Source organism: Selaginella moellendorffii, unplaced genomic scaffold (genome assembly GCF_000143415.4).
Source record: "Selaginella moellendorffii unplaced genomic scaffold, v1.0 SELMOscaffold_1, whole genome shotgun sequence".
Classification (NCBI taxonomy): domain Eukaryota; kingdom Viridiplantae; phylum Streptophyta; class Lycopodiopsida; order Selaginellales; family Selaginellaceae; genus Selaginella; species Selaginella moellendorffii.
The window spans coordinates 4,634,708-4,764,772 of record NW_003314262.1 but is presented as its reverse complement, the minus strand read 5'-3'; the positions used below and the strand labels follow the sequence as shown (position 1 = coordinate 4,764,772).

General features: G+C 46.5%; 26 protein-coding genes, 1 long non-coding RNA gene, 2 other non-coding genes and 1 pseudogene across 37 annotated transcripts in view; 20 read left to right on the top strand and 10 right to left on the bottom strand.

Moving 5' to 3' along the window:
- LOC9662504 (pentatricopeptide repeat-containing protein At1g06710, mitochondrial) overlaps nucleotides 1-3,884 on the bottom strand; it is a 4,798-nt gene extending 914 nt beyond the window's left edge. Inside the window, exons 1-4 of the mRNA XM_002961645.2 lie at nucleotides 2,234-3,884; nucleotides 2,035-2,118; nucleotides 1,636-1,808; nucleotides 1-1,402 (exon numbers count right to left, since the gene is read on the bottom strand). The exon at nucleotides 1-1,402 is cut by the window's left edge and continues 914 nt beyond it. Of these exons, the coding sequence (XP_002961691.2) occupies nucleotides 1-1,402; nucleotides 1,636-1,808; nucleotides 2,035-2,118; nucleotides 2,234-3,881 (3,307 nt within the window). The 5' untranslated portion in view covers nucleotides 3,882-3,884. The remainder of the gene's footprint in view (nucleotides 1,403-1,635; nucleotides 1,809-2,034; nucleotides 2,119-2,233) is intronic.
- A 38-nt stretch (nucleotides 3,885-3,922) lies between these two features.
- Nucleotides 3,923-6,686, top strand: LOC9658277. 2 transcript variants are annotated; one of them, XM_002962138.2, is made up of 15 exons: nucleotides 3,923-4,018; nucleotides 4,077-4,218; nucleotides 4,285-4,385; nucleotides 4,449-4,497; nucleotides 4,552-4,663; nucleotides 4,729-4,826; nucleotides 4,882-4,958; nucleotides 5,017-5,120; nucleotides 5,170-5,229; nucleotides 5,276-5,346; nucleotides 5,407-5,634; nucleotides 5,684-5,836; nucleotides 5,889-5,997; nucleotides 6,055-6,203; nucleotides 6,262-6,686. In XM_002962138.2, the coding sequence occupies exons 1-15, from the start codon at nucleotides 3,945-3,947 to the stop codon at nucleotides 6,535-6,537; spliced, it is 1,803 nt and encodes a 600-aa protein (XP_002962184.2). In that variant the 5' UTR covers nucleotides 3,923-3,944; the 3' UTR covers nucleotides 6,538-6,686. The 2 variants fall into 2 exon arrangements, with proteins under 2 accessions (XP_002962184.2, XP_024541657.1); XM_024685889.1 differs by having other exon boundaries at nucleotides 5,164-5,229.
- On the bottom strand, nucleotides 6,678-8,118 carry LOC9658276. Its single transcript, XM_002961644.2, has 3 exons — nucleotides 8,016-8,118; nucleotides 7,639-7,953; nucleotides 6,678-7,582 (listed from the first exon to the last, which is right to left on the bottom strand). Exons 1-3 carry the CDS (start codon nucleotides 8,109-8,111, stop codon nucleotides 6,767-6,769), a joined length of 1,227 nt encoding a protein of 408 aa, XP_002961690.1. The 5' UTR covers nucleotides 8,112-8,118; the 3' UTR covers nucleotides 6,678-6,766.
- Nucleotides 8,119-12,435: 4,317 nt separating this feature from the next.
- LOC9658275 lies at nucleotides 12,436-14,065 on the top strand. Its single transcript, XM_024679023.1, has 2 exons — nucleotides 12,436-12,687; nucleotides 12,747-14,065. Exons 1-2 carry the CDS (start codon nucleotides 12,529-12,531, stop codon nucleotides 14,016-14,018), a joined length of 1,431 nt encoding a protein of 476 aa, XP_024534791.1. The 5' UTR covers nucleotides 12,436-12,528; the 3' UTR covers nucleotides 14,019-14,065.
- Nucleotides 14,046-14,901, top strand: LOC112347706. The gene has a single exon (XM_024679038.1). The coding sequence runs from the start codon at nucleotides 14,126-14,128 to the stop codon at nucleotides 14,699-14,701; it is 576 nt and encodes a 191-aa protein (XP_024534806.1). The 5' UTR covers nucleotides 14,046-14,125; the 3' UTR covers nucleotides 14,702-14,901.
- A 103-nt stretch (nucleotides 14,902-15,004) lies between these two features.
- LOC9662502 (eukaryotic translation initiation factor 1A) lies at nucleotides 15,005-15,666 on the bottom strand. The gene has a single exon (XM_002961642.2). The coding sequence runs from the start codon at nucleotides 15,556-15,558 to the stop codon at nucleotides 15,124-15,126; it is 435 nt and encodes a 144-aa protein (XP_002961688.1). The 5' UTR covers nucleotides 15,559-15,666; the 3' UTR covers nucleotides 15,005-15,123.
- Nucleotides 15,667-15,739: 73 nt separating this feature from the next.
- Nucleotides 15,740-17,340, top strand: LOC9658274 (26S proteasome non-ATPase regulatory subunit 11 homolog). Its single transcript, XM_002962136.2, has one exon. The coding sequence runs from the start codon at nucleotides 15,891-15,893 to the stop codon at nucleotides 17,211-17,213; it is 1,323 nt and encodes a 440-aa protein (XP_002962182.2). The 5' UTR covers nucleotides 15,740-15,890; the 3' UTR covers nucleotides 17,214-17,340.
- On the bottom strand, nucleotides 16,656-20,030 carry LOC9662501 (sterol 3-beta-glucosyltransferase UGT80A2). Of its 5 annotated transcripts, XM_024679011.1 has the most exons (17): nucleotides 19,701-20,030; nucleotides 19,595-19,643; nucleotides 19,346-19,530; nucleotides 19,204-19,275; nucleotides 19,044-19,155; nucleotides 18,904-18,992; nucleotides 18,776-18,846; nucleotides 18,640-18,721; nucleotides 18,482-18,583; nucleotides 18,380-18,432; nucleotides 18,298-18,332; nucleotides 18,095-18,248; nucleotides 17,841-18,038; nucleotides 17,731-17,790; nucleotides 17,633-17,672; nucleotides 17,361-17,579; nucleotides 16,656-17,305 (listed from the first exon to the last, which is right to left on the bottom strand). In XM_024679011.1, the coding sequence occupies exons 3-17, from the start codon at nucleotides 19,409-19,411 to the stop codon at nucleotides 17,258-17,260; spliced, it is 1,401 nt and encodes a 466-aa protein (XP_024534779.1). In that variant the 5' UTR covers nucleotides 19,412-19,530; nucleotides 19,595-19,643; nucleotides 19,701-20,030; the 3' UTR covers nucleotides 16,656-17,257. The 5 variants fall into 5 exon arrangements, 4 of the variants coding, with proteins under 4 accessions (XP_024534779.1, XP_024534775.1, XP_024534768.1 ...); XM_024679007.1 differs by having other exon boundaries at nucleotides 18,904-19,155; XM_024679000.1 differs by having other exon boundaries at nucleotides 18,776-18,992.
- A 102-nt stretch (nucleotides 20,031-20,132) lies between these two features.
- Nucleotides 20,133-23,714, top strand: LOC9658273 (bromodomain-containing protein 8). Its single transcript, XM_002962135.2, has 5 exons — nucleotides 20,133-20,476; nucleotides 20,565-20,638; nucleotides 20,711-20,800; nucleotides 20,862-22,497; nucleotides 22,546-23,714. Exons 1-5 carry the CDS (start codon nucleotides 20,240-20,242, stop codon nucleotides 23,608-23,610), a joined length of 3,102 nt encoding a protein of 1,033 aa, XP_002962181.1. The 5' UTR covers nucleotides 20,133-20,239; the 3' UTR covers nucleotides 23,611-23,714.
- A 140-nt stretch (nucleotides 23,715-23,854) lies between these two features.
- LOC9658272 lies at nucleotides 23,855-28,089 on the bottom strand. Of its 2 annotated transcripts, XM_024679725.1 has the most exons (13): nucleotides 27,990-28,089; nucleotides 27,583-27,897; nucleotides 26,250-27,468; nucleotides 25,957-26,118; nucleotides 25,771-25,870; nucleotides 25,627-25,695; nucleotides 25,269-25,566; nucleotides 25,094-25,203; nucleotides 24,965-25,009; nucleotides 24,724-24,897; nucleotides 24,407-24,552; nucleotides 24,245-24,334; nucleotides 23,855-24,194 (listed from the first exon to the last, which is right to left on the bottom strand). In XM_024679725.1, the coding sequence occupies exons 4-13, from the start codon at nucleotides 26,085-26,087 to the stop codon at nucleotides 24,053-24,055; spliced, it is 1,305 nt and encodes a 434-aa protein (XP_024535493.1). In that variant the 5' UTR covers nucleotides 26,088-26,118; nucleotides 26,250-27,468; nucleotides 27,583-27,897; nucleotides 27,990-28,089; the 3' UTR covers nucleotides 23,855-24,052. The 2 variants fall into 2 exon arrangements, with proteins under 2 accessions (XP_024535493.1, XP_024535486.1); XM_024679718.1 differs by having other exon boundaries at nucleotides 27,583-28,075.
- Nucleotides 28,090-64,885: 36,796 nt separating this feature from the next.
- On the top strand, nucleotides 64,886-66,399 carry LOC9662499 (vacuolar protein sorting-associated protein 26A). Its single transcript, XM_024686194.1, has 11 exons — nucleotides 64,886-64,906; nucleotides 64,957-65,034; nucleotides 65,096-65,146; nucleotides 65,195-65,267; nucleotides 65,321-65,365; nucleotides 65,408-65,519; nucleotides 65,581-65,647; nucleotides 65,702-65,746; nucleotides 65,815-65,870; nucleotides 65,923-66,098; nucleotides 66,154-66,399. Exons 1-11 carry the CDS (start codon nucleotides 64,904-64,906, stop codon nucleotides 66,327-66,329), a joined length of 882 nt encoding a protein of 293 aa, XP_024541962.1. The 5' UTR covers nucleotides 64,886-64,903; the 3' UTR covers nucleotides 66,330-66,399.
- On the top strand, nucleotides 66,240-68,892 carry LOC9662498 (D-2-hydroxyglutarate dehydrogenase, mitochondrial). Its single transcript, XM_024686187.1, has 16 exons — nucleotides 66,240-66,307; nucleotides 66,411-66,467; nucleotides 66,533-66,765; nucleotides 66,821-66,922; nucleotides 66,976-67,023; nucleotides 67,079-67,149; nucleotides 67,194-67,312; nucleotides 67,367-67,462; nucleotides 67,520-67,629; nucleotides 67,687-67,767; nucleotides 67,827-67,924; nucleotides 67,979-68,087; nucleotides 68,140-68,245; nucleotides 68,295-68,380; nucleotides 68,444-68,569; nucleotides 68,620-68,892. The coding sequence occupies exons 2-16, from the start codon at nucleotides 66,428-66,430 to the stop codon at nucleotides 68,692-68,694; spliced, it is 1,500 nt and encodes a 499-aa protein (XP_024541955.1). The 5' UTR covers nucleotides 66,240-66,307; nucleotides 66,411-66,427; the 3' UTR covers nucleotides 68,695-68,892.
- Nucleotides 68,893-72,749: 3,857 nt separating this feature from the next.
- On the top strand, nucleotides 72,750-73,451 carry LOC9662497. Its single transcript, XM_002962132.2, has 2 exons — nucleotides 72,750-72,861; nucleotides 72,932-73,451. Exons 1-2 carry the CDS (start codon nucleotides 72,778-72,780, stop codon nucleotides 73,319-73,321), a joined length of 474 nt encoding a protein of 157 aa, XP_002962178.1. The 5' UTR covers nucleotides 72,750-72,777; the 3' UTR covers nucleotides 73,322-73,451.
- A 612-nt stretch (nucleotides 73,452-74,063) lies between these two features.
- LOC112348509 lies at nucleotides 74,064-81,302 on the top strand. The gene is made up of 8 exons (XM_024681170.1): nucleotides 74,064-75,895; nucleotides 77,201-77,399; nucleotides 77,572-77,734; nucleotides 77,969-78,082; nucleotides 78,182-78,359; nucleotides 78,562-78,736; nucleotides 79,008-79,170; nucleotides 79,246-81,302. Exons 1-8 carry the CDS (start codon nucleotides 74,202-74,204, stop codon nucleotides 81,111-81,113), a joined length of 4,554 nt encoding a protein of 1,517 aa, XP_024536938.1. The 5' UTR covers nucleotides 74,064-74,201; the 3' UTR covers nucleotides 81,114-81,302.
- On the top strand, nucleotides 77,963-79,275 carry LOC9658271 (26S proteasome non-ATPase regulatory subunit 14 homolog). Its single transcript, XM_002962130.2, has 6 exons — nucleotides 77,963-78,125; nucleotides 78,182-78,359; nucleotides 78,419-78,500; nucleotides 78,560-78,736; nucleotides 78,788-78,955; nucleotides 79,008-79,275. Exons 1-6 carry the CDS (start codon nucleotides 77,984-77,986, stop codon nucleotides 79,197-79,199), a joined length of 939 nt encoding a protein of 312 aa, XP_002962176.1. The 5' UTR covers nucleotides 77,963-77,983; the 3' UTR covers nucleotides 79,200-79,275.
- Nucleotides 81,303-81,393: 91 nt separating the features above from the next.
- On the bottom strand, nucleotides 81,394-85,911 carry LOC9662495 (ABC transporter G family member 31). Its single transcript, XM_024681165.1, has 2 exons — nucleotides 85,689-85,911; nucleotides 81,394-85,563 (listed from the first exon to the last, which is right to left on the bottom strand). Exons 1-2 carry the CDS (start codon nucleotides 85,909-85,911, stop codon nucleotides 81,461-81,463), a joined length of 4,326 nt encoding a protein of 1,441 aa, XP_024536933.1. The 3' UTR covers nucleotides 81,394-81,460.
- A 534-nt stretch (nucleotides 85,912-86,445) lies between these two features.
- TRNAK-UUU lies at nucleotides 86,446-86,518 on the top strand. The gene has a single exon. It is a non-coding gene; the product is annotated as a tRNA-Lys (tRNA).
- A 447-nt stretch (nucleotides 86,519-86,965) lies between these two features.
- Nucleotides 86,966-88,218, top strand: LOC9662494 (chalcone synthase). The gene is made up of 2 exons (XM_002962129.2): nucleotides 86,966-87,119; nucleotides 87,205-88,218. The coding sequence occupies exons 1-2, from the start codon at nucleotides 86,966-86,968 to the stop codon at nucleotides 88,194-88,196; spliced, it is 1,146 nt and encodes a 381-aa protein (XP_002962175.1). The 3' UTR covers nucleotides 88,197-88,218.
- A 1,646-nt stretch (nucleotides 88,219-89,864) lies between these two features.
- On the top strand, nucleotides 89,865-91,000 carry LOC112347486. Its single transcript, XR_002992780.1, has 3 exons — nucleotides 89,865-89,998; nucleotides 90,075-90,607; nucleotides 90,672-91,000. It is a non-coding gene; the product is annotated as an uncharacterized LOC112347486 (long non-coding RNA).
- Nucleotides 91,001-91,101: 101 nt separating this feature from the next.
- TRNAG-CCC lies at nucleotides 91,102-91,172 on the bottom strand. Its single transcript has one exon. It is a non-coding gene; the product is annotated as a tRNA-Gly (tRNA).
- A 55-nt stretch (nucleotides 91,173-91,227) lies between these two features.
- LOC9662493 (antifungal protein ginkbilobin-2) lies at nucleotides 91,228-91,820 on the top strand. The gene has a single exon (XM_002962128.2). It carries the CDS (start codon nucleotides 91,249-91,251, stop codon nucleotides 91,687-91,689), a length of 441 nt encoding a protein of 146 aa, XP_002962174.1. The 5' UTR covers nucleotides 91,228-91,248; the 3' UTR covers nucleotides 91,690-91,820.
- A 1,229-nt stretch (nucleotides 91,821-93,049) lies between these two features.
- LOC9662492 (peroxidase 65) lies at nucleotides 93,050-94,493 on the top strand. Its single transcript, XM_002962127.2, has 4 exons — nucleotides 93,050-93,271; nucleotides 93,346-93,540; nucleotides 93,596-93,761; nucleotides 94,047-94,493. Exons 1-4 carry the CDS (start codon nucleotides 93,050-93,052, stop codon nucleotides 94,457-94,459), a joined length of 996 nt encoding a protein of 331 aa, XP_002962173.1. The 3' UTR covers nucleotides 94,460-94,493.
- Nucleotides 94,494-94,577: 84 nt separating this feature from the next.
- Nucleotides 94,578-96,849, top strand: LOC112347719 (lysM domain receptor-like kinase 4). The gene has a single exon (XM_024679062.1). It carries the CDS (start codon nucleotides 94,755-94,757, stop codon nucleotides 96,831-96,833), a length of 2,079 nt encoding a protein of 692 aa, XP_024534830.1. The 5' UTR covers nucleotides 94,578-94,754; the 3' UTR covers nucleotides 96,834-96,849.
- A 95-nt stretch (nucleotides 96,850-96,944) lies between these two features.
- Nucleotides 96,945-99,883, top strand: LOC9662490 (pentatricopeptide repeat-containing protein At3g23020). Its single transcript, XM_002962125.2, has one exon. The coding sequence runs from the start codon at nucleotides 96,946-96,948 to the stop codon at nucleotides 99,763-99,765; it is 2,820 nt and encodes a 939-aa protein (XP_002962171.2). The 5' UTR covers nucleotide 96,945; the 3' UTR covers nucleotides 99,766-99,883.
- An 872-nt stretch (nucleotides 99,884-100,755) lies between these two features.
- On the bottom strand, nucleotides 100,756-101,789 carry LOC9662489 (probable mitochondrial import receptor subunit TOM20). The gene is made up of 6 exons (XM_002961637.2): nucleotides 101,634-101,789; nucleotides 101,486-101,564; nucleotides 101,270-101,439; nucleotides 101,165-101,209; nucleotides 101,020-101,112; nucleotides 100,756-100,964 (listed from the first exon to the last, which is right to left on the bottom strand). The coding sequence occupies exons 1-6, from the start codon at nucleotides 101,736-101,738 to the stop codon at nucleotides 100,833-100,835; spliced, it is 624 nt and encodes a 207-aa protein (XP_002961683.1). The 5' UTR covers nucleotides 101,739-101,789; the 3' UTR covers nucleotides 100,756-100,832.
- On the top strand, nucleotides 101,769-103,958 carry LOC9662488 (tyrosine--tRNA ligase 1, cytoplasmic). Of its 3 annotated transcripts, none has more exons than XR_002992855.1 (10): nucleotides 101,769-102,002; nucleotides 102,062-102,345; nucleotides 102,452-102,548; nucleotides 102,612-102,717; nucleotides 102,793-102,875; nucleotides 102,924-103,066; nucleotides 103,124-103,229; nucleotides 103,283-103,342; nucleotides 103,402-103,601; nucleotides 103,668-103,958. XR_002992855.1 is itself a non-coding variant. In XM_024679071.1 (9 exons), the coding sequence occupies exons 1-9, from the start codon at nucleotides 101,814-101,816 to the stop codon at nucleotides 103,420-103,422; spliced, it is 1,089 nt and encodes a 362-aa protein (XP_024534839.1). In that variant the 5' UTR covers nucleotides 101,769-101,813; the 3' UTR covers nucleotides 103,423-103,661. The 3 variants fall into 3 exon arrangements, 1 of the variants encoding a protein (XP_024534839.1); XR_002992854.1 differs by having other exon boundaries at nucleotides 103,671-103,948; XM_024679071.1 differs by lacking the exon at nucleotides 103,668-103,958 and having other exon boundaries at nucleotides 103,402-103,661.
- Nucleotides 103,959-104,091: 133 nt separating this feature from the next.
- LOC9662487 (kinesin-like protein KIN-7K, chloroplastic) lies at nucleotides 104,092-109,158 on the top strand. The gene is made up of 26 exons (XM_024679050.1): nucleotides 104,092-104,589; nucleotides 104,653-104,747; nucleotides 104,808-104,897; nucleotides 104,948-105,000; nucleotides 105,054-105,119; nucleotides 105,174-105,227; nucleotides 105,286-105,345; nucleotides 105,403-105,481; nucleotides 105,526-105,593; nucleotides 105,640-105,699; nucleotides 105,755-105,859; nucleotides 105,910-106,014; nucleotides 106,072-106,179; nucleotides 106,238-106,381; nucleotides 106,445-106,627; nucleotides 106,677-106,772; nucleotides 106,821-106,952; nucleotides 107,003-107,116; nucleotides 107,167-107,217; nucleotides 107,274-107,321; nucleotides 107,372-107,605; nucleotides 107,663-107,879; nucleotides 107,940-108,352; nucleotides 108,405-108,494; nucleotides 108,560-108,725; nucleotides 108,781-109,158. Exons 1-26 carry the CDS (start codon nucleotides 104,252-104,254, stop codon nucleotides 108,864-108,866), a joined length of 3,255 nt encoding a protein of 1,084 aa, XP_024534818.1. The 5' UTR covers nucleotides 104,092-104,251; the 3' UTR covers nucleotides 108,867-109,158.
- A 121-nt stretch (nucleotides 109,159-109,279) lies between these two features.
- Nucleotides 109,280-111,941, top strand: LOC9658269. The gene is made up of 9 exons (XM_002962121.2): nucleotides 109,280-109,795; nucleotides 109,916-109,992; nucleotides 110,061-110,289; nucleotides 110,591-110,745; nucleotides 110,861-110,906; nucleotides 110,964-111,055; nucleotides 111,110-111,206; nucleotides 111,275-111,331; nucleotides 111,397-111,941. Exons 1-9 carry the CDS (start codon nucleotides 109,631-109,633, stop codon nucleotides 111,889-111,891), a joined length of 1,413 nt encoding a protein of 470 aa, XP_002962167.2. The 5' UTR covers nucleotides 109,280-109,630; the 3' UTR covers nucleotides 111,892-111,941.
- Nucleotides 111,930-114,756, bottom strand: LOC9658268 (annotated as a pseudogene).
- Nucleotides 114,757-118,880: 4,124 nt separating this feature from the next.
- On the bottom strand, nucleotides 118,881-121,793 carry LOC9658267 (bifunctional isopimaradiene synthase, chloroplastic). Its single transcript, XM_024683355.1, has 13 exons — nucleotides 121,676-121,793; nucleotides 121,549-121,621; nucleotides 121,226-121,488; nucleotides 121,008-121,179; nucleotides 120,609-120,947; nucleotides 120,454-120,566; nucleotides 120,276-120,400; nucleotides 120,135-120,226; nucleotides 119,995-120,081; nucleotides 119,725-119,940; nucleotides 119,531-119,666; nucleotides 119,229-119,474; nucleotides 118,881-119,168 (listed from the first exon to the last, which is right to left on the bottom strand). Exons 1-13 carry the CDS (start codon nucleotides 121,782-121,784, stop codon nucleotides 118,881-118,883), a joined length of 2,259 nt encoding a protein of 752 aa, XP_024539123.1. The 5' UTR covers nucleotides 121,785-121,793.
- Nucleotides 121,794-130,065: the final 8,272 nt, after the last annotated feature.

Sequence of the window (130,065 nt, the reverse complement as noted above, 5' to 3'; positions counted from 1 at the left end):
AAGCCCCGGTCAAGTTTCCTGCCTTGGACAGACCGTCCACCGCGATGGTGAACGTGAAAACAGTCGGAGACGAGAAGCTCTCGGCCAGAAGTTGCAATACCATTCCAGCTGCCTCTAGCCTCCCTGCTTTGTAGAGTCCATCGACCATTGTGTTGTAAGTGACCGCGTCCGGAGTGAAACCGATCAGCAGTACCTGTTGGAAGAAGAACCACGCCTCATCCACTCGGCCTAGCTCGCACAGAGCATGCAGCAAAACCGTGTGAATCTCCACGTCTGGAACGAAGCCTCTGTCCACCATCTCATCCACCACCCTAAAAGCTGCTTCGATCTCTCCTTCTTTGCAGAGGCCTTTGATGATCAAGCCGAAAGTAATCAGCTCCGGAGGACATCCGTTTGCTGCCATCCGTTCGAGAAGAGAGAACGCTTCCTTTGCACGACCCTGGCCGAGGAGAGCATTCACCAAAGTATTGTAGGTGACCGCATTGGGGGCACAGCCTCGTCCTGCCATCTCTTCCAGGAGTTTGCAACCTTTGTCAACCTCGTTGTCTCTACAAAGCCCGTCGATGACAGTGCTGTACGTGACGACTGTTGGCCGAAACCCGAACTGGATCGCCTTTCTAAAGGCAGTGAAGGCATCACAAACTCTCCCAGCCTTGCACAGCCCGTTGATAAGAACATTGTAAGTCACCATAGTCGGCATGCATTTCGTCTCTGCCTCTAGCTGCTTCACAACTTCCAGCCCGGAGTCCACGAATCCTGCTCTACACAAGCAGTGTAGAAACGTTGTGACCACCACGACGTCCAAGTGCGTAGAGAAGTCCCACATATCTCTATAGCACTTCCATGCCGCCGAGAGCATTCCTGCCGAGCACAGCCCCTGGAGCAAGCTCAGATACGTCTGTGAGTTCTCACGAACACCCGAGTTCCTCATCCGGTGGAACAGCTCCAAGGCCCCAGCAGCATCGCCACCAGAGCACAAGCCGCGGATCAAGATGTTGTATGTGACAACATTCTTGAGCACTGCCTTGAAGTCGGCCTCTAGCAGTTCTCTTGCCTCTCCGATCCTCCCCGCTCGAACAGTAGCTTCCAGCAGCGCATTGCACGTATCCAGAGTGTGTGAAAAGCCCACTTGCTGCTTCGCCCAGTGGAAGAAATGCTTCGCGGAGTCTGGATCAACACTTTTCATCACCGAGGCCACCAGAGAGCCATCCAATCCTCCCCTTCTCCCCAGAGCCTCGTCCAGCAGCTTCCCTTCCTGTAGTGCCGCAACCAAACGTCGCTCCAGGCTCCGAGCGGGAGAAGAAAACAGTCGGACCAACTGTCGCCATACCACAACCATCCGCCATAGCCACCACGAGCTATGGACTCGCGCATTCGCATATTCCACTGCATCTTGGGCCTGTTAAAGCAGTAACGAAGCTCCGACGACGAGGAGGAATGCGTCCGTGGACGTCCCTCATATGGCTCCGGAAGAGGAAATGGGCATCCTGGATGCTAACGTCGATGGAGATCGTTGCAGGCAAAAACCTGTTCGACTTTCCCAGGCTCCCGAGGACAAGAATTTCGCCATGTAGAAACAGAGATTTCTCAATGGCGATTATCTCGGCCTGGCTCTAGCAGCCGATGGAGAGATACCTGGCGCATTGGCGATCCTCTGCCCGATCCCATAAACCCTAAAAATGCTATTTGAATCATAGAAGTTATTTCGAAGTACGAAGACGTGACACGGTCGAATCTCAGCGAAAAAAAAATGGGGTCCTTCATGGGTTCGAACCCGGGATCGGCTCTATAGAGCAGTTTCCAAACAACTGAGAAGCCTCACGCAAAACCATGGTGACAAACGGCACCGGGTAGAAGGTTGGGATCTGGCGGCACTGTTTCGTGAGGAGTCCACACCACCAGGTCGACGGTAATGGACCGTGGTTGTAGCGTAGCAAAGCACGCCTGGCTCCAACAAGAACTCCCTCGGGATTTGCTGGGCAGTGAAGAGCTTCCTTGCCTTTTTATGCTTGCGCGGATCCAAAAAAAACGTACCCTCTTCGGAGCCATGGCGCCCTTCTCTGGAACTTTTCATGCCTGGAGGTGAAGAGCTGGTCGCTTGTGGCAGCCTTCCAGGATCTACACACGGACCTCAGCCGCAGCACTTCTTCCAGCGGTAGTCTGGCCAGGATCTCGAAAATAACCACCACCTCCGGAAGCATCGTTCATACCTTTGCGTGAGCTCGTTCTTTTCAAGTTGTCACGAAGTATGGACGACGAGGAGGGGGATGATCCGTCCTAGTCCGATCGACCAGCTCAGCTAGATGTCTCTCCGGTGGAAATCCCATCTCGATCATCTCGTGATACATGATCAAGGCATCGCTGTATCTCCCAGTGCGGCAGAACCCAGTGACGAGAGCTGTGTATGTTGCGAGCGTCGGAGCGCAGCCACTGTCGAGCATTCGGTCGTGCAGCTTCTTTGCGTCGTCGATCCTCGTTATCTTGCAGTAGCCAGCAAGCATCGTGTTGAAGAGCACCGAGTCCGGCTTGCAAGTCTTTCCGATGCTCTCAAACAGCTCGTGAGCCTCGTCGATTCTCGACTCCTTGCACAGCTTCTGGATCACCGTCGTGAACGTGACGGCGTCCGGGAGGAGAGATCTGCCCTCCATCTCTTTCGCCAGCTTCACAGCATCTCCCAGCCGATCCACTTTGCAAAACCTGTCGATGAGAACTGTGTAGGTGATCACGTTGGGATCGCAAACGTTCCCAACTCCCATCTTCCTGAAAATCTCCATCGCCTTGTCCTCGCAACCCGACTTACAGAGCCCGTCCAGGAGAGTGTTGTAAGTTACAACGTCGGGCGAGCAGCCGGTGTCCAGCATTTCTTCATACAGCTCGTAAGCCTTCTCCCCTCTGTTGGATAAGTTGAGACCGTTTATGAGAGCGCTATACGTGAACATGTCCGGCTTCAAGTGTGGCTCTCTCACCATGTCGTCGTAGAGCGTCAAAGCGTTCTCAATCCTTCCACACTTGCAAAGCCCGTCGATCATGGTGTTGTAAGTCACCACAGTCGGGTGGCATCCTTTCGCTCTGGCCTCCTCGAACAAGTCATAAGCTTCCTTTACCCGGCGCTGCTTGCCAAGCCCATCGATCAGAGCACCATACGTGACCACGTCCGGATAGATAGCCTTGTCCACCATCTGCTTGAAGAGCGTGATGGCCTTGTCCACCTTGCGGCTCTTGCAAAGGCCATCGATCATGATGGTGTACGAGATGAGGTTCGGGGAGAAAATCCCACTCATGTCCTTGAAAACCTCCCAGGCCATGGAGATCTTCCCCCCGGAGCACAGCCCTCGAAGAACAATGTTGTGAGACCTCAGGACCGCAATGCCGGAGTCCTTCATCTCTCCAAACAGCGCCAGCGCCTTCTTCACGTCGCCAGCCTTGAAGAAACCATTCATGAGCGTGTTGTAAGACACCTCGTCCGGCTCGAAGACGTTCTTCATGTGGCTCTGGAAGAAGAGATGCGCGTCCTCGACGCGCCGGGCCTTCACGTAGACGCTGAGGAGATTGTTGCAAGTAAACCTGTTGTGCGTGAACTTGGATTGCTTCCCGGCCCACTGGAACACCTCCCAGGCGGTGTTTGGATCCGGAATCCGGTGGATCACCTTGCCGACGAGGTCAGGGACTAGAATATCGCCATACAGACCCAGGGATTTCTCGATTCCTTCCCCGGCTCGCTTGGAATCCACCACCTGTCGCAGGATTATCTCGGCCAGGCGCTCAATCTCTGCCGGGGGGAGCGGGCGATGCGACATTGCGATTTTGGAGAGATACCTGGCGCGCGCATTGGCGATCGCGGCGCCTCCGCCCGCCCATAGCCCGCGCATTGGCGATCGCATAAACCCTAAATCCTCACATTATTTTATTTAGGGCTTTGGGCTCCTCACTTTCTTGCGAAGAGCATGAAGCTCTTCATCGAGGTGGAGGTCGGCCCCGATGAGATCCCCCTCGCGACGGAGCTCTTCAAGACGCTCAGGTAGGCGCTCTCTTCTCGCGCTCCAAGCGATCCTACAATGGATTTTTCTCATGGCCAGGCTCCTCACCGATCACGTCAAGACCCGGGATCTCAAGAAGCTCTTCACGCCGCTGATATTACGGCTCAAAGATTCCAGCGAGCTGGATCGCGTCGCTTCTGAGATCACGCTTGTGCTCACGGAGCTAGAATCATCAGAACTGGTAAGCTTTTCTTCCTTTTCGAGAAGATGATACGAAAGAGAGAAGAAAACTCACTTTTCTTCACAGGTCTTTGACGAATTGATTGGAGCCTTTGAAGATGTAGTCTTTAGCCGGGAAATGGTGATGCGCCAAGAATCCGTGGTGCCATACATGCTACTGTTTCCAAGGTTCTTCGGTGTCTCAACTTGTTTCTCTTTTTCTTACTGTTCTCTCGGGCTTTTTTATTCCAGGCTACCAGAGCGTTTGATAGTGAGGATGAAAGAGACATTCATCCCAAAGGTATTTTTCTGCTAAATTGTTTGGCTGGCGGGGCTTGATCTCTTTTTACTCAAGGTTTTGAAGCACCTCACCTTGAAGCGATCCATCGATGCGAGTCGAATGGAGTTCTTCTCCTACGCTGAAGCATTTGCTTCTATAGTTCAAATGGAGTTTGTCCCTCTCGTTGGTACTTCTGACCGAGCTAGCATCCAACTGCATGTGGCTAACTCTGTATGCTTTCTTGGTTCCCAGGAGCTGTTCAATCCATCGTTCAACTTCTTCGCAAGCAAGAGACCCGATGTGCAGCGGTAACAATGTTGGGGAAGACTGTGGAGCTTTGCCTACAACAGGTAGAATTAACATATGAGAAATCCAGGTTTTAACATTTCTTTCCTTTTGTTCTAGCTGAATGAGAAGTGTGATCTTACGACACTCTCGGACTTGCGGGCTGCTGTTCACAACGTCACCGAGGGGCATTTTGTGTAAGGCATGGAGGGAACGTACAAACTTTTCTGACTTTAGCAACGTTTTCTGTGACAGATACGACATAAATTACATTGAGGAAAGCATGGGATGGAATCTCAGTCCTACCTCGGTTGTGACTTCGCCGAGGCCGGTCCATGAAACTCCAGTGACACAGTCAGGTAAGAGCACTTAAAAGTTCTTGTTATAATCTCTTGAATATAGTTTCAGGACTTCATGCTGTGGACTCCTTTCATGGACACAAAACCACTGTTTTCACCATGGCTTATGGTAAGGTCATCATCTTTGTGCAATTACTAAGTGTGTACATCACTAGACAGCAGGCGAGACCAGCTACTGACTGGTGCCAAAGACGGGTCCCTCATTGTTTGGTCTTGTGACGGACAAGTATACTCACCTTTTGCACTTGTTTCTGATCGTATAAACTTACGCTGTTTGTCACTGCAGCTTTTGAATCATATCGAAATGCCGCACCACTATGCGTGCTCCATGGACGTTCAAGTATCCTCCCAGTCGCTCCTTGTTTGTGGTGTTGCAAGAGAGGGTGCACTTCCAAACCGAAGATTACCTCCTCCGTGCATTTTTCGCTATGGAGCCGGAGGAATAGGGGGACTAGGCTGGAAAGAGAAAGGATGTCTTCCAAGAGAAACGACAACTTTGATAGCGTGCATTAAGGTACTTTGGTATTTCATTCTCTTATAAATCTGCTGACTTGTTCCAACAGGCATTAGGAGCCCTGGAGCCGTCTTTTATTACGGGAGAAACCACAAAATCAGGACCAAGTGATGTTTGTGAGCAAAAGGTCTGCTACTACGATCTTCAGTCCTCAACTTCCTTCACGAATTTGAAGCCTCTAAGGCAGTACGTGGAGCATGAGGTAGATCTCAACTCGCACTTACGGTTTCTAAGTTGTGTTTCTTTTTTATCAGGACCTGATAACTTGCTTATCTCTATTCCCTCCAAACCCAAACATATTCATGTCGGCCTCGAGAGACTGCACAATCCGCGTCTGGGACCGTCGTGCCGATCGCTGTACAGGTACGAGACATTCTTTTCTCTCGTCTCAAGCGTGCTTCTTTGACGAGCCTTTCACAGGTATGTTTGGAGCTCTGCGAAGCACAGGCCGGTTGCAAGCCCACGACGCGATGATTACGTGCCTGGATGCAACCGACGCAAACATGATCGTCTCTGCGAGCATGGACAAGTTTATCCACCGCTGGGACTACCGGACGCTGTCAAACCAGGTAAGCGTTGCTGCTAGTTCCTCGTTCTCGGCATAGCTCATACGTTTGGTTTTTCCAGGCTTCGAGCGTTCCCGTCTCGTCCATGCAAATCGACGACAGTGGCATTCTCAAGCTAGCTTTAAAGCCAGGCACGGGGACCGCCGCGATAAGCACTCTTCGTGGGCTTTACTTTGCGGACTTCTTCATGCCTCGGCCCTCCGCCCGACTCGCGCAGCTCTTCCCGGATGGCCGCCATGTTGGAATGTACCATGATCTGAAATGGTCCACCGCAAAGAACGTCCTTTACGCCGCTGGAGACGATACCAGGATCGATGTTTACTCGTTTCGACCATAGATAGGTAGCTTCGCATCTTCGATCGCTAACTGGAATTTTTTTCTTTTTGCCAAGCTTTTGCTACGATCGTTATTCTCTGTGGTAAACTCTTACATGATTTTATCCAGTTGTGACCAACTTTTACCAACTTATCGCTATGATTTACATGATTTTATGTGTTTACCAACTTTTACCAACTTAAGTTATGATACATGGAAAACCTCAAGTGTAAAAAATTCACCAAGCGATTTCACCCACTTACGTCTAGTGTCAAAGGGCTCACTGGAGGAAGGAATATCGACGCCATGCTTTCCAAGCTAGTGGTGTTGCCACTAAAAAAATCGAAGGACGCGGTGGTAGCCGAGGGATACGTTTCCAAAGGCCGGACGCTCATGGGGATCACTTTGTCGCCGTCGATCTTGGACAGGACCTCAAACTGGAGCCGCTGGATCGTCGGCCTGGTTGCCCATTCGGGTAGAGCACCATCGTCGCCATCTAGGCGCTTCTCCAGCTCGAATTCCACCTTGACGAACTTCGCTGCCGCGGCCTTGGCGCGGAGGAGGCTGAAGGAGCCCGGCCTGTGAGCGCTGGGGCCGAGCAAGAGCTTGAGCGCTTGCTCCAAGCTCCGCAAGGTTGGTCCAGACGTGTTCACGGATGGAAGCGGCCACAGCCACTGTGACTTGCCACCGCTGCTACTGCCACTCAAGTCGATCTCGCCTCCTGCGAGTTTGTCCAGCGCCCTGCTGCTCAGTTCCACTGCCCCCGGTGAAAGTTTCTTCACTTTGAGGCGCTCCGGCGGAGAATCCAGCTGCTCCGGGGCGGATGCCACCAGCGAGGATGGCTTCACCACTCGGAGTGATAGGATCGGCCGGTCGCTGGATCGGGATGCTTGCCTGAGCTGTTCCGAGAGTGCCAAGATGCTGGAAGCGTGGTCATCACCGCTGCCAACCAGCGGCAAAGGTACCTTGAATGGCTTCGTCAGACTTATCTCTCGAGCTCCTAGTACTGTCACAGTGGCGCCATCCGCTAGCAAAACCTTTCGCAACGCTCCAGCATCCACATCGTTCTGGAAACAAGAAAGGCTTTTTTAGCGATCGATTCAAGACCGTGGTGAATGCATACCGGAATCGCGAGCCGGAGGTCCTTGGCATCTTGGATCCAGAGCTCAACCGGCCCTGCGAGCTTGAATGGAGCCAGCGCCGCGTCATCCCAGTGTCCAAATTCCACCATCGCCTTCTCGGTGCCTTGATTTGAGAGCTCGTCCACATAGCGCCATGTACTGATGTCCTCGGCGAGCTTGATCGGGAAGATATTTCCACCGATTTCGATGTCGAATTCGTACATCAGTGCTTGCCCCATCCTCCGGGAGTAGACCCGCGACACATTCACATCCTCGCGCTTCCATCCTAGCTGCTGGACGATTTTATCCGTCGCTTCCTGGAGGAGAGAATGGGAGAAAGAAATCAGAGATCGCTCGATCGATGGAACATTTCGATTACCAGAACAGCGCCGAGACCCTTATCGTCGGATTCCACCGCGAAAACGATCGCGAGCGAAAGCCATAGCGCGAACGAGAGCGCCAAAACAAGCCTCATGTCTATGCTGTAACCTAAAACCTCCGCGTCGCTTGGGCGAATAAGAGCGCGCCATGTAAGCCTCTGCACGTCATTTATCGCCACGTGGCGTACTTTTCTGCTGGCACGTCAAATCTTTTGGGAATAAGAATCTTGGAGAGAATCCTTTTTTGTGAAGAAGATACGAGCACATAAAGAAGCAAATTCCATAACATACTTCCAGAGAGAGAAAGCCCTAAAGGAGGACGATGTTGACCGTTGACCGTTGGATCGTGTGACGGACGGGTAGAAAATCAAGAGCAGCTTGGAGTGCTTTCCGCCTTGAGCTTCCATCCACGATCCGGATTCATCCCGTGGAACCCCACGTTGCCAACTCCTTTCAGACACGAACTCCGAGGTCGCAGAGCAGGCCGAGTTTGAGGTTCAGGAAATGCTCGACTTGTTCGATGATGTCCCAAGCGGCGACCGTCGAGTTTGTCGCATGGTCGAGACGTGGGCAGATGGCAACGGAGAAGCCACACAAGGTCACCGATAGAGAAGCGTGGAGCTGATTGTTGATGAGTGTAGGTGAAACGACGGTAGCGTTCTTGGGCAGCGGTAAGATGCTCATGCAGAGTATGTTGCAGCTCCAGGAGGCAGTGAAGACAATCTTCTGTGCTGGGACTGATAGAGTCGAGGGTGCTTGAGGAAATCTCTGTTGACGAAGAAGGGCGTTTGAAGCGTGAACAGAGTTGTTGTAGGAAAACTCGGCTAGAGGTAGAAAATCCACCCAGTCATCTTGTTGATAGCTAATGAAGCACCAAAGATTTGGTAATCTGGTGCTAAATCTCCCAGCCGCCTAGCCGCCTAGCCGCCTAACCGCCTGTTGACCTGGTCTTCAGTTGACAGTCAACGGGCATCACAAATGAATCCTCCGTTGTCGATCTTGTATGAACAAAGCTGAGATGCTCGACAGGGCCATGAATAAAAATGGAGCTGGACTGTTATCAATAATTACCTTGAAAGGACCAGCAACGACACGAACCATGGTCCTTGACGCCAATCGCGTTGCCATTACGATCTTGAGTCTTAGCTGGGTTATCTTGCTTATCGGGAGTGCCGCCCAAAACCTGCAATAGAGTCGGTTATAAAACAAAGACTAGAAAAAGGAATGCTCCTTAAACCTGACATCCATCAGCTTCTCGGGGTTTGTGAACGCCGGAGGAAAGCTCTAGAAAGCTCTCAGCGCTCTGATCTCTTGGATCGAAGCTTAGGCAGCAGCGCAAAGGAGAGCAGCTTAAGGAAATGGCACCGTGCTAATGTGCTAACGATCAAAAAAGCACTTGCAGGAAAAAAACAAAAAAACGAAAAAGGAGCAGCGCAGTGAAGGCTGAGGAGGCGAACAATGCTCAGGTGAACTACCAGCATGCCTGCTAGAGTCTAGAAAGCATGGAGGGACAAAAACTTATAGAATAGTGATAAGAGTAGACAAAGATGTTCCTAATCTTCCGTCCCTCTGGTCAGTTCGAACTACAACTCTATTATAAATGTCGCTTGAATGACTCTAGGCACTGACCGACATGATAGCGCAACCTTTTGTCCAGCATTGCATCAGAAATGGTGACTGGTAGATTAGGAGGCACATACTCCTGTACCATGGTAACAAACTCTGGCTTCTCACCCTGCTTCACACAATCCGACAGAGCCTTGGTCATGTGTATGAGGTAGAACGCGGGCCTTGTACCGAGCATAACTATCCCTGGAATGACCTTCTCTCCTGGATACGCCGGAAGCACAAGCCTCTCACACAGATCCACATTCTCTTGATACGCAGCAATTGCATCTGCTATCAATTGCGGTACAGGATGGTGACCTTTCAGATTCCTGACCTTCCCAACAAGTAATCTGATGGAGCTATCCTCATCTTCAACGCAAACATCCGGAGTAGCTTCGGTTTTCCGATTCGACATTTCCAGCTGCAACGTGCATCTTGTTCTGACTGACCTTTCCCCTGAATCATAGTCAAACAGCTGGAGCAACGATTTGGACATGTCATCCACGGCACTCTCGTCGTTCCTGTGAGACTTGGTCACAGCGATCAGATCTTTGGCAACATGCTTCACTTGGCTTGATACCACACCCTTGGTCTTGGGACGCACAACTTCCAGATTCAGGTCTAGAAACTCCGCAACCTCCTGGTTAAACTGTTCCCTTGGTTTTTCTTTGAAAAAAGCTTCAAAACCAGCCTCACGGACTACGTGAATGTTGAAGAACTGCAACTGCTCCTCTGTCCAATTCGAGCCGGAAGTGCATGGAATTCTCTTTCTGGCCAAACCTGACCGGGACGAGGTCGCTGCTGCTGCTGCTGCCTCAGGAGTCGCTTTCTCAATCGCTGTTGCTGCCTCAGAAATCGCTATCTCAATCGCTGCTCTGCTCTTACCGATTCCCACCAAACCTGAGGTTGCTGCTTGAGCCTCGGAAGATGCCCCCGAGGCCGCCGGAGCCATGTCCAGCCCTTAGGGCTATGCGTGGAAAAGTTGCATCCTGATTCCTCAGAGAAATATGGCCACCTCTTTAGCCTTGGGATGAGCGATCCATACCAACTTGTGGGAAGTGATATCACTGCAGAATACGTGTAAAAGCCCGACATTTGTATGTCATTGTCTCCACCTCTTCATAACATAGCTGGCAAAGCCATCCCTCCCAGGGGATGAGGGTGGTGAGACCATTCCCTAACTACACTGAATTCAATTGATGCCCTCTGGCCCGATATCTTCCTGTGTTTCCATCCAAGAAGCCAATAGAGCTCTACACCTATAACCTACATAATATTCACCGTTTGCAAATACCCCTTGTAGCATCGGGACATAAATTGTATTTTCCAGAAGGAGATTTCCCAAAGTCCTCCAACTCTGGCACATAGGCCTGTAGCCCTTGCAGGGTGATGCTCATCCCTTGATTCTTTGGGCCCTGCCTGACTCAAAAGTTCATGTTATTTCCGAGCAACCCCCAGAATGCTGCCTTCAGCGCATTCACGCACTGTGGTCGGAGCTTATGACCATCTTTGGCTCGTCATTGAAGCCGCTAGAGACGCCTGTTCTTGCGTTGCAGCTGTAGATGAGAGTGTTGGCTTCGCTGTTCATGCAGATGATCTCGCACTGGGGCCATATACCATAGTCGGCAGCCTTTGAAGACCTCTCCCAGAGCCACATACGCAAGCTTCTCGACTTCCTGGCTGCCAAAGGTATGTTCGTGATGACTGCTCATGAGGATGAAGGCACCAATGTGTAGCTTGCATTTCCTCTTGACTTGTGTTTCTTTCAAAATAGCTCCTTGATATGAGTATCTTGATTTTGTGTCAGTGGATGACAAGGACGATAAAGGTAAGATGTATTAATTAGGTTGTATTTAGGTAAGATGTTATAATTAGACTGTACAGCTGACGAGATGCCACGTGGCTTTCAAACTCTTTAGTCAACGGTTTTCTTCAACGGTCCAATAGGTCTTCTCTTCCCTGTTTGTCTGTCATTTTGCATGGATCAGCAGCCACCCATAGCCAGGGCGCAAGTTTGAGATTGAGAGATTGTTTGTTGATTGACATTGTTTTTTTTTTTTTTTTTAACAGGGTTTGGCCACCATTTCGCTCCTACCACCACTTTCAGCGGCAGCCCTGCCTCCGGCGTGGAAGCAGTTCTTCGTGGACCCATCCTGTTGGAGCGATGCCTCTCTCACATAGGGTTCTCCCTATTCGGGCAAAAGTCAGCCTGGCAGAAGCATAATCACACCAGCTACATACCGATTTCACGAAGTGAAGGCGAGTGAGCTATGTGATGTAGAAGTGAAGCGTAGAACTTACATTTTGTTATAGGGGATGCCTTGGTGCTCTGGCTCCCAGTGTACACAGTAATGTTTGTGAGGTTCGTCCTGTGGTTGACCGAGCCACCTACAATCTGTTCCTCGATACTTAGCTTAATAGCTTATACAATGACTTCATTACAGTGGAATGATTTTGTGATTTTCAGGCTGGGGCCGAACTAAACTTGCAGCCACTACATCAAAAGTTTGCTAACAACTTTGACCTTGAGGTAGGAAGGCAGTACTGTCACTTCAACTTCTTCCACAAGGTTGTGGGAGACGCACTCCAGATTCTCCAGGTATAGGATTTGGTTTCTATTTGCTCCTCTTGTAATACTCCCGTTGTCGCAGCGATTTGGCCCGATTGCATTGCGATGCAAATGCCAGGCTGAGTGAGCTTGGGACGGTGATTGAGCTGAGCGAGAGACTCATGAGCAATAGAGGTAAGCTTCTTTAGCTTAAGTTTCATTACACTGTTCCTATTTGTTTTGCGGAGGCCATGACATGACAATTCCGGTCTTGCCGAAGCATGTAACCAAAGATTTCATGGTACTAAAGATATCCCGCGAATATTCTCAGGAAGGCGAAGAACCCTAAATTCTCCATGCAATCGTCTCGGTCGGTGCTGCGCCTCCTCTGCCAGAGATTCCGCAATGCGGGCTACTGCCAGCAGCAATCTCCGCGTCCTCACGTCCTCGACGAGCTCCGGCGCCTGTTCAAGCTCGTTCATCCGGATCTCTTCCACAGTTACCCGCAGCACCAGGTAAATCTCTCACTTCTCTGCGCAATCGAGACTCCAATCGCTCCAATCGTGACTGGCAGGAGATCAATCAGCGCTCCTTCCAGCTCCTCCAGGAATACCTCCGCGTCGCCAAGGGCGGCCAGGTGAATTGCTCGGTCAATGAGTACAAGCTCGAATTCTACGTCCGGCGCGAGCGAGAGCCCAAGGGATTCAAGGATGAGAAGGAGGAATCGATCAAGAAGGTGGAGGTGTGCTTGCCACCGCCACAGGCAACGCTGCCAGGAACTGAGATGCTGCCTGCTACTCGATCGGCACTGGGCTTGCTACTCTCCTCGTTTGGACTCTCGCCGGAGTTCTCCGGGAACCTCACAGGCGGTGGCGAGATACTCTCCAAGAGCAGGCTGACGATGAAGCTCTCGGAGCTCTTCCAGACCGCGTCGGAGCTCCAGCGGCAGAACGAGACGACTGTTCTTGGGCAGGAGCAGCGGATGATCGTGGTCAGGAACGCGCTGCGGCTGGGCCGCGGGGTGACGGTCTCGTTCCGGAAGGATTTGCCGCCCGACTCGCAGCTCCAGTGCCTCCACTCGCTAGCTCGAGCTCTTGACAGCGTCCCGGATTGCGAGCTCAAAGGCTGCGCGCTTCTCATCGGTGATAGCTGCTGTGGCGTGGATGGTCTCGGCAACTTGTGGCTCAACCACGACGATGGTCCGGTGTTCTGGGCGGAGTTCTTCCGCCAGCTCGATGTGAGCTCCATCGCAGCGAAGCGAGCAGCAGTCCGGGAGAGGCGAGTGAAGGAGTTTCGAGCGGCACGGCTGATGGAAGTGGAGATGATCTTCGCGGACGATGCGCTCTCCTTGGAGCAGGAGTATTCTTCGTTCCTTGACAAGGTGCTGCACGAGGCCGAGGCGATTGGAGCTGTCGGTGATGGAAAGTTTCACGATCTCCCGATTCGAGTGACGAGCAGCAGTGGCAGCAGCATGAGCGTCGACGATCGAATGGGGTATATCAACGTGCCGGTGACCGAGAACTTGGCAGAGATCTACAAGTTCGTCAACGAGAGGGGCCGTGAGGCTGTCAAGAGGAGGATCGAGTTCAAGGCCGAGGAGGAGAAGCTGGGGAATCTCAATCTCCACGTCCGGAAGAAGCTGCGATTGAGGAACTTGGTGTTTGCGCCGGAGCTGGAGATGGAGCAAATCCGATCGGCTTGCATGAGACTGCTGAATCACGCCACCAGGCTGAGGCTCTTGACGGAGGGACTGTCCATTTGCATCTCGGATGAGTATCGGCTGCCAATTCCCGGGACGAGAAGCATGATGCACTTGCGATGGAATTTCAGCATGGCCGATCTCTAGATGGGCATTTTTCTTCTCTAGAAATGCCCAAGAGCCCTAATATCGCCCAAGAACCCCCAGGAACCCTAAATTTCTGGAACCAAGAACCCTAATTTCTGGGCATCTCTATGGTGATCTTGGGGCGCTTGCGCCAGGTGATCCCATGGGCGGTGCCGTGGCGCGGCATCTCCACGAATCGCGTGCTGGGCGTGTCCGGCACGAAGAAGGGTAAGATCGTGGAGGCGGCCAAGAAGAGCGGCTACAAGAAGGGCGGGGCGGGGGTCGGCAAGAAGCTGGGCAAGAAGGGCGTGGAGAGCAAGAATGTCAAGGACGCTGGGGTCGGCGCAACGATTCGCGTCCAGGTGCAATCCAAGCGCAAGACGATCGAGCCCAAGATCAAGATCAGCGACGGCGAGCGGCAGACGATGCTGGCGGAGCTCAACCGGCTGGCCAAGGAGACCAGCCGGATCTTGATGAACGAGCACAGGGAGAAGCAGTGGTCAGAGGGGCGGATGCTGGCGGCGAAGGTGGCGGCGATCGGGGCGCTGCCGGATCACCTCCGCGCCGGGATCAAGACGCCGGTGATGGGGATGAGGAAGACGGCGCTCAAGGCAGTGCCACCCACGATTCTACCCCCGATTGGCGGCTATGCGGTGGACACGGCCGCGTCGCTCAAGGCCGCGGTGGTGAAGAAGAGGAGGTGAGCGATGAGAGAACTTTCTCTTTTAGGGTTCTTCGCTAGAGACAGGCAGATCAAGAGCTTCCCAGGACCCACGAGAGAATTCTCTAGAAACGAAGAGAGTAGATCCTTGGACCCACGAGGGTGAGTGGTGCGTAGATCTCTATCCCCTCGAATTCTCCGAGAAGAGGATAATCCAAATCATTTGCGAATTGGATCGATCAATGAAGATTTCATTGTGTGTTTCTGGTAGAGATATCCATCCACCACGAGAAACGAAGGATCTCTCTCCCAACGATCGGTTTCTCCGAGAAAACAATCCAAACGCTAGAGATGAATTGGGTCGATCAATGAAGATTTCTCTCATTGACTCTTTGTTCTCGTGCTTCCTAGTAGAATAGAAGAGGAGAGAGATATATAGAAACAAAGCAGTGCTTAGCTGCCCTCTTAGATCTTGTCGATGTCCTCGTCCTCAAACTCGATGTAATCGTCGCCGCCCTCCTCCTCGTCGTCCATGACGCTGGCAATCCCCTCGTTGAGCCGGATGTTATCGGGCAGCTCGTTGTACGCCTTGAGCAGCCGCGCCTCGTCGGGCTGGTACTTGAGGATCACATCCGCCTTATCATCCTGGTAGTCCCGCAGCCCCACCAGAATGATATCCCCCGCCGCGATCCACACCTTCTTGTGCATCTTGCCCCGGATGTGGCACATCCGCTTGATCCCATCGATGCACATCGACTCGCAGCGCCCGTTGCCCAGCATCCGGATCACCTGCGCGTACTCCTGCCCGTCCTCCTTGAACACGAGCTCGCGCTTCTCATCGTCCGCCTCGTTCTTACCTCGCTTCCGGTTCTTCCCTCCCTTTCCCTTGTTCTTCGGCATGCTGGATCGCCGCCGCCGCTGGTGGTGTTCGTGCTAGTCCTGGAAAGAAATCGGCGCCCTCGCCCGCGGCCCCCGCGCTCGAAACCCTCGCGCGCTGCCCCAAAAGAGACCGACCTAATTAGGGCTCTTGATATTTATGCCCCGGGGATTAGGGCTCCAGCGCACTTTCCAGGCGGCGTCTTGGTGGTGTGCTGTGGCGGCCCGCCACAGTAGTTGTCCAAACCCTAGTTCTTTCTTTTCGCTCTCTCTTCCTCTAGGCGATCGATCGAGGTAAGCGACTGTCACGCGCGGCGCGGGGTAGATCCGGAGGCTAGGGTTTATATTTCGCCGCCATGGCTACTGCGGCTGTCGCGCAAGCATCGTCCTCCTCGTCCCTGATGCCACCGCCGCCTCCCTCGGCCGCGGCGGAGGAGATCCTAGCTCAGGCGCTGGAGATTCAAGACGCGGACCCGCCCAGGGCAATCTCGCTGCTGCAATCCGTGCTGCGGGACTCGTCCAGCGCGGCGGAAGTGCTGCGCGTCAAGGAGCAGGCAATCTCGGTGCTGTCGGAGCTCTTCTCGCAGCAAAAGAGGGCCGAGGATCTGCGCAGCCTGCTCACGGAGCTCCGCCCCTTCTTCGCCGTAATCCCAAAGGCCAAGACCGCCAAGATTGTGCGCGGGGTGATCGACGCCGTGGCCAAGATCCCAGGCACCTCCACGCTGCAAATATCACTGTGCCGAGAGATGGTGGAGTGGACGCGCACCGAGAAGAGGACGTTCCTCCGGCAGAGAGTGGAAGCCCGCCTCGCAGCGCTGCTCATGGAAGTGAAAGACTACTCCGAGGCGCTGGCGCTCATCACCAAGCTCGTGAGAGAAGTCCGCAAGCTCGACGACAAGCTCCTCCTCGTCGACATCGATCTCCTCGAGAGCAAGCTCCACTTCGCGCTGCGCAACCTCCCCAAGGCCAAGGCGGCGCTCACGGCCGCCAGGACCGCCGCCAATGCGATCTACGTTCCTCCAGCGCAGCAGGGAACCATCGATCTCCAGAGCGGCATCCTCCACGCTGAGGAGAAGGACTACAAGACCGGCTTCAGCTACTTCTACGAGGGATTCGAGGCCTTTAACGCGCTGGACGATCCCAGGGCCGTGTTCTCGCTCAAGTACATGCTGCTGTGCAAGATCATGACCAACCAGGCCGACGACGTTGGCAGCTTGATCTCGTCCAAGGCCGGGCTCAAGTACACCGGGGTGGAGCTCGACGCCATGAAAGCTGTGGCGGAAGCTTACGCCAAGCGCTCGCTCAAGGACTTCGAGGAGGCGCTGGCCATGTACAAGCCGCAGCTGGAGGAGGATCCCATCGTCCACCGGCACCTCTCGTCGCTCTACGACACGCTGCTGGAGCAGAACCTCTGCCGGCTGATCGAGCCTTTCTCGCGGGTGGAGATCACGCACATCTCGCGGCTCATCGGGCTCCCCATTGAGACGGTGGAGAAGAAGCTGTCGCAGATGATACTGGATAAGAAGTTCTTGGGGACGCTGGACCAGGGTGCCGGGTGCCTCATCATCTTCGACTCGGCCCAAACGGATGGGATCTATCCGGCGACGCTGGATACCATCTCGAACGTGAGCAAGGTGGTGGATAGCCTCTACTTGAAGTCTGCCAAGATCATGGCTTAGAGGGCAGTGCTTGTTCTCTCTTCTTTCCACTTCCGAGAAAGTTTTTACGGCGTTTCTTCCATTATAATTTGCACAGCTCTGGAACAGCCATCCTGCATTGGAGTTCCAGTTTGAGCTTTAGACCAAATCGTAAGCGTTTAAGAGTACCTCGTCATTGATGCTGCTTGCGAGTTCCATGGCGTTTGTTTTGATTCTGTCTGTCAAAGCCTCGCGCACTGCCAGAGTTACTGCGTCCACGGCTCCCGAGATTTCAAGCTTGGTCGCGTCGGGGACGAGATGGTATGGCTTGAGAGGCTGTGGAGACACTCCAAGCCATGACATTCGCTCCGCCCAGTAGAACTGGTCGAGAATAAACGGGCATATCACCTGTAAACGTGTTGGTAAGAAATACGAGGAGATTCACGACGAGATTAGATTACCTGAGGAACTCCGGCGTGAAGACAAGCAGCAGTCGTTCCACTGCGAAAACACAAAAGCGTTTGTCCGAGCCAGATGAAGATGTGAATGGCTTTGTTACCTTCCACCGTGATGAATGACTACTGAGCATTTTGGAAACAAATCGTTGTAAGGAACATATCTAGACGGAAAAGACCACGTTGCTGATTGGCAAAGATGGAGCTTTCATACCCGGAGTAGCAGAATAAGTTGTGATCAAGAGTGAGCCCTTCTTTCTCCAGGCAAGACGTTGCCAGACCAGCAGCACTCGTAACAACTGCTTCAAGAGACGGGTGACCGGCTGTAAAAAGCACACCGCGCATATTTACAGCTTTCAAAACATCCGTGACAACTTGTAGCATCCCCAGAGGATTTTGAAGAAAGCCCATGCTGCAGACAAAGAACACAAGTTTTGAATGCTGCCTATAGAAAAGACACGATTGTACCTGGTTATTGAGCTCAGTCCAATAAAGACAGGCTTGGAATCGGCGCTTCTCAACAAAAATTCCGCAAGTTTTGGTGCAAGATGAGTTGTCCCCGAAACCCCACGGTCAGGTGGCAGCCAGAAGCCGCACACACGCACGCTGCTGGGCCAATAACCTATAGCACTCGCGTATCAAACTTAAGGTTACAAAAACAAAAAACTCACCTGGACATTCTACAACTTTCTCGCTGAATCCATACCTGAAGGACGAATGAATCAACGGGACAAAGTTTAAAAGCAAGGTTACAAGAGTGGTACTGAGCGGGGCCAGTCGTGAACAGGTAGTTCCGTAACGGGATCCTGAAACAAGGAAGGTTACATTGTTATTCATTTGATGTAAAGAGCCCACCGTCAAGGGACACGCGCTAAGCCGAAGCTTTCGAACGCGCCATGACGTCCATCTGTCAGTAAAAAGCGGCCACATCCAATGTGTTACATCCTTCCATCCAACCTGGTGAATTGAATCAGAAAGCGCAAGTTTTAAAACGAGAAAATATATCGAGAGACCTCTTCAGCTGATGCTCGTTGTAGTCGCTTGTACAAGCGAGGGTACACTTGTCTGAAGCTGCGCTCAAACGACGCAGGAGCACTGCGCAAGATCAGATCCAATAAAGTTTATGCGAGCACTGAGTGTCTCTCTTGCCTGTAAGGCATGACATATGGCGCAAGTACGATAAACCGCACATTCAAAAGCTCTGCAATATGCCAGCCTTCCTGACGAAGGAACCGATACACAGGTAAAAGCGTGATCGTAAACTCAGATAAACCGACCAGGGCGAAGAAATTGATTGCAATGAAGCTAATGGTACCGTTGGATTCCTGACTTTCAATCGCGTCCAGGCACTCCTCCATGTGAATTTCTACGCGTCGAGCACGGATGAGTGAAACTTCGCACTTTGGAACTGTGTTACCAGAAGTAAGCGAGTCTGGGAAAGAGTCCCGTTTCTGTTCAGGTGTCAAGACTGCAGGTGTTGAGACGGAGCGCAAAACAATACCAGCAGGTAAAAGGAGCGCCTTCAAAACCTGTGAAGGCAACGGTTTCCATAGATGTAAAGCTCAAAACCACAATACCTGATGCGAATCATGAGTGATGAACGTAATAGAATACTTCGTAGTCGCTCGAGCTAAAGCTATAGCAACGTACTGCAAGAAAATAAGAGAAACCATAAGCGCGAGTTAAGAAGCGAGCGATTGTTGAAAGAACGAAGCTCACCGCTAAAGGAAGTATGTCGCCAAGGGTACCAAAAGCCATAAACACACCAACGTTACAAGTTGCCATGCTCGAGTGAAAAACAACAGCACTTGTTATTAAACCGATAGAACTTCTTCGTCTTTGGCAAAAAGATGTCTCTTTCCTTCTCAAAAAAACAAACTAGAACGAATTCCTATCCAGGAAACCTGGCAACATCACAAAATCAAAGTGAATCCATGAAAAACCATGAAAACTGGCAACTTTACGAACCCGATCACGCCTCGATCTGTGGCTTGCGAGTTCCAAAGATCTTGTCGAACTGTAACAACTTAGAGCGATCAAACAAAAGAATGTAGGACACAGGAAAAAATCATACCCGTAAAAAGCCAAGCGCGCTCAGGAGACCTCCAAATGCGCAAGCGCCGGCGCCACCGAGAAGAACTGGCTGGATGATGTGCATATTTGGAATCGGCTTGCCCTGCCTCACCGCATCCTTGAATCGCTTGAGCAAGAGCATCTGGCCAGTCGATACCCCCGCAAGAACCAGCGGCATCGGCGATGCTTGATGCACGGGAAGCAGCGGCACTGTCGGCGATGGCGCTGGCGGCGATGCTGGCGGCGATGCTAATGGCGATGGCGATGCCGCCTCCTCGAAGCCCCAAGCGCTCTCCCTCTTCTCCTCCTCGCTCATGCTAAGCAAATAAAACCAGCGATCCGGGGTTCCATTCCCATTGGCGTGCCCAATTTTTAAAGGGCCTCATTATAAAAAGGGACGGGGTTCGATTCCTTTCGCGAAATCTAGGGCTCTTCCAAAATGGAGGTGTGTTGCGACATTGATTCAAGATCTCCTCCTAAACCACTGCAAGAACCCTAGGTTGGGGCGCGAATTGGGATCTGATAGATGCAGCGCGCCTCATGGAAGATGCGCGTATTCTCCAGCAGCCGCCGCAGCCACAGATTCTCGCCCAGCAAGAGGATGAATGCGTAGCCGAGGCGTCGGGATCGGCAGTCGTGGCGTGGGGGACGCTCGAGGAGCTCTTCCTCGTGAGCGCAGTGGCCCGGCATGGGACCGGCGATTGGAGCTCCGTGGCTAGCGAGCTCCAAGCGCGGGTCAAGCTCCTCAGCCTGCCATCGTCGTCTTTCTCCCCGGAGGTAAGCATTCTCTCTTTGCGCTAGATCTTCCATTAGAAAAATGATATCTGGGCAATATTATTGAAATTTTGTTGTGTGGTTCTCGCAGGCCTGTAAGAGCAAGTTTGATGCTCTTTGCGGTCGCTATGGCGGATCGGGATACTGCAACGGTGGGAATGGAAGGTGATGGCTCACCATTTTTTTTTTTGTCGTTTGATAGATGATACAAGTTTTTTTTTTCTTTGGTTCGTGTAGAGAGCAGTACCCTTCATGGTTTGACGATGTTCGCAAACGAAGGATGGCACATCTCAAACGAGAGCTTGAGTGGCACGATGGGTGTATAGCGTGAGTAGTGCTTGGTTTTTGGAAAATTTTCTTTGTTCTGAGGTGGCCTTTGGCAAGGCAGGTCCTTGACAAACAGATTGAAGAGGCTCAAGGCTGAGAGAGCGCAGAGCTTGCAGGTTACGAGCAAGCAGCACGCTCCGGAAAAGCCTGGCGCTGGCTTAGTGGAGCATACAAAGCCAGCGGATCAAAGCGCTCCAGAGAGTTGTGTTGCCCAAGATGGGGACGTGGAAGTCGACAAGAGGAATCCTCCAGGTGGCGTTGGCACTGAGGAGACAGGGATCTCTGAGAGCAATGAGGTTTCGACCGTTGAAAATGATGCAAAGAGGGATAGTATGGACGAAGTCAAGAAGTATGAAGAAACTGCTGATGGGAAACCTGCAACAGAGGCGATGGAAGATGCGAAGGTGGCAACAGATGAATCTGCGGAGGTGGAGGCAGCCGACACAGAAAAAGCATCAGAAGCAGCAGTAAGGGATGTAGATATGGAGGATCAATCTCACAGTGCACAGAAGGTAGAAGTAGTCACAGATGTTGATACAGAGAAGCGGGTCGAGGATATAGATAAAGTAGTAGCAGATGGGTCGCATGAAGGAATGCGCCAGGATGAAGACGAGACAAAACCGGGTGGTGATGACATGGTTTGCTTGAAGAATGAAGCTGACATTGGCAAGAGTAAAAAGTCCGAACGAGAAACTGCTAGTAAAGAAGTCGTTGCTTCTGATACCGAACTAGACGATGCAGCGCAGGCTCCCGTAAAGGATGGTACTTGTCAAGATGACGGAGATGGAATGGAAGGTGATGGAAAATTAACCGAAGTTTTATCGGAAGAGAAAAGGCAAGCACCAGCGGTGGAAGAGAAGGAAACTGTTGAAGCTGTTAGCTCTGATGTTCCTGGCGTTGAGGATATGGAAGATGCTAAGGTGGATAAGTTACCAATTGTTGATCAAGGGGAGCCATCAGCAATTGCCGCTGGCGATCCTAAGGCTTCTGCAGATGTTACCGGAAGCAAGGAAGCTGTCAGAGCATCCGACGGCAATTTTGTAGGATCTGCTTCCGAAAACACAGCAGTGGCTCCTACCACCGTCGAGTCAGGGAGTGAGATGCTTTTGGACACCGAGGGGACAAAAGCAAGTGACGAGCCACTTCCAGTTTTGAGTACGCATGTCCCGGAGGCCGAAGATGTTACGAAGTCGGAAGCTAATCAGCCAGCAGACGACGACGTTGTCCAGGTCGACGGGTTGGTGGTAGATATTGTTACCGAGCAGCCAAACGCGAGACGAGTCTCGCAGGACGAGAAGGAATCGAGCGCCAGTGCTGCTCAACATTCTTCGAGCACAGACGTAAAGCCTGCTGCGGATTTGAACGAGAAGAGCGACGAGTCACAGGGAGGAACTCGTCAGGCCGACTCAGTGGAAAAAGCTGACAATGCAGTGGTTTCGAGGGCCAGTACGCAGGACGTTGGTTCTCCAGCAAGTGTTAACGAGGGCAGTGGCAGTGCTCTCGAGCAGTCGAAGGACAGCCGAGTTGAACGAAGTGATGTTGGCTCTCAAGCCGACGGGCCCGAGGACTCTCCAACAAGTAGGAGGACCAAAAACGAAACCGCGCACATCCTCAAGCTTCAACCTCTCATGAACTGCCTCCGGACGATTTCCAACCACAAGCAAGCTTCTTTCTTCAAGCAGAAACAAGAAAGCCAGGTACCTTATCCTTGATAGTCTATGTTAATTCGCTCTGTACTCGTGCAGGACGATCCTCGCTATGCTCAAGTTGTTCGAAGGCACATTGATCTCAACATGATAAGAGCACGCCTCAAGGAGGGAGCATACTCGGGCAGTCTGGAGTTTTTCCGGGACATCTTACTCGTCTTCAACAACTGCATCGTTTTCTACCCGCGAGATTCGCCGGAGCACAGCGCAGCGGTGGTGATGAGGAAGCTGGTGATGGAAGAGATGGACAAGCTGATGCAAGCAGAAGCCGGCGCTACAAAGCCCGACAAGGCGGCCCCGCGGAAGAGAGACACCAAAAAGCCTGCTACTGCGCTCGAGAACTGTTCAACCAAAGCCACCGCCGCCACAGCAGTAAGCACGACACCAGCACGCCAGGCGAGTGTACCCGCGACGACTACTCCCACCACCACCACCACCACGACAACCACCGGAGCTGTAGAGAACGCGGCGAGCGACAACAGCAGGTCCAAGAGCGCGAGCTTGAGCCCCGGCGGCGGCATTCCCAGCAGCAAAGGTGGCGGGGAAGAGGACGACACGCGAGAGGGGGGAGAGCCCGAGGTGGAGGGAGGCAAGGCCAAGCCTCTCAAGGCTTATGGCCGGAAGAACAGAGGTGCCGGAGGAGGAGGAGGGGCCGGTGGCGGCGGTAGCAGCGAGCACAAGTCCGGCAAAGGCGTCACCAGAGAGAAGCCGCTGGATGCTATAGTGAAAAAGATTGGAAAGGCCGAGGAGGCCGCGGCGGCGGCAGCGGCGGCAGTAGCAAGCAAAGAGAAGGAGAAGGAGAAGGAGAAAGACAAGGAGGAGAAGAAGGATCGAGCTAAGGAGCGCAAAGACTCCAAAGCCTCGGCTTCCAACCAGGACAAGCAGAGCTCGTCCAAGAAGAAAGGCAAAGGGGCTGCTGCTAGTGTAGTGAAAGAGAAGGAGAGCGATGGCGTTGCTCCAACTCCGAGCGCCACTGCTGCCACTCCGGCCGGTGGTGGTGGTGGCGCTACTGCTGCTACTACTGCTCCAGTTCGCGGCGTTCGAAACAAGAGATCGTCAGCCAAGGACGGCCAAAGGCCAGCGGCAAAGCGCGCTAAGAGATGAAAGAAGATGATGGGAGAAGGAAGCTCTCTATTATTTTTCTCTCTCGTTCTTTTCCTCTTTCTTTCGTTTTTTTTAAACTCAAGAATGCCTATGTTTTTTGATCATCACGAGGAGGAGGAGGTAGCCAACTAAAACAATCTTTTCTTCTAAAGTTGTAGGCACATGTTTACAATTTATTTGTTATAGTTTTATTATTACATTAAGAGGATAATAATTTTCTAAACCATTGGTCGATTTCGTTATGTCACACATTAAAACCTTTAAAGGTTACTATTTGATAGATTTCGTGACCCTCAATCTCTTCCAAGCTTTCTAAAGTTCTAATGTGTACGCGAAATACTCACCTTTAAAGGTTTTAATGTGGGATCGATCAATGGTTTATTTTCTGTTATGATAGCCAACAATACTCTTTTTTTTGGATTGATCGATCAATCAATCAAGATCAGCTGTTCAAGGACGCGGCCCACGATGATTCCACCCGGAGTAAGTGAAGCTTCTCCACGAATGGCTCCAGGATTTGCAAGTCGTGAACCGGCGCCACAGCCAGGCAAGCGCTCAGCTCCTGGAGAGCCTCCCCATATCGCCTGTGTTTCGCAAGTTACTATCTTGCCAGGACTAAAGAAGAGTTTTATACCTGGAATGATACAGGAGAAGCCCGTGATCTCGCCGCGTTATCCAGTCTCGCTGCAACAGCAACAGCTTCTCGGATGCCGCTACTGCAAGCCTGTGCAATCGCGAAAGAAGGAAACAAACACCACTAAGCTGAGAAGGAAGAAAACCAAAAGCTTTTGCTTGCCTCAAGTCTTGCGGGCGAAGAAGAGTTTGCTCTTTGCCGAGACTAAGCAGCGGCACACCTTGGGCAGTGGCGAGCGCCAGTGGATGGAGCGGGGCAGCAATGTCGCACCCTGCATAAGCTTTGGCTGCTCGCTTCCAGTAGAGGCGCTGCAACAACAAAGCTAAGCACTATGGATGATCTACTGCTCCCTACTGGATGTGCAACAAACAGTCCAACCATGAAAACTAGATCAGAAGTCGTGTATGCAAAGGAAAAAAAGAAGAAAAGACTTCTTGCACAGAAGGAAAGAAGTGAAAATGAAAAGGAATTCTACTCACTTTGAGCTTGCGCAGAAGAACCGATAAGATTGCCTGGTCAGAGACGGGTCGCAAGCCGCTTGTTGGATGAGGTCCAGCCTGCGGACCACTTGCAGCACTCGAGTGCTGCCTTACGTAACTTCCATCTGATTTTTTGGACCATATCTTTCCACCCTTGAAGGGCTCAAAGACCATCTGAGAACCACACACGCCAAAGGAGATACGATATTACCATCACTGGCAACATGTAGCTAACTTATACCTCCGCACTTAACCCTGTTTCGACTGAATCACCCCCACTGACAACCTGCAACACCAAACTCACAGTACACGGTTAGCTGAGATTCTGAACGTCAAAATCCTAAGCAGTGCGTAGAAAGTCACACCATACCTTGTTTTCAGTCGAGGGCCAGACGAGGAAGTCATCCCCTACTGGTGCTCCGCTCACAGGTAAGCCCATTCTCCTGGAGAGCTCCATATAAAGGATGCCAAGCATTATAGCTGAAAGAAGAAAAAATACAACACAACGTAAGATCGTCAGGAAAAAAATAGTCAAGGACGCTTACCAGTTCCAGCACCGAGACTTAGAACCTGGTGCAAGTAAAAGTTACCAGGGTCCGTGGTTAGCGAGGATTTCTTGGTAAACGTCTTTAACACCTCCATTGGATGCTGACTCGTCTTGACGAGAGAATCTAGCTTATCCAGCCAATGAGCAATGCTCTGGCCCTCCAAATAGAGCGCGTCGGTGGGATATATTTTTGTATGCGGGAAAACACTTCGACCTTCCTTCTGCAAAGCTGCCATGTCCCTTTCTCGATTAGCCATTATAAAAGCTTCGTCTTCTATCGAAATCAACAGTGCAGCCTTCCACAAAAGAAAAAAAAGAAAAGATGAGATAAAGCGTCAGTCGGGTAGGCCATATACCTTTGCCAGAGAAACATTTTCTTTTCTTGTTACTTCTTCGCAAAAAGCCCGTCTAGCAAGCTTCATAGTCTACACGCACAGAGACAACGCAAGTGAGTACAAAGAGATCACGAAGAACCCATGAATGCATCAAACGGTTCTCACCTCGTTTTCAAGTTGGCCACTGCACGGCTTCGCCGTGCCACAGCTCATTGCCAGCAATTTATTAATGCAAGGTTTGGATTTGCAACGATTGTTAAAAGCCCTGTCGATCGATCACCAAGCGCGAGAATACACGATTAGTGACGTCAACAGTGGTGAATACAGTACCACGGTTTAATATCCACTCACCGGGATGAATACGACGAGCTCAAAATCGATGCGTGACACAATGGATTCTGGCGCCGGCGATTCGCGCAGCTAGACCTGAGGGATGCGCAAGCCGCCGCGACGGGATTGTGGTGAAACAAGGCCAAAGCCATGCTCACAGAATTTTCCAAGCTTCCGCCAGTCCTGTAACAACAATGCCATGGAGGAAAAAATTAGCTTCGCGAAAAAGCGCAAGCAAAGAAAAGAAAAGAAAGAAACGGTGCCGGCATTCTATTCTAACCGATAGGATTGGGATGGGATGGATTCCACGTTACCTGAGAAAAATTACTTTGCGGTGCCAGGACCGATCGTGACGAGCCGGATGATTCAAGAAAATACGTGCTGCTGCTCCGGGCGGATCATAGATTGGCGTGGGAAGAAGGAGAAGAGGAGGAAGACCTTGCGCGGGCTGGCACAGCGGCGGGTGCCGACGGCATCGACGGGGCGGACCTCGAGACAGGGCCTTGATCCTCCGCGAAATTCAGCTTTCTCATGATGCGGTGTGCCGCATCGCCGGGTTCCATTGCGCGCTGCCGACGAAGAAGAAGAAATCGAGGAAAGAAGACCGCAATGGATCGGGAGCACCAGATCGAATCTATCTAGCCGATATTACATCGATTCAGCGGGAATGCGCCACCGATCGCCATGGCGGCGGACCCTCTGGGCTATGGCGGACGAGAAGAAAAACCTTGTTGGAAGGGATCCAAAATCAAATGCCCCTTTGCGTTTAAATAATCTCAGTCCAAGTAACGGAGACCGTTCGCCAATTTTTTTTACTTACCGATAGGCCTACCGACGGAATGTGCCTTCCTGGCGAGTAACGGAATATCCGCCACTACGCCACGTGTCACCCCACCATTCCTTTTCCTCGCGCACACACAGAGTGTGTGTGCACACACGTCTACCATGCACGGCATTGGGAGTCATCGTCGTCCTCGTCAACAGATCCACTCCATCTCGGACTAGCCACCTCGGACTCACCCCACGCTCGGTCATTAACTTTCTCCCTTGCAGTGACTGGGGCCGTCCAGCTCGGATCCCTTCCAAAACGAACGCCATTCCATCTCGGAGAAACCGGGAAAAGTCTATCATCTCGGACACTCCATCTCGGACTCTAGCCATATCGGACTCCAACTCGGACTGTTCCACCTTGGACTCGGGTTGCCAAGTTTCTCCCTTGCGGTGATTCTCGCTGCCAAGTTCCCTCCTTGCGGTGATTCTCGCTCATAGGATTGCCAAGTTTCTCCCCTACGGTGATTGGTGTGGAGCCGATCTCGTTTGTCCAGTCCCCAGCTCGGATTCCTCTCGAACAAAACCTCGGCTAACCGGGAAAGAATCAGTCCTGACTCCTGTGCTATTTGCTGTTGCATCGTGCCAAAAACTGGCCTCTAAATGATTGGCTGAGCGTTTGTCCGCCCCTTGCTACTAAGCAAAATCGCATTTTTTGTTTGAATGATCCTCTTTTGCGGTGTTTTTTGCGTGTCCTTGTCGCACCTACAAAGTGGGAACCACATCACAGTCAGGAAACCATTCACTGAGCGGATCAAACAAGCGAAAGAAAGGAAAGAAAAAAGAAAAAACGAAGCGACAAGAGATAAGATCACGTACCAGGAGCTAAAAACAAGATCACGATCCACCGGATATTTGCCATTGACGATCGCGCTCCCCAGCACAGCAGCGTTGTTTCATCGCTTGTTGTTACCGTGGCAATTTGGCGTAATGGAGGAGAAAAGCTTTTCATCTTTGCAGCGTGATCTTTCGCTCAGCTTTTGTCGATCGTCTGCAAAAGCTCTCAGCCACGATGACACCTGTCTCCAAAGAAACCGCTATGCACTTTTAACTTTGGAAGATGCGGGAGGATTGCGATTTTTTGATCCGAGAGCCACCTTGCTACTGTTAGTCGATCATCACTGATGCTTCTCGCTTTGTTGTGATCCAACACGCTTCCAGTTAGAAAACCACGCACGAAAGAGAGAAAAGAGCGATAAGAAAGCTGGGAAGATAAGATCACGTACCAGGAAATATAAAAACAAGATCATCGGCCACCGCGTTGCGTCTTGATAGAAACGCTGCGCTGGAGAGTAAGATTTCCACCAGTGCTGGCTCAGTGCTTATCGCCATCCGTGGCAACTTGACCCGGTCGATGCTGTTGACCAGATCTCTTTCCAGCGGCCACACTTTCCTGTCGCTCGGCCAGCCTTTGTCGATCGTTTGCGAGCGCGCTCAGCCACGACGAGTAGTCACTTCTCTCGATCGTGTTGTCGCTGTCACCGCTAGAAGTGCTGCTATCTTTCGTGATCCCGGTCGTCTCGGCTGCGTAGCCGAGTCCCATATGTCCTTGCTTGCGGAGATAACTCGCTAGCATGAACCGGCTGTGCTGGAAAACCTCGTCACCCTCGGGAGGATCATCGTGCCTCCGGCTGTAAAACGTTTTCTTGATCCGGGACTCTCGCTGCTCCTCATCTTGCCGCTGCTGTTCTTGATTCTGGGCCATTGCTACCTGCTGGCTCTTGCTAAGATCGCTGATTCTCTGCGAAGTTGACAGTGCCAGCGGCCGGAAAGCTTTGAGAACCGGAACCTCTGGAGCCGAGCCATCCTGGTCGAGCTCTCCGAGCTCCCGGCATGTCTCCGGACCATCGTTCTTGGTCCAGAGATCCACCCCTCGGCAAGTCTGGAAGCGGTGAGCCATCTCCTTGATCTTGGGATCCTTGTCGATCTTTGGAAGCGATGGCGCCTCTGGATGGATTTTCTCCCAGGGCCGGAGTGGCATCAACGCCATTATCTGAGCCCTCCTCCTCCTCTCGTACAGAGATCTCTCCTTAGACAGCCATATCCTGTCCCTCTCCTTCTTTTTCTTCTCCTGCATTCTCTTCCACTGCCACTTTGTAACTCCGCCCGGGAATGTCCGAGGCCCTCCGCCCATGAATCTCACACTAGCTCCAGCGATTCTAGCATCTCTTCTGAAAATCGAGAGGAATGCCTGGATTCTACCATGCTGAAACATTGTCTAGATTCTAGATCTCGGTTAGATACCTCCATGGCGATGGCATTCTTGGCCCGCGGAAGAACCCTAGAAATCTACACTATTTTGGTGTGCACAAAAGTAATTTTCAAATTACAAATAATAATTCAAAATTATAACCTTTTAAAGTTTATTAAAGAACAAATCGTTAATAATATTTTAAATATAATTTTTTTTATTACCAAGATGCCATATATTAATATATCATAGTGGGATTTTGATAGCTGTCAGATTAATTTTAATCTAGACCACTCGCTTTTGTATATAAATTAGGGTTTTTGGGCTAATTGATATGCACATTTTTTGTATTCCTTTTTCATATTCCATGCACTCACATTAGTGAAGGTGAAGGGCACTTTTTGATTGTCCCTAAGGAATGCTTGGATTTGGGATTTTGGTTTAAATCTAACTTTTGCATCATCTAGATTTAGTTTTTTCCATTTCTTTTCTTTTATTTTTTCCTTTCAAGATTTTTCTTTCAATTTAGCTTTTTGCATTGTCTAAATCTCCTTTTCCTTTTAGCTTTTTGTCATTCTTTTTCTTTTATTATTTCCTTTTCGTTCATCTTCATGGCAAATTAGCAATTTCCTCTTTTGACTATGGAGTAGTAGTTGGTACAATTGCTTGATGTTATGCATTTGTAATTGAATAACTAAACTCAATTGATGGTGGCATTCATGGCACATGGTATAACTCCTCCTATTCTTGGTGTTAATCCTCACATTCGGCTAGAATTCTTTCATGGGAATCCTGGGGATAAGCTCTATTTCGTTAAAGTGGGAATTGTCATTATCCCACTTGTAAAATAAGGTTTCCAAACCTTTATATAGTATATAAATATAACAAAATTCAACTGCATTGAGGCACATGCCATTTTATTTTAAACAAGGAAATGTCTACTCAATCACTTCTCCTCCCCCTGCCACTGCTTCACCTCTCTCTTCTCCTTGTCATCGTCGTCCAATTTCTTTCCATCCTTTTAATATTGGCTCAGTTGCTCCGAGTCTAGGTGGAGCCCAAGTCCCCATTCAATCTTTACTTTCCCATTATTAATAAAACAACTTCGTAGACTTCCAATAACATGCTGTAACACTTCTAGTATAATGCAAATCCTCTCAAAGAATTGTCTTTTAATATTAATACAATGGCATGGAACCCCATGCCATAATAAGTTACATTTTTAAATAAATACATGCCATCTCAGACTGTTATTTTTTGCCTCCAACGCCTATACAATAATCTTGGAATTTCATCACTCTCCACACTATCAGGATTTAAACCCAATAGTAATGCCATCTCTTCTCTAATACGTCCACGCTCATGTTCAGTGGTCGAAGAACCCATCCGGTTGAGCAGATTATGGAGATGCGGATAGTGCTTGGCTAGACAATATACATGCCATAAATGATGACTGGTGTCTGTCCGATCAAATGGCTTTTGATATACCGTTCCATCTGCCATTTGGTTGATTTCTGCAGCCACCTCCTGGACTGGCCGGTTCTCTATCACCATCGCTCCAAGCCGTTTTGCAAGGTCCCCCAGAACATACGGTTTCTTCTCCTTAGTTTCCATACTGCAAGAGATGGGGTGCACTGCATATGTGTGCGTGTTCGCTGCAGTTTTAATCGGCGAGTCATCGATGATGAGGATTTCACTTGAGCTAGCAGTCCGGTTCATCACTACAGCCTCTGGCTTGACGAAGATGGGCTTGCTACCCCTCACATGGACCATAGTCAAGCAATCCTCCTGCGTTAGGAGAAAGTCAAATGGTAATATTACTCGCGTCTGATCGTGCATCATCTGTAGCAACGTTAATGCATTGTGGCGCATCATGGATGTCCAAACTCCCAATTGCAAATTGAACCCGGCCCTCTGTTTTAAGTGTCGCATGGTCATTATTAGATCCCGCAGTTTCTCCCGTGTGATTAATGTGAATCTGTCTCTTTTGACCAACTTGTGACCACAGGCTTTGGAGGGTGCAATGACATTCGAGGACGAGCCACGCTCATGGGAGAAAAGGACACCGTTCAGATAAAAAATAATACAGTACCTTCGCCGTGACTCTAAAATGAAATGCGTCAGCATAAAAAATGGTACAAGTCAATTTTACCATCTACAATATTAGCGAATGTTGCTCCCGATGGTCGTTGAGAGGGTTTTGGTCGAGGAAACGTGAAGGGCGGAAATACTCTCCTCTGAAATGTGGGGTCAATCGCATCCGATGGCGTGTGGGCACATGCCATTTCAGCTGTAGACTCTGGTACAACTGGCTCAACAGTGGCATGGGGTGGTTCCGATGGCGTGTGATCACACGCCATTTCAGCTGGTGCCTCCGTTGGCAAAGTGGACATGACCAAACAGGCAGCAGGGGCGGTGTAGGGAGGTTCCAACGGCGCGTAGTCAGACGATTGAGCACACGTTGAGTCCGTTGGAAATGAGGATACGACCGGCTCGGCGGCTGGGGCGGCCTCATGTGGGTCCAATGGCGCCTGGTCACCGTCAGTTGGATACGTGGACAAGATTGACTCAGTGGTATGGGCAGCATCAAGTGGAGCGTGGTCAGCTTGCTTGGCGTTGATATGGATAGTAGCCTCCACCAGCTCTGATGACTCTTGCAGCCAAGTAGAGTCCACTGGCGGATCCATATGCATGTCCAAATATCTCCCTTCGATTGAGATGGTATCCTCCCGTGCTACTAAAAACAAACTCATTAGCACATTGAATCGACTATACTGTATTTACCATCAACTGCTATTGAGGAACTAGGACCGATATCACTTGAGCGCACTGCTGATTCTGAAGGATTGGACATACGTTTCGACCCTTGCTTGGCACTATCCTTCCTCGACACTAAAGGCTAGAGTTTGTAAATTCAACTGAATAATCTCTACTTACCATTTTCTCTGCGACCTACATGGACAATGTTAGAAATGGTAAAAGGTTAGGAATGGATGTATTATTATTTACCTGATGGTTTGTCTTGTATGACCTTCCTCCGCCGCTCTTTGGCCACCTCAGGCTGGCCATCGTCGTCATCATCGTCGTCGTCGTTATTGTGATCATCACCATTGTGAGGACCATCCAAGTCCTCTTCGTCCTCCTCTTCTTCGTCCTCCTCTTCTTTGTCCTCCTCTTCGTCCTTCTGCTCTTCCTGCTCATTATCTTTCTCTGGCTCCTCATCCCCCTCCTGCATTTCTTCCATAGGCTGCTCAGGTTGGATGGCTTGTTCTTCCAGGACCATCTTGGGAAAATCATCTGGCCGAGTCTCCATCTCAAAATACAAGACATCCATAGCCTGTTTTAGTGCGTGACCTAGGACCGTATCCTCACCCGACTGTCTTAACATGGTTTCTGCACGTTCTTGCACCCTTCGAAGACGACGAGATGAGAAAAATGTGGCCCTGCCTTGAAAATCTTCCCTCATCCATTGTACCTCTCCATTGAGATTGGGGAAGGGGAGTCTGCCATAGGAATCTGAGTCATGAGGTGGTGACTGCCTGCTTTCACTCAGCCCTTGATCTGCAATGAATGGCATGAGCACACACGCCATAACCGCGAGGCATTACCTATCATCTTTTCGTTGCCCTTCTTCCTTTTCGAATCAAACGCCTCTGATCTCGATGACTGTCCAACGTGCTTTCGCTTTTTATGACCACTGTCAGTTTGAGCTTGGCTGGTGCTTGCCTGTTTTGCCTTTGAAGAAGTTTCTCCTGCAAGGAATGGCATGAGACCACACGCCATTGCAAATATAATTTGTACCTCCTTTTTTCCTATTGCTTTTCTGTTTGTCCTTCTTCGATGCGCCACCAGTGCGCTTTTCAGTCCTCGTGTCTGAATATTCACAACGATCTATAATCAAAATGGCGTGAGGCCTCACGTGACCTTACCTTGTGCAGGTTGTGAGCTCGGCCCAACATGGGTATCTTCAACAGTAGCTGTTAACGCCGTTTCAGCATCTGGGGGTGGCCACGCTCCTGCATATAGAGCTTGTGAGATAACATTTAAACTTAAAGTGCGTACTCACCAGGTTCGCAGAGAAGATACTGTTTTTCTTTGGCAACTGTAATTATATGCTCCATTGAAGTCACCTCTTCAATGGAGTTTGTCACCGCAACACACGGGACACCCTTGAGTAGTGCGGCTTGAAAGAATAGTCCGCCGCAGTTGTACTCGACAACGCATTTGCCCTTGGAGTCGGAAGCAAGTGACCCACCCGCTATTGCGTTGAAGACCCAGCTGAGCATTTCCCATGCTGCACCTGGAGCTTTCTTTGGATTCGAAAGCTCCATAGCCGTCTTCAGTTCCTCAGGCACGGGTAAATTGACCTCCCTCAGATCAATTCGATTGGCCTTGTCGAACGAAGCTGGGAAGTCACTCCAGTCCCACTCTGCTGCAGGACCAATAACAAGGGCGAGTGTGAAGATGCGGACATTCGTCGGTATCTTCTTCTTAGCCATTATCCCATGGATCTCCCGCATCTCCTTGCCTTTCAACCGAGCCTTCACCTCGTTCAAGGCCTTCCAGAACTTGTGATAGGATTCGGAGTCGTAGATCATATAGTGGACTGAAGATTCCACCTCCGCAAGTCCCACCATTAAGTCAATGATGGAGCTGACTTCGTCTGCATGAGTGATCTCCTCGTTTGTGAAGTCCATCACACAAAAGATGTTCTTGACCTGCTCATCTCCGCGGGAAACGATGCTCCTCCACCTTTGATCCTCATCCGAATTCAAGTATACCCGGTAAGGTTCTCGATAGGCCTCTGCTGCGGGGTCGAGCTATTTCTGAAGCCGGCGGTCGACATCAATCTTAATGAAATTTGGATACTGATCCAACTTCTCAGCTTTACTTTTCGTGGCATCCCGCAGTAGATCGATGAACTTGGGGGCCCCCTTCACGTACTCGTCGATGTCTTCATTTGACAACTCCAGCGCTTCCATCATCTCTTGCGTGGTGTCGATGCTCACCCTCTCCACGGCCACTTGCTCGAAGATCCAATCCTTCAATAGCGCACGAGCTCTCAGAGTCGTGCACAAGTCCTCGTATGTCACAATATGGCCGGGAGTCATTTTGGTCTTGTTGAAGACAACCTCACCACGTAGAAGAGCATTAGCCACTGTCAGAAGGTCGTTGTCGTCTAGAGACCGCGAGAAACGCAAGGCGTTGAGCTTCAAATCATTGGGCTTCCGGCCGTCCTCCACACCCATTGAGTTTGGCAACTCCCCGTCATGGTACCTCCTCAGCACATCTACCCATTTGTCAAAAACAACTTTTGTCGCGAGTAGAATGTTATGGATGCTGAGTGTGTCATTGACCCCCAGTGTTTTCGAGAGAAGACTCGAGAATTCCTGCAATGGAAATGGCGTGAGGCCACATGCTATGCCACATACAACGAGGCTTACCTGCCAGGCGCTAGTTGCTAATGCACATCCTTGTCCTGGTTTTTGTGGCTTCTTCAGTTGAACCCAGAGCTTCCGTGTTCGTGCCAATGTCTCGTGCAGACCCGATTTGTAGCACGTTTCTTGCTTGACATTCTGCGTGTGGGAGATGTATATGATAGATCGGAGGGGCGAGTTGCCTTTTATCAGGCGGACAACTCTTGTCTTGAAGACTTTCTTCACCTCCTCGCCCACCATAATATCCACAACTATCTCTTGCATCGCCAAGCTAGAATGCTGCCCGGAGACGGCATAGAACCAGATGTTCTGATCGTCCAACACCTTCCTATTGATCAAGTCTGGAAACCTCATCTCGCCCTTCATTTTTTGGTAGTAGGGGATCACGTCTGCGATGTCGGGTGTTACTGGACTTGCCAGCATCTTCTACTTCAATTTCTCCACCCACTCATCAGATACTAGCCTGTGGTTGTATTTGCTTTGGATGTCGATATGGCTCACGTCGATTGTATATACTTTGTTGGAATAGTAACAAGTACTATTATCTGCGACGATTTTTGCTGCCTCTTCTTGCTCTTTCTGCTCTTTGCGGCTCTTCTTTTTGGTGGGTGTAGTGTTCGAACCCGAGGCAATGGCATCACTGAGTAGCTTCTTTTTTGGAGCAGGAGAGTCGGACGTCGGCTTGAGCTTGACCACCCTTTTCTGCTTCGGGGTAGTTTCCAGATCGACCCCCTTCCCCTTCGCTTTGCGAACTGGAGTCACTCTCAACGGCTCAATGTTGGAATATAGTTTTTGAACATCGCCGTAGGTGAGGTCCGTGGATTCCATGTGATCTTCATAGACCCGCAGCGTCTTTGAAATTGTGGGCCTCCTGGACAAGCTCTCCCTAGCTCCCTCTAGGAATTCCTCATAGCCGCTGCCCCCCTCCGGGAAGCCGCTAGGATGTGCAAGGTGGATCTTGAAGGCAGATGCTGTCTCTACCACAAGTGCCAGTCCATATTCTTGCATGGAACTGCATGGAGTGTCTGTCACTTGGATGAGGATCCCCATGCATTCTTTTCTCCCACCATCTGTGTTGTACAGCCTCAGATCCTCGCCTTCCATCCCGAAAGTCCAACTGGTGAGCTCCTCCCCCTTCTCTGCATCCACATTGACAGTGGCTCGAAGAAGAACGCAATTCCTCGCCTGTTCAGAAATGCACAACAATTAGAGCTGACAGATGAAAAGCTAGTAGCTGGAAATAACGTGAGGCCACACGCCATTCACCACTGCATCAGATGTCTTGAGGCTGCATCCTAAGATGGCGTGAGGCTACACGCCATCTGTAACCGGACTGCACTCGAGAGCCCAATCGGTGCATGCCAATGTTGCTACTGAATGGCATGTGGCCTCATGCCATTTTCTACTTGGCCTAAAAGACTTACCATTTGAAGCCGAATGGAGGCGTGACAACCGGACTCGCTGGCGAATGTGCACTGTGTGTGCAGCGGATCGTAGCAACAAGGCTACTCTACCACTTACAGTTGGAGAGTGGCGCTGAAATCTCCCAGGACGCCAAGTGGGCTGCGTGTGGGTGGCGGAGTGGGCGGCGGAGTTGGCGGCGAAGTTACAAACTGGGTGTGTCTTGAAGTGGACGCCGATGCACACGAGCGCGATGCGAGCGCGATGCGAGCGCGAGTGTGATGCAAGCGCGAGTGGACGCCGATGCACACGAGAAACCTGTAGAGAAGTGGGAGCGCGAGTGGGAGCGCGATGCGAGCGCGAGTGTGCGAGCGCGAGTACGAAGCAAAATGCAAAACCTAACCTCACACACGCAAAATGTCACGACGGTTGGTAATCCCGCCACGTCATCATTTCTCGGACTTGGGCGCCACCATTAATTTCTGGATCGGCGCGCGCATGCGTGAAATCCAAAAGAAATCCGCAACGTCATCATTCCTCGGACTGCATGCACGCGAAATCCAAAAGAAAGATCATGATTGGGATATCATTTAATACCCTCGCTATATTTATACCATGCATGATTGGATATTCCAAAGCATCTTGTATTTCCAAAAATGCCAGATGTTCAGCTAAATAAATTGTCAGAGGATGACGTTCAAGCATGTGGGCTCATGCAATTTTGATCCCAAAAAATGCACCAAAAAATGCTCGGCGTCATCTGGCGTTATCTCTTGAATGGCGTGGGGCCGCATGCCATTTTCAGGAGCACATAGGAGTATATTCCTAGAATATTCTAACACACGCGAGATTGTTTTGAGTTTCCTGGAGATCCAACCGTTAGATCACAACTAGATTTTATAGAATGGTATACAATGTCCTTCTTGATGACCCTGCAAAGAAGCATCTCGATCGGACACCACATGAGACCACACGAGCCTTACAATGTTTCAGGGGCATTTGCCATAGATCCGACCGTTATTTTGCTCCAAGATTCTACAGTTTGGTGTGCATTGACCTTTCCATCGACACTGCAAAGGGACATCACAATCAGATGCGGGATCACAAGAAACCAACTTCACTAACTCTAGTTTCACCAAGATCTACGTAAGGAGTTATGAAATGAAAGGACCCTCTCTATTGAAATGTGTTTATGGTCCTAGGGGCATTGTGACATATCAAAGGATTTTGCATCAAGTTCTGTATTTGCATGTTTATCAAGCTACTGAATTGCTAAACCCTAAACCCTAAACCCTAAACATGTGGCAAATGCTACGTGAAGAAAGATGCCCTTTCTGGGCAAATGTTGTAAGTGGCAGATGCCGAGCAGATGTATCTCAGGCTAGTGAAGGGGACAAACGAAAGCTAGCAACCAAAGGAATGTAAGCAACCAAAGGAATGTAAGTAGGGCATGTGTTTGTAAGTTTAAAAATGCCTCAACCACTTAAATTCCCAAGTAAATAAAGCTGTTTCTATTTTTGGTACAGGTAAACTTTATAGCGTGTGGGCTCATGCAATTTTGAACCCAAAAATGCACCAAAAAATGCTCGACTAGCATTATTCTTTGAATGGCGTGTGGCCTTATATTGCCATAAATGACACAGCATAATTATTCCTTTACACGGCGAATAATCTTGGAGCACATAGGAGTATATTCCTAGAATATTCTAACACGCGCGAGATTGTTTTGAGTTTCCTGGAGATCCAACCGTTAGATCGCAACCAGATTTTACAGAATGGTATACAATGTCCTTCTTGATGACCCTGCAAAGAAGCATCTCGATCGGACACCACATGAGACCACACGAGCCTTACAATGTTTCAGGGGCATTTGCCATAGATCCGACCGTTATTTTGCTCCAAGATTCTACAGTTTGGTGTGCATTGACCTTTCCATCGACACTGCAAAGGGACATCACAATCAGATGTGGGATCACAAGAAACCAACTTCACTAACTCTGGTTTCACCAAGATCTACGTAAGGAGTTATGAAATGAAAGGACCCTCTCTATTGAAATGTGTTTATGGTCCTAGGGGCATTGTGACATATCAAAGGATTTTGCATCAAGTTCTGTATTTGCATGTTTATCAAGCTACTGAATTGCTAAACCCTAAACCCTAAACCCTAACCCTAAACATGTGGCAAATGCTGCGTGAAGAAAGATGCCCTTTCTGGGCAAATGCTGTAAGAGGCAGATGCCGAGCAGATGTATCTCAGGCTAGCGAAGGGGACAAACGAAAGCTAGCTATAAACATGATGGGATGCAAATAGATTACTAGGCTGGTCCTGCGAAAATCAAAAACTATAATTGAAAACATTGAAAATGCAAAAAGAAAGGTTTATAATATTTTTGAATTTTAAGCAACCAAAGGAATGTAAGTAGGGCATGTGTTTGTAAGTTTAAAAATGCCTCAGCCATATAAATTCCCAAGTAAATAAAGCTGTTTCTATTTTTGGTACAGGTAAACTTTATAGCGTGTGGGCTCATGCAATTTTGAACCCAAAAATGCACCAAAAGATGCTCGACTAGCATTATTCTTTGAATGGCATGTGGCCTTATATTGCCATAAATGGACGTACACACACAGCATAATTATTCCTTTACACGGCGAATAATCTTGGCGCGGATCGCTGACATGGCATGGCAAAGTTCGAATCACTGACATGGCACAGCTGGATCGAGGCAAGGACATGATGTGACAAAGTTCAACCTCCGACAGCAAAGTCTAGAAGCTACTCAGTTTGAAATTTGTTAGAGGAATCATAAGATCTGGTTTGTCAGAGGATTTGATGTGACGTTCAAGCGTGTGTTATTTTTGAATTCTCGAACTCATTCCTAGGTCTATCATTTTTGTGCGCCGTGTTCTTGGTTCCGCTGAGCGCAGTGAGCGCTGCTTGTGTAAGCGGCGTTGTGAGCTGTGGTTTATGCGTCTACAAGCGGTTGCGGCATTGCGAGCGCCATTGCGAGCGGCAGTTTATGCGAGTGGCAGTTTGTGCGAGCGGCGCTACGAGCAGTTGCGGTGTTGCGAGCGGCGCTACGAGTAGTTGCGGTGTTGCGAGCGGCACTGTCTTTGGTGTGGCTACCGCTTCCTCTTGATATTCGGCACTTGTGCTTCCTGGTATGTTCACCATGGAATGGTTTAGGACCACATTTAGAAATGGCATGAGGCCACATGCCATCTTGGGCCCTTGCAATTTCATGGCTAGCGTATTGTCATGTATGTTTTTACTTGCCTGCAGCTGTGTGTATATCAAGATGGCATGAGGCTTCATGCCATCTTTGGCCCCTACTAGCCTATTGCCATATTCCTTTTGCCTTGCTGCAACTGTATATATTTTTGTATGGGTGACTAGTCACGCACACAAAAATATATACAGTTGCAACAAGGCAAAAGGAATATAGCAACAGGCTAGCAGGGGCCAAAGATAGTGTGAGGCCTCATGCCATTAGTGGTACCACTAATGGCATGAGGGCTCATGCCAATTTTGTGAATGCGAAATTTCACGTGGGTGTCAATAGCATGTTTGAATAATGGCATGTGGCCTCATGCTATTTGGTATGTTATGATTTAGGCCATTCTCCAATCATTTTTTGTATGGTCTTAACTTCTTTTCTGCACTTTCAGAATGGCCTTCAGGGTTGGGGAAAAGGTTTACATTTTGAATGGTGGGAAGAGAGTTGCAAAAGGGACCCTTGTGTCTATGGATCGGAACTTTGTTATACACTGTCAAAGGCTTGGGGAAGGCAATGCTGCTGTATCAGTAGAGACTGTCTTCGATGGGAATGTGGTCGCTATTGAACGAGGAGAGATGGTCGTCGGGGTAAATGTTGTTGTTGCCTTGAAAAATCTGCAGAAGAAAGCAGATGTTGGGGACAGCGCAAGTGCGACGCATGTTCCCTCTGTGGATCTTAAGAACCGTGCTACATGGATTCAGGCAAAGGTGTTTCTAAACAACCCCGAGGGGGAGGTGGTAGCTGAGGGCTTAGCCACAGTTGTCGATCCAAGAGATGCGGTTGCTAATCAAGAATTGGGCTGGGATGATATTGGAGTTGCAATTTTAGAGGTTGTTGACACAGAAGAAAACAGTCTGACTATTGGAAGCATTGTGCGGTGGAAATTGAGGCATTTAGTGTTTGAGAATGTGAAGGATTCACAATCAAACACCACTACAACTGATGACAGAACATCTCTTCATGGGAAAAGAAAGTACACCTTCCTACAGCGCAGCCAAAGGGATCTGAGCAACGAACCGAAAAGGCAGAAAATGGCGATGGAGGTTCGAATGGTCTCGACAGTTGCTTGTTGCAAGAGGAGGTGCTGTCAACATGCTGATTGGGATGCTATTGAAGAGGAGAGAGCAAGATACAAGACATTGTCCTGGAAGGCAGCTCGCAATTTTGTGTATGAGGCATTACGGTCATCTGTTGATGCTTCAGAACATCAGGTGGGGGGCATGGTCTTCCAGAGGGGTTTGGTCTGCATGAAGGCTCATCTTGGAAAGCTCACCACACGCTCAATGAACAAACAAATAGTGTGTGCGCGCATGCCATCGCTCTTCTTTAGCTTCAGATTCGGCTTGTTCACCTTGACAATGAGATTTATTATACAACCAGATGGACTCAGTCTGGACACAAAGTCACCGCGCTAGTCACCATGCCCCAGATATGTCTAGCCCCTGGACAAAAAACATATAATTTCACGTCATTTTCAAATACTTGAAAATTTGTACCTAGTCCCATTTTACTGAATAAATCCCACTTTAACGAAATAGAGCTTGGATGATGTGTATTATTGATTCGATCACTTCACGGTAATTGCCACATATCATTCTTGGGATGATGCTTGACATTTGCGTGAGTTTCCCATGTGTTTCCAAGGGACAGCACTGTAGTGGTACAATGGTTTAAGTCTAATCACTCATAGGGATTGGAGTGTTCTCCTGGATGTTTTCAAATGCACATTTGGACATACTAATGATTATGATGATGCCTTCTAACAATTGCATTGTCTTCGTCAAAGGCCATTTGAGTCAGTGATGCAATTTAGTATTCGTTTCCAAAGCCTTTTACTTCATGTGGAGCCAAATATGTTGGAATGGATCAAGCTAGAAATGTTGTGGCTAACACTTCGTCAAGATTTTGTCAGACTTATGCATGCATTTGCTCCAACCACCTTTGACAATGCTCTTCACTTGGCACAATGTTATAAGACATCGCCTCTTCCACTTCTCACTGCACGTCCTTCCACTTGTAAGTGACTAATTTTTCCATTCTACTTTAGTCACTTAACCACACCTCCAACCACTTGGAGGAGTCTCACTTGCAACCTCCATAAGTCCTATTTTGGACTTAGGGACTTACTAGCCCCAAGAATGGCATCCATGCCACTCAACCATTGCATTTGGTCCAAGTGCTCCACATGTTCGATCTTATGATCGACACCCCAAAGTACCACCGACATATCAGCCTGTTATGCTAAGGCCATGCCTATTCACCTTGGTCACACCGGTGGCTTGACACCACTTACATCACAGTCCCGTCTCTCAAAGACTGGGCCATCCATGAGTGATCATCCTAGATCCACTCTTTAGCATCCTTAGAATGCCCACAAACATGAGGAATAACCTTCCCCAATATCTCTTTATTGGTCCCCATCAAGTCCCTTCTTGTCCATGGCCGTGTTCGTCAACACTGCCACTGGATTGAGGCCCACAGGCCCGACCTCTAAGTCCCACTGTCCTTTGGGACTTCCTCACCATGTGACCGTATTTTTGGTCACTGCACTAGAGGATTGCTCCTCTTCCTTTTCACCGTCTGGGACTTTGGGACAGCATTTCAGAACACCATGGCCCTACGCTAGCCCCGTGGGTACTCTCCCCACCTTCTGCCTTTATGTGCTCTAGCCATGGGCTTAGAGCGAGGTTCCGTTGAGCCACACTAGGTATCCAAGTAGGTAGTGCCACTCACACTTGGACTGGGAGCATCGGCCAGTCGATCTCTCGGGGGAACTAGAGCTGGCTCTTGAACACTTCACCAAGCTACCCCGCTTGTCAGTCCGTGTTCACTCTAGTCTTGGACTTCCCAGTGGGCAGCTCATCACCTAACACTAGGTACATCCTTTCTGGGCCAAACTGGCCTTTCCTGGCCAAACTAGCTCCACTGCAGTCCTCCCCCTTACTATACTTTTGGAGCTCACCAAACCCCCCAGGGTCTGGGAGACAAACGCTTTGGGCTTTCACCCTCTCAGGCTCGGACTCGGACTCGGACTCGAACTCAGGTTCAGGCTCGGTCTCCGCCTTGGCCTCGGTCTCGGTCCCAGTCCCGGTCTCGGTCTTGGTCTCAGTCTCGGTCTCAGTCTCGGTCTCGGTCTCAATCCCAGTCTGGGTCTCGGTCCCGGTCTCGGTCTTGACCTTGGACTCCATCTCGGACTCCGTCTCGGTCCATCTCATACTCCATCTCGGACTCCATCTCGGGTCCATCTTGGAGTCCATTTTGGGTCCATCTCGGACTCCATCTCGGACTCCATCTCGGGTCCATCTTAGACTCCGTCTCGGTCCATCTCGGACTCCGTCTCAGACTCCATCTCGGGTCCATCTCGGACTCCATCTCGGGTCCATCTCAGACTCCATCTCGGGTCCATCTCAAACTCTGCCACGTGTCATGTGTTGGTCCTCTTGTGTCCTTTTTCTAGAGACTCACTTATTGCTTACTTCGTGCTTGTTCCTTGAGCACTTCGTTGGGAGTTCCACTCCCACTCTCGACCTCTCAAGTCGGAGCTTTTAGTCCAAACGTGTTATGCTCATTTGGTTTTCGCTTCAACCACTACCACATGGCACCCTTCTGGCTCCACTTTGGGGCCTTGGGATTTTGTGTCTCACACCGCTCCACTTGTTATGGGCAATAATCCTATTCCAATGGAGGTTGATGCTGCTATTGCTTGAGTACAAGGACAAGGATCGTGGCCGTGACATTCACTATTGGATATGTGATGAAGTTGGTCACACTTATCTGGATTGGCAACCTCCATTTCCTGGGTGGAGACCTTGGTATCAATAACATCTTGTTGGTGCTACTGCAATGGAAGGTCTGGACACCAAGATGCATCTGGGAAACGAGGAGTCACGCGAGTAATGGAGGGACCTTTCGCGAATAAGTCAGTAACCCCTCTATCTTTCTTTCGGGAGTATCATCAAGGGGTTCACTTGGCACCAATTCATCTAGTGTTTACTTTTCAATCTCGTTTTTATAACAAAAGGTCTCCTAGTATTCTCTCTGTATTGGTTGATACAGGTTTGAGTTTATTTTCTATTGTTCGACCTGTTGCCACACATTGCTGTCTACACTTGCGTCATGTGGCGGAACCTGTTTTCATTCTTTATAAAACCGACTGCACATATGCATGTGCATGGGATGAGGCAGACCTGGTTGTACGTGTGGGCGATCTCAAGCTTGGGTTGTAGTCATTGCAAATGGTGCCAAGTTAAGCTTTTGACCTCATCCTTGGTATAGATTGATTGTAGCATAATCATGCCAAGTGTGACTTTGAGGCTTCTCCCCCTTATCTCATACTTCCTTATATTTTATTCTTATGCTCTATTTCGTTAAAGTGGGATTTATTCAGTAAAATGGGACTAGGTACAAATTTTCAAGTATTTGAAAATGACGTGAAATTATATGTTTTTTGTCCAGGGGCTAGACATATCTGGGGCATGGTGACTAGCGCGGTGACTTTGTGTCCAGACTGAGTCCATCTGGTTGTATAATAAATCTCATTGTCAAGGTGAACAAGCCGAATTTGAAGCTAAAGAAGAGCGATGGCATGCGCACACACACTATTTGTTTGTTCATTGAGCGTGTGGTGAGCTTTCCAAGATGAACGTCATTCCTATTAGCCAGACATATAACTTAATGGTGAGAACATTTAGATATTATTCAATGTTATCTTTTTCTAACGAATCTAATTGTGAAGGTGTAGCAAGAGGCATTGCTAGTCTGGAGAAGTCATTTAACTCATTTGACCCTTAGTGTATTTTCATGAAACTAAATAACATTCATATTATTAAGGAATTTCTCTAGTACCTTTTTTTTACGACATAGAGGCTTGCATTTCTTTCAAAGGTGATTTAGTAAAAGGCCTGAGGGCACATGCCATTCTATTTCTCAGACCGGTATTAAGATATACTAGTGCAAAGGGCCACATGCCATCACGCCTCCTCTGATTCAGATTTGGATTGTTCACCTTGAAATAAAATACATTAAAAACTTAGTAAAGGAATATTAATGAATCTCACCTTGAACCCGGGTTATGAATGCTCTTGCTGCATCTCTTGCATGGTCTGGCAAGGTGATGGTGGCACTCTGCTTCCACATCCAACCATGCACAACATTATCCACCGATATGCTCATGCTGGGATCCCTTGGATTCAGCACCCATCTCTTTTCTAGGCAATCCTTCGTATATCTGGAACTTGGCTTGAACCACTCCACAGTTACATTGAAGGAGTTAGTTTTCGCGTCCTTTGCATCAGTGATGTAGCGCCCCACCCATATCATTTGTTTTTTATTACTGGGTCTGACAAGCACGACCATTCCTTTGCAGACTTGTACTGGATTGAATGCTGAATCCGGCTTCTTGTTCCTCGGCCCACAATAGTGATCCTCAACATCGTTATCTGTCACTGCATTTCCAGAGGACATTGTTCCGCTACTATCTGGTGCTCTGGGTTCTGGCCAAAAGGACTCTTCCAATTCTTTATATACAACCGGCCCATTTTGGATAGCAGATATAATCTTCTCCCAGCATTCGAGCAAAGGCTTGCACCTCTTAAAATAGGATTCTCCACCAAACACCAACCCCCTCTTCCAGAAGGCAATATGCTGTTTAATCCCGGCCACTATACTTTCCTGGTCTTTGAGTCCATCCAGGTGCATCGGCCGTGGGGAACCCTGAGGAATCATAGGTTCCCCAGTTATGGGATCTCTCTTGAAGAGTTCAATGCCGTCCACTGGTAGCCACACTGTGTCCCATTCTCTCATCTTGTACCTCATCACTGGAGCACCGTCACGCATGCTGAAATGAAACTAAAGAGGCTTGGAGTGGCCAATCAGCGTTTCGGATCTGTCCCTGATGTAGCCTCTTACAAATCCCTTAAAGTCTGGAACCTCTGTCACAAGTGCAGCTTCAATAGTGCCTTTGATGTAATTTTGGAATTCATCGTAGAGTTGTGGGAGGGTGGGGACATTGGATCGCCGGAGGGACTCTGCCAGGTGACTGAACATGGCATCGACGTCTTCATGAGTGTGCCCAACCATGAGAAAGCCAAGTGTAACCGTTTCAAATATGCCTTTGGCAACAAGCATCGCCAAGTACGCGAAGACGTACATGTTTTTGTTCTCACTGCCAGCATTGTCTGTTTGGAGCAGAAGATGGGGTGGAAGGCCACATTGGCCGCAAGAACTTCCTTGAGATTTTGCTTCGTTTGGATGAGGCTGTGCATTCACCGGGCGACCAGCCTCGTCGGAATGGCATGAGGCCTCACGTGATAACCCTACAATCTGACGGCCAACATATTCACTGGGATGGCATGGGGCCCCACGCGATACTGCAAGCCTTTGCTCCTCCTCCAGCTGAACCCTGTATGGGGTTCGATCGACAAGGGCCTTATGCAAGGGTTGGCCGTTCAGCTCAGTCTGCGCACTTTGCAGAGACTTTAAGTGTTTTGCTAGGGACGCAATCATCATGTTTGCACCCCCGCCACCCCATAGAGGTACAAAGAAGTTCCCATAGTTCTGGGCACCATGCCCATGAGCGATTATGCCAAACAGAGACACAGGCAGCTGCATAGATGAAGAGATTGCCTTGGGGGCAGGATTGAGTCGAGGTAAACACGTCTTTTTCTTGTCCATTTTGTCGTGGATGATGCAGAGGTAAGAGTCAAGTCTCTCCATGGAGAGAATCCTGTTATGATAATATGCAGTCCTGCAGCTTCTCTGCTCGATGTTGTGGTCGAGCCGCTTTCTAACCAACGTCTCTCGCTCTTGAGCGATGCAAGAATTTTTCGACAAAGCCATTTTGATAGCAGTGCACTCGTCACACTTTGAAAAGCTGGAGTACTTTCCTATACTCACATCCCTGAACCTGTTGCTCCACAATCTACTAAATCTAGATTGGCTCAGCTTCCTGTAGCCATTACTCTGGAGTTCCTGATTCACATCTTCCAATATGGCCCCCTTGGTATACATGGAAGGGAGAACTCGTTGGGTGTCTCGAGTTCCATCTTCCAAGAGGCGGGTTTTATGTGGTTGCTGCTCGCTACATGTCTCGACAAACCTCTTGAAGATTGCCTCTCCATATACAACATGACCCCTGGTTTTGTGAGTACCGTCGTTCCCATGGACTGCCTGTTGAACCCTTTATTCCTCGAACTCAATTTTGATTCTGTAGAATGTGGTTTGAGGGACTCCATAAATGATTCTCCATGCCTTCATGCAGACCAAACCCCTCTGGAAGACCATGCCCCCCACCTGATGTTCTGAAGCATCAACAGATGACCGTAATGCCTCATATACAAAATTGCGAGCTGCCTTCCAGGACAATGTCTTGTATCTTGCTCTCTCCTCTTCAATAGCATCCCAATCAGCATGTTGACAGCACCTCCTCTTGCAACAAGCAACTGTCGAGACCATTCGAACCTCCATCGCCATTTTCTACCTTTTCGGTTCGTTGCTCAGATCCCTTTGGCTGTGCTTTAGAAAGGTGTACTTTCTTTTCCCATGAAGAGATGTTCTGTCATCAGTTGTAGTGGTGTTTGATTGTGAATCCTTCACATTCTCAAACACTAAGTGCCTCAATTTCCACCACACAATGCTTCCAATAGTCAGACTATTTTCTTCTGTGTCAACAACCTCTAAAATCGCAACTCCAATATCATCCCAGCCCAATTCTTGATTAGCAACCACATCTCTTGGATCGACAACTGTGGCTAAGCCCTCAGCTACCACCTCCCCCTCGGGGTTGTTTAGAAACACCTTTGCCTGAATCCATGTAGCACGGTTCTTAAGATCCATGGAGGGAACATGCGTTGCACTTGCGGAGGCCATTCTGAAAGTGCAGAAAAGAAGTTAAGACCATACAAAAAATGATTGGAGAATGGCCTAAATCATAACATACCAAACAACCTCAATAGCATGAGGCCACATGCCATTATTCAAACATGCTATTGACACCCACGTGAAATTTCGCATTCACAAAATTGGCATGAGCCCTCATGCCATTAGTGGTACCACTAATGGCATGAGGCCTCACGCTATCTTTCGCCCCTGCTAGCCTGTTGCTATATTCCTTTTGCCTTGCTGCAACTATATATATTTTTGTGTGCGTGACTAGTCACCCATACGAAAATATATACAGTTGTAGCAAGGCAAAAGGAATATGGCAATAGGCTAGCAGGGGCCAAAGATGGCATGAGGCCTCATGCCATCTTGATATACACACAGCTGCAGGCAAGTAAAAACATACATGACAATACGCTAGCCATGAAATTGCAAGGGCCCAAGATGGCATGTGGCCTCATGCCATTTCTAAATGTGGTCCTAAGCCATTCCATGGTGAACATACCAGGAAGCACAAGTGCCGAATATCAAGAGGAAGCGGTAGCCACACCAAAGACAGTGCCGCTCGCAACACCGCAACTACTCGTAGCGCCGCTCGCAACACCGCAATTGCTCGTAGCGCCGCTCGCACAAACTGCCACTCGCATAAACTGCCGCTCGCAATGGCGCTCGCAATGCCGCAACCGCTTGTAGACGCATAAACCACAGCTCACAACGCCGCTTACACAAGCAGCGCTCACTGCGCTCAGCGGAACCAAGAACACGGCGCACAAAAATGATAGACCTAGGAATGAGTTCGAGAATTCAAAAATAACACACGCTTGAACGTCACATCAAATCCTCTGACAAACCAGATCTTATGATTCCTCTGACAAATTTCAAACTGAGTAGCTTCTAGACTTTGCTGTCGGAGGTTGAACTTTGTCACATCATGTCCTTGCCTCGATCCAGCTGTGCCATGTCAGTGATTCGAACTTTGCCATGCCATGTCAGCGATCCGCGCCAAGATTATTCGCCGTGTAACTGCTCGGCATCTGCCTCTTACAGCATTTGCCCAGAAAGGGCATCTTTCTTCACGCAGCATTTGCCACATGTTTAGGGTTAGGGTTTAGCAATTCAGTAGCTTGATAAACATGCAAATATAGAACTTGATGCAAAATCCTTTGATATGTCAGGACCATAAACACATTTCAATAGAGAGGGTCCTTTCATTTCATAACTCCTTACGTAGATCTTGGTGAAACCAGAGTTAGTGAAGTTGGTTTCTTGTGATCCCGCATCTGATTGTGATGTCCCTTTGCAGTGTCGATGGAAAGGTCAATGCACACCAAACTGTAGAATCTTGGAGCAAAATAACGGTCGGATCTATGGCAAATGCCCCTGAAACATTGTAAGGCTCGTGTGGTCTCATGTGGTGTCCGATCAAGATGCTTCTTTGCAGGGTCATCAAGAAGGACATTGTATACCATTCTTTATTTAGCTGAACATCTAGCATTTTTGGAAATACAAGATGCCTTGAAATATCCAATCATGCATGGTATAAATATAGCGAGGGTATTAAATGATATCCCAATCATGATCTTTCTTTTGGATTTCGCGTGCATGCAGTCCGAGGAATGATGACGTTGCGGATTTCTTTTGGATTTCACGTGCATGCATGCGCGCGGCGATCTAGAAATTAATGGTGGCGCCAAAGTCCGAGGAATGATGACGTTGCGGGATTACCAACCGTCGTGACATTTTGCGCGTGTGAGGTTAGGTTTTGCATTTTGCTTCGTACTCGCGCTCGCATACTCGCGCTCGCATCGCACTCCCACTCGCGATCACGCTCACATTCGCGCTCATCTACCTTCTCTACAGGTTTCTCGTGTGCATCGGCATCACACTCGCGCTCGCATCGCACTTGCATTGTGCTTGTGTGCATCGGCGTCCACTTCAAGACACACCCAGTTTGTAACTTCGCCGCCAACTCCGCCACCCACTCCGCCGCCCACTCGGCCACCCACACGCAGCCCACTTGGCGTCCCGGGAGATTTCAGCGCCACTCTCCAACTATAAGTGGTAGAGTAGCCTTGCTACTACGATCCGCTGCACACACAGTGCACATTTGCCAGCGAGTCCGGCCTCGATTGTCACGCCTCCATTCGGCTTCAAATGGTAAGTCTTTTAGGCCAAGTAGAAAATGGCATGAGGCCACATGCCATTCAGTAGCAACATTGGCATGCACCGATTGGGCTCTCGAGTGCAATCCGGTTACAGATAGCATGTAGCCTCACGCCATCTTAGGATGCAACCTCAAGATATCTGATGCAGTGGTGAATGGCATGTGGCCTCACGTTATTTCCAGCTGCTAGCTTTTCATCTGTCAGCTCTAATTGTTGTGCATTTCTGAACAGGCGAGGAATTGCGTTCTTCTTCGAGCCACTGTCAATGTGGATGCAGAGAAGGGGGAGGAGCTCACCAGTTGGACTTTCGGGATGGAAGGCGAGGATCTGAGGCTGTACAACACAGATGGTGGGAGAAAAGAATGCATGGGGATCCTCATCCAAGTGACAGACACTCCATGCAGTTCCATGCAAGAATATGGACTGGCACTTGTGGTAGAGACAACATTCGCCTTCAAGATCCACCTTGCACATCCTAGCGGCTTCCCGGAGGGGGCCAGCAGCTATGAGGAATTCCTAGAGGGAGCTAGGGAGAGCTTGTCCAGGAGGCCCACAATTTCAAAGACGCTGCGGGTCTATGAAGATCACATGGAATCCACGGACCTCACCTACGGCGATGTTCAAAAACTATATTCCAACATTGAGCCGTTGAGAGTGACTCCAGTTCGCAAAGCGAAGGGGAAGGGGGTCGATCTGGAAACTACCCCGAAGCAGAAAAGGGTGGTCAAGCTCAAGCCGACGTCCGACTCTCCTGCTCCAAAAAAGAAGCTACTCAGTGATGCCATTGCCTCGGGTTCGAACACTACACCCACCAAAAAGAAGAGCCGCAAAGAGCAGAAAGAGCAAGAAGAGGCAGCAAAAATCGTCGCAGATAATAGTACTTGTTACTATTCCAACAAAGTATATACAATCGACGTGAGCCGTATCGACATCCAAAGCAAATACAACCACAGGTTAGTATCTGATGAGTGGGTGGAGAAACTGAAGCAGAAGATGCTGGCAAGTCCAGTAACACCCAACATCGCAGACGTGATCCCCTACTACCGAACAATGAAGGGTGAGACGAGGTTTCCAGACTTGATCAATAGGAAGGTGTTGGACGATCAGAACATCCGGTTCTATGCCGTCTCCGGGCAGCATTCTAGCTTGGCGATGCAAGAGATAGTTGTGGATATTATGGTGGGCGAGGAGGTGAAGAAAGTCTTCAAGACAAGAGTTGTCCGCCTGATAAAAGGCAACTCACCCCTCCGATCTATCATTTACATCTCCCACGCGCAGAATGTCAAGCAAGAAACGTGCTACAAATCGGGTCAGCACGAGACATTGGCACGAACACGGAAGCTCTGGGTTCAACTGAAGAAGCCACAAAAACCAGGACAAGGACGTGCACTAGCAACTAGCGCCAGAGGCTGTAGTGATGAACTGGACTGCTAGGTCAAGTGAAATCCTCATCATCGATGACTCGCCAATTAAAACTGCAGCGAACACGCACACATATGCAGTGCACCCCATCTCTTACAGTATGGAAACTAGGGAGAAGAAACCGTATGTTCTGGGGGACCTTGCAAAACGGCTTGGAGTGATGGTGATAGAGAACCGGCCAGTCCAGGAGATGGCTGCAGAAATAAACCAAATGGTAGATGGAACGGTATATCAAAAGCCATTTGATCGGACAGACACCAGTCATCATTTATGGCATGTATATTGTCTAGCCAAGCACTATCCGCATCTCCATAATCTGCTCAACCGGATGGGTTCTTCGACCACTGAACATGAGCGTGGACATATTATAGAAGAGATGGCATTACTATTGGGTTTAAATCCTGATAGTGTGGAGAGTGATGAAATTCCAAGATTATTGTATAGGCGTTGGAGGCAAAAAATAACAGTCTGAGATGGCATGTATTTATTTAAAAATGTAACTTATTATGGCATGGGGTTCCATGCCATTGTATTAATATTAAAAGACAATTCTTTGAGAGGATTTGCATTATACTAAAAGTGTTACAGCATGTTATTGGAAGTCTACGAAGTTGTTTTATTAATAAGGGGAAAGTAAAGATTGAATGGGGACTTGGGCTCCACCTAGACTCGGAGCAACTGAGCCAATATTAAAAGGATGGAAAGAAATTGGACGACGATAACAAGGAGAAGAGAGAGGTGAAGTAGTGGCAGGGGGAGGAGAAGTGATTGAGTAGACATTTCCTTGTTTAAAATAAAATGGCATGTGCCTTAATGCAGTTGAATTTTGTTATATTTATATACTATATAAAGGTTTGGAAACCTTATTTTACAAGTGGGATAATGACAATTCCCACATTAACAAAATAGAGCTTTCTTTCCTTTTACTTTTGTACCTCTTCGTCCTTTTACTTCTACCTCTGCTCCAATTACTCCCCCCCCCCCCCTCCCCCCCCACTATTTCCTCCTATATTTCCATCTTATTCTGCTCTTCCCTTTCGATCCCTCCAACAATCTTTGTGCTGCAATGGTTGACTGACTCATGAAGGAGTATTCTGATTTATTTGAATTTGACCTATCATCTGGGGCCAAGATTGCCACATGTCATCTGATTCCAACCGAGGATGCTTATCCAATCAAGGTTTCCATTCGTCATCAGTCACCCAAAGATATCAAGATTTTACGTGCAAACGTCAAGGAGATGTTGGAGAAGGGTGTTATTTGGAAGACGTGGAGTCCTTGGGCATGTGAACGTCATCTTGTGATGAAACCTAATGGGAGTATTCGTTTCTGCATCGACTATTGTCCGTTAAACAAAGTGACAATCCCAGATATGTACCCTCCTCCTCACACTGCTGATCTCTTAGATCATCTGGGGCAAAGTCGTTGGTTCACCAAGCTAGATCTTGCTCCTGGGTACTACAAGTACTGATGACTGAAGAAGATATTCTTAAAACTGCTTTTCGTACACTATTTGGTTTGTACGAGTTTTTAGTGATGCTGTTTGGTTTGAATAATGTTATAGCAACTTTTTAGTGGATGATGGATGAGGTTCTTTACGATATGCCAGAGGTGACTGTTGACTTCATTAATAATGTTTTGATCCACTCGAAGGGGATATGGGAGGAGCATGTTCGTGATGTTTGTAAAGTGTTGGATCGGCTATAGAACGTTGGTTTAAAGTTGAAGCAGTTGAAATGCGTGTTTGGGTCCAAGGACAAGAGTTATCTTGGGTACTGTATTTTTCGTGAAGGTTTATAAGTTGATCCTGACAAACTTGTGGCTATTCTAAAGTTCTCTACTCCGAAATGTGTGAATGATGTGTAGCACTTCCTGAGCAAGGTGCAGTATCTCAATTGTTTTGTGGATCATCTTTTTATTGCACTGCACTGTTGCGAGTGTTACTAAAGTCATCAACGTCATATTTCATCTGGTCTTTGGATTGTGAGCGGGCGTTTATGGATCTCAAAGAGCTTTTGACGACTCTTTCGATTTTGGCATATTCTAACTACACTTGACCTTTTATTTTGTCTGTGGATGCTTCTGACATTGGTCTTGGAGGTGTGTTGATGCAAAAGAGCCCAAGAGTGCCTAGTCAATGCCATCCTATTGTATATATAAGCCGTACATTATAACTAGCGGAGGTGAATTATTCCACGATAGAGAATAAGTGTTTAGCAGCAGTATGGGGTTTTGAGAAACTTTTTGCATATCTACATGGTTCCTGGATGTTATTTGAAGGTGATCATGCTGCCGTTACTTCATTATTGAAGCAAAAGAACTTTATTGGTCATATTGCTCGGTGAGCTTTAGATATATAATTTTGATATTGTTCATCACCCCGGGAGTTTTATGGCTGATGTTGATGCCCTTTCTCAAGCTCCTCTTCCTTTTTCATTCTCTTCTCATATTTTTAACAAGCTTGTTATTTTGGTATTTTTGGATTTTCTAGACGAGGATTCTATGCCATCGGCAGTTGCTGTACTTGACGTTTAGTGTCCACAAGGTGCAAAGCAAGATCTACATTCTCTCGTGAGGCTCAAAAGCTTGAGCCATGGATTCAAAGGCTTCAAGATGGATTTGAGAATCCTGCATCACTTGCTGATGACTTGCTATTCCGGCATTTACATTCTCAATATCGCTTTGAAGATGGCATTCTTTATTTTGTAAGAACGGATCTTAATAGTCCTTCACGGCTGGTGGTGCCTTTCGTCTTTATTCCACAGTTTTTCCATACCTACCATGATTCTCCTGTTCTAGGTGGGCATATAGGACATCGTCGTGTGATTGAGAAGTTGTATAGGTCTTTCTATTGGCCGGAGATATAACATGATGTTATCCAGTATATGCGTAGCTGCATTTGGTGCCAAGCTCGTAATACTCCCTCTCATGCTGCGAAAGGACGGTTGGAATCCATTGCAGTTTCCCGTCCATTTGAGTTGGTGGCATTTGATCTTATGGGGCCTTTTCCACGGTCAACTACTGGCAATGAGTATGTTGTTATTGCTTCTAACTACTTGACTCATTGGGTGGAAGTTGGTGCTCTTGTTAGTGCTTCTACAACTACTGTTGGATACTTCCTTCTCAATCGAGTGGTGTTCCAGCATTCTTGTCTAGAGCGGATTCTTTCAGATAATAGTCCCACTATTTATGGACTGAGGCAGCTGCATGCTGCAGTCGACTCACAGGACGTGGTAAGGCTTCATGTTTTGACATCTCAGTTAGAGATATGCCACACTTTCACGAGTGCTTATCATCCACAATCAGATGGTCTAGTAGAATGACTCATTCGGACATTCAGAGGGATGATCACAAAGTATGTGAACTTTCAACATTCGGATTAAGATGGTTATTTGCCATCTCTTCGGTATGCATATATCACAGGGGTGCAGAATTCTATTAGTGCTTCACCATATAAACTCTTATATGGTTATGATCCGATTTTACCAATAAAGCTTGGTTTACCTTCGCAATTGCCACGAGCTATCGATGTTAGGTTGTGGGATCAGTATTTGACGAACATTCTTCCACTTGTCCGACCAGAGTCTACCGAACACTTAGGATGCATACAAGTGAGAAAACAACGACGCTACAACACCTATCATCATCCACCTGTGGAGTACAAAGTGGATGATTTGGCGTTAGTATGTTTTCCCCATCTTATGGTACATGGTTTATTTAAGGGGCTCCTTACTTAGTAGAAAGGACTATATCAGGTGTTGTAGCAAATTGGACCATAAGTTTATGAGGTTCGGCATGACATTCAGCAGACTGATCCTCCAGAGATTGTGCATGTGTAGCAATTGAAAAGCTTTATACCAAGGGATCAAGAGCAATTAATACCACCTACAGATCCGCTGATGCCTCCTCCTGACGTTCCTCCTGATCCCGACCCATCTACAAGAGAACCCTGATGGTCTTTCATTATTCCAAGAGGAGGGGATGATGTGAGGGCCAAGTATACGGCTACGATGCTATATACTAATATTAGCGTAGTGGGATTTTGGTATCTGTCGGATTAGTTTTAATCCAAACCACTCGCTCCTGTATATAAGCTAGGGTTTTTGGGCTAATTGATATGTATATTTTTGTATTCCCTTTCTATATTCCATGCACTCACACTACTATTTTTATTATTATTCTTTCCAGTAATAATAATACAATTTATTTAGCTTCATTGGCACATTGGTTGGTTATTATTTCATTTATTTTTATTAATATAAAATTAGTTTAAAACAATAATCTTGTTGCTATATTTTATTTGATAGCATTATACTTAGATAAAATGTTTTCAACATTTTCTTGAAATTCTTTTTAAATAGATTACTAAAGTTTCAAAAATACACCTCTCACAAAATCACACCACACCAAGAATGTAAATTCTTTGGTTTATTAAGTAAACTTCACTTTCCAGTCAAGAAAATGTAAATATTTAAGCAAAAATACTCTAGAAAACATTTTAAAAAATCTATAAAATATCTGTAAACACTCAAAACAACATCAGAAGCACACTTTAATAAGTTGGTAGCACTAGATAAAGTTGCCACAAACTCATTTAGAAATACAATGAGTTTTACTAGGCCCAAGAGTGTTATAAATGTGATTGTGGGTATTAAAACTCATTTATCAATAAGTCTTTTAGATTTTTTTCTTTACTACCACGACAGCAGGAGATTAGTATTGCTAATTCCCTTTTCAGCTCCTTTTATTCAAGTGTTAATAAATTGAGTTTAACATCTATACTTAACTAGATAAACATAATATAAGAACTTCTATGTGTTTCTTGCTAAACATTCTCAGCTCTTAATCCTCTTTTGCCATGTCTTGCACTAGCTATAAAATATAAATCCCTAAATCCCAAAGTGGAGCCAAAAATAGGCTATGTGGCAATGGCTAAAGCAAAAGTCCAATAAATGTAACATGTTTGGACCAAAAGTTTTAACTTGAAAAATCAAGAGTGGAAGTAAAACTCTTAAAAAAGTGTTTAAGAAACAAATACAAAATGATTGAGTGTCACGAATGTGACTTTAGGTATCAAAAGTTATCTGTTGGCCAGTCCTTACAGACACTCTTTCCTTACTGCTACGATAGTAGGAAGTCAGTTTTGCTAGTTCCCTTTATCAGCCCCCTTTGTTCAAGCGTTAGTAAACTGGACTTTGCATCTATACTTAAACTCCTATGTGTTTCTAGTTGAGCATACTCGGCCTTACTCTTAGTTCTCTTTTGCTCTGTCTTGCACTAACTTGGCAAGAACCCTTGCGTATTGAGATTAGTCCCTCAATATTGCTGGATGATAGTTTACTGTGTCTACCAAACACCCTCGCTATCATGCCCTTTATGTTAGTCTCATTTCGGTCCCAAATGCTATTTATGGAAAGTGTCCAAATTTACTCATTTGGCATATCTATAGAATGTAAAGATTCTCCTGAACACAATGGTATTCGTCCTGTGTTCAAATTCGTAATCTAGAGACATTCCATATTTAGTAGGTTTCAAACTTGTCCTAGAGACTAACTCTTGATACTAAAGGAGGCTTGGGGTGAAAGCCCAAAGCGTGTGTTCCTCAAGGGTGGGCCATTGTGGGGGGTTCCAAATATATAGTAGGGATAGTGGGTAGGCTGGGTATGGTCGACCAACTTGAGGCATAATTTAGCTTCTGCTTGCGTGCCTATCCTTGTTTTGTGTCTAGTTTAAGCCCAAGCTCCACACCATACTAGCTGGTGGAGTACCCATATCCTTGCATTAGGCCATTAGTATGCCAAAATAGTGCAAAACTTTGTTTGGCTCCGTTTTGCGTGCTAGTCCTAATATTGGGATGTTGGTTGTTCTAAGACTGTTCCAAGTTGCTCCGGGCTCTTGTCCCTTCGCTCCTTGGGTTGTATACTCGGGAGTTGCTCCATGGTCCGGTTCCATCACTCCTTGTCGAAAAAGGGAGCACCTCGGGTGGTGGTGATCCGGCTCCATGCTTGGGAGTTTGGCACCATTTCTTTATTTAGTGGCCCCTAAAACTCAGGTTCCATACCACTGTCCTTTGGACACATGGCATATAACATGTGGCATATAGAGGTTTAGGTTCTGCTTCATGGTTATCCTATGGTAAATCACCATAGGATAAAAGGTAAAAACCACGTGTACTACATGTGGTATCAAAGGATACGTCTCAATGAGTACTATCCAATGAGATTGGGCAATTAATCTATTTGCATACATAGAGATGAAAACGATGATTCAAGTGAGTACACGTTTGGGTGCAATGACTTTGCAATCGTTCCTTGGGTATGGATTTGGTTACCTTTTTGTACCATAATAATATGAGTTTGCTCTTGGGCTCATAGGATGTATTTGAGTCGTTCTGTTTGCACGAGTTTTCGCTTGGGCTCGTGAGGCACATTAGCAACTCAAGGTTGCACTTTGAGTTGGCAGGATTAATGTTAACCTATCGGTGGTCCTATAAGTTGTTCTAATGGTTCCATAAGTTGTTCCATGTACCATGGGTGAAAGTAAACTTTCCCTAGGTTTGCTATGAGTGGCAAATAGGCTAATCCGTAGCTATTTAGCATGGCACTAGTGGATCCTTGGCATGATTATGAGTGGATCAATCAAGACTATAGAGATTAGTCTATTGGTTCAAGTAATCATTGCCATGCTCTCTTATAATCTTTTCTTGGATTGGAGTGAAGGTAGTGCGAACACAAGCTTGAGGTTTAGTCAAAGATAAGACCAAAAAGAAAGTTCTCAAAGACGAAGGATTAAACACGTAAATCATCTTCTTTTCTTGGAGAAATGATTTGCAATGAGGTGTTAACTCATTGCTCGTGTTCATATCGTGCAATCAAGAGTCCCTATCTTGATGCATGTTGGGTATAATGGTCTTACTAGTGGTGAATTATGGGATGGATAGCAGTGAAGCGCTATTAGAAGACTTGGGTTATAATGCTCAATTCTTTTTCAGGGAACCTTGCTATTGCTCCTTGAGTAGCTTAGTGTTGGATTAGTTTTGAGTTTGGTGGGAAAGAGAGTGACATGAGCTTGTCCATGTTGTGAACAAAAGTTAGTGGTGTTAGGTGTTGTAAATCTCTATCGGTGGAGTATGGCATTTATATTGCATTTTATCAAATTGAGTTGGCACTTGATATTCACATAAATATTTGAAGTAATGACATGGGCATTGCTTGTAGTGTTGCTCAATGGATGATCAAGTCATTGTGATACTTATATCATATCCATGTGATAATAAGCAATGTGTTTACGAAGTTGCTTGGTTAAATGATGATCAACCCTAAAGTGGTTGATAGTGATGCTAATCTACTTGCATGAAGTAGCATTGTAGTAGCTTTGACTGAATTCTTAATGGTGATCCATTATGGTAAGCTTATGTTGGTACCTTGTTTCCTTGAGTTTGCCTATTGTAATGTTGGAAAGGGTTATCGCATTCACTTGCTATAGCTTGTTGGTTTGTCTGTTAGCACTTGGAGTAGATTGTTAAATGGAGAAAGTGTGTAGCTGAGGCATTGACATTGCTAACACTTGTATTAGTGGAAGTGGCATTGTTATTTCAAGTGATGAGGATTTTTTCTTAGAGTTTGATTTTCCATTTCATTTTTCTTATTAGTGTTTTGGCTTCACATTGAGTCTTGAAAGTGGTTGAAAAAGAGTGTTAGTGCAATTTGGATATCCGAAGATATGGTCTTTGTGATTGAATCTTGGATGTTCCTTTTGTATATTGCGAATGTCGGTGTTAGATGTCGGAAATGTGGGCATGATGTTTGAGGCTTAAGCATACTATGGGTCTTGAGAATTTATGTTAAGGTGAATTTATGTGAAGTTGTTGGTAGGAGGAAGTTGGTTGAGTTTTGAAAGTTTGCATTCCTGGACTAAAAGTCATTCTTTTTCTAGGATTGAAATTTTTTCCATAAATTTTCTTAGACTTTTCCAATGGCTGATCTATTGATCACTTTTTCCAAAATCATTCCTTTTTCATGAGCCAATACAAATTAGTGAAGGGGTTGGAGTTGACCTTAGTTAACCTAAACCTTAGTAGATAGTTTGTATGATGCAGCCCGAAAAGGATGTTAACTTTTGAAGCTAAGGTACCCATACTATAGCTTTGTCTATAAGAAGGTTGTGAGAAGATATGAGTCCATCTTATGGTCTTCACTTTAATTTCGACTGAGTGTTGATCATGCATAGCTAGCCTCTTCAAGGCATGCTCAGAGATGTTGACTAGACGTATTGGTGAGCTTATTGCGGTTGAGTTGGATTCAAGTGGTTATTTAGTTCATGCTTGTCCACAAACTTTTATCTCGTATTTGGGATATTATGTTCATATTGGATAAGTATATAACTTGATGACATGAGTTTAGTGTTTGGGTTTTGTGAAGGCAAGTTGAAAAGTGATTGTTGGTTGCTCTATGACTAGTGATTACTTGTAGACTTCGTCGAGGACTATTTAACACTTGTTTCACTCGAAGATGATTTAGCAGTGATGGGCTTGCTTTACCGGATGGTGTTGCGGAAGATCATGTCGTTAGACTTACATGGTTTTTCTATGTTGGCATATCGATTCTACCTTTGTCGATATCATTTGATTACATTTAGTTCATAATGTTGGATTATATTGAGTCTTAAATGTGGTGAATTACTCCTTGATGATGTGTTATCTATAGCTGAGTATTGTTGAAGAATTGGTCTCAGATACTGACTAAAGTATCTTCGACTTTGATTAACTTGGTTACTATAAAGTTTTGGGTAGTGATTCACTCTTGCTTTCTTTTAGCTTTGTTCTAGTGTTGATGGCATTGAAGTGATATTTATCGTTGACAATATTGATGTTAAGACTTGAGTGAAATGAGATGTCTCTTTATAGAATTGATATTGAGTTTTATTAGTCTTGATCCCGATAGTGTTAGTGATTTGGCTGTAGCTTTCGGTTATTGGCATCTATGCATTTACTAGTTAGCAACTATGTTGACGTTCAAATGAACTGAGTAGCAAGTTTGAGTTAGTTGTGTTCTAGATGAGATTATTTAATAGGAGTTGAGTTTTGGCTTTTCCTTGAAAAGTGATTCAATCGTGAACTATATTAGCTTTATGAGATGAAGAGTTAGTGATCAATATTGAAATGCTTGAATTTTGTTAGATTTGAGTTGGAATATATTGATCATTGATGATTCTTCTTGAGCTTGTTATAAAGGTGAGGTACCTCTTTCTATAGATGGATTTATAGAGGATCGATTTTATGATCATTTGTGGAGTATAGCTTCATTGTGCTTGGCTTTTGAATTAATGCAAATATGCTCTTCATTAACTTTGCATTATGAAGTTTAGCTTATGAATTTGTTGAGGAGAATATTGTGGGTTGCACCATGATTTCTTCTTTAGCATTGAAATTAGTTCATATAAAACTCATGATCATTGTTAAGTATGACTTGGCTATAGGCTTCTTTGAGCTTTTAGTTCTTTAAGTTTTATGCTCATTGTTCCATTTGTTAGAAGTTGTTAGGGAAGATAGTTTAACTCATTAGGTTTGATATTAAAGTTAGTATTTGCATCTGGCAATCAATGGTGATAATTAACTATCATCTAGGATAGTTAATTAGCCTTGTCAAAAGTTTTGCTTGATCATTGTTGATCTAAAATGATTTGTCATTCTTCGATGATGATTATGCATCTCTTTATTGATGGGATTATTAATGATCTTTCATGATAGTTAGTTGTTCTCTTTGCTGGCTTATGGCTTTTTGTAATACCACATGTTCTTTGTGGTTTGCTCTAGATTAGTCTCTTAGGTCTAAGACATCAATAGAATGTTGCTGACACTTGCTTGAGCAACTCTGATTCCTTAGTATTATTGACTAGGATCTATTCCGATTGACTAGTGCGATAGTTGGTATGAACGAATGTTTGTTGGTTCTACCGCATTCATTCTGTTTTGTTGATTGTTGCTCAAGTTAGTTTTGATAGATTAGGATGTTCTCTCCATCGGGTGATACATTCACGAGCATTTTGCTTATCAGTCAATAATACTTTATATTCTTTGTACTGTCTTTTGTAAGTTTTTTGGCATGTTATCTACAATCTTTGGTAGTTGAGTTTTATCATTGAGTTTCCTTGATGATACATTGGCTATTGAATATTTTTAGATGGTGAATCTTATGTTTTCCAATGGTAGTGATCTTGATGATTCCTCTACTATAATTTTAATTTATCAAATGATAACTTACTTGGAATACTTTGGTGTTCTAAACTAAGCTTTATTCACTAATAATTAAGTCTCTAAGATATCATTGTCTATGACTTTGATATTGTCTATATATTGATCTTTGAGTTTGGGCCAGTATAGGCAGACTGGCTTTGGCACTTCGTATGCATAATGAAATCTTTAGTCATGGGGTAGCTACTATCGACTGATCACATCACCTGCCTCTCTATCGATGTTCTTTATGTCATTTAAAAGGGCATGACCATATAAACAACTCTAACTGCTTGTTTACAGTAGTCTATTTAAACCATACTAACAGGTTTGGTTTGTTTGCTCATGAGGGTTGGGGCCTTTGGCTTCTCTCTCTATGTCCCTGTGGGCAAGGGCGTATCACACTTTTGTAAGCTGGGTGACACCCAGAGCAGCAAGGGTGGTTAACTCTGTTTGTCATTTCCTTGTCGGCGACGGCCAGAAGGCGTCTAAGCTAGTAGCGCATCCACGTTAGACAAAGAGGTTGCCTCCTAACTCATTTAAGTTAGTGCATTTGTCACATAGTGTGATCACCATGAACTTTTTCTAAAGTTGTTGCCTTGGCAGCAGTTTAGACTTGAGTATGCATCGACGAGGACATCGACCTTCCCTAGGGGGGGGAGTGTCGCGAATGTGACTTCGAGTATCAAAAGTTACTTGTCAACTAGTCCTTATAAACACTCTTTCTTTACTGCCACGATGGCAGGAAGTTGGTTTTGCTAGTTCTTTTTATCAACACCTCCTTTTCAAGTGTTAGTAAACTGGACTTTGCATATGTACTTATCCAAATGGACATAAAGTAGGAACTCCTATGTGTTTCTAGCTGAGCATACTTGGCTTGGCTCTTAGTTCTTTTTTGCTCTGTCTTCAAGAACCCTTGCGCATTGAGATTAGTCCCTCAATATTGCTGGATAATAGCTTACCGTGTCTGCCAAACACCCTCACTATCATGCCCTTTGTGTTAGTCTCATTTTGGTCCCAAATGCTATTTATGGAAAGTGTTTAAATTTGCTCATTTGGCATATCTATAAAATGTAGAGATTCTATTGAACATAATGGTGTTCGTCCCGTGTCCAAATTTGCAATCTAGGGATATTCCATATTTAGTAAATTTCGAGCTTGTCCCAGAGACTAACTCCTGATACTAAAGAAAGCTTGGGGTGAAAGCCCAAAGCGTGTGTTCCTCAAGGGGGGGCCACTGTGGGGGGTTTCAAATGTATAGTAGGGATAGTGGGTAGGTCGGGCATGCTTGACCAACTTGAGGCATAATTTAGCTCTTGCTTGCGTACGTATCCTTGTTTTACATCTGACTTGGGTCTAAGCCCAAGCTCCACACTATGCTAGCTGGTGGAGTACCCATATCCTTGCATTAGCCCACTGATATGCCGAAATAGCACCAAACTTTGTTTGGCTCCGTTTGGGATGCTAGTTATTCTAGGACTATTCTAAGTTGCTTTGGGCTTTTGTCCCTTCGCTCCTTAGGTTATATACTCAGGAGTTGCTCCATGGTCCAGTTCCATCACTCTTTGGCTCCATGGGAGTTTGGCACCGTTTCTTTATTTAGTGGCCCAAATCCCTGAAACTCGAGTTCCACACCACTGTCTTTTGGACACGTGGCATATGACATGTGGCACATAGAGGGTTTAGGTTCTGCTTCATGGTTATCCTATGGTAAATCACCATAGGATATAGAGTAAAAACCACATGCACTACATCGGTGAACACGTCTCTAGAAAGGGACATCAAAAGGACTAACACATAACAAGTGTTGTAACATATAAAAGGTTGGGTATGAGCCTGAGATAGAGTCCAAGAAAGAGTCTAAAATAGAGTCTAAAAAGGAGTTCAAGATGGCATCCAAGGTGGAGTGTAAGATGGAGTATGAAATGGAATCCAAGAAGGAATCCAAGATGAAGTCTGAGATAGAGTCCAAATAAAGATTGAGACTAAGTCTAAGATGAAGTTTGAGACTGAGATTAAGACTAAGACCGAGACCAAATCCAAACTCAAATCCAAGTCCAAGTCCAAATATTAATACAAGTTGGTGGGTGAAAGCCTAAAACAATTGTCAAATGATAGTAGGGAGAGTGTAGAGTTGCACTCCAGTAGAACTAGTTTGGCCAAAAAAGGCCAATGTGACTTAGGGTAATTTTGTAAAGTGTTCAAAAGCTAGTTTTAACTCCTTTGGGAAATCGAATGATCAATGCTTCTAATCTAAGTGTGAGTGGCACTACTTACTTAGATATTTAGTGTGGCTCATCAAAACCTCATTTTAGCCATATAACTAAAGCATCCAAAGGCAAAAGGTAAGGGGAGTATCCACAAGGCTTGTATAGAGCTATAGTGTTTCAAAATATCATCCTTGTGGAAAAGAAAAAGAGTAAACCTTTTGCATAGTGACCAAAGGTATAATCATATAGTGAAGAAGTCCTATAAGTTAATAAGATTTAGTGGTCAAGCCTTCGGGCCCTGATATAATGACAATGTTAGTAAATATTACTGCATATTTTCAGGCACTCTAAGGATGCTAAAGTGTGGTCATGGGATGACTACTCATGGATGGATAACACAATCTTTAGGAAATGGTGGTATGGGTGGTTTTAGACCATTAATGAAAAAAGGTGAATGAATATAGCTTTAGTTTAATGGGTTGATATGTTAATAATACTTTTAGATATCTGTAGTGGGATTGGACACATGAAACACTTGTACTAAATGCAAAATTAAAATGGTATAGAGGCTATTCACAGATGGGGCTAGCAAGTCCCTAAATCAGAAATAATACTTATGGATATTATGAATGAGATTCTTCTAAATTATCAAAGGTGTGGTTAAATAACTAAAATAGAATGGAAACATTAATCACTTACATTAGCTTGACAAGAACTCTCATGTATTGAGTTTAATTTTAAACTCTAATTGCCTTTCATCCTTCCTTCTGAAAGAGGGAGATGATGTAAAGTCCAACTAAATAGTTATGATATTATATATTAATATTAGTGTAGTGGGATTTTGATAGTTACCAGATTGATTTCAATTTTAACCACTTTATATATATATATATATATATATATATATATATATATATATATATATATATATATATATATATATAAGCTAGCATTTTGGGGCTAATCAAATAAATGTGTATATTTTATTTCCATAATATTAGTGATTAGTAATAAAATTAATAATAAATCATATTTAAAAATAATTTGAGAGATTTAATGATATACTTAAATATTTATAGTATATTCCTTACTCATATTGTCAACAGCTTTGAAATCCATTAATTAGCTAATCTTCTCAAATAGATATAACACTGCCTGGTGGTGCTGGTTTTGATCTCAGGTGTTCCCATCACCAAAGTTGCTTTTATTCGAGACTGGGTGGATCACAGCCTTTTTGAATTTGATGTTATTACCTAGAGAGCTGTCAAAGCAGTAATGAGCTTGGCCAAGAGCTAGCCATTCATGTTTCTCAAAGTCATGGCATCGTTTGCTGTCCTTCTTAGCTTCTCCATGGTCCTGCTGCTCATGGGCACTCCATCACAGGCCACTGTGAGTCCATGATATTGTTCTTCTTAGTACTTATAGTGGCATTGGCTTATATGAATGTGTGTGGCTTGTTTGAACATTGTGCAGAGTTCAGGATTCCACCTCATGCCGCTCCTTGCCAGTCGTCAGCACCAAATTTCAAGTGCCAAAGGACCACAGGCCGGCTCTATGCTCTGACGAGCATCAACTTGGCATGGTGCATCCAGGTTAGCCCCAACAAGACGTTCACTTGCAGTGAGGTTTACCCCACAGTTTGGCGGTACTCAAAATTCAGCGAATTCTATATAGCAGCAGATCGCTTCTTCACAGAGCACGATTTCACTACAACTTGCAATGACAAGGATGGAAGCGCTGTGACCAGCACCATTGACCTCAAGGATTGCCTCTATAACGACAATGGCTTTGCTTGAACAAACCTTTAAATTTAAGTTTAAGTTTAATCTAAGTTAAATATCAATATCCCAAGTTTGTGACGTGTCACTTTCACATTGTGCCACGTACTTAAAATGGAATGTAGGGTTCTATCATCCCGGAGCAAGCGCAATGGTGTGGTGTGATCTTTGTTCTTACACTGATATGATCTCTTTCTCTGGCAGGATCTAATCGTCGGCGCTTTCAAATCGCCTTGCGTGATCGCGATCGTGCTTGCCGAGAGTGATACCAGAAGAAACTATGTATCGATTTCTCTGTATTTCTTCCTCTTCTTTCCGCTAATGGTTTTACATTGTGTTGTAGAAGGGCAATGGTCTGCCGATTTTTCACAGCCAAGAGAGCCTTCATGGAGAGGTATGGCTGTTTAGCTCGTCATGGAATTTTTCTAGCATGGAACAACAGGTTCGTATCGATCCATTGCCTGGAAGAAAGCTTGAGCATACCGGTGTGAAGATCGAGCTACTCGGGCAGATTGGTACTGTTTTATAGAACAGCTCTCTTTTTTTGCTCACACGAAAAACTTCACAGAGCTCTATTTCGATCGCGGGAATTACTACGATTTCACATCACTTGGTAGCTTTAGTTTCTAGTTCTATATACTCCAACTTTTTCCAGTGAGGGAGCTGGATGTCTTGGGAGAGATTGCGGAGAGAAAAGTCTATCCTTTTGAGTTCTCAGCGGTGGAAATGCCGTATGAATCCTACAACGGCACAAACGTGAGATTGAGGTTAGTGTTCATGTTTTTTTCTCTCTCTTTTTGTCAATGCTTTTTTCTTTCTTTCTTGTAGGTATATACTGAAAGTCACTGTTAGCAGAAACTATTTGTCGAATCTTACAGAGAGCAAGGACTTCTGGGTATGATCTTGAGCAAACAAGGCTGACTTATTTCTTAACTTCCTGCATAACCAGGTACACAATTTCTCGGCTCCTCCCGCAATCAACAATTCTATCAAGGTGGTACTTCTCTTTTTTTTCGACAATTTACTGCTTTTTTATTTTAAAAAAAACCAACTTGTGCTTAGATGGAGGTTGGGATTGAGGATTGTCTACACATAGAGTTCGAGTACAACAAAAGCAAGTAAGCCTTCACGTTGGTTAGCTCTTGGAGAAAAACAAGTTTTTCCTTTCAGATATCACTTGAAGGACGTGATCCTTGGCAAGATTTTCTTTCTCCTCGTCCGGCTCAAGATCCGACACATGGAGATTGAAGTAAGACGCCGGGAGTCCACTGGCTCGGGGCCAAACACTTACAACGAGACCGAGACGATTGCAAAGTATGAACTTATGGATGGAGCTCCTGTTCGTGGTATGTCCTTGATGATCGACTGAAAGTTCCTCTTTTTAACTTTGTTTTATGGCAGGAGAATCCGTTCCAATTCGCTTGTTTCTGAGTCCTTTCAATCTCACGCCAACGTATCGCAACGTGAACAACAAATTTAGCGTCAAGTACTACCTCAACCTGGTGCTCGTGGACGAGGAAGATCGACGCTACTTCAAGCAACAAGAGGTGACAATGTATAGAGCTCGACCGTTTTAGAGCCTTCTAGCTTCTCTTCTGGAATAAGTCGCAGTGGTGAATGAATAAACGATGCACACTACTTACTAGACTTTCTATTAGGGCTCGCTCTACTGGAGATGAGGAGAATTCTAGCTCAACGACGCTGGACACCTCTCGGTACACATTCTTCTTTCATGAGTTTTCTCTATCATTCCAAAACTTGATCGCTCGAGTTTCTCCAGGGAAGAAGTGGCTAGAGAATTGTCGAGCTTACAGCGTTCCAGCGTCCTCCAAAGTTGTAAGAGATGAACGCTTTGCAACACTGGATGATCAAGATATCAAGCACTTCTCCGGGATAGTGGGATCGAAGGGCCTGGTTGTGGACAAGGATGAATTGGAAGTGGCCAACACGGACTGGATGAGGAAGTTCAAAGGATCCGCTCAGCTCCTCCTTCGCCCCCAATCTTCAAATCAAGTGAGTGTCTCGATTAAACGTTTTCTCTCCAAAGTTCTTAGTTCCTCCAGGCCAGGTAGCCGAGATCCTGAAGTACAGCAGTTCGAGAAGAATTGCTGTTGTTCCTCAAGGTGGCAACACGGGGCTTGTTGGAGGAAGCGTTCCTGTATTTGATGAGGTATGAAAAAAACTTATCTGTTTCAAGCTCTAGTTTTGGAATGATCCAACCAGGTTATAGTCAATCTTGGAGCAATGAACTCGATTATTTCCTTCGATGAGGTGGGACTTCTCGTTTCTCTAGATTTCTCATCCATTCGAATCTCGAGCCTTGCAGGTCAGTGGTATTCTCATCTGTGAAGCAGGCTGCATTTTGGAAACACTGGACAAATTTCTTGCGGACAAAGGGTATAAACTTACTTCAGTTTAATCTTGGCTTAATCCCCTCGAAGTTTCATGTTTCCCTTGGACCTCGGAGCCAAAGGAAGCTGCCAGATCGGAGGAAACGTTTCGACAAACGCAGGTGGCCTTCGTTTGATAAGATACGGGTCACTGCATGGCAACATTCTCGGTAGAAATCGTAGCTTTGCTCTTTCTAAGTCTCAAACTTTCTTCTTTCTTGTAGGCCTTGAAGTTGTATTATCAGACGGAACAATTCTGGATATGCTATCGAGTTTAAGAAAGGACAACACAGGCTACGATTTGAAGCAGCTCTTCATTGGTATGTTTCATTTCTACAAAGCAGTTCCATATCACTGCTTACAAAGCGTTTAAGCAGGAGCCGAGGGAACACTTGGAGTGGTGACTAAAGTGGCTGTGCTGACACCACAAAAGCTACCTTCCGTGAATGTGGGATTTCTGGCGTGCACAGACTACACAAGCTGCCAGGTAAGAAACGACATTGTGATCCTCTTTTTCGCATGTTTGCTGATGTTTCCTCCACAGAAAATGCTTCTCGAAGCAAGGAAACATCTCGGCGAAGTGCTGTCGGCATTTGAGTTTATTGATTCGTTTGCGCTTGATATGGTAAGCGAAGAACTTGTATGGGATCCATTTCATGTTTTATCTAAATCAGTTTCTTTTAGGTGCTAAAACACTCCGGAGATCGTCATCCACTTCCCGATGCCAAGGAAAAATTTTACCTTCTCATAGAAACCACAGGCAGTAACCAGTCACATGATAAGTAAGCTATTACATCCACGCGCCTAGGATGTCTGTACTTATGTTTTTTTTACAGGGAGAAGCTAGATAACTTTGTGGAGACTGTTCTTACACAAGGACTCGTTGTCGACGGCACAATCGCACAGGACAACACTCAAATATCAAATTTCTGGCATATAAGAGAGGCATGGTTTCTACAACTTCCTCGTTACAATCTTTTCTCCATCTTTGTTTCAGGGAATTGCCGAAGCCCTGGGGAAGGCTGGAGCAGTGTACAAATACGATCTCTCAATACCGATCAAAGACCTCTACAATCTCGTGGAAATTCTTCGTGAACGACTCGGTAACGAATAGTGAAATTGTCTATAGACTTAAAAAGCTCTTTTGAACAGAAGGATTAGCCACAGTGGTAGCGTACGGTCATCTCGGCGATGGAAATCTTCATCTAAACATCTCCGCTCCAGACTACGACGAAAAGGCAAGCTTTTTCTTCCAAGTTTCAAGTGTTTTCGTCTCTAAGATCTCTAGACTTGACGAACAGCTCCTAGCAAAGATAGAACCATTCGTGTACGAGTGGACGGCGGCGCACAAAGGCAGCGTAAGCGCCGAGCACGGGCTGGGCTTCATGAAAGCCCACGCAATCCACTACAGCAGGAGTCCCGAGACGGTAAATCCGACTTCTTCTCAAAGTTCTGGAAACTTTTGCTTTTCTCGCAGGTAGAATTGATGAGAAAGATGAAAGCTATGCTCGACCCAAACGGAATTCTTAATCCCTACAAAGTCATAGCGTGAAAAAAAACGAAAAGAAAAGACACGTACACTGTCGAGCTCAAGCTGTACACCGCGCGACACTACCCGTTAAGATGAAAAAATTGTGCCGGGCAGTACTGTTGGATCTTAAGTAGCGTACCGCGTGGTACTATTCGAGCTGTATACCGCACGGTATTATTGCCTCCCATTTGCAATGTAAGCGAGTAAATGCCCGCGCTCTCTGCAAGTGCCGCGCGGCGACTGTTTCAAAGAAGCCTTCCAACGGCGCTGGAGGCACTGAAACGCAACCTCTTCCACCAATGCGGGCAATCCACAGCGGTAGCCAATTTTTCAGATCACATTGCTTATGTTGTTTCCTTCATTTGATTGATAAGTTTTGATGCGAGCATTTATATAGATTTTGCAAAGAATAATATAACAATTTTTTCGAACATTCTATTTTTCAATCTCTTTAAAATCTTTTTACTAATCTTTTTTTTTTTTTCTTTCTTTGAGGTTTAGTAGCGTGTAAAATCACAGAGTAATGGTGTGTATATCATCTGGATTCCTTGTGGGCTGAGGGCTCCTCTGGTATCACATTGAGCTCATTGAACTCCAAGACGTGCTTGAATCAGAGCTTATCATCATAAGCACAAGCCCTCTACCACTCACATTAATCCAGCTCCAGCCACTAGTGAGTAGTAGCGAGCAGTGCGAGTTGAGCAAGCAGGAGCCAAGCAAGCAATAGGGAGCAGCACAAGCAGCAGTGAGCCAAGCAAGCAACAATGAGTAGCATGAGTAGTAGTGAGCAGCATGAGGTAGCACAAATGAGAGTGAGCAGCTGGCAAGCAATGTGATCTAGGAAGCTTGCTATTTAACTATTAGAATTAATGATCTCAATTCCTTGCTGATAAGCATTTATTATCCACATAGATAGTGATTTGGCAAAGTTTACATAGCCTGGGGTATTGCTGATGTAGCAAAAATTGCAATTATGTGGCAAAAAAGGATTCTAAATTTAACGCTTGAAATTTAATGTGCAATAAAATGGCAAGACTCTCACTTTTATATTATAAATTTTATGTTTATAATTGAATTTTCAATAATCCACACTCATTTCATTGGATTCAAAGATTTTTCTCGTGAATCTCTAAATTTTGCAAAGCAAATCCATGCAAAAAAATTGTAAAGTGCTGCATTTAAGAATAATAAATCCCACAGAGGAGTGTGAGGATAAGATGATGGAACAGGCCAACAATGCCCAACTCCCAGATTTAATCAAAGAGCTCTAATGCTTCTTTGAAGTGCCCAGTATGAGCATATACCATTATGATGATGTTCTAGAGGGTGTGGTGTGAGTCAACAAGGCTAAGAACCAGTTAAACTAGTTTAACTAGTCTGTAAGCTGATTTTTTACTTATAATTATTTCACTCCCTCTTTCTCTCTTCAATATTATACACTCTTTAATTCTTTTTACTTCTAAATCAATTATCTCACATAATTCTCTCCTATATATAGTTGATAGATTTTTACCTTAATTACTAGTATTTCTTTGCATTAGATTGAAATGGTTTGATCACTGCCTCAAATTGTTGATTGAAGTAACTCAAGCCAATGATTCATTTGTTCAAGAAGTTCATGAATTCATTTCTTTTGGAATTCCATTAGTTTTGGGATTGACTTTTTCATCAACATAATTAGCTATATATACTAGATGGTGAGAACTCTTGAGTAGTATTTTCAATGTTTTATTTCTCATCAATATAATAATTGGATTGATCTTTTTCTTTCTACTGTGAATTTTCTTATACCAATTCTCGCCACTCTTGACACATCACACTTTATTCTTCACTACTCTTTAATCATACTTTTTTCCTCTAATACTTAATCTTACCATTTATGCAATTATTTTAAATTCTTGTCATAAGAAAGTTCACTAACACCTTTTTGTGTTTAAACTATTTATCACCATGTTGCAAATTGTTCTCACTAACTTAATCCTTGTATACTATATCACCTCTTCTAATTTTACTTGTGTTTCACCACTAATAAACTAGATTTAAAGTTGCGACCAATTCTTTGATTCTATGTACAGGTATCACAAGCTCTATTATCCAGTCAATTGGCTCAGGTACTCAACTAACTTGGAAGCCTGTTTCCCATTTTTCTGAGTTGGTTAGATTTCTATTAGTATTTATCCACTCAAGCCCATCACTTTAGTTGCCACTTAGTTTGGCATAAAAGGGGAGGAGCTGATATCATGTATTTGCATTGTTTACAATAGGATTCAAGTTTATTTATTGGATTCAAACCCAAAACCTACCTATTATGCATGGTGTATAAAAGTAGGGTTTTTAGGACATTTTGTTCAACACAAATCTTCTTTTCTTTATAATTTTATCAGTATTTTTATTGTCTTCCTTTCTCTTGATGACGAGTTCTTAAAATACCAAAAATTAGAAATTTATAATGTAGATTTATCAAGATCTGTTAAGGGTTAATTATCATTCAAAATTCTATTGCTCAGAAAGATGTTAAAATCTACAATCCTTGAGTTAATTTTTTTTTTTTTGCTTAAGCAAAAATGTATATCTAGAATATACCTAAACATTTTAGTATATTTTATTATATAATAGTTAATATAATTTAAATTATTTTTTATAATTGTAAAAAGTTTTCATAGCATATAATACTTAAATTTAAATACAATTGAAATATTTTTTATATAGTATTATGAAAATAATTTAATAATGTTGTTAATTATCCTCTAGCATTACCTTCATAATCATATTCAAGGTTTTATTCATCAGATAAACATAAAAAAATTATCTTATTAATTAAAAATATTCAATATAAAGAAGCAATCAGAGAGAAAAAATAAAACAGGTAATAGGATAAACTATCATCTTATTATGAAAATGACTTTTTTTACAACCATCTTTATGTCAAAGCTTGACAGCTATATCATGCTCAGCTTATTTGTTGGGACTAATAGTTGGTTGGTAATGACTATATATTTAATATTTTGTGGACCACATCAAAATTATGCCAAAATAAGATCCTCCAAAGTATAAACTCTCAAATTTAAAATGCATTAATTAGATTTTTAGTGGAATCAGTGGCTTTGATCTAAATTCCCAAAGCAATCTCCATTACCCTATAATCTAGGCTCTCTTGCTGGACAAAATGACAATTATATATCGTGGATTTAAAATATTTTAGAAATGATATCATATATTTGCCATCTCTTTGTATGTCTTAGAGTGTATTTCATTATCATTATCTATAATATGATTCAAACTCAAACCTTACTATATACATGCATATGCTATATGGTTTTTAGGATTTTGTGTCATCTCCTCTTCTTCTTCCTTTATAATTTTATTAATAATTATGTCATCTTTCTTTCTGTTTATGATGAGCTCCTAAAAATATGAAATTTGAAATTTATAATTGAAAAGTTCTAAGTTTTATCAAATACATAAGAATATATCTGAATATTTAGTATATTCTATTATGTAATATTTAATATAAATTTAAGTTAATTGTTATAGTTATATAAGTTTTTTTAGTATATAATACTTAAGTAAATCATATTTTTATAGTATTATGATAATATTTCAATAAGGTAGTTAAACATTATCTCCATATTCAAGGTGTTATTCATTAGCTATATTTAAAAGAAATGAATTTATTTTATGCCATAATTAATTAACAATAAGCAATTAAAAGAAGCAGTGAGAGAAAGCTTGACATCTACATCATGCTCAACTGTTAGTTTGGGACCATATATTTAATATTTGGTGGACCACATTAAAATAATACCAAAATAAGACCCTATTTAAAATGCATCAATTTCCCAATCTTCAAAATGGAGACGTCTAGTCAGATGTTCCCATATCCAAAGCAAGCTCTATTGCCTATAATCTGGGCTCTCCCACTGGACAAAATGACAACCAAGATATATTGGATCTACAGCCTTTTGGAAATTGATATTAATTAAATGTTTGCAGGTCCCACACAGCTGGTCAGATGTTGTTTTCAATCATTCATGAGCCTAGCAAAAGCTAGCCCTATAAAAACGCAGAGCTGAGAACACGCTTGCATCCACGTTTCTCAAAGCCATGGCATCATCGCCCCTGTTTCCTCTCCTCCTCCTCACCTCCTTCATGGTCCTGCTTCTCATGGGCACTCCATCACAGGCCACTGTGAGTCGATGATATTGTTCTTCTTAGTACTTAAAGTGGAGCGTGTGTCGCTTGTTTGACCATTGTGCAGTGTGGAGGATTCCACAAATCATGCCGTGACCCGAAAGTACTCGGCGCCACAAGGCTGGTGCTCGAGTGCCAAAGGAGCTCAGGCCGCTTCTATGCTCCCACGAGCATCGACTTGGCATGGTGCCTCCAGGTGAAGCCCGACGGGACGCTCACTTGCAACAACTACGGCGAGTCTTTTTACCCCAACGTTGGGTACTACTCAAAATGCAGCGAATTCCATTTAGAAGCAGATCTCTTTTTCAATGAACGCGATTTCAGTGCAACTTGCAAGGCCAAGGACGGAAGCACTGTGACCAGCACCATCGACCTCAAAGATTGCCTCTACAATGACAACGGAAACATCGAATGCTGCAAAGAGTTTCGTCCAAGCTTTGCTTCCACAACCTTTTAATACGCGTATACGGTTCTAAGTAGATACGAGAATAATGTGACAGGTGTCACTTCCACATTGTGCCACGTAATGATCTTTGTTTATATTACGCTTTCAAATCGCCTTGCGTGATTCGCCGGGAGTGATACCAGAAGCTATGTATCGATTTCTATTTCTTTCCGCTAATTGTTTTACTTTGTCTTGTAGAAGGGCATTTAGCATACCGATGTGACGATCGAGCTACTCGGGCAGATTGGTACTGTTTATAGAACAACTCTCTTGTTTTGCTCGCACGAAAAACTTCTTCGTGAACGGCTCGGTAACAAATAGTGAAATGTAGACTTAAGTTCTTTTGAACAGAAGGATCATAGCCTCGGCGATGGAAATCATCTCCGCTCCAAGTGTTTTCGTCTCTAAAACCTCTGGACTTGACGAACAGCTTCTCGCAAAGATAGAACCATTCGTGTACGAGTGGACTGCCGTGCACAAAGGAAGTGTAAGCGCCGAGCACGGGCTGGGCTTCATGAAAGCCCACGCAATTCACTGGAGTCCCCAGACGGTAAATTCGACTTCTTCCAAAAAGCTCTGGAAACTTTTGCTCTTCTTCTCGCAGGTATAGAACTCATGAGAAAGATGAAAGCTATGCTCGCTCCAAATGGAATTTTTAATCCTTACAAAGTCATAGCATGAAAAAAAGAAGAGTGCCGCGCGGTACTGTTGAGCTCAGGCTGTATACCGCGCGGCACTATAGTAACGAGCCATTCGGTACTGTTCAAGCTGAAGCTGAAAAAGGAGTACAATCGGTTGCAAGCTACTTAATAGCGTACCGTGCGGTACTATTCGAACTGTGCAGTGCGGTACCCGCGGCATTGCCCGTTATCCCCTCCCATTTGCAATGTAAATGCCCGCGCTCTCTACAAATGCCGCGCGGCGACTGTTACAAACAAGCCTTCCAGCGGCGCTGGAGGCGCTGGAGCGCAACCTCTTCGCGGATCGCGCCTCCTATCCGCCGCTCCTCCACCAATGCGGGCGGGAGAAATCCCTCGACTCCGCCAAGCGAATCCACGCACATCTCACGCGCAGTGGATTCAAGGACGACATCTTCCTCGCCAATCTCCTCGTCCAGACCTACGCGCGCTGCTCCAGCCTCGCCGACGCGCGCCGCGCCTTCGATTCCATCCCCTGGAAGAACTCCCACTCCTGGAACATCGTCATCGCGGCGTATGCCCAGGCCGGGCACTTGGACGAGGCACTGGAGCTCTTCGATCGGATGTGGGAGCTGGGTGCTGGGCCGATCCATCGCCCCATCCTCACGCTCCTCCTCCGCGGGATCCCCAGCCTGGAATCCCTGCGCTCGCTCCACGATCGCACGCGAATCGAGTGCTCCAGCGATCGCGTCCTCGCCACTGCGCTGGTGAGGAGCTATGGCGGATTTGGGCGCTTGGAGGAGGCGAAGAGGGCTTTCGACGATTACCAGGGCGAGAGGGACGCTTGCTGCTGGACGTCTCTCATCGCGGCATACACCCAGAATTCGCGACCCAGGGAGGCGCTGGAGATCTTCCGGGCGATGGATTCTCCACCGGACGAGATCGCGTTCGTCACCGCGGTAGATGCCAGCGCCCTGGCGAGGGATCTCCGCCAGGGGGAGTGGCTCCACTGCCGGATCGCGCAAGAGGGGCTGCTCCACTGCCAGATCCTTGCAACCGCTCTCCTCACGCTCTATGGCCGCTGCGGGAAGATCGATCGCGCGAAAGAGATCTTCGATCATTGGCTGTTCTTGCGGGATCTGGTGGCCTGGAACGCGATGATCGCGGCGTATGCCCAGAACGGGCATGGCGTTGCCGCGATCGAGACCTTCTCGGCGATGGATCTCGCGCCCAATGCCAAGACCTACGCGACGGTCCTGGATGCGTGCGCGAGCGTGGGCGCGATCGAGACTGGGCAACACATCCACTCGTTGATCAATCCCTCGATGCTCAAGGGCGATGCTGTCATCGGCACTGCGATGATCAATCTCTACGCGAGATCCGGGATGATAGATTTCGCAAAGCGGTTGTTTGATTCAGTTGTGACAAGAGATCCAGTGGCGTGGAGCTCCATGATCGCAGCATTTGCCCAGAATGGGCATTCTTGCGATGCGCTAGATCTTTTCCGTGAGATGACCGACGAGAAGGAGATCTCTCCCGATGCGATTACGTTCTTGGGCGTGCTCGCAGCGTGCAGCCACGGCGGGCTCATTGATCACGGCATCAAACAATTCGTGTCGATGATCCAGGAGTTCGAGATCAAGCCAGCGAGGGAGCACTTTGGATGCGTGATCGATCTCCTGGCAAGGACCGGGCGGATCAGTGATGCAATCGAGCTCTTGTATGCCATGCCCTGTGTTGCAAACGAGGTGGTCTGGACCTCGGTGATGAACGCGTGCCGTATCCACGGCGACATGGAGCAGGGGATGGTGGCAGCAGAGGAGGTGATGATGCGAGAGCCTGAGAACCCTGAGGCCTATATTGCCATGGCTGGATTTCTTGTGCAAGGTCGACTCCACGAACTTACACTTCTCAAGTTTACAGTGAAGCCTCAACAGCCTGATACCTAGTGTATCTTGGAAGTTGGACCTACTTAGATCTTCCATCTTAAAAATATTCTACTTCCAAAAATTTCCTCTGACATTACAATATAACCTCAAACCAATATTAATTTAATCAAATCATAATAAAAACTACTATTTTATTAAGTTTAGTGAAATTATATTTTCTGTATTAAAATCTTATAAAACTTTATTCATTTTAAACTTTTTGGGATGTTTTTTGAATGCCTACCCTCATTAAACTAAACAATAAAACTATGAACTCTTTGAAGAATTTATTTATATACATGAGATATTAATTTAGTCCATTATTTATAAAGAATAAAAATTCTTGGAAAATAACGTTTTTCCTCCATATAAATGTTTAATTTTTTACTTTTAGGTTTGACTAGTGATAGTGTCCTACTAACTAACAAAATCGAACACAATTCTTCTTTAATACCAAATGTAACTTCATGAATTTAGATTTTTTAGGAAGTCACCTAACCGAGTATTATTCAAAACTAAGGACACTTAAATTTAAATATTTCAAAATTTTTAACAAATTAAAAAAATGATACATTTTTATTCATAAACCCTTTTCTTTTATATTTCAATCTTTACAAATTGTCTTTCAAATCATTTCTTTTAGTTTTTTACATCAATTTTAGTTAAGGAGGAATGTTAGGTGAGAAATCTTTGGGCTATAGTGCATGGGAGGAAGAATACATCTTCTAGGTGTTTTACTATTTTTTGATTTTTATTTTATTTTATGACATCATATTGAAATAATTTCTTTGTGTTTTTTATTAAATAAATATTGTAAAAAGAAAAACATACTTAAACTAAAATGAGTGTAAACATTTTATAGTTTCACTTTTGTTTCATTAAATAATTATAAAAAAGCATTTATTATTAATCCTACAATTGAAAAACTAAAAGATTAACATAGAAAAAAATCAAAATATACTACCAAGAAATTCTTAATTTTTTAACAATCATGGCTACCTCCAATAAAAAACCCATGCCTTACAAAAAAAAACATTAAAACAATTTATATAACAATTCTTCAAAGAACTTTAAATATCTTTTCAAGTGTGAACTGGGCTGTTGGATGATGTCACAATGCGACAGTTTCTTAAGCCCCTAAAATGATCTTGTGGTAGCGCGCAGTGGTGTAAGGAAAGTAGCCATTCTCTCATTTCCACTGGAAGTGCCGCATAGGTGTCGCTGGAAGACGTGGCTCTTCTCAACGATCTAAAGAAGGAAGGGCAGCACCGGCAATGGTTGTCGATTGGTATTTTTCGTTCAAAGGTGTGGCTGGCTTCTTCCAGCGCTGTAGCAGATGCTGCGTCAATCAGCTCGCGGTCTTCTCTCGCTCGATGGGCGCTGCCGAAAGATCGATCTTCAACTTGGAACGCAATGTATGCCCAAGACGGGCATGGCGTCGAAGTGCAAGCGCCGCACTCTAGCCCACTGACGCTACTCCCCGACCGTGGTCGCGCTACTAGGGCTTCAGCGATTTCACAGCCAGCGAATAGATAATCTGGGATGGAACATTTTCAAGCAGCATCTAACAAAGACATTGGGGACTACATTGTTACAAATCCAGGATGGAAGCACACAGCAGTGGACAGCATGACTTTTTTCTTCCCACGGGTATTTAGTTTTTTCATGATCTTTGAATTCAAATCTTGAGCTTCAGGATGCTGAATGGGGATGGGATTCTGATCGCCTCAATAACTTCACCTTGAGTGTTGTCACGAGGCTAAAGAATGCTAGAAACGATTGGAAATCGCTCATTCTTGACGCAGCTCCTGAGAAAAATAAGAAAGTCCAGCATGCGTATCGTGTGCTCTTTCAGGGAGGTAAGTACGTAAATATTTGACCAGTTGCTCATGTGTTGTTATTTTAGGAAGGATATCGACTCTCCTTTTAATGAGCTTTTGTGTGCACAATATTCTCAAGTCATTGGGCATATTAGAGCTTCTTTTCTATGTCCCAAGGGGTCGGGATTTTGTAGTTGCCAGTTTTGTCTACATACTTCTATATATACTTTTAAGTGTTGACTTACTTTGGAGAACTTTAGGGTTCCTCTTTAGGGTTGTTGGCGTGCAATGGAGCGGCTCCAGAGGATCATCTCCAGCGGCGCTGGCGGGGCGGGCGGCGGTGGCATGCCTCACCCCGATTCGCCCCTCGTCGACACGTCCGAGCAGGTCTACATCTCCTCGCTAGCGCTGCTCAAAATGCTCAAGCACGGTAAGGAGGGAGAGAGCTCCGCATTTTCGTGCTAGAGCTTTGCGCTTCTTTCGCAGGGAGAGCTGGAGTCCCCATGGAAGTCATGGGACTGATGCTTGGGGACTTTGTGGACGAGTACACTGTTCGCGTGGTGGACGTCTTTGCGATGCCTCAGAGCGGTACTGGCGTGAGTGTGGAGGCCGTGGATCCAGTGTTCCAGACTAAGATGATGGACATGCTGAAGCAAACAGGACGGTACGCTAGCTAAACTTTGGATTGAACACCTCGTTTTCTCAGATTATTTTCTACTCCAGGAGTGAAATGGTTGTAGGATGGTACCATTCTCATCCTGGTTTTGGCTGCTGGCTATCCGGAGTAGACATCAACACCCAGCAAGTAAGAATCTATAGAACTTAAGTTTCACGTTTTCTTTGTTTGCCTTTTCTTTTTGTCAGAGCTTTGAAGCTTTGAATCAAAGAGCTGTGGCAGTGGTGGTGGATCCGATTCAAAGTGTGAAAGGCAAAGTCGTGATCGACGCGTTTAGGCTGATAAACCCGCAGACTATGATGCTTGGTCAGGAGCCGAGGCAAACGACTTCGAATCTCGGTCATCTCAACAAGCCCTCTATTCAGGTACCGAAGAACGAAAGCTTAACATAGATGTTGATTCATTCGTTTTCACAGGCTCTGATCCATGGTTTAAACCGGCACTACTACTCGATCGCGATCAACTATCGCAAGACCGAGCTGGAGGAGAAAATGCTGCTCAACCTGCATAAGAAGACTTGGACAGACGGCCTGACTCTCCAACACTTCGATAGTCACACGAAAACAAACGAATCCACAATCAAGGTAATCCTTCTCTATCACCGAGAGTTGAGAGAAACCTTGTGTTGCGCCGCAGGAAATGCTCGATCTTGCCGTCAAGTATAACAAGGCAGTCCAAGAGGAGGACAAGCTCTCCCCCGAGAAGCTCGCGATTGCAAACGTTGGAAGGCAAGACGCGAAGAAACATCTCGATGAAAACGTTGCCAACCTCATGTCTTCCAACATCGTCCAGACACTCGGCACGATGTTAGACACTGTTGTATTTTAACACACCCAAGAACATATCATGATCATACGTTTTAGAAATGACTGAGATCTTCAAATGAAAGTCTGGGTTTTAGACACATCGATTGCACCTTCTCCTCTCAATCGCATTCCCAATCACGATTTGCCCTCGCACTACGTCCAGATCTTAAAATCGTGCCGTGATCTTCACCAAGGCCGGAAACTCCACGCGGAAATTCGCAATGCCATCGACCTCACCAACGATCGATTCGTGGCCAACTTTCTCATGGACATGTACGGCAAATGCGGGAGCCTCGTCGACGCACAGCGCGTGTTCGACGAGATCACATATCCAAATGCCTACTCCTGGAATATCCTGATCACCGCATATGCCCGAAACGGGCATCTTGACAAAGCAACGGACATGCTCCATACGTCGCCATGCAACATTGCATCGTGGACGTTCATGATCGCTGCGTTCGGTGAAAAAGGTGATATACAGAAAGCGCTAGATATTTTCGAGAGCATCCCTGAAAAGAATGTCGTGGCATGGAACGCGATGATCAATGCATATGCCCAAACCGGGCATATGGACAAAGCGAGAGCGCTGCTTGAAAAGATGGAAAGCCCCAATGACCGGACATGGACGACAATCGCATCAGCATACGCAAGAGCTGGAAATATCCTCCAGGCAAGAAAATACTTCGAAAATATCAAGCACAAGACCGTCGTCTCGTGGACAGCGATGGTTCGAGCATTTGCCACAAACGGGCATCTTGACGAGGCTTTGAAAATCTTTGAGGAGATGCCGCAAAAGAACGAAGTTTCCTGGACGACGATCATCCAGGCCCTCGCTGAGTCCGGAAGGATCCAAGACGCTCGGAGAATCTTCGACGACATGCCCGTTAAGGACGAGATCGCCTGGAACACGATCCTGCAAGCATATTCCCGCCTCGGGAATCTCCTCGAGGCACGCAAGATCTTCGACCGAATCCCTCACAAGTCAATCGTTTCATGGACGACGATGTGTTTCGCATACGTCGAGTGCGGCAACCATCTCGAGCAAGCTCGCGAGTTCTTCGACAGAATGCCGCACAGGGACCGCGTCGTGTGGACCGCCATGGTCGAGGCATATTCCCGGGAAGGGTATCTCCACGAGGCCAAGAGCATCTTCGACCAAATGCCGCAGCGCGACGTCGTCTCCTGGACCGTGATGCTCTCGGCATATGCCCAAAACGGGAATCTGGCCGTGGCAACACAGATGCTCGACACCATGCCGGAGCAAAACGTGGTATCTTGGACGAATCTCCTGCAGGCCTACGGCATCCACGGCCACACGCAGCAGGCCCGCGCTCTCTTCGAATCCCTGCCGTTCAAAAACGTGGTTGCATGGACGACCCTGATGTCGAGCTACACTCTCAATGGCGGCCTTGGAATCGCGAGACTCTTGTTCGATAGAATGCCCGAGTTGGATGTAGTGACTTGGAACACCATGATCCAAGCATATGCCCAAAACGGGCATGCCCCCTTGGCGCTGGAGCTCTTCCACGACATGGAAATGGACGGCCTGGTTGCAAACTCCGTCACCTTTGTCAACGTTTTGAGCGCTTGCCGGCACTTGGGCCTCGTCCGCGAGGCTCGAAACTACTTCCACTCCATGAGGCTTGGAGGGATCTTGCCAAACGTGGAGCACTACCACTGCATGGTGGACGCGCTGGGGCGGGCCGGAAAGACGCGAGAGGCCGAGGATCTGATTGCGAGCATGCCGTTTACCACCGATGAGATCGCGTGGACGAGCCTGCTCAGCGCTTGCAAGCTCGACGTCGATCCGGCAGCCCTGGGAGCCCAGCTTGCGAAGAAGGTGGTCGAGAAAGAGCCCGGTCTCGGGGATTCGTACTTTGTGACCTTCTCGAGCATCCTCAAGCTCGCAAAGGATGAAGGAGCTCTTGCAAAATAGCGGAGAATCAGCAAAAATGTTCTTTCATTAAAATGCAGTGAAGGTTACTGACTGGTGAGTTTCTTTCATTGCTATCGATTTGCTCGGTAAATCCTGCTTCACAAACATTAAGAGCGTCATTAGCAAGTGAGCTGACAAGAGTGACTTTCTCATTACCTCTAGTGGAAAGTCCGCACAGCAGGAAAAAAATGCTTATGCCTGTCACATACAAAAGTATGAACGTTGAGTATGGTATCCAATTTACTGACCTCTCCTTTCGTCTCTATGGATTTCGGTAAATCCTGTCTAAAGGGAAAGAAAATAATCAGCCAAAGATCGTCCACAACGAGCTTAAAGCTTTCATTACCTCATCGCCGCTGGAAGTTGATAAACTTGATCGAGAACGCAAAAACGAGCCAGAAGAGAATCACAAAGCCGAGCATGACCGCAGCGCAGACCCCCACAAAGTCCTCCTCGAAGCCAAAGTAGTCCTTGAGAAACCTCTTGACGCTGATCTCGCCAAGGCTGCCACGAACAGTGATGACATCTTCCACGTCCCCGAGCTGCGACACCGTGAGCCCATACAGCGTCCAGCTGACCGGATCGATGTAGTAGAACCACACCCACCAGGCGGGCATCCTCCTCTTGGGGATGAAGAATCCCGAGAACAAGTTCCACACCGAGTAGAAGGCCGACGAGATCACCGACGCTAGCTGCTGCGAGGGAGTGAGTCCCACCGCCATCATCCCGTAGAAGGTGAAGTAGGCGAAGGTGAGGAACATGAAGAGCAAGTACCACAAGAACTTGGCCAGCGACAGCTCGAACTGGATCATCGCGTACGTGATCACCCCGTACAGCAGCGTCTGGACGAGGATATACGGCAGCTCGATGGCCCCCTGCGCGAACGCGTACGGGAGAGGCGAGTACATCCCCGCTGCTCGCTCACGGTAAAACACCGTTCGCTCGACGGCCACCACCGGCTGGACGCTGGACGAGTTGTTCACTCCCAAAAACACCACCGCTCCAAACAGGACTCCCATCACGTTGAAAACGTCCTGCTGCGTCTCTCGGTGCTTTCCCACCCCCCAGAAGATGGATCCAAAGATCAGAGCGCAGACGAACGTGAAGAAGAGCCTGACGACGTTGTAGTACGGGTTCCTCCAATACGTCAAGTGCTGCTTCCACAGGCAAGCTCGGCATTGGCCCCAAGTATCCAGCGCATAGTCCGTGGAGAAAGCCAAGGCCTTCGAGCCTGCTGCTGGAACTTTGAGTGACTCAATCAGACTCTCGGTTCTCTGGTACGAGGCCGAGCTCTTGAAGATGTCGGCGAAGTCTTTGCCGAGTCGGGCCTCCACTGCTGGACTGGAGATCTCAAGCATCCATGTCGCTGGATTGTAGCCTTCTTTCAGGGGGGGGACTCCGGGTATCGCCTCGAAGTAGTCCACCATAGTCTTCGAGTGTGGTCCAAGAGAGCCGACGTATATAGCTCTTCCACCGCGTTTCATCAGTAGCAGCTCGTCAAACGACTCGAAGATATCAATGCTCGGCTGGTGAATGGTGCACACAACTGTCCTTCCCGTGTCCACCGTGTTTCTTACAGTTCTCATGACGATCGCTGCCGCTCGAGCATCCAGACCCGAGGTTGGCTCGTCCATGAAGATGATGGAAGGATTTGCCACGAGCTCCACCGCTATTGTCAGCCTCTTTCTCTGCTCGGTAGACAGTCCGGACGTCCCTGGAAGTCCCAACAGCGAGTTCCTCAAACTTCCAAGTTCAACCAGCTCCATCACCTCTTCCACGAACGAGTACCTGGTTGCTGCATCAACTTCTCCCGGGAGACGAAGCCAGGCAGAATATATCAGCGACTCGTACACCGTCACCTGAGGCGAGTGGATGTCTGTCTGCTCTACGTAGCCGGAAATCCTTGCGAATGTTTTCTGGACCTTTGGAAAGCCAGAAATTCTGATATCCCCATCAATGTAGCCACCAGTTTTCCGGCCAGCGAGAACGTCCATCAGAGTCGTCTTCCCGGCTCCACTGACTCCAACAAGAGCTGTAAGAACACCAGGCCTGAAAGCACCGCTAACATCTCGAAGAAGCTGGAGCCTGTCCTCCGTCACGCCTTGAGCTTTCATCTCGGCCGGCATGTCGACAAAGTAACACACGTTGTGGAACGTGAGGGACAGTGGCTCGAATGGTAGAATCATCCCCTTAGCCTGGTCATTCAGCACTTCCATCTCCACCTCGTGAAACTCTTCATCGTCTTTTCCTTTTCCATCTTCGTCACTTGACGTCGCCTCCAAAACCTCCTCGATAACCACCGCTTGCGGCTTACGGATTGGATCGAAATACGAAAGGGCCAGAGTTCCCAGTAGCTGCAGCACTAGCGTGTAGCCGACAAGCACCACCACTCCTATCCAGTACCAGTAAGTATCCGGAAACAATCCTCGAGGCTCCAATATCTCCATATATATGTCACCCCACCTTGGAGCTCTGAACTCGTTGACTGCCAGTGCGTTCTCGGCATAAGAGAGTGGCGAAACCCAGTATCCCCATATCCACCACGCAGGAATGTGAGTCCTGTCGATGACGAAGCCTCCCAGCAGGAATACAATAAGGATGCCGAACGAGCCGAAAGTGTTGGCCACGATCATGTTCCTTCCAACTGCACCAATGAATCTAAACATCGCCAGTGCCATCTGGTGCATGAGTATGAGAAGAAACATGTATCGAAAGAACCTTCCTGGCTCTGGAGAAAGCCCGACCGTGTAGTAGACGATGCACGACCATATGACCCCCTCTATTATCGAGTAGGGAATCCTCAGTATCCAGTTTGGAAGCGAAAAAGCCCAGCCTGGGAAGAAGAGGTTGTCTCTCTGTTTGTAGAACACCGGGAGCCGCAGGACCGTGATAGACATCTCCGAGAAACCGTTGAACATCATGTGCACCAGAGCGTAGAACAGCGTCGCCAGGTAGAGGTTTGCGTCTGTCGCGTTGTCCGGATGGAGCCTCGTTCTTAGAAACAGTGTTCCCGCCACGAAGGCCATGAAGGCAACCTGAGCAGTCCTGAACGTGTACAAGAACCTGTTCCGCTTGATCAGCAGCCACTCTCGCTCCGTGCATGCCTTGAACATCTGCCACTTTGAAATGCCGTACTTGGTCTTCATCAGAGCTGCGGGGTGGCTAGAGTCTTTGTCGTATGGCGTTGCGAGATAAATGCTGAGATCTTGACCAACTTCAAAGTCCTTGAATGCCTTTGCAAAGGAAGGCACCGAGATGTACTTGTAAGGCCTGCTGTCATCAGACCAGTACTGCCGCTGGTCCTTCTTCGACGTCACCTCTTGAAGGAAATCAGCTACCGCTTTCCTCGGTGGCAACTTGAATCCCATGCTCTCGAAGAACTCTAGAATCCTGTCTCGTGGACCAAGGTAAACAATATGACCCTCGGACAGCAGCAAGACGTCGTCGAACAGCTCGAAAGTTTCCGGTGGCGGCTGGAGGAGAGCCATCAAAACCGTCGCTTCCAGGCAATGGACGAAGTTCCTCACGCACTTCACAATCTGGAACGTCGTGGAGCTGTCCAAACCTGTGGAGATCTCGTCCATCAAGAGCGTCTTCTTTGGACCGACGATCATCTCCCCGGTTGTCACGCGCTTCTTCTGTCCACCCGAGACACCCCTCAGCATATCACTTCCCACAACCGTGTCGGCACACACTTCCAGTCCCAGCATCTTCATGATATAGTTCGTCCGGACACTGTGCTTGGCCCCCTTGACGGCGCAAGCTTTCATGAAAGCATCGATGTAAGGATCCGGCCTTATGTGCGCCTCCTTCTCGCGACGAACGAGCTCCACCAGCATGTCATACGTGAACCCCACGCCCTGGCAGCGAGCAGCAAAGTCGAGAGTCTCGCGAACAGTAAGCTCTCCGATATGGTTGTCATCCTGGCTGATGTAAGACGCGGTTCTGCGAGCTTCAAAGTCCTGGAAGCTGTGTCCATTGTAGGTGATGGAGCCCGATGTCTTGAGGCTTGGATCCAGCTTTCCTGCTAGAGCTCGCAAGAGCGTCGACTTTCCAGACCCCGGCGGCCCCAGCAACAGCATCATTCTTCCCGGCTTCACCACCCCACTCACGTCCTTGAGGATCTGAATCTCTCGCTTCTTGGAAGCAAGAATGCCAGAGACTGAGAGAAATCCTTCGGCCAAGTTCCTGACGAAGTTGAAGAGCGTCGGCAGAGCCCGGGAGCCGACGTATGCATTGGCAGCGATGCAGAGGCTGGAAAACCTCACCTCGATCCGTGGGATTTGCACGCCGACGGCTTGAATCCTCTCGCGCAGCCTCGCCACCAGCCGCTCGTTGTCCTGCTCCGTGGTAGCAAACGCCTTCTCGAGGATTCTTTGCCGCTCCTGCGTGCTAAGCGAGCTCACATCCACGTACAGCCTCTTGTCCGCGTGATCTTGCCCCGCGCCTCCTGCCAGATCACACAGATTTCGATCAGAAGGGACCGATCGCGCAAGAATTCGGTCGAAATATCGCGAGAAAGCGATCCATCGACCAGGATTTCGATCAAGAAATCGCAAGAAGGACCGCTCTTACCTTCTTGACCCTCGATTTCCTCCAAGAATGCCGTGCGCAGGCGGCGATACGTCGGCAGCTTTTCCAACGCGGCCCAGAGTAGATCATCATCGGCAGCCCGCTCGCCAAAAGCGGAGCCGCCGCTGCCATCGTCATCGCGCCAGGATCGCCGCCCGCCATGCCGCTTCTCGAAATTGGAATCGCCGCCCAGCTCCCAGGGTCCAAGGCCCGAGGCCTCCGCCATCGCTCCTCCTCTCCTCCACCGCCCCTAAAAGAAATGTCTAGCTTTATAAAAGGGTGGCCATGCTCGGGAATATACCTCATGGCTGCGTCCTCGTTGTTATAAGTAGCGCGGTTCCACGGGCGCTACTCTCCCTCTTCTATTCACAGGGGAGAGGGAAAATCGCGCCAAGCAGACGTTGGCATGGAGAGATCTTTGACGAATATCACCCCTATAGACAACTGTCAACGTTAGACAGCAAAATATAAAAAAAAAAGTAGAAGGGGACCAATCTCTACTTTTGCGCGAGAGTGAACAAAAAGAGCAATCACAAAAAGAACTTGCGAAGAACGAGAGTGGGAAAGAACTTGGAAAGGGGACTTAGCTGCAAGGAGGGAAAAAAAATCCTCGCATTTTTTCCCATCCCATCTTGCAAGAACTTTGAATCGATGAGCGATCGGCGCCCGATCGCAATCGCGATCGGATAAACCCTAAGATACAAAACACCGCTTTGCCGCCTAGAAAAAATCTAGCACACAAGGCACAACCTCACGAACAGCCGTCTTAGCTCAGCCGGTAGAGCGCGTGGCTTTTAACCACGTGGTCGTGGGTTCGATCCCCACAGACGGCGCCCAATCGTGCATTGGCGGTTCGATTCTGTCTAAACAGTGGCTTTTAACCTCTTTGTCGTGGGTTCGACTCCGACCACGTACTTTTAATGGTCTCCTAGGTAACCTTACATTTTCTCAGCGCTTCTATTGAAGTACAAACACCACACACACACACCCACATACGCAAATCAAAGGCACACTCTTGGTGACAACACCACTCCACAGAAAGAGTCCCCAGTTCCAATCATAAGTACACTCATCCCTCTTCCAAGAGTTCCAAGAGACCAGGAGTGAAAACTAGGGCTGGGATCGTGTTTACATTGTTAGGTGATGGTCAATCGCTACAAGTTATATATAAGCACAATGTTTCCAGGCATGTTTCCTTACATCTCACTTCCCTTCGCTTTGATTGCTCCATTTGAGTGCTTGGTTGTTTGCTTCTTCTTTAGCTCGGGAGAAGATCATCAATGGCTCGCAAGCCCAATGGAGTGGCAAACGTACTCGCCATTGGCACCGCCGTACCGCCCACATCCTTCCCCCAGAGCAGCTACCCCGAGTACTTCTTCCGTGCGACCAAATCCACTGACAAGCCCGAGATGATGCAAAAGTTCCAAAGAATCTGTAAGATTTTGCCTCGCCTTTTGATCACAAATGCGCGCGCTTTGGGCATTTGCTGTTTCTCTAACTTTAGTTGGATCTCTTCCAGGCGATCGATCTGGAATCAAGAAGCGCCACTTCTATCTCACCAGCGAGATACTCGAAAAGAACCCAGAGATCTGCAGCTACATGGGCGCATCACTGGATGCCCGGCAGGAGATCGGCGTGCGCGAGGTGCCCATGCTGGCCAAGGAGGCAGCGAGCGCCGCGATCGCGGAATGGGGGCAGCCCAAGTCGGCCATCACGCACCTCGTCCTGGGCACCACCAGCAGCATCGACATGCCGGGCGCCGATTTCCAGCTCCTCAAGCTCCTGGGCCTCCGCCCCAGCGTGAAGCGCGTGATGATCTACCAGCAGGGCTGCTTCGCCGGCGGCACGGTGCTGCGCATCGCCAAGGACCTCGCGGAGAACAACGAGAACGCGCGGGTGCTGGTCGCGTGCAGCGAGATCACCGCCGTCACCTTTCGCGCGCCGTCGGACAAGCACCTGGACGGGCTCGTCGGATCCGCGCTGTTTGGCGATGGCGCCGCGGCGCTCATCGTCGGCGCGGATCCCAGGCCGGGGATCGAGAAGCCCCTGTTCGAGATCCACTCGGCAATCCAGACGGTCCTTCCCGAGAGCGATGGGGCGATCCTGGGACACCTCCGCGAGTGCGGCCTCGTCTTCCACCTCCTCAAGGACGTCCCTGGGATCATTGCCAAGAACCTGGGCAAGGTGCTTGGGGGGATGCTGGATCGCGCGGGGGTGGCGAGCTACAACGATCTCTTCTGGGTGGTGCATCCGGGAGGCCCCGCGATCCTGGATCAGATGGTGGCGAGGCTGCAGCTGGACGAGGAGAAGATGCGCGCGACGCGCCAGGTGCTGGCGGACTTTGGAAACATGTCGAGCTCGTCGGTGCTGTTCGTGCTGGAGGAGATGAGGAAGGGATCGACGCGGGCGGGCATGAGGAGCACCGGCGAGGGATGCGATTGGGGCATCATGCTTTGCTTTGGGCCGGGGCTCACAGTGGAGGCGTTGCTGCTCAAGAGCACCGCAGTTTGAAAGGGAATATACTTGATCTAAAATAAAGGCTAATCGTTTATTCGTTTGAAAGAAAATATGCTCATTCTAAAATAAATGGATTTAGGGCTCGTTTGAAATTAAGTCAAAGGAGGTAAATTTTCTCTTAATCAATGTCTGATACTTCTTTCTTATCAGATAGGTTCATTGAAGCTGTCTCCTTTCTCGATGTGATTTGAAGAACTTTAGATGCCATATGTAAATTCTTTAGGGATCCGGAAGAGGAGAATAAAAGAAATGCTCAATTTTGTGAATCAGCCTTGCAAGCAGCGAGAAAGCCAATCTAGATTAATCCGTTGGAAGCTCATTCTGGTGTTTGGAGAAGTGTACCAAAGCCTTGGCCCATTGATCGAAAGAAGATTCGGCTAGCTTCCATCTTTCCTACAAACAGCGACCATTGCAAAGAAGACGGTGTGAGCGAGCGCCAATGTCACATTGACGAAATCCTAGGGTTCCATTTGTAGCCGTCCGATCCAAACGGTCACATGAAACTTTTATTCCTGGGGCATTTTAACCCTTTTTTAATCAAAGGAGGCTTTTGGCGTGAGCTTAGGGTTTTCAGCTATGGCGAGGGACAGGGATGTTGTCTCGCTAGGGCTGGGAATCGTCGGAGCAGCGGTGGCCGGGGCGGCAGCGGGATATATGCTCGGAAGATCGGAGTCTCAGCTGGCCAAGTCGATCTCGGAGGCTAGTCGCACTGCTTCTGAGGTGGGAGATAAGATCGCTCTGTCCTTCGACAAAGGCATCGAGAAGATCACTCTGTCCTTCGACAAAGGCGTGGACAAAGTCGCGGCTTCTTTTGACAGAGGTGTCGCGTCGTTCGACCGCAGCATTGTGTCCTTTGATCGCGCCATTGACACCGTGGGGTCGTGGAAGATCCCGAAGAACGGCTGCAAGTTCTCGCTATGCCCATTGGTGATGATCCCGAACGAAGATCCTTAGATGGATTTGCGGAGCAATAGACGGTGTGATCCGCAGCGGAAGCGCAAGCAAGCAAGAGCTGCCGGCGAAGCGGCCTGGCTGTGACAACGAAGCGAGCGATCAGTTTTTACTTCTTCCTTTCGTTCCTTCTTTCTTTCTGTTTTTGATGACGCGATTTGAGTCGGATGACACTCTTGTATAGATTCTTTCTGCGAAGGATGCCAATGTAGATCGATTTACCGGGGCGGAAATCCTTTGCGGGTCTTCTCACGTTTGCGTTTAGTTGAAAGGCTTGTTCTTTTGTTTCTCTTCTTTCCCAGGCTTTCCAGGTACCAGCCATTCGCAAGTCATGGTCCGAGGTAGAAGTTTTCTCTCTTTTCTCCAATTTTTTTTCCCTTACATTCGTTTTGTCTGGTTCACTCTCAGGCATGGTTGGCGCAACTTCGCAGGATGCTTTTGCTTCATCCAGATGAGCTCGCGAAATGGTTCTCCTGCCTAAGGTGAAAAGTCTTCAACAATTGCTTTCATCTGCTTTCTTATCAGATGGATCCTCAAAAACTCCTTCCTTTCTAAAGGTATGTAGAACAACTGTACATGCATTTCTAAATCCTTTTCGGGCAGGCGACCAAAGCCATCTCCAAACTGTCCCCGTAAGCTTGTGTACAATTTTTTTCTGGTAGAGGACCGGGAGAGGAGACAAAAATGCTCAACCCCGAGAAGCTCGTAAGCTCGTTCTTTGCAAGTATTGCATCACAAGTTTCCTAACAGGTCTTTCAAGGAAAGCTCGTGATCTGGCTCTTCCAGCGAATGTACCGGATCACTCTGGTGACAGTCTTCGAGGCGTCTTGGCAACTAAGAACATAGTAAGAGAATTCACGCTTTTCTTAGGACCATGTATCAAAAGTGTGAGAGTCTGAACGATGCTTGCTTGGTTTCCAGAAGAGTGGAACCAGTGTAGACCTCTGGAGTCTCGGCTTTGGAAGAGTGACAGGATATGGAGGACCCTCACTGTCTCTTGGGCATCTCTTTGTCAAGGATGATGCATGAGGATGGCCAGGATTCAGCTCCAAAACTCCAGCCAACGTTGGGATCAGCCTTGCAAGCAGCGAGAAAGCATCTCCAGTCCAGATGAAACGGCATGTTGGCGATGGGATCTTCGGCAGTCAACTGTTATGCTGCTTGGTGATCTTGGTCACTTGACGCATCGAGATTATGAGTAGCATTTTTATCATGTATGGGAAGTTTGAGACTCAGTCTAAATGATGCTTGTTTGTGTTCCAGATATCCGGCACTGTATAGTTTTCTTTCCTTTTCTGGTAGAGGAGCGGAAGAGGGAGAAAAAAAAAATGCTCAACCCCGAGAAGATGTCCTTCTCTGCAAGTACAAGTTCTATCAAGGATCCGGCTCCAGCGAATGTAGCGAGAGGAGTGGATCACTCTGGTGACAATCTTCGAGGCCTCTTGGCAACCATGGTAAGTGATGTAGTTTCCTCAGGACCATGTATAAGAGTCTAAACGATGCTTGTTTGGTGTTCAGGAGAGTGGAACAATCTGGAGTCTCGGCTTTGGAAGAGTGACAGGTTAAGCTCTAGAGCTTTGGAGCTGATTCGATCAATGACCAAAGCCTTGACACATCCATCGATGGAGAAAGCAAACTCGGCCACCTTCCATCAACTCAACGAAAGCAAGCCTCGTCTGGGAGAATCTCCATGGATCCTGAGAGCGTGAGAGAGAGCACACGGTCGCCATACATCAAAATGACGTTCAGGCATTCCCACAAGCTGCGCGTAGCAGTGACCAGCATCGGCTTGATCGATCGCGTGCAAGCGGAGATCACATTGATATCAATTTACTTGGATTCAAATAGCTCACACATCTAGAGATTACAAGTTCCTCTCATTAAAAATCTCTTTGGCCTCCGCTAGGAACGCCATGATCTCGAAAAAAACACAAAAAACGTAAATAACTGCGCAGCCGGGGAATCGAACCCCGGTCAGTACCGTGGGAGGGTACTATGATACCACTACACCAGCTGCGCCTCATAATAATTAATTTGGTTTATCTTAGTTGACTTTCTATTACGTTTGCCCTTATCAAATTAGGGCGCCCGAGAAATGGGATCCTTGCAAGGTAGGAAGAATGGAATCCTCGTCGTCGTCGTCTCGCTGCTGGCAGTGGCGAGATTATCCACCACCGCTGCATCGGGCTCGGAGCTTGTGTCAGCGCTGTGCAACTCGGCGCTCTACTCTTTCGGCGATCCGTTTGGCAAGAACCTGGGCCTTGTGCTGGATGATCTCCTCGGCACCACACCCAGGCGCGACTTCAAGGACTACACCGCCATCTCGCCCAGGCCCTTCCGCTTCGTCTACGGCCATGCCAAGTGCCGCCACGCCTTGAGCGCGGGCGAGTGTGGCGTTTGCCTCAAGGGCGTGGCCGCGGCTCTGGCGGATCAGTGTGGCAATGCCGTCGGCGGCCGCGCTATGTTTGTGGATTGCTTCATGAGATACGAGGCGTACCCCTTTGGAGACGAGGAGCCGGCTTGGAGCATATCTTAGGCTAAAGATCTCTTTCCATTGTAATGACGAGTAGAAAATTATGAGAGAAAAAGAAAAAAGTTCCGTGGCTCACATTATCTTACTTAGAACTAAACTCTCACAGAAATTGACAAACCTTTTGGCATTCTTCACGTGAAAAGTAATTGCTTTCAGAAGGAAAAAAAAAGTGAAGGAAATTGTTATAAAGAGTAAGACGGAAATTGGCAATTTTCCAAAAGAAAAAAGAAAGTGAAAAAGATTTACGAAATTTATATATGTATTTTGTAATTAAATTAACTTTTATAAGTGTTTTGGATTGTATTGGGTCAGCCTTAAAATGATAATATAATAATTGAAAAGATTACAAATTTTTATTTTTTCCATTAGGATTAAAATATAGTTTGATATATTTAACACAAACACAAACATGTTACAAATCATAACAATACAATTATGTTTAAATCTTTTATAACCTTTACTTAAATAAAGTATTTGTTTCTTATTTCAATTTCCACTTTAAATGATAGTTGTAAATTAGTTTTATTATTGCAATATAATGCATCACCATAAATAATTTATTAGTATTACTTTTTAAATAGTTGATTTATAAATTAATTTTCTCATTCATGAATTGTTTAGTTTTATTATATTTGAATAGTCTTTTTTTACCATGCTAAATTGTAAATCATAATAATTTTTTTAAATATTATTAGAAAAACAATTTTAGCAAAGCTAATATAAATCCTTAAAGATATTTAAACACAATAAGTTAATTTATTGGTACATCCTAATATATCAAATTTAAAAAGCCTTATAGTTAAGAAACTTTTCATTTAAGAAATGAACAATTTAGACAATAGATGTTTATTATAACTCACTTAAATTTATTTTTAAAATCCTCTCTTTTTTTATGTATAGGTTGATAATGGTAATAAAATTATATTAATCCTGTAATTATCGTAAAGTGAATGACATCCAACTATTAATTTATAAAGTGAAAATTTTAATTAAATCAAACTTTTATAAACATATTGTCATTAAACTATCTCGGATAGAATATCCAAAACTTTGGTACAAAACGAATATTCACCAGGCGTACTGCCGGGTTCACGTTCCAAGCTTTGATTTTCAACAGGAGTCAGTATAGAGTTGCAGAGAGAGCTGCAATTGCCAAGTATTCTCTGTGCAACTTCCTTCACATCTCAGGACTCCTTTTTGTTTTCCACTGCCCCCCTTTCCAATCTACAAGACCAAGCTCCTACAAAAGCTTTAAATGCCTAGTAGAGTTCCCCCCCACATAACTTGTTTGTTTTTGCTCTTTTGTTTTCATTTCTTTGTTTCTGTTATTTTCTGGGAGAGAAAAAAGATCTTGGGTGACAAAATGAAGAGGAGCAGTGCACTGCTTTCAATCTTTCTCGCAGTTGCTCCGGTGCTCATCGTCGCCGAGATCGCGATTTCCCCTCGCCTCGCCACTGACTTCTACGTGAGATCCTGCCCGGAGCTCCCTAGCATTGTGCGGCGCGTCATTGCGGCCAAGTTTGCGCAGACGCCAGTGGCCGCGGCTGGGACGCTGCGGATCTTCTTCCACGATTGCATGGTTGAGGTAAAACAGCCTTGCGGATCGTTCCTGTTCTTGGCTTGGCGCATTCTAAAAGCTTAACTTTGTTTCTTCGAAAGGGGTGTGATGCCTCAGTGCTAGTCGCGTCCACTCCGAGCAACAAGGCTGAGAAGGATGCCGAGGTCAACCTCTCCTTGCCTGGCGATGGATTTGACGCGGTGATCAAGGCCAAGGCCGCGGTGGAATCAAAGTGCCCCGGCGTTGTCTCCTGTGCCGACATTCTTGCTTTGAGCACCCGAGAGCTCGTCGTCCTGGTAAGAAACTGAGAGACAACATCTTCAAGTTCGCAAAGCTTCCGTTTTTCTACAGATTGGAGGGCCCTCTTGGGAAGTTCGTCTTGGTCGGAGAGATGGCACGGTCTCGAAAGCTTCCAGAGTTCCTGGAAATCTCCCCATGCCAAACATGACAGTGGCGGAGCTAACTTCGCTCTTCGCCTCCAAAGGCCTCTCTCTCCAGGACATGGTGGCGCTCACCGGTATGAACTCCTTCCCTTTCACTCCAATCCTATACCTGATATCATACGCTCAAGACAATTCAAAGCTTCTCAGAACATTTGCCTTTTTTTTTCCAAGCATTTTTTCCTCGCTCCGTGCTAGTCAATCGAGAGATCATTCACGCTTGGGTTAGCATCCATACATCCCGGAACAATAAAACCATTCCCACGATCTTACATGACATAAATTCTTTCTCTACATTCTTGTACTGCTGACACCTGCAGTCCTCGATCGATCGATCGATGGATGCATTTATTCCATCCCAGGAGGAGGCCACACCGCTGGATTCGCGCACTGCAACCAATTCATGGACCGCATTTATGGAACCATCGATTCCACCATGAATCCCTCCTACGCCGCCGAGCTCCGCCAGGCGTGCCCGAGGGGCCCGAGTCTGGATCCAACCCTGGTCACGCACCTCGACCCCTCCACGCCCGACCTCTTCGACAACGCCTTCTTCAAGAACACACTGTACGGGCGAGGATTGCTGCGCTCCGACCAGGCCCTCTTCTCCACCTCCAACTCTTCCGCGAGGCCGCTCGTCAATCTCTTTGCTGGATCGCAGCCGCGATTCTTCGAGGCGTTCGCCGTCGCCATGGACAAGCTCGGCGGCATTGGCGTCAAGACGGGAGGACAGGGAGAGATCCGCCGGGATTGCGCTGCCTTCAACCATGCCTGATTAGTTCATGCATAAGTGTAGTCTTAATAACAAAAGTAATCTATTACCTTATGGATGGAAATGTTGACTAGAAAACATAAAATGTTGCTGCTAGGAATAATGGTGACAAAATGTTATATTTAGGGCTAAACAGAGCCCCCTGTTTCTAGGGCTTTGTTGATTCGAACAGAGAAAAAGAGAATAACCATGCCAGAAATCGACAAGAATGGCTGATATCACACTACATGGATCGTTTTGATCGAATCGTCCTACTCTCAGACCTCGGCGCGCTCAAACCATTTCTCCATTCGATCCGATGCTCCTCCTGGCGACGATGGCGACGATACCCGCCCCCAGTTCCTCTCCACGGTACGCTCCATTCCTCCCTCCCCTCCTCCTCCTCCTCGTCATCACCATCGCCAAGCTCGCGCTCTCCAGCCAAGACTACAACGAGCACGACCAGCTGGGCTACAAGTGCTCCGACTCTCCATTTTTCTCCTCCTGCCCAGCGCAGCTCGTGTTCCTCGCCAAAAAGGGTCGATCTCTCCAAGATATCTCCGACCAATTCAAGGCACCAGTCCCGGACATCCTATCCTCGAACCCCCCGGATTCGATCAACGCCACCTTCTCGATCGATCAGCTCCTGCTCGTGCCAGTCCCCTGTTCTTGCAACTCCACCACCAACAGATCCTCCGCCACCGTCAGCTACAAAGTCCGCCCCGGCGACACTTACTTCTCCATCGCCAACGATGTCTTCCACTTCCTCACCACCGATACCACCATCGAGGCCTCCAATCCCGGGATGATCCCCACGCAACTCGCGGTTGGCAGCCAGATCCAGGTGCCGCTGCGCTGCGCCTGCTCGGATCGAGTTGGCCTCCGCCTCGTCACGTACGTGCTGGGCGACGTTGATCGATCGCCCTCGGTCGCGAGCGTGGACGCCGAGCTCGGGGTCGATGAGAAGGAGCTGCTGGAAGAGAACCGGCTCCAGAACACGAAGCTCCAGCCAGGAACAACGCTGCTGGTTCCCGTGAGAGATGGTTCCACGCTCAAACTGCCGGCCGTGCCGGCGCCACCGCCACCGCCAGCTGATGCTCCAGCGATCCCCCCGAAGCGGAATGGCTCCGAGTGGAAGTTCTATCTCGGGATCACGAGTGCCGCGGTGGGGTTCTTCCTCCTGTTCCTCACTGCCATCTCCGTGGTCGTGCTCAAGCGGCGCCGCAAGGTGGCGGGGAAGATGGTGTCCGACACTATCGTTCTCCCCAGCCAGGATCACAAGCTCTTGTCGCCGCCGTTCTTCTCGCCCAAGAACTCGTCCACTCGACCCAACGGCGCCAAGCTCAGCATGCCCGACGTGCTCGACGCGGTGAAGCCGACCTGGTACTCGCTCCAGGAGATCCGCGACGCCACCGGCGACTTTGATCCGGCTGCCAGGATCCCGGGCTCCTCGTCCATGTACGTGGCTGTTCTTCGCGGGACCAAGGTGGCGATCAAAAAGGCCGAGGACGGCACCACCAGCACCCGGGTTCTCTGCCGCGTCCACCACGCCAATCTCATCGCGCTCGTCGGCGCTTGCCACGACGAGGACACGAACCAGACGTTCCTCGCGTATGAGTTTGCCGAGAATGGATCGCTTCGCAAATGCCTTGCTGCCGCTCGACGATCTTCGCTAGATGGTGGTGATCCCTCCTCTCGAAAATCGTCGCCAACTGGTGCTTTCACTGCTGCTCCTCTCGATCGCGGAGTTATCCTTGGCTGGAAGATGAGGCTGGCGATCGCGCTGGATGTGGCCAGGGGGCTCGAGTACCTCCACAACTACGCGCGGCCGGGCTTTGTCCACAAGAACATCCGGAGTAGCAACGTTCTTCTCGACGCAGCGTACCAGGCCAAGATCTCCAGCTTCCAAAAGGCGAAAGAATCGGAGAAATTCCTCGGCCCCAGCGCTCCAACCGAGGATCTTAGCACCACGATCGCCATCGACAGCCATAGCCAGGGCTACAAGGCCCCGGAGTACCTCCTCCACGGCACCGTCACCACCAAGATCGACGTCTTCGCGTTTGGCGTCGTGCTGCTGGAGCTCCTGACGGGGTTGGAGCCGATAATCCAGCCATCGGAGCTGCGTTCTTGGAAGAGGAAGGGCCTCCCATCCGGGAAGATCAATCCGGTGTTCCTGTACGAGGCGATTTACTCCGACTTGGACCGGGAGGCTGATTCCCTGCTGGATTGGATCGATCCGGCGCTGCTAGAGGCAAGTGACCCTGATTTCTCGGTCCAGAATGCCGCGACGCTGGCATTCCTGGCGAGGACTTGCCTGGAGATGGATCCAAAGAAGCGGCCGACGATGCGGGATCTCGCGTGGGCGCTCTCCCAAATGCGAGACTCTCCTCCAGTTTGACCTAAAATAAGTTTAGGGTTCTAGCGCGCAAGGGTTTAAGGAAAGAAAGAAAATGCACTCTTCGATCGGGCTCCTCCCCCCTCCCCCGATTTCTTCCTCCAAGAAGCGCTGGATGATGGCGCCATCGCCGCCCTGCTGCTGCGATGTCCTCTCGCGCCTCTCAGTGAGCGCATTTCGCTCGGATTATTCTATGGAGGAGCCGCCGATCGATCACGAGGTGAGAATGCCGCAGTTTCCAGGAGCGAGGAGGTTCGTGGACACAGGGCAGCAGTGTGCAACGGGAAAGATTGCTAGAAATTCGTCCCGGCGGCCGCAAAAGCCACCGGGAAGGAAAGAGTGGGAGAGTCAGACAGGGAAAAACTCTCCCAGAGCGAGAAAACAGCACAGTGCTCACGTTTCTTCGATTCTCGCGGCTCTAGCAGAGAGAAATTCCTCCGTCTCCTTGGTGCTGGATCGAGCCGGCAGGCTGGAGAGTCGAGAGCTATCGAGAATTCTCAGCGAGCAGCGTGACTGGAGGAAGGCGATCGAGGTTTTCAGCTGGTTCCAGCGGCAAGACAACTACGAGGCCAACGTCTTTCTCTACAACATCTTGCTTAGAACACTGGGCAGGGCCGCGAAGTGGGAGCTTCTCCAAAAGTACTGGAGTGAAATGCTTGGCGAGCGAGTCCCCCCGACGATCTTCACGTACAGCATCTTGGTGGACGTTCACGGACGAGCAGGCATGAAAGACGAGGCCATTCGTTTCTACCGGCATATGATCGAGAGTGGAGTGGAGCCGGACGAAGTCATGGTGAGCACTTATATGAATCTCCAGCGAAGATTTGGAGACTTGGAAGAGGCCGAGAAGGCGTTCTGGGGGCTCTTCTCGGAGAACTTAGTGGATGGCACCACGAAGAGGCCTGAGAATCCAGAGACTTTCAACACCATGATAAGTTTCTACGGCGAGCACGCGAAGTTTGCCGAGGCGTCCAAGGTTTTCGCGGAGATGATGAAGGCCGGGGTGGAGCTCACTACTGTTACTTTCAACGCGATGATCCACGTCTATGGGAAAGCTGGCCGGACCAGAGAAGCCGAGCTGCTAGTGACCAAGATGAAGCAGCGGAAGGATTGCTGCCCGGACGTCGCGACTTACAACTCCCTGATCGAGATGTACGTGAAGAACGACAAGCTGGAGCTTGTTTCCGGGTGCCTGGAGAGAATGCGCGACTCTGGAGTGTCCCCGGATCAAGTGACTTTCAGGACGCTTATCAGTGCCTACGCTGCAAACAACGTCGTCTGGAAGGCCGAGGCTCTTGTCCAAGAGATGGAAGGCTCCGGGTTTTTCATAGACCAGGCGATGTACACCGTGATGATCGCCATGTATGTCCGAGCTCGAGACGTCTCGAAGGCCGAGTCGGTGTTTCGTTTCCTCCATTCTCGGGGAGGATTGGAAGTCAGCACCTATGTCGGGGTGATGGACGTTTACGCCGAGCACAAGTGCCTGGACCAAGCACGGGAAGTTTTCGAGCTCGCCAAGAACGCGGGCTTGAAGACTCCATCGCTATACAACGTGATGATGAAAGCTTACGGCGCTTGCGACCGGTTTACCGACGCTGTGACCGTTTTCGAAGCTATGGAGAAAGATGGAGCGAGTCCCAACGAAGCGTCTTTCAACTCACTGATACAGCTCCTCTGCAAAGGGAGACTTTTGGAGATCTTGCAAAGAGTTTTGGTGCTCGTGAAGGCAGCGGGATTCAAGCCAAGCCTGGCTTCGTGCTCCTCGGTTGTCAGCTTCTACGGCGACATGGGACGGGTCAGAGAAGCCGAGAGGGTGTTCAAGGAAATGCTAGCATCCGGTGTTGAGGCGGACGTTATCTGCTACAGTGCCTTGCTCAACGCGTATGCCGAAGCAGGATTCGCGAGAGAGGCACAGCAGACGCTCGACAGCCTCAAAGCCGCTGGCTTTGTCCCGGACACGATCGTGTACACGTCGATGATGAAGCTCTACAGTAACTTGGGACTTACAGCGGAGGCCGAGAAGATCTACGAGGAAATAAGCAGGCTAAGCCCGGACGTTTTCGCGGCCAACACGATGCTCAACCTCTACATCAAGTCTGGAATGTTTACGGAGGCCGAGCAGCTCTTTCGAGCCATGCAGCGCGGGAAGCCAGGACTTAACGAAGTGGCTTGCACGATGATGCTCAAGCTCTATAGGGAGGCCGGGAAGATCGAGCAAGGACTGGACGTCGCCAGGGTCATGTCGAGGCGCTTCCTCATCACGGACGCTCGGGCTTTCAATGGCGTCATAGCCATGTACGTGAAGGCCGGGCTGATGAGAGAAGCACTGGAGGCTCTCAAGGAGATGAGGCGAGCCGGGCTGGTCCCGAGCAGGAGCACCTTTAGCTGCTTCGAGGAGATTTTGGAGAGAGCTGGAATGGTTCCTGGAGAGTTCATCCAGAGGCTCGAGCAAAGCAGCACGAGCCTGGAGACGATGGTGGTGCTAACTTTGCTCTACGCACAAGCCGGGATGAGCGACGAGGCCGCCGAGATCGCGTTCGCCATCCAGAGGGCCGAGAGAGACGAGGGACTCTCGCTCGGCGTGGACGCTTACAACGCGCTGATTTACTCGTTTGGAAAGGCTGGGAAGCTGGACGTGGCGCTCCAAGTTTACTCGCGGATGAAGGCTAGGGGTGTGGAGCTCAACGAAGCGAGCTATGGGAGCGTGATCGCTGCCTACGGGAAAGTCGGGCTTTTGGAAGGCGTTGGGAGGATGTTTAGGAGGCTCAAGGAGTGTGGCTTCCAGCCGAGCCCCGCAACTTATAGGACAGTTTTGGAGGTTTATAGAGAAGCTGGACGGATGGATCTGGCAAGTATGGTGGCGCAGGAGTTTCACTTCTCAGAGTATGTGAGGCAAGGAATGCACCAAGGAGACACGTTTGAACAGGAATTATAAACATAGATAGACAGATCATACCATGAAACATTTAGAATATATAAATATTTTCAAATTTTTGAAGTAATTTAGATGCTTGTTCCGTAATTTTTTTTAATAAGAATTTGACATTCAAACATAAGTATAAGCTTTTAAACCGTTATTAATTATTGTATTAGTTTATATTATAATAAAAAATGTATGCTTTTGCATATTAATTGTAAAAATTAAAATTTTTTGTTTATATCATGTAGCCACAAAAATTAGTAAATCACCAAATATGTTTTATCATCCATTTTAATATAATGATTTGTTGGAATGTTATTGAAAAACTTAAAAAGCAAGATATTAAACCATTAAATTTTAAAATGAATATTTTATTATATCTTTTTTTACTCCTTTAAAAGTTTTAATTATCATCTTAAAAAGTTTTTAAGTGGAATCCCTAATGAGGTGAATAATAAGGTGGAGTACACTTATTTGCAAAACAACATAAGCTACTCCCAAATTTTTTGTTACTGACTATTAAATTTTTTTTCTTTTGTCTTTCTCCAGAATAATGTGCCAAAACTTTGATTATGATATGCAGTTCAAAAGGAAAAAAGGAAAAACTATCAAAAATACTTACGATTTTCACCACTAGGGAAGTTATCACTCAAGGTAGGTGATCGGTTTTACAATACAAATTTATTAATAACATTTACAAAATTTTATATTATTAATTATATGCCATGAAAAATTATTAATTTAAATGTGGATACTGATTATTAATATGGTTTATGCTTGTTGGAAAAATAAAATATTTTAACAATTTTTAATTGTTAACTATGTGTGGTAGAGTCAATATCCACTAATGAAAAAAAATCCTAAACACTGATTAACTCTGTATTATTTATTTAATATATAAATAATTTATTATATTATAAAAAATATAATTTTATTACTAGCTATTTATAATTTTTCTTGCGAATTTAAGTAAGAAAATTCAAATTTCACAACATACAGCTTCACTGTGAGCATTGGTGCTGCCATTGAAATGCATTTGTTCTTTTCAAAATTGATGTACAAAGGAAAAACATTAGGAGGTACTACTTGGCACTAGGAGCTGCTTTTGCCATGTTTGCCATCCCAACCCACGCAACAATTCCAATAGCCAGAACCACCCATCCAAGAACATCATAGGCCAAATCGCTGCGCTTGGACGATTTCTTCTTCTTTCCCTAGAAAGTTTCGTGAAAACTCCAGTTTTTTAACCAGTAATGGAAGTGTTTTTACCTTGTTTCCGCTTCTACTCGACGATGATGAAGCGTTGATCGCCATCCCTTGAGAAGCGAGCTGTACCTGGAGCTCTTGATGGAGCAATGGTGCCTGTAAAAAAGCTCTAGAAAAATTCACGGGGAAAAGACTGTTCGCAACGTACTTGGCGAGCCATTTCTAGAGACTTGGAGTAAACTTCGCTGGGTTCCTGGAAGAAAAAAAAAGGATAACATCACAACAATTGCAAAAACGAAGCTATGCTTTTCACCTCGTTGTATGCATCCTGGAAGCAAGTAGCTGCCTTCTTAAAATGCTCGCTAGCCTCTAAAACATCGGCTACGAGGAACCCATGGCAAGTGTGAGCGTTTCCTAGAATCCAGAGCGTTTGGTGCTTCTTTGGATTGATCTTTAGCGCAGCTTCTAGCTTGGAGATTGAATCTACAAGAACAACGAGAGTGATTTGAATGGAAAAGATAAATCCGACCTTCTACAAGCGGGACCGATTCATCGCCCTGTTGAAAATGCGCTAGCTCGAGCAGAGCGTTCCCCCAGTTCGTTAGGTTCTAAGAAAAAAATCATTTAATCGCAAGGAAGACTCCACAGCATTTGGATTGAATGGCGCGATTCCTTACCTCTGGATCGTGAGGGCTGCGGAGATACTCCGCGGCGCAGCGCTCGCGCATTGCCTCGAAGAAGACGAGGCGCTCCATATCGGTCTGCGGGAGCCCGTCGTCCATGGCGAATCAAATGCCGCCCCCACAATGACTTAGGGTTCTTGGGCCTAGGGTTTTTGATAGGGCGTCGCTATCGCTATGGCGGATCTGCCGGCGCAAGAGGATGCCGCTGCTGCGGCTGCGATCCAGGAGAAAGTGAAACTGGCGCTGAGCGTCGGCGAAGAATGCACTGGCGCCGAGGATCTGGCCGCGCTCTTCAAGAACAAGCCGACTCCTCCGATCTGCTACGATGGATTTGAACCGTCTGGCAGAGTCCACATCGCTCAGGTGAGAGAGTTTGTCCACATCGCCTTAATTCGTTTTGTCTTTCCACCCTTTGATCGCAGGGAGTGATGAAGGCACTGAATGTTAACAAATTGACAAGCTCTGGATGCGTGTTTAAGTTCTGGGTCGCGGACTGGTTTGCGCAGCTCAACAACAAGATGGGAGGCGATCTCCACAAGATCCAGACCGTGGGGCGCTACATGATCGAAGTGTGGAAGGCTGTTGGTATGAATCTCAATCAGGTGGAGTTTCTATGGTCTTCTCACGAGATCAACTCGAGGGCCGAGGAGTACTGGAAGCTTGTCTTTGATATCGCTCGCAGGAACAATCTTCCTCGTATTCTAAGGCAAGTAACGTTGTCATAATTGGACCAAGTGACTCATGAAGGTCTTACACGGTTCTTTTTTGTTTTATTTTTTTTTTTCTTCCTTTGTCTTCTTTTCTTTGTCTAGATGCTCGCAAATTATGGGACGGACCAATCCAAAAGAGCTTTCGGTGTCTGCAATCATGTACGCGTGTATGCAGTGCGCGGATGTGTTCTTCCTCAAGGTGAGCACGGGCATTTCCAGTATCAAGTTTCGGAAATACTCCAACTTTTCTTTTCTTCCGCAGGCTGATATTTGTCAGCTTGGACTCGATCAGAGAAAAGTGAACATGCTTGCAAGAGAGTATGCTTCTGCTACCAAACGGAAATTCAAACCAATTATTTTGTCTCATCGTATGCTTAAGTTTCCAATTGTATTTTTTTGTTGTTTTCACATTTTGACTTATTTTTGTTTTCTCTTTATTCTAGATATGCTGCCGGGGCTGAAGGAAGGTCAGCTGAAGATGTCGAAAAGTGATCCCGAGTCTGCGATATTTATGGAAGACGAAGAGGTATGGCACACAGCGCTAAGAAATGCCCGATACTAATATTTTAGACAGGATGATGTGAACAGGAAAATTGCAGGTGCGTTCTGTCCGAACGTTGTGGAAGGGAACCCGTGCTTGGAATACGTGAAGTACGTCGTCATCCCGTGGCATGGCCGATTTGAGCTCTGCCGTTCAGAAGAAAGAGGCGGAAATCTGTAAGCTCGCGTTTCTTTTACTATTTCCTTCGTCTCTATAACGTCAATTTCTTACAGTACCTACGAGTCAGCTGAGAAGCTGAATGGCGACTTCGAGTCAGGACTGATAAGTTCCGATGAGATCAAGACGTCTTTGGCAAAATCACTCAATCTAATTCTCCAGGTATATCCATTGCCTCCTGTCGCACGCCAAACATTGCTAATGCTGATTTGTAGCCGGTGCGAGATCACTTCAAGCACAATGCTGACGCGAGAGATTTGCTCGCTCAAGTGAAGGTAAGCTATCAATTTTCTGCGCTAGTGCTTTTGTTTAGCAGTCCATCTTTTTCTTGCAGTCTTTTAGAGTTACCAGATGAAGTCTGTCGCATGGAACATATACTCGAAATAAGGTCTCTGACGTGAAGGATAGCCCTTGTGAATGATCGAACGCGGCACGTCTGGCCAAAAACGTTTGCAGCTTTCTCGGTGAGTCGTGCAACGTACACTACTCACAGGAGGAGGACCCATCAGCAGCACGCAAAACGCTTTTGCTTTTGTAAGTTCTTTCATGTCGTGTCTCTTTTTTTTTTATGACAGTTTGGTTGTCTTGGTCGGAGACAAGCAGTGCGAATCTCGTCCATTGTCCTCAAAAACGTGAGGATTATGTTGCGGTACAATTAAGAGCAACAAGTTTCTAGCTAAGATCTTGCTGCGCGAGAGGCTTAGAGAAAAAGTGGCAAGTTTTTGGAAAGGACAGTTCGTTGGGCTCTCCATTTCACGCTGGGGGAAGATCCTTCTCCACAGAGAGGGATATTCGCCGAATCGCCGTGTTTTGTTTGCTGCCATTTGACTTGGCTTGCAATCTATGGCACATGATGTTTGAACTGGGAAATATTCAGCAGATATTCTAGCTTTTCCCGCCAAGCACATGGGGCACTTCCTGGCACGACGGGGCCACCACACGTGAAGCGACACGTGTCGCGGCCAACCGGTTGCCTCCGTTATGACATGGCTCGTGTGACCGCCATGTCATCCTCCTGGAGTCTTGGTCTCTAAAAAGCATACATACATCCACATACAAGGCGCTCTTGCGCAAAGAGATCGCCCCATTTTGCCAATGCATGCTTAGATCTTGGAGCTCCTCAGGGTTTGTGTGATCGATCGGGCGCCTGGAGGAGCATTGGCGCCGCTCGGTGGGGATCGATCATGGCAGCGGCCAAGCAAAGGGGAGCGTCGCCGTTTAGGTATTCGGTGAATGGAAATCTCTTCCAACAGCAGCAGCACCAGGGATCGTTCGGGCAATCGATGAATTCCCCGAGAATGCTCCCGCCGCCGTCGTCCGGACGGAGGAGCAGCGGTGGCTCGGCGGGATTCAGGGCTTTGTCTCAGATGAGCAGCAATGGTGGGAGAGTCTCTTCGCATTTCCTGGCATCGTCTTGCTCGTCGCCGCGCTTCTCCCAGGATGCTGGGACAATGCATTCCGATGAGAGTGTGGATTACGGCAAGGAGAATATCTCTGTGACTGTTCGATTTCGCCCCATGAGGTATTTTGACGCTCTTGTTCTTGTTCTTTCCGTGAGATCTTTGGGCGATCTTTGGGTTTTCAGTGAAAGGGAAATTCATCGCGGGGACAATGCTGCGTGGTACGTGGACGGCGACATTGTCCGGAGCGAGTTCAATCCTTCTGTTGCTTATACATTTGGTTGGAAAGATTCTTCACAACGCTTAATCTCGAAGACTGACTTCTCTCTGTGATTTCCAGACAAAGTCTTCGGGGCCAGCGCGACCACGAGAAATGTTTACGACACCGTAGCACGAAACGTGGTGCGCGGCGCGATGGAAGGGATCAATGGTAAGCCTCACCATAGTAAGTGTTTGAGAATTAAAGGCAATTCATTGTAGGAACTGTTTTCGCTTACGGTGTGACCAGTAGCGGGAAAACACACACAATGCACGTAAGTTCTATTACATTTTCTTTCTCTTGAAGCTTTTGCAAATGTTAATCCAGGGCGACCAAAATTATCCAGGAGTGATTCCACAAGCTATCAAAGATGTTTTTAGTATCATCCAAGAGGTGAACAGTGAGATGTCTTCATCCGTATATTGCTTACCCTGGCATTTGCCGCAGACCCCAGACCGGGAGTTTCTCTTGCGTGTATCTTACCTTGAAATATACAACGAAGTAAGCTACCTCTGTTCCCTTGTTTATAACTTAACATGTTACAAAATATACCGTCCAGGTCATAAACGATTTGCTCGATCCGGCAGGGCAAAATCTTCGCATTCGGGAGGATGCTCAGGTAGAACTTTAATATGCAAGTACTTACATCTAAGGGTTTCATTTTCAAACATGACAGGGGACTTATGTTGAAGGGGTTAAAGAGGAGGTTGTGCTGTCTCCATCGCATGCTCTTTCACTCATTGCAGCTGGAGAAGGTACATCATTGTAAACGTTCGCTCCGTTTTCAATTTCTTCACAGAGCATCGGCACGTTGGATCAAACAACTTCAACCTGTTCAGCAGTCGAAGCCATACCATCTTTACCTTGGTAATAATTTGTGAATACTAAACAGTACTGACACTTTGATTTGCAGACAATTGAAAGCAGTTTACGTGCTCAGGGGCCGGACGATGAAGTCACGTTGTCCCAGCTGGTAAGCCATCAAATAATTCTGGTAACTAATTAACACTGTCAACCGGACTTCGTAGAATCTTATCGATCTTGCAGGATCTGAGAGCTCTAAAACTGAAACCACTGGCTTGCGTCGAAAAGAAGGCTCTTACATAAACAAGAGTCTTCTTACCTTGGGAACGGTAGACGACGTGTTTTTTCTCTTTAATTTTCACGATAAGTCATCTTGCAGGTAATCGCGAAATTAAGTGAAGGAAAAGCATCACATATACCATATCGTGATTCCAAACTGACAAGGCTTTTGCAATCTTCGTTAAGTGGCAATGGTCGCATAACAGTACGTACAGCTGCAACAATATGTTTCTTGATATTAACGGAAGTTCATGTTTGACAGCTTATTTGTACAATTACGCCAGCTTCCAGCAATATGGAAGAGACACACAACACTCTTAAATTTGCCCAGAGAGCTAAGAGAATCGAGATTTATGCCGCTCCAAACAGGGTATGCAGCATATTATCTCACTCACAGACAGTCACCAGTGTATCAATGTTTGCGTCAGATTATGGATGAAAGATCGCTGATAAAGAAATATCAAAAGGAGATCACTAAATTAAAGCAAGAATTGCTGCTTATTAAGAGAGGCATGACAGAACGACCATATGCTACGACAAACCAAGAAGATCTATTAACGCTTAGACAACAGGTCAGTACAAGCTTGCTGGATTGAAAGAATTTTGACACTTTTTCATTGTTTTTTGGATTTAAGCTCGAGGCCGGGCAGCTGAAGATGCAGTCTAGATTGGAAGAAGAGGAACAAGCTAAAGCAGCTTTAATGGGACGAATTCATAAGCTCACAAAGCTTATACTAGTCTCCACAAAGAATAATTTGTCAGGTTCTTTTCCCGACGCCGCTCATAATAGAAGGCATTCCTTTGCGGAGTCGGAAGAGGTAAGGTTTTCTTTTTATGTACAATCGTATTAACGAGCTCATTGTCTAGAGATACGATGAACAGTCGGATCTAGATACTTCTTCATTTCCACCGGATCGGTGTACTGATTCCTGCAGTATTGACTTAGGAAACGGGCAGGAGCACGTAAGTCACTGTTGATGCAAATCTTTTGAGTTTAACATCTGCTTGCAGGACATAGCAGATCAAATCGATCTTACACGAGAGCAAGTCAAGATGCTTGCTGGAGAAATTGCATTACGCTCTAGTTCGCTAAAGCGGCTATCCGAACAAGCAGCAAACCATCCAGACGATGTTGAAATACAGGTATGGGCCCGTTCATTTGAAAGAGTCTTAAGTGCTTCAATAAGTTTCAGGTACAAATTGGCAAGCTTAGGGACGACATTGAAGATAAGAAAAGTCAAATGCAACTTTTAGAGCAAAGAATAACAGAGCTTGGAGAAAGATCCTCCTACCCAGAAATGTCCCAGGTAACTCGTTGTTCTACCGTCAATTTGGGATTTAAGTTTTTTGTATCTAGGCGATTGAAAAACTCACGAGTCAGCTAAATGAGAAGGCCTTCGAGCTTGAGGTTGGATTTGAAGTATTTGGCAACACAAAGTAAACTATTTTCGTGTGCTTTTTCAGATCAGAACAGCAGACAACCGTGTACTTGAGGAACAGTTGCAATCAAAGGTAACATTTTGGTTCTTGGTTCTTCAACTAGCTATTAAAGCTTTTATCAGGTGGCTGAAATTAAGGATTTGCAAGAAAAAAATGGTCGCCTTCAACAACAACTTCAAGAAGCTCTGGAGAAGGCTAGCCATCAAAAAATAGTTCTTGGACCCCAAACGACGAACTGCTTGATTGAGGCAAACGACGCCGGAGAGCGACTATGTGCTGAAAAAGCCATCAAAACGGTCGTTTCACATCAAGAGAATTATCCTAAAAAGAAAGAAACAGAAGATGTGATTCTGAAGGTTTGGTTGCCGGTTTCGACGTTGTCTACTGACTGATTCATTTGTTTGTCTTTGAAGGCTGAAATCGAGGTAGTGAGCCAGGAAAGGAGTCGTTTGTCAGAAGAAAACAACTGCTTACAAATGAAGAATGTCAAACTGGAAGAGGAAGCTTGTTATGCCAGGGACCTGGCAGCTGCAGCTGCTACTGAAATTAAAGACTTAACCGAACAAATCAAGAAGTTGGTGTTTCAAAATACGAGACTTTCAAATGAAGCTTTGAGTATCACATGTCAAGGTAAAACTGGTAGAATTTCTGTTTCTAGTGTTGATCGGAGGCTAATGATACCATATGCAGTCCAAGCTCTCAAGGAGGAACTGCGATCTAAGAGAGAGAAGCAAGCATATCTAGAGCAAACAGTTTCAGAGAAGCAAGCCCTTGAGAAGGAATTAAAGAGAAAGCTTGACGAATCAAAGCAGCGGGAAGCCGACTTGGAAAACGATTTGGCGAGCATGTGGGTTCTGTTAGCAAAAATGAAAACGAACGACCCTCCGACCAGTGGACCTGTTCAAGATGTGGTCGAGATCACAGAATGTAGGCCAGAACGTAACGTCTCAACCGCCGTTGCTCCTATATCACCACAAAGTGTAGAATCGGCAGCGAACATACAGAAAATCAAGGAACAACATCAAGAGCTGGAGAGGCTTAGAACAAGCGGCTCAGAGGACAAAGAAACTGATGACTTGAAGGCGCTCGTTGCTCAGCTCAAGGTTAGTCAGCTCAGTTTGGAACTTCTGATTGTTTGGCTGTGAATTCTGCTAGGGAGAGTCCGTAGAGGAGCTGAACGCCAGTGAACTGGAGGACCTACAGGCCATCCATATCGAAGCTCTAACCAAGCTAAGCAACGCCAAGGTACACGCGGATACTTCTTTCCAAAACGGTCGTGAGAACTATAGCTCGTCGTTGTTTGTCTCCAGGCCAGGATCCAAGAGCGAAGGAAACTCGAGCGACTCCAACGGCCAACCGCCGAAGCCCCCACTCTCAACTTGCAGCTCTACGACGAAGACAAGCACGCGCACGTTTGCAAAGTTTGCTTCGAAGCCGCCACGGCCGCTGTTCTTCTACCCTGTCGCCATTTTTGCTGTAAGTTCTCCAATGGTTTCCGCGCTCGCCTTTCATTCTAACTTCTCTCTTGCAGTGTGTCAACCGTGCGCAGTCGCGTGCACGGAATGCCCGCTTTGCAGGAGCAGCATTAGCGACCGAATCGTCACATTTGCATCGTAAGGTTCGTTTCCAGTTTACAGTACATAGACGTTTCGCTGCTACATAACTCCCGAAATTCGAGCTCCTCCAACCACCGATCGAGCGAGCTCGAAGATTTTTATCTGGAAGCTGTTAAGTACTGTTCGCTACTTCCAGAAAAAAAAAACGAAAAAAATGAGAATCCAACGCCGCGAAGATTTCCTCCGACTGATTTTGCTCAGCGCCGGTCAATGATACAAGATGACGCCGGTCAAAGATACTTTGCTTAACAGTAGCACTAAAATAAGCTTAATCAAAGAAGCCAAAGTGCGATTAACGGAAAAATGGACCGTTGTTCGTACGACCACACCTCCGTATTGCGGTTCCGTTTGGCAAACGGTTAGTTATCTCTAGCTAACAGTGGCGGTCGATTCGCACCTGGGGGGTCTTTGTGGTTGGCCCAGGGGACTCTTACAGGGCTGACTGAAAAGCGCTAACGGGCTTGTTAGTTGGCAGTCTCTGGAAGGCACAACAGTTCGCAAACGAAGAGGAAAAAATTTCACTTTCTCCCCTTTGTGGAGAAAAAGGGGGAGAAAATATTTCTCGATGATCCAATCGATCGTTTTCTCCTTCGATTCTATCCGCGCAGCCGATGCTTCGGAGTAAGAAGAGGAGACGACGGCAACGAGTTTTTTAGAAACTTCTTCTTCTTCTTCTTCTTCTTCCCCTTCCTCTGGTCGATCGTCGCCGATTCCCAGGATTTTCCATGGATTGATCGGGCGATTGATGAGCGGCGAGCGATCGGCATGGAGTCTGTGGCGAATCACGGCCCCAAAGTGGTGATCTCCAATCCGGGGGATTGGGAGGCGCTCTACAGGCCTCTGCCGTTCCTCTTCTTTGGATTGCTGCTCATCTGGACGACCCTGGTGGGAATCTGGACGCTCAATACATGGAGGAAGCGGCAATGGCAGGTAACGATTTCTCTTTGCATGCATTGTCAATGCAGGGGTGGGAAAGAAGAGAATAGTTTAGGGTTCTTCATTCATCATGGAAATATTTCTCCTCTCTCACTTTCGGGATTGTGATCGCAGACGAGTAATCTCCAATGGATCCTCACTGCCGTGCCTGTGCTCAAAGCTCTGGTCCTGGCGCTCTCGTTCGCGTTCTGGTGAGTCTCTCTAGCTCGCGATTTCTAGCTCGCTGGTTGATTTTGGGCGTGCTTGGATTGATTGCCAGGTATTCGTGCCTCCACCTGGGGACGTGCTCCTTCTGGGTCGCGTTTGGCGTCTTTGTGACGCGCATTTTTTTCGAGACGGCGTGCTTCATCTCGTTCCTGCTCATCTCGCATGGCTACTGCATCATGCACGAGCAGCTCTCCATCTCGGAGAGGAGAAGCATTGCTGGGCTCGGCTCGCTGCTCTACCTCACGCTCACCGGATACAAGGCGGCTGTGCCACAGTTCGCGGTAAGCCCACTTTCTCCACTTCATTGGGACCTTTTGCTTGTTCTTCGTCTTGCTAGAGAATTGGTGCGTCTTGTATCCTGTGTCCTTTTCGATAGTGGATGAGTGGGCAGTGCTTTTGTGGAACTTTCTCTTGGATAGCCGTGCTTTTGTGGAAGTTCTTCTTGCATAGCTGACAATGATGTTTTTCGTTCTTGAGTTTAGTGTGAATTGAGAATGACTGGAGTTTTTCCTTTCAAGTCGCTTCTGTGAGCTTGTTCATACACTTGACACTTCTTTGTTTCCTTTTTCTTTTGCTTTGCAGATATTAGTGGTGCTGATCTACTTGGTGCTCCTTTACGTCATATTTCTCCATGTGTCGAGGAATCTGGCATTGCTAAGGGAGCAGCTCCAACTTATTCAGAACGAAGGCGTTCATACGATGCACACGGCTCTGTACACCAAGTACACTATGTTCAAGTACGAGGTGCACATCATCTGTAGCGTGTTTTTTCTTTTGTTTCCTTTTTGTTTTTGATGGTTGTTTATCCTACTTTATGCTTCTGTGTTCATAGTTTCTGTGTTTTTTTTACAGGAAGTTCCAAGCTGCGATGCTGACAATGGTCGTTGCGGAAGTGTTGGTGAGTTCTTGCTTTGTTTGCATCCAAGTATCCGACTGAAAGTTTGAAGTCCACTAGATGCATGCCAAGGCGGATGGGGTTGCGAATGAATACTGGATGAGACTTCTTGTTCGGGAGTGGACGGAAATTGGTATCTTTTCTTATATCGGGTAAGTGCTATTCCAAGCTCTGGACTTCCTAGGCGCTCACTCCCGGGCATGCAGGTGGACTTTTAGAGCTAGAGAAACAACACCCTTTTTTACTGTGATTCCCACGTTGCACTCGGGGAGAGAGTCTATGCTACCTCCTATTTACAGCATCGTAAGTATTCAGAGAGCCTGGCTCGATTTTTCCATGCTGTTTTTTAACTTGTTACTACTACTTTCCAGGAGATGAACGAAAAGGACTTCAACACGCTGAGTTTCAAAGAGTGGCACATTGGAGTGGTACCGTTTCTTCACCACTGCTACCTTTTTATCACAATGCTTGACCCTTTGCTTGTTTCTTTCAGCCAATGTCTTTGGCTAAATGCGGTGGCAACCAGAAGCCGATGCTCGTGATTGTCCAAAATCCGAGCGTCTCGGAGGCTCTTGAGAACCCAAATCCAGGAGCAGCCACGGCAGCCACAGCAGCGGCGGCATTGACGAGCCCCCGAAGCTCCTCGATGGATTTTTGTAGCTGTGCTACTGGCGCCCCTTCCTCCGGCCACGACCAGGAAGGAGAACTATTGTCACCAGAGTCGCAAGAGTCGATCTCTACCGAGAAGCACGCATTGGTAGCGGCAGCATCGACAGTAGCACTGGCAGCCGCGGATGGCAATAGCCACCACCACCACCATTTCCTACATAAGTTTCACGGTGGAGTCCATCACCACCACCACCACCACCACCACCATCACGAAACTGAGGTTTCCTCGTCGATGATGATCTGTGATCACAGGACATACAGCAGGGGGATGAGAAACGCGGGCAGCAGCGCCGGTTTTACCAATCTCAGGTTCACTTAAATTTTAAACATGCAGAATATCCCATTATCAAATGAATATTCTTTTGAAAATGGTGGAATATTATAGATTATTCCAATTTTGTTTGACGTGACGGCACTGCTTTGGGCCGGAGCACCAGCTCCTCCATCGTTGCCTTCTGTACATCGTAATCCATGAGACTTCCCCATTTCTCACACTGGAATGGAAAGATCTCATGTAAACATCCAATAATTAAGGATTAACAGATGAAAGCCTATGGCTTAACTTTCTCATCCAGGAAAAAGATTGCAGATAAGATGATCGATTCCAGCGCAAAGGACGTGATTCCGTTTTCCATGTACTCCTCGAGGCTGGGACAGTGATTCGTGAGCTTCCATCCTGCATCACGTAGAAACGCATCGCAAAGTCTTTCCCACTGATAAAAGCGATTAGAAAAGCTGTGTTCTAGGTACGTCCTTGAGCTCGTAAGCTAGCTCTGCCTTGTACCTCGGAAGCACACTGAACTGTCGTCTTAAACAATCCTCGGAAAATATTGCTAGCGTCTTCGTTCAGCTCAAGGCGGACGGATCCCATCTGTGTGATTGAACACAAGACACATATTAATACTCAAAAGTCTTCTAAAGATGTGTTACTAATACATTTTCCCGGCAGTGCAAAAGTTTCTCAAATTGTCGAGAGAATGGTGCATGCCCATAAAGTTCTCAATGACAGTTGTACAAACATTCATCTGTGCCATGACAATGAGAGCCATCGAGAGTTCCGGCTGGAACATCGTTGCGGCAGCAGTAAAAAGGCAGATCACGTCTTTCTGTCGGGCATAACCCAGACGTCCAAAGCCGCACTCTTCGTTCCACCTGCGGCTCAAGAGCTGCATATAATTAAGCCGGGGGAAAAACATCGAAGACAGATACCTCATAACGTGCTGCAAATCCTTCTGATATATCTTCTGGCAAGCATTGAAGTCGGACTTTGCGAAGGCCAGTATCGAAGCTCGTTTGGAAATTTTCGATTAGGAACTTACTGATTTACAGGAAGTTATCGCATATGTACCTCATGCTTATGGAATCCATACTTGTCGTAAATCTAGTTATACCCTCGATGTGCTGGATCCGATGCATTATACTATACCATGGAATCATCGTCTGTAAAGAAAACGTTTACTGTTGAAGGCAAACCACTTCGTTCGCAACTAGCATTTTTCTGCTCTCACTAGGAAAGAAAACATGTGATGGCAAAGACAGATCCTTCAAACCGTGTGCCTCGCTTAATTTTCGCTGATGTAGCACGTCTACAACACGAAATCCGTCACTGTGATATAAAAATCTTCACTTCACTCTACCTGGGGAAACTTAGTAGCCGTGACGACGAAGAATCTGGAACAAAAGAGCGGCGTCTTCAAAGCTTTCTAGATGTTTTTGACTTCCAGTACCTGCGGCATTTCCTTTCCAACATCTATTGACAACTTTTCGAGTGACAAGTAGTTTACCTGAAAGCTTGAATCAACGTCTGCTCGATCCCTTTCCTAAAGAATCTTTCAATTCCCAGATGCTCAAGCCAGTCTACAAGTCGCAGCAGCTGACTTAAGCAGCAGAAGTTTCAGTTCTTGTTTGGCTTGATCAATGGGCCCTCAACAGCACCTTTTAGAAAACGAAGGCACTCGTTGTCTCCAGTGTGCATATGGGCGTATGCCGTCAGCGTAACAGAGAATAAAGATCCACCGCTACTTTGATATCTGAGAAGATGTTGCCAATTCGGACGGTCATGAAACGCTTCAAATATATGGACGAAAGAAGTGAGATACTGCTCCAACTCAGCATTTGATACCCTGATTATCAGGACAAAAGCTACAGTTAGTGTTGTTAATTCATGACCCTGTTCACAAATACGTTGACTAAAAGATTCGTCATAATTTGCCCTCCCATAGAAGATGTTCCATGTCCTTTGTAAGTTTATTGTGGACTAACGGCCGTTGAGACTTTATAAAGCTTAGACCTGCAGGAAAAACTCTGTATCTCACAGGTGTCAGAGAGCTTACCTCTTTGGATGTTACGCTCCCCTCGGTTCCATGTTTTCAGAGCAGTCACGCACGACAGTGTGCTGCAAATCCGCTAAGCATCTTCTTCTCCTTGATCCCAGGACCCATCCTCGCACTGGTTGCGAACAATCCATTCCAAGCTCCGAAGAAACTGGGGCCCAAGTTCTGTGAGCATGTGGTATTCGTGCGATCCATCCCATGTCGTAAGCTGAGAAGCCGGAAGCATCGTCCACGCCTGCAAACAGCTTCTTGATCGTGCTAATGCTACTCTGCAATCAAAGAAGAAACTCTACCAGAACAGAAGAAGTAAAACCTTTGCACCTCTTGCTTGATTGAACGCTGAGAGTTAACTCGAGTTCTCAGCACAAGACCTGAAACAAAAACAATTTTGAGACGACAAAAGCCGTCTTCAAAGCTTTCTAGATGTTTTTGACTTCCACTACCTGCGGCATTTCCTCTCCAACATCTGTGGACAAGTCATTGAACTTTCCGAGTGACAAAGAAGTTTACCTGAAAGCTTTAACCACCGTTTGCTTGATCTCTTTCTCGAAGAACCTTTCCATTCCCAGATGCTCAAGCCAGTCTACAAGTTGCAGTAGCTGACTTAAGTGGCGATTTGGAAAGTTTCGGTTCTTGTTTGCCTTGGTCAATAGGCCACTGTTTAGGAAACGAAGGCAATTTCTGTCTCCGGTGTGCATGTACGCGCATGCCATCAGCGTGACAGAGAATAAAGATCTGCGGCTACTTTGATATTTGAGAAGTTGCTGCCACTTTGGACGGTCATGAAACGCTTCAAGTACATGAACGAAAGAAGTCGGATACTGCTCCAACTCGTTTGATACGCTGGTCATTAGGACAAAGCTGTAAATAAGAACCTCAAGAGCTTTGAAGTTATACCTCAGAAGAAATTCCTGATTATTTACATATATGTTCAACAAAAGATCTCTATAATTCAGCTCTAAGTCCATTGTGGACTAGTGATCTTGATCCATTCCAAGCTCCGAGGAAATTGGGGCCCCAAGTTCTAGGTTATGAGTATAAGTGTTAAAATTGTATCCATTACAGCCTAAGTCAATTGGTTAAAGAACTGATTGTAAGGCTTTTTCTTTATTTTATTATCCTAACCTAGTGCTTAACAATCCTTCCCTTATTAGAAAATGATCATCTGCAATCATACTCATGTCACCTGGTCTACCAAACTTCTAGATCATGTTAAATATTCCTTTAAAATATTCTTGCCCACTTATCAGTTACAAGAATTGAATTTGGCTTCAATACCAATGTTAGGATCTTGATCACTTGATTGCAAACTTTTTTTTATCCTATTATCTTGATCTAGTGCCTAACAATAAGGTATTCATGTGATCCATCCCATGTTGTAAGCTGAAAAGCTGTAAGCATTGTCCACGCCTGCAAACAGCTTCTTGATTGTGTTGATGCTACTTATACACCATTACATGATATTGCCAACTAATACCAAAAATGAATTTGACGATGAGGCTTTTCAACATAGCATGATTATTCAGATATCTATGGCAATCAGGTTCGAAAGATTACAGAACTTGTTATGTGCCACCTATTTGCCACTATCTGTCAATGCCGTCTCAACTCAATATAACCCTAATATTTATACATTTCAAACATATGAATGTTAATTCAAACATCTATATATATAAAGCAATAACGAGTAGAGGTCTTCAGTCAAGCTTGGGGAGGCTTGGTATCTATGGTTGGGGAAACATCATGTTGATGTTTGGATGGCCAATCAAGAATAGGCATGCTTCCTAACCAGGTCACTCAGAAAGAAAGTGGTGTATTTCAAGCTGATGGCATAATGTGCATAATCTCATGTTGGAGACAAGCAGCATGTTGGTCCCAGCATGTTGGTTTCTTGTTATGCATGCTAGTTGATAGTGCTCATCAAGATCCTATTGCCTGCTTGAGGATCATGCTAATTGGGGATGTTCACCAGGATCCAAGTCATAAGTGACTTGACCTGGAAGCCAAGTGCCTCCTGTGCCTCAACAGCACAAGTGCATTTGTACTCCAATTAGGCAACCCTCTCATTGAGCGTTGCATTCTTGGCCCGTACTAGTGCCAGCTGCCTCTGTAGCTTCTGGATGTGTGTTCCACAAAAGCACCTTGGAAGGAGCTTGGTTTAATTATACTTATCACTAATATAAATCTTGTTTAAATTGGAAAGGTCCGAAAGTATAAAGACGAAAGAAAGTTGCTAGAGCACATTATTTTATTTCACAAGAACATCTCAGAAATAAGAGATAGACCATATTTAAGAATGCATTAAACAACATGTGTTTGAACTTATAAGTAGCTTATAAGCTTTAACTAGAAGAGAAATGTGGATTCAGCCAAGAATCAGGAAGGAAAATATTGCATAAATCCCTTATTCTTCTTGCCCATAGTCTCTTCTCTCTTAGGGCACTCAAACAACGCAGAAAATAATTTGATGGGTCACAACCACCACTACCACAGTTTGATAATTGTTGGAAAAAAGGACCTACCTCCAGATTGCAATGATATGATGACAAGCCATGATCTGCCCAGGTGTGGAGAGAAATTTTCTGTTCATAACACAATTCCTCTTGGTGTAGGTTGGCTGCCAAGACAAGAGAATTTTAAACCTAAATTCAGACTGGATTCAGCTTGATCATGATATTGGGCGGGGGGGGGGGGGGGGGAGGGGTGATGATCAATCAACTTAATAGGCAATGGCTCAGCAATCAGACTGTAAGGAGCTGTTGGATTAAATCAAGTTCTATGTGATAATTTTTAAGTGGGAGTATATTAGAGCAAGCTGAGCTCCTGGTCGCACCTCTCTCATCACATCCAAAAGGAAGGAGATGGAGAGCCACTGCAAACCTGGAGAATTACAAATTGGGAGCAACAGGGCAACATGCACTTTCTTACACTTTTAACTATAAGCTCAAGTGCAAGGTATATATTTGTTGCTAGTCATTTATACAAACAAGAATGGGTGGAACACTACTTGGTTGAGCATTTATATAGAGGAGGGGAATATTTGGGACTTAGACACCTTACTCTTCTAGTACTGCAACAGTTGACCACTCTATCATGCAAAAATAAGCTTTTGAATTCAATTTTTTCATAAAGTCATTTATCTTAGTATTATTCAAACCTAAAATGTTTTAACTCCATGTATTTCAAACCATTTTAAAAAAGTTATAGTCATTTTCCCTCTATATTTTAACACTTAAAACCTTAAGACATTTTTTTAATTACTTACACTTATAGGACTATAGGGAAAATGAAGTAGACACTCAAAGCAGTAGAGAAGGAAAAGAGAAGAAAACAAATAAAAAGATATGAAAGAAGTAGTAGAAATAGTCTCAAGAACTTACACTCTTAGGAGGATGACCAGCATTGAGGAGGAGACCAGAAAAACCATGGGTATGTCATGTCCTTCACTGCAGAAAAAGGTTTTGGAATTCGAGGTGGTGGTGAAACATCAAGGGTGTCTAAATGGCAACACCTTGGAGCTGGAGGAATCACAAAGAACTTCATGCTGGAAGTCGAAATGTGTTGAGCTTGGTGTGGGATGTGCAGGTGGTAGTGTCTCTTCAATGGGAATCAACTGCTACTTCGTCTATAAAGGCATACCTCTGACTCCTCGAAAAGCATCACACAATCTGAAAACTCCAAAATCTCCTCAAAAACCATTGCTACAGTGCAATCCAAAGGATTGGCAACTGCAAAAAATGGCAAATTCACCTGTTTTGCAATTATCTTGTACCTTGAAAGAACTTGAGCCTGCTAAAAGTCCACTACCTAAACCACGTCTTCTTCATTGCCATCCTCAGCAATCATCCTCAACAATCTTCAAACTGATATCTGCTGAGCGGGCAATTGCCGATCGAAGGGAAACTTATGTCTTATAACCATCCAGCTGCTCTGATTCCTGTGGCATGGCTACCAAAGGCTCCTCACAACCTGTAGCTGCCACTGTTTTTCTCGTCCTCGCCCTCAAGACTGGAAATCTCGTCGCTGAAAACGTTACCAGATTTGCCTGGGCCTGGAAAAATGACATCCTCGAGCATTTGCGGCTCAAATAGGGGTTGAGCATGCTCCACAACCTGTAGGCCTCCTACTAGCAACTCCTAAGGCTGAAAACTTCTTTGCTGTAAAAGGTGGTAGATTTGCCTGGGGTTTGTGTCCTCCACCAAAGTCTGGGCATGCTCCACGACCTGTGAACCTGTTGCTGGTGAGTCCAGATTCACACACTCAAGGGCTTTCAATGATTCTGCATCTTGGTCATCATTTTGATCGCAACCTGCTCCATTTCACGAAGGTAGTAGGGCACTCGTTGCAGACCCTGGCTCCCCCTCAGGAGTGTTACTTGATCCCGCTCCTGCCAGGGGAGAGAGGTCTTCCGGCAGAGGTGTTTATATCTCGGTACACTCCTCTGCCAGGCAAGAAATCCTGAATGTACAGGTATTATGACATTATTGACATTCATTGCCTAAAAGTTGTCTTGGCTAGGGAAACATAGAGTGATCACTCTTGTATAGCATTCCTCAATTTGACTGCTGGTGATTTATCTGGAGTTCCAGATCTCTTTGTAAGATGAATTGCCAAACAGCACCAGTGATGAGGCTTTTCCTGAAACATAGTATGTCTTCAGATATCTTCTGCAAAGTGAAAAAAGTAACCTCTCATAGATTATCTACCTGTATTACTTCAAGTGAAAACTCGTACATACGTATGAGATAGCTGGTATAGACCACATCTCAGTGATTACACTGTTGTTGGCCCTATCTCCATCGCCCTCATTCTCGGCCCCGTTCGCCAAAATCTCCTTCAATCTCACTGAATGGCACGCCATTCTTGGTGCCTGGAAAGGTTGGGAAAAGTAGCCAGAGCATTTGCCCAAATCGGGATTTTTATCTCGTCGATAATGTGAAGATTCTTTTGAATCTGGGCCGAAATATTATATAGATTATTCCAGTTTCGCGTGAAGAACTTGCTTGATGTGGCCTCGTAGTTCAGCGTCCGTGCTGTATCCATCGCCCTTACGGTAGACAAAGTTGAGAATTCTCATCATGTTCTCAAACACGCGCTTGCATCTCTTAGGCACTGCTCTGGGCCGGAGCACGTCCTCGACCAGCTCCTCTATCGTCGCATTTAGAATCTTTCTTATCTCCACCACCGCGTCCTCCACGCTCGTTCCCGGGTGTTCCTTCATGTAGATCGTGATCCATGAGAACTCCCCCGCGCTGCTCTCACGCTGGAATGGTGAAAGATCTTGCTCGGGTTAACATCCAAAACTGAGAAAGATAAAGCTTACGTCAAAGCCTTGGATGTCGTTGAGCAGTCTCCCAATTGTGAAGACCCTCCGGCACATGTTGATACAGTCCGGATGGTCGAGAACCGCCGACTCAATTTTCTCGTCCAGAAAAAGGAGTGTAGATAAGACGATCGGTTCCAGTGCAAAGGACGTGATTCCGTTTTCTACGTACTCTTCAAGGCTGGGACAGTGATTCGTGAGCCTCCATTCTGCCTCTCGAAAAAACGCATCGCAAAGTCTTTCCCACTGATAAAACCAATTAGAAAGCTCTCTTGTACATAGAGGTTCCAAGAGGTTCTTACTTGAGCTCGGAAGCTCGCCGTCATATCTCTGCCTTGTACCGCGGAAGCACACTGGGCTGTCCATGTAACCGTCTTAAGCAATCCTCGAAAAAGAATGCTAGCGTCGTCGTTCAGCTCCGAGGCAGACGGATCCCATCTGTGAGATAAACACAAGACACAAAAACAATGCATAAATTAATGAAGTCTACTAGTACCTTCTGATGGCAGTGCAAAAGTTTCTCAAATTGTCGAGAGAATCGTGCGTGTCCATGAAGTCGTCAATGACTGTTGTAAGAACACTCATCTGTGCCCAGACAATGCGAGCCATAGAGAGTTCCGGCTGGAACATGGTTGCAGCAGCAGTAAAAACGCAGAACACGTCTTTCTGCCGGGCATAACCCAGACGTCCAAAGCCGCACTCTTCGTTCCACCTGCGGTTCAAGGGCTGTGCATTAAGCAAGAGGCAAAACACCGAACACGGTTACCTCATAACATGCTGCAAATCCTTCTGGTAGATCTTCTGGCAAGCATTGAAGTCGGATTTTGCGAAGGCCAGTATCGAAGATCGTTCACTGACAAATCTCGAAGAAGAACTAATACAGATTTACAGCAAGCTATTGCATACCTTGTGCTTATGAAATCCATACTTGCCGTAAATTTAGTCATGTATTCAATGTGTTGGATCCGATGCATTATATTATACCATGGAAACGTCGTCTGTAGAGGAAACGTTAGCAAAAGATCGGACTGTTAAGTGAAGGCAAACTTCTTCATTCGCGACATCAATGATTGGAGTCGAGTCCAACATTTTTCTGCTTTCAGTAGGAAAGAGAAAATGTGATGCCAAAGACAGCTCCTTTACATCGCAAAATGTTCGCTGATGTACCACGTCTATAACATGAATAGCCTTGGATAGCCTGTCACTAGGATAAAAAACGTTGTACCTGGGGAGACTTCATAGCCATGACGACGAAGAATCCGGAACAAAAGAGCAGAGTCTTTAAAGCTTTCTAGATGTTTTTGACTTCCGCTACCTGCGGCATTTCCTCTCCAACATCTGTGACAAGTTACTAAACCTTCCGAGTAGTAAGAAGTTTACCTGAAAGCTTGAATCAACGTTTGCTCGATTTCTTTCTCAAAGAACCTTTCGATTCCCAGATGCTCAAGCCACTCTGCAAGTCGCAAAAGCTGACTTAAGCCGCGAAAGTGTCGGTTCTTGTTTGGCTTGGTCAATGGGCCTTCAAGGACCCCGTTTAGAAAACGAAGGCACTTTTTGTCTCCGGTGTGCATGTACGCGCATGCCGTCAGCGTGACAGAGAACAAAGATCCGCCGCTACTTTGATATCTGAGAAGATGTTGCCAATTTGCACGTTCATGAAACGCTTCAAGTATATGGACGAAAGAAGTCGGATACTGATCCAACGCGTCATTTGATACGCTGATTATCAGGACAAAAGCTACAGTTACTGTTTAAGAACCTCAAGGGCTTTGGAGTTACCTCTGAAGGAATTCCTGACCCTGTTCACAAATACGTTGAACAAAAGATTCGTCATAATTCAGCTCCAAATCCAGTGATTTGCCCTCTTGTAATAGTCTATGCAAGATGGCTTCCATGTCTCTTGTAAGTTTATCGTGGACCAATGGCCGCTGGGATTTCAAAAAGCTTAGACCTGCACGAATACGCTGTTTATAGATGCTAGAGAGGAAAGAGCTTACCTCTTTGGATGCTACACTCCCTTCGGTTCCATGTTTTCAGAGCAATGACACACGACAGGGTGCTGCAAACCCGCTGAGCATCTTCTTCTCCTTGATCCCAGGACCCATCATCGCACTGGTTGTGAACGATCCATTCCAAGCTCTGAGGAAACTGGGGTCCAAGTTCTGGGTTATGAGCATGAGGTATTCGTGCGATCCATCCCATGTCGTAAGCTGAGAAGCCGCAAGCATCGTCCACGCCTGCAAACAGCTTCTTGATAGTGCTGCTGCTACTCTGCAATCAAAGAAGAAACTCTTGCAGATGAGAAAAACAAGAGCTTGGCACCTCTTTGCTTGACGGATGGGACTGAACGCTGAGAGTGCCAGGAACTTTTACTCCAGCTCTCAGCACAAGACCTGAAACAAAAACAAGTTAAATGAAGGCGATGAAAGCCTCTACAAGAGCGCTACCTGCTGAGAACTGGGTGAAAGAACCCATATTGAGAGGCTTGAAGCGTTTACTGGAGGGAATGTTGTTTGGAGCGAAAAGGCCGCTAGAAATTTGTGTAGCAAAACTCATCTTTGCCGATATCCAATTAGCACTCTTCAAGTTATATGCCACTTTGTTCCTTGGAGAGAGGGTATTATACATAGACTAGAAATTGCCTAGCAGGAGCTGGCCGGTTGGCAAGGTCACTATTGCTAGAAAATATACTCAATCAGATCCCCAGGCTCTCGTACAAAAAGCTAGTGTATGACAGCAATTGGAACTGATTTGTTAAAAATTGACCTGGGTCAAAAAAACTAAAAAACATTTAACAATGCCTCGTTTTTTATGGCAGTCAAAGTGCAAATGAAGAACACAAAGGTAGCACTAATCAACTTGGAGTGGGAGAAGTGTTAGTGGATGTGATAGAAAAGAAAAATGCTTACATGTATTTCTCTGTACAGTGTTTATTGTGAAAATAGACTAATCTAACGTCACCAAGGCCAGCTTCTACCTTGTGTTTTATGCTTTGATAAGGCTAGATGGAGATGTAGTTCTAGATAGAGCCACATATAACTGACCATGTGTAAAAGCTGAATGTGGCAAGTATAGTCTGACATAGTCAAATGTTTATCCTGGTAAGGCAATAACCTAAAGGGATGGGAAATTGTCTTCTTAACATTCTGAATGGCAGCATCAGAGGATGACAATGTATTTGAGGGATAAGCTCTTGACCCTTTGAATTGTCCAGTGATTATCTCACTGTATGAAATTACAGTGGATGCTCTTTTAAGCAAGAGGCATGTACCATTGCAAAGACCAGGAGACATATTTCTCAAAAGGATGAATCTTCCTTAAGAATTAATGTGTGGAGTGAGTCCAGAGGGTGTAATAGAATTTAAAAATTCTATAGATTTTCTATTTCTATGTCAACATAGTCAATACTTTTGAAAGTGTATGTATCACCTTTTAATAAAGAGATGATAAAATTGCTGATTGGAAATGTATCATCATTGAGTGGGGTAAGAATAACTTTGTGCTTGAAATATCATTAGGATTTTGAAAGATAAAATCTAGAAGAGAAGCTTTAACTAAAGGTAATTTAATTGAATCAACAGGAAGTGGTAGGTGTGAAAAATAATTATTTCCATCTCCACCTTGTAATAACCACTCACCCCATGAAGAGTCATATGATGTAAGTTTCATATTCTTTTTAATTGATGGTTTTGTGAATAATGGCCACAATCTGCATTTGATAGAATGAGAAATTATTAGTGCTCAAGGGACAATAGGTAAAATTTGTCAAAAGTCACCACTTGTAATAACAATTTAAAATTCCACTCTATTGCCCTTGGCCAATATGTCCAAGGGTTGATTCCACTCTATAGTTATCCCATGGTAAATTACCATAAAGTAAAGTGTGAAAACTATATGCACTTTAATGATTTTTGGCTTTGTTTTGAGTGTTGGTGTAGCACACCTGAATTTGGAGCTGAACTCCAAGCCTGTTGCACTACGAACGAGGATCCGGTACAATCCCACGAGCACCAGCTCCTCGTATTCAACACCTACACGCAAAATGGTGTCAAACGGAGTCTGGCACTATTTTGGCATACCGGTGGCCTAACGCAAGGAGGAGGGTACTCTACCGACTAAAGCAGCGTGGAGCTTGGGCTTAGACCCCAAGCCGAACGCAGAATAAGGAGCGACACAACCCAGCGAGAGCCAAACTAATGTCTCAGGTGGTCGGACATGCATATCAAGAGTTAGTCTCTGGGACAAGTTCGAAACTTACTAAATATGAAATGTCCTTAGATTGCGAATTTGGATACGGGACAAACACCATTGTGTTTAGGCTGATCATTACATTTTGTAGATATGCCAAATGAGCAAATCTAGACACTTTCCATAAATAGCATATGGGAATGAAATGAGACCAACACTAAGGGCATGATAGTGAGGGTGTTTGGCAAACACGGTAAGCTATCATCTAGCGATATTGAGGGACTAGTCTCAATACGCGAGGGTTCTTGTCACTAGCAAGTGCAAGACAAAACGAGACAGAAACTCCTTATCAGGCTAAGTATGCTTAGCTAATAGCATGTAGGAATTCCATCCTTATGCTCGTCCGGTCTAAGTACACTTGAAATGCCTAGTTAACTCCACTAGCACAAGAGGGGCTACTAAAGGGATCCAACTGTACTGACCTCCTGCCGTCATGGCAGTAAGGAAAGAGTGTCCATAAGGACTAGCCAACAAGTATCTTTCGATACCCGAAGTCACATTTGCGACACTCTCCCCCCCTTGGGGAAGATCGACGTCCTCGTCGATGCATACTTGAGTTTAGCAAATTGTCAAGGAAACAACTCCGAAAGTTAACAAAAAGCACACTATATGGGAAACGCACCAACTTAAATGAGTTATGGAATGACCTCTCCTTGACGTCCAAAGACGTTAAGGCTCAGACACCCTCTGGCCATCACCGACAAGGAAATGACTAACGGAGTTAGCCACCCTTGCTGCTCCAAGTACCACTCGGCTTACAAAGGAATGATATATCCCTGCCCGTAGGGACATAAGGAGAAGGCCAGAAGCCCAACTTCCCCTGAGCAAGAAATCAACCCTGTCAGGAAGATTTAGACAACTATTATAAACTGGCAGATTAAGTTGTTTACATGACTATGCCCCTTTTCAAAAGTTAGGCATTGAGAGAGAGGTGGGGACTTGTGATCAGTCGATAATAGTTATCCCCATGGTTATGGATTGGACCCATGCACCGAAGTGCCGAAGTCAGCCTGCCAAAACTGACCCAAGTACTAACGAACGAGAGAAATGACACTTTGATTTATAGAAATATATTATTTATTAATTTGCAAGATTATTACAAGATTTACAAAAGCTAAGCTTTATTACGATTCTCATACTCCGTGACAAGCTCACGAGCATGGATAAGATTCCTAAGAGGTTCTCAAGTTGATTCACAAGTCAGGTAACCTTTCCACTTAACTAGATATTCCTTGGAACAAGTCTGTCTTCGAGACCGAGAATCCAAGATAGCTTCAACTTCATATTCTGGTTCACCATCCACAACGTCTGGTGGCGGGCGAGTTTCCCCTTGACATGTAATATCCATAGTGTAAGGAGCCAATAGATTGGTATGAAATACATTATGAATATTGGACATCTCCACAGGAAGATCCAACTGATAGGATACATCACCAATTCGTTTTAACACCCGATAAGGTCCAACATATCTCGGCAAGAACTTCCGAGACAAAGAACCCTTAATGTTCAAGTTCCGGGAAGATAGCCACACCTGATCTCCCACTTGATAGGATACATCCTGACAATGCTGATCCTTATCACGTCGATACCTATCTTGAGCTTTGCCCATCGCCTTAGTAGCTCTAGACGAACCTTGGCGTAGCTGCTCCGCATAAGTCTCAACAGCTAGGACCAACACTTCGGTCATTGGTTTCGGTACAATAATCTGTTGAGGGACCCCACAAGCATTCCCTTGCAGCATCTCCCATGGAGAATAGCCTATAGCGCTATGAAATGTGTTGTTATAACAAATTTTTGTTGTATCCAAATGCTCAACCTAGTCGTGTTGGTTCGCCGCGACATAGTACTGCAGATAATCCTTAACTTGAGCATTCACGCGTTCGGTCTGCCCATCGGTTTGAGGATGAAAAGCCGTACTAAATTTCAATGTGGTACCAAACAGCTGGAATAATGTGCCCCAAAACTTCCCCATAAACCTCGAATCTCTATCCAAGATCATCTCTTCAGGAAGACCATGAACCTGCACTACTTCATGGAAAAAGAGCTTTGTTGCTTGTTTTGCATTTACTGTTCCCACAGTTGGAAAGAAGTGTGCAATCTTTGACAACCGATCCACAACCACTATCAAAGTATCATAATCCTTAGACTTCGGCAAGCAAGTGACGAAATCAAGTGTCACACTTTGAAATGGCCATGCCGGTGCTGGAATGCATTGCAACTTCCCAGCCTGCTTCTCAATTCTGCGCTTACATTTCTGGCATATAGGGCAGGAATGGACATAATCCGCTACATCACCTTCCATACTAGACTAGAAAAATCCCTTTTTCAACGAAGCTAGAGTCTTTTGCTGTCCACCATGTCCTGCTGCTGGAACATCATGATGTTCCCGTAGAAATAACTGTTGTAGATCCTTAGAGGGAAGATACAATCTTTCTTGCTTATAGAATATAAGCCCATCCCAAACCGAGAAGTGAAGCTTCGCATTGGTGTGGTTAGCAACTTTTGCTGCCTTGATACTAGAGTTCTGCTTTGACAACTCTGCATGGCGTAAGATTGCTTTCGCCAATGAATCACTTCCATACAAAGCCCGACGTCCTCCAACCAGTCCGAACTGATTGCTGTTATTGCCTGGAATTGAGCTTGACGACTCAATGCATCCGGAACAATATTGTCTTTACTAGGTTTATATATGGTTTCAATATCATATCTAGCAAGCTTCTCTTGCTGACGAGCCTGCTTCGGCATAAGTTTAGGCTACGTAGCAAAGTAGCTTAGTGTGTTACTATCCGTATAAACCTTGGTATGTCCACCCAAGTAGTGTCTCTAGTGTTCCAGGGCCGACACTATAGCAAACATCTCTTTCTCATGCATTGGCCATCTTCGTTGGGTTTCATCCAATTTCTTGGAATGCTATTGGTGCCGTGCTACAGCAAGATTGTGACAAAGCAATTGGTGTTATGCTAAGGCGACATGGTTGTCCCGTTGCGTTCTATAACGAGATGCATCACAATGCACTTCGAAGGGTTTATCAAGATCTGGGATCCTGAGAATAGGAACCGTAGTCAAGATCTCCTTCAACCATACAAAAGCACGCTGACAAGCTGGTGTCCAGTGAAATGGAATACTACTCTTGATCAACTCAGTCAATGGAAGAGCAATTCTTGCAAAATTGCGAATAAACTTGTGATAGTATCCCGCCAAACCGAGAAAGGAATGAACATCTGATACAGTGGTCGGAACTTCCCAAGACTTCACTGCTTCCACCTTCTTTGGATCAACCTCAATCACGCCACCACCAACTATATGTCCGAGAAAGTTTACGTGCAATTGTCCAAAAGCGCATTTACTTTCCTTAGCATACAGTTTGTGTTCGCGCAACTTCTGAAACACCAACTCCAGTGTTTCAAATGATCCTCCAACGTTTCACTAAAGACTAGAACATCGTCAATGTATAGGACAAAAAATGTGTCCAAATAATCTCCGAATATTCTATCCATTATAGTGCTAAACGTTGCCGAAGCATTGCATAACTCGAACGGCATGACAAGGAACTCATAAGATCCGTATTGAGTCTTAAAGGCTGTCTTCTCCACATCCTGATCTGCCACCCGTATCTGATGATACTCGGACTGCAAATCAAGTTGCATAAAATACTTAGCCTTTAAGAGTTGGTCAAACAAGTCATCAATGCGAAGCAAAGGATAACTGTTTTTAACTGTGATCTTGTTGAGTGCCCGATAGTCAATACACATCCTCATGGTTCCATCCTTTTTCATAACAAAAAGGACCGGTGCTCCATAAGGTGATTTGCTTGGTCAGATATGACCTTTGTCAAGAAGCTCCGTGAGTTGCTTCTTGAGTTCAGCCATCTCCTTGATGCTCAACCGATATGGAGCTTTCGTAGGTGGTTTAGAACCTGGAATAACCTCAATCCGATGATCAACCTCACGGCTAGGAGGTAGCCCTGGCAGCAAATCCTTTGGAAAGATATCTTGATTCCTCGCCAACAACTCCAATATCCTTTTTGGTACAGGATCAACCCCGTTGCTGATTCGAACTGAGTCACCAACACCCTCAGCTTCCATCACTTGAACCCAAAAGGTTCGACACCCCCTCTTAGCTACTTTTTGAGCGGCCCTTGTAGTCAGGAACTTTGCATCCCAATCCTTTGAGGAACACTTTTGCAACTGAAAGGATACATTAGGATGTTCTTTTGACTTCAATGTGATACAACTTTGTCCAGCACCATAAATCCCTTTTATATACTTGTTGAAGAAATCCCATACCAAACACCATCTGAAAATTTGGTATCTTCAACACTACCAAGTCCACTCTTTCTTTCCACTTGGATATCTTTATTGGAACATCACTCACAAAATTTCTGGCTACTTGCCCACCTTTCGCAAACCAGAAGTGCATAGGTGACATTTGCTCAACATTCAATCCTAACAACTTAACTAAATCTTTGGATATCACACTGTGTGTAGCTCCCGTGTCAATCATCACTCGGATTCGGTGTCCATGGACAAAGCCTACCAGATACATCAATGGATCAGTGTTTGCATTGACTGCAAGAAAAGCTTGAGGAAAGCAACAAAAGTTACTCACCTCTTCTTCCTCATAGTCTGCATTGACCAACTCGTCAACCCCTTTAGCTTCACCACCACCGTCTTCCCTCATGACATTAACCCGAGACCTTGTCTTATGCTTGTTGGGACATTCCGAGGACCTATGTCCCGACTCTCCACAATGGAAGCAATGACCCACACTACCCGTTCCGCTAGGAGCAGGTTTTGCAAGTTGCTGCTACTTATACCCACCAAGAGGAGGAACAGAGGGTCTAGGACCAGAAGAAGCTGCTGGTGGTCTCCAACCACCACCACCTTTACTAACCGTAGCTTATGAGCCCCCAGGGTGGTACCTGCTTTCCACCCTTTGTTTCCGATCACCTTGCTTATTCCCAGAATTTCTATTCTTATCTGAGTTACCAGCACGTGGTTGCTGATATTGTTCCATGAGTGAGTGACTAAACGCAACTTGCTGCGCTACCTCCTTACACTCTAGGTATGTCTTCAGCTTAAACTTCAAAATCTCATTGCGAGAAAATGAACTTAAACCCTCTAGAAAATAACTCCGAGCATCTTTGTCACTCATATTTGCAATCATAATGCGCTTCTAAGCAAACGCATTAACGTAATGCATGAGATCCCCTCGCTGCTTTAACCGTTACAGCTCCGCGCGAAGTCTCAGACCAAGATCATCCGGCAAGTATTCCTTACGGATATGAGACCGCATCTTGGTCCAACTTCTAGTCTGCCCTTTTTCAGCACATACCTGGTGCCACCAAGTTTTGGCATGATCGGTGAGAAAGGATTGCGCATACACAACTTTTGTACAATCATTTACGTCTGCCGCTATGAAATAATTTTCCATATCATAGACCCAATCCTCCAAAACTTGATAGTCCCGCATGCCTCTAAAGTTGGGTGGTTTTGGAGGCTTGAACTTTGAAACTCGTGCAACCGGGGGCGGTTGCAGAACTTCATTGTCCTCAGAACTTGAAGGGGAGCCCGGTTGCTTAGGTTTAGTTGGTTTAGATGCCTCAGCTTCTTTCTTCCTCTTCTTGTTCTCCTTCTTCAATTTGCGAACTTCCCTTCGCAAATTCTCAATCTCCACTTCTTGAGCCGTACGCTGCAACGCCGCAACATCTAGCTCTTCCTCTTCTGACTCGGCCTTAGCCTCTTCCGCAGCATCTCTAGTAGGAGTTTCCTCCTCTCGATTCACCCGTCTAGAGGTTTCAGTGTCATCAGCACGGTTCCTCTTCACCATCCTGCTAGCTGCATGCATGCCTCTATCAATAACTGAATATGCATACAACGTTCTTACCGAATGGTGCTATCCAGCTAATCCTACACAAGTCGCTTCGGATCTACTAGAAAAGTCTCTGCATATGCAACTTGAGTCAGAAAATCCGACAAAAGTTGGATAGGAATTGCTGAGACAATTCCTGTGATACCAAATGTAGCGCACCTGAATTTGGAGCCGAACTCCAAGCCCGTTGCACTACGAACGAGGGTCCGGTACAATCCCATGAGCACTAGCTCCCCGTATCCAACACCTGCACGCAAAATGGTGTTAAACGGAGTCTGGCACTATTTTGGCATACCGGTGGCCTAACGCGAGGAGGAGGGTACTCCACCAACTAGAGCAGCATGGAGCTTGGGCTTAGACCCAAGCCAGATGTAGAGCAAGGAGCGACACAGCCTAGCAGGAGCCAAACTAATGTCTCAAGTGGTCAAACATGCATTCCAACCACTATCCCTACTATACATTTGGAACCCCCCACAGCGCTCCCCCCCCCCCCCCCCCTTTGAGGAACACACACTTTAGGCTTTCACCCAAGCCTCCCTTAGTACCAGGAGTTAGTCTTTGGGACAAGCTCGAAACTTACTAAATATGAAATGTCCTTAGATTACGAATTTGGATATGGGATGAACATCATTATGTTCAGGCCAATCACTACATTCTGTAGATATTCCAAATGAGCAAATCTAAACACTTTCCATAAATAGCATATGGGACTGAAATG

Coding starts and splice junctions, on each gene's coding strand:
- LOC9658277 (XM_024685889.1), top strand. CDS start 3,945: ATGAAGCTCTTCATCGAGGTGGAGGTCGGCCCCGATGAGATCCCCCTC. Junction 4,019..4,076: donor GAGCTCTTCAAGACGCTCAG/GTAGGCGCTCTC, acceptor TCTCATGGCCAG/GCTCCTCACCGATCACGTCA. Junction 4,498..4,551: donor AAGAGACATTCATCCCAAAG/GTATTTTTCTGC, acceptor TTTTTACTCAAG/GTTTTGAAGCACCTCACCTT.
- LOC9658276 (XM_002961644.2), bottom strand. CDS start 8,111: ATGAGGCTTGTTTTGGCGCTCTCGTTCGCGCTATGGCTTTCGCTCGCG. Junction 7,954..8,015: donor AGGGTCTCGGCGCTGTTCTG/GTAATCGAAATG, acceptor TCTCTCCTCCAG/GAAGCGACGGATAAAATCGT. Junction 7,583..7,638: donor ACCTCCGGCTCGCGATTCCG/GTATGCATTCAC, acceptor TCTTGTTTCCAG/AACGATGTGGATGCTGGAGC.
- LOC9658275 (XM_024679023.1), top strand. CDS start 12,529: ATGCAATCGTCTCGGTCGGTGCTGCGCCTCCTCTGCCAGAGATTCCGC. Junction 12,688..12,746: donor ACAGTTACCCGCAGCACCAG/GTAAATCTCTCA, acceptor CGTGACTGGCAG/GAGATCAATCAGCGCTCCTT.
- LOC112347706 (XM_024679038.1), top strand. CDS start 14,126: ATGGTGATCTTGGGGCGCTTGCGCCAGGTGATCCCATGGGCGGTGCCG.
- LOC9662502 (XM_002961642.2), bottom strand. CDS start 15,558: ATGCCGAAGAACAAGGGAAAGGGAGGGAAGAACCGGAAGCGAGGTAAG.
- LOC9658274 (XM_002962136.2), top strand. CDS start 15,891: ATGGCTACTGCGGCTGTCGCGCAAGCATCGTCCTCCTCGTCCCTGATG.
- LOC9662501 (XM_024678995.1), bottom strand. CDS start 19,411: ATGGCAACTTGTAACGTTGGTGTGTTTATGGCTTTTGGTACCCTTGGC. Junction 18,722..18,775: donor CCATATGTCATGCCTTACAG/GCAAGAGAGACA, acceptor GATCTTGCGCAG/TGCTCCTGCGTCGTTTGAGC. Junction 17,580..17,632: donor TTCACGCCGGAGTTCCTCAG/GTAATCTAATCT, acceptor ACACGTTTACAG/GTGATATGCCCGTTTATTCT.
- LOC9658273 (XM_002962135.2), top strand. CDS start 20,240: ATGGAAGATGCGCGTATTCTCCAGCAGCCGCCGCAGCCACAGATTCTC. Junction 20,477..20,564: donor CGTCGTCTTTCTCCCCGGAG/GTAAGCATTCTC, acceptor TGGTTCTCGCAG/GCCTGTAAGAGCAAGTTTGA. Junction 20,639..20,710: donor TGCAACGGTGGGAATGGAAG/GTGATGGCTCAC, acceptor TGGTTCGTGTAG/AGAGCAGTACCCTTCATGGT.
- LOC9658272 (XM_024679725.1), bottom strand. CDS start 26,087: ATGGCTTTGGCCTTGTTTCACCACAATCCCGTCGCGGCGGCTTGCGCA. Junction 25,871..25,956: donor AGCTCGTCGTATTCATCCCG/GTGAGTGGATAT, acceptor ATCGATCGACAG/GGCTTTTAACAATCGTTGCA. Junction 25,567..25,626: donor AAAATGTTTCTCTGGCAAAG/GTATATGGCCTA, acceptor CTTTTGTGGAAG/GCTGCACTGTTGATTTCGAT.
- LOC9662499 (XM_024686194.1), top strand. Junction 65,366..65,407: donor CTACGATTTCACATCACTTG/GTAGCTTTAGTT, acceptor AACTTTTTCCAG/TGAGGGAGCTGGATGTCTTG. Junction 66,099..66,153: donor GGATGGAGCTCCTGTTCGTG/GTATGTCCTTGA, acceptor GTTTTATGGCAG/GAGAATCCGTTCCAATTCGC.
- LOC9662498 (XM_024686187.1), top strand. CDS start 66,428: ATGAGGAGAATTCTAGCTCAACGACGCTGGACACCTCTCG. Junction 67,024..67,078: donor CGATTATTTCCTTCGATGAG/GTGGGACTTCTC, acceptor CGAGCCTTGCAG/GTCAGTGGTATTCTCATCTG. Junction 67,630..67,686: donor CAGACTACACAAGCTGCCAG/GTAAGAAACGAC, acceptor TTTCCTCCACAG/AAAATGCTTCTCGAAGCAAG.
- LOC9662497 (XM_002962132.2), top strand. CDS start 72,778: ATGGCATCATCGCCCCTGTTTCCTCTCCTCCTCCTCACCTCCTTCATG. Junction 72,862..72,931: donor GCACTCCATCACAGGCCACT/GTGAGTCGATGA, acceptor ACCATTGTGCAG/TGTGGAGGATTCCACAAATC.
- LOC112348509 (XM_024681170.1), top strand. CDS start 74,202: ATGCCCGCGCTCTCTACAAATGCCGCGCGGCGACTGTTACAAACAAGC. Junction 77,400..77,571: donor CTTCAGCGATTTCACAGCCA/GCGAATAGATAA, acceptor CTTGAGCTTCAG/GATGCTGAATGGGGATGGGA. Junction 77,735..77,968: donor TCGTGTGCTCTTTCAGGGAG/GTAAGTACGTAA, acceptor GTTCCTCTTTAG/GGTTGTTGGCGTGCAATGGA.
- LOC9658271 (XM_002962130.2), top strand. CDS start 77,984: ATGGAGCGGCTCCAGAGGATCATCTCCAGCGGCGCTGGCGGGGCGGGC. Junction 78,126..78,181: donor GCTCAAAATGCTCAAGCACG/GTAAGGAGGGAG, acceptor CTTCTTTCGCAG/GGAGAGCTGGAGTCCCCATG. Junction 78,737..78,787: donor TCAACAAGCCCTCTATTCAG/GTACCGAAGAAC, acceptor TCGTTTTCACAG/GCTCTGATCCATGGTTTAAA.
- LOC9662495 (XM_024681165.1), bottom strand. CDS start 85,911: ATGGCGGAGGCCTCGGGCCTTGGACCCTGGGAGCTGGGCGGCGATTCC. Junction 85,564..85,688: donor GGAAATCGAGGGTCAAGAAG/GTAAGAGCGGTC, acceptor GTGATCTGGCAG/GAGGCGCGGGGCAAGATCAC.
- LOC9662494 (XM_002962129.2), top strand. CDS start 86,966: ATGGCTCGCAAGCCCAATGGAGTGGCAAACGTACTCGCCATTGGCACC. Junction 87,120..87,204: donor GCAAAAGTTCCAAAGAATCT/GTAAGATTTTGC, acceptor GATCTCTTCCAG/GCGATCGATCTGGAATCAAG.
- LOC9662493 (XM_002962128.2), top strand. CDS start 91,249: ATGGGATCCTTGCAAGGTAGGAAGAATGGAATCCTCGTCGTCGTCGTC.
- LOC9662492 (XM_002962127.2), top strand. CDS start 93,050: ATGAAGAGGAGCAGTGCACTGCTTTCAATCTTTCTCGCAGTTGCTCCG. Junction 93,541..93,595: donor CCCGAGAGCTCGTCGTCCTG/GTAAGAAACTGA, acceptor GTTTTTCTACAG/ATTGGAGGGCCCTCTTGGGA. Junction 93,762..94,046: donor GGACATGGTGGCGCTCACCG/GTATGAACTCCT, acceptor ATTCCATCCCAG/GAGGAGGCCACACCGCTGGA.
- LOC112347719 (XM_024679062.1), top strand. CDS start 94,755: ATGCTCCTCCTGGCGACGATGGCGACGATACCCGCCCCCAGTTCCTCT.
- LOC9662490 (XM_002962125.2), top strand. CDS start 96,946: ATGATGGCGCCATCGCCGCCCTGCTGCTGCGATGTCCTCTCGCGCCTC.
- LOC9662489 (XM_002961637.2), bottom strand. CDS start 101,738: ATGGACGACGGGCTCCCGCAGACCGATATGGAGCGCCTCGTCTTCTTC. Junction 101,565..101,633: donor GCAGCCCTCACGATCCAGAG/GTAAGGAATCGC, acceptor TTTTTTTCTTAG/AACCTAACGAACTGGGGGAA. Junction 101,113..101,164: donor CTCTAGAAATGGCTCGCCAA/GTACGTTGCGAA, acceptor GCTTTTTTACAG/GCACCATTGCTCCATCAAGA.
- LOC9662488 (XM_024679071.1), top strand. CDS start 101,814: ATGGCGGATCTGCCGGCGCAAGAGGATGCCGCTGCTGCGGCTGCGATC. Junction 102,346..102,451: donor AATCTTCCTCGTATTCTAAG/GCAAGTAACGTT, acceptor TTCTTTGTCTAG/ATGCTCGCAAATTATGGGAC. Junction 102,718..102,792: donor ACCAATTATTTTGTCTCATC/GTATGCTTAAGT, acceptor TCTTTATTCTAG/ATATGCTGCCGGGGCTGAAG.
- LOC9662487 (XM_024679050.1), top strand. CDS start 104,252: ATGGCAGCGGCCAAGCAAAGGGGAGCGTCGCCGTTTAGGTATTCGGTG. Junction 104,748..104,807: donor TTCTGTTGCTTATACATTTG/GTTGGAAAGATT, acceptor TGTGATTTCCAG/ACAAAGTCTTCGGGGCCAGC. Junction 105,482..105,525: donor ACTCATTGCAGCTGGAGAAG/GTACATCATTGT, acceptor ATTTCTTCACAG/AGCATCGGCACGTTGGATCA.
- LOC9658269 (XM_002962121.2), top strand. CDS start 109,631: ATGGAGTCTGTGGCGAATCACGGCCCCAAAGTGGTGATCTCCAATCCG. Junction 109,993..110,060: donor GCGCTCTCGTTCGCGTTCTG/GTGAGTCTCTCT, acceptor ATTGATTGCCAG/GTATTCGTGCCTCCACCTGG. Junction 111,332..111,396: donor AAGAGTGGCACATTGGAGTG/GTACCGTTTCTT, acceptor TGTTTCTTTCAG/CCAATGTCTTTGGCTAAATG.
- LOC9658267 (XM_024683355.1), bottom strand. CDS start 121,784: ATGAGTTTTGCTACACAAATTTCTAGCGGCCTTTTCGCTCCAAACAAC. Junction 120,401..120,453: donor TGGCTATGAAGTCTCCCCAG/GTACAACGTTTT, acceptor TTCATGTTATAG/ACGTGGTACATCAGCGAACA. Junction 120,227..120,275: donor TTGATGTCGCGAATGAAGAA/GTTTGCCTTCAC, acceptor TTTCCTCTACAG/ACGACGTTTCCATGGTATAA.